This window comes from Homo sapiens, chromosome 11 (assembly GCF_000001405.40).
Source record: "Homo sapiens chromosome 11, GRCh38.p14 Primary Assembly".
Classification (NCBI taxonomy): Eukaryota; Metazoa; Chordata; class Mammalia; order Primates; family Hominidae; genus Homo; species Homo sapiens.
This window is the reverse complement of record NC_000011.10, coordinates 59,902,124-60,009,016: the sequence shown is the minus strand read 5'-3', so window position 1 is coordinate 60,009,016 and position 106,893 is coordinate 59,902,124. Positions and strand designations below refer to the sequence as shown.

General features: G+C 37.7%; 2 protein-coding genes across 3 annotated transcripts, besides 2 other annotated features; both read right to left on the bottom strand.

Moving 5' to 3' along the window:
• Positions 1–38,673: 38,673 nt before the first annotated feature.
• Positions 38,674–44,984, bottom strand: OOSP4A (oocyte secreted protein family member 4A). The gene is made up of 5 exons (NM_001395277.1): positions 44,918–44,984; positions 43,304–43,482; positions 41,853–41,950; positions 39,733–39,867; positions 38,674–38,968 (listed from the first exon to the last, which is right to left on the bottom strand). Exons 1-5 carry the CDS (start codon positions 44,982–44,984, stop codon positions 38,893–38,895), a joined length of 555 nt encoding a protein of 184 aa, NP_001382206.1. The 3' UTR covers positions 38,674–38,892.
• Positions 48,267–48,561: an enhancer, noted in NCBI's record as "tiled region #15631; K562 Activating DNase unmatched - State 5:Enh". NCBI's record gives its function as "activates a minimal TATA promoter and a strong SV40 promoter by Sharpr-MPRA in K562 cells {active_cell/tissue: K562}" and the evidence as "EXISTENCE:reporter gene assay evidence [ECO:0000049][PMID:27701403]".
• Positions 51,537–70,585, bottom strand: OOSP1 (oocyte secreted protein 1). Of its 2 annotated transcripts, XM_047426711.1 has the most exons (6): positions 70,487–70,512; positions 69,939–70,048; positions 65,989–66,170; positions 63,751–63,848; positions 61,155–61,284; positions 51,537–51,822 (listed from the first exon to the last, which is right to left on the bottom strand). In XM_047426711.1, exons 1-6 carry the CDS (start codon positions 70,510–70,512, stop codon positions 51,754–51,756), a joined length of 615 nt encoding a protein of 204 aa, XP_047282667.1. In that variant the 3' UTR covers positions 51,537–51,753. The 2 variants fall into 2 exon arrangements, with proteins under 2 accessions (XP_047282667.1, NP_001382205.1); NM_001395276.1 differs by lacking the exon at positions 69,939–70,048 and having other exon boundaries at positions 70,487–70,585.
• Positions 87,388–87,548: a silencer, noted in NCBI's record as "fragment chr11:59688942-59689102 (GRCh37/hg19 assembly coordinates)". NCBI's record gives its function as "represses an EF-1alpha promoter that drives an FKBP-Casp9 reporter gene in an ReSE screen in K562 erythroleukemia cells {active_cell/tissue: K562}" and the evidence as "EXISTENCE:reporter gene assay evidence [ECO:0000049][PMID:32094911]".

Sequence of the window (106,893 nt, the reverse complement as noted above, 5' to 3'; positions counted from 1 at the left end):
AAATGCAAAAGAACAGAAATGATAACAGTCTCTCAGACCACAGTGCAATCAAATTAGAACTCAGGATTAAGAAACTCACTCAAAACCACACAACCACACAAAAACTGAACAACCTGCTCCTCAATGACTACTGAGTAAATAAGAAAACTAAGGGAGAAATAAAAGAGTTTTTTGAAACCAATGAGAACAAAGACACAACGTACCAGAATCTCTGGGACACAACTAAAGCAATATTAAGAGAAAAATTTATAGCACTAAATGCTCCCATCAGAAAGTGGGAAAGATCTAAAATCAACACCCTAACATCACAATTAAAAGAACTAGAGAAGCAAGAGTAAGCAAATTCAAAAGCTAGCAGAAGACAAGAAATAAGTAAGATGAGAGCAGAACTGAAGGAGTTAGAGATATGAAAAACCCTTCAATAAAAATCAGTGAATCCAGGAGCTTGTTTTTTGAAAAGATTAACAAAATACACAGACCACTAGCCAGACTAATAAAGAACAAAGAGAAAAATCAAATAGACACAATAAAAAATAATACAGGGGATATCACCACTGGTCTCACAAAAATACAAACTACCATCAGAGAATACTATAAACACCTCTATGCAAATAAACTAGAAAATCTAGAAGAAATGGACAAATTCCTGGACACATACACCCTCCCAAGACTAAACCATGAAGAAGTCGAATCCCTGAATAGACCGATAGCAAGTTCTGAAATTGAGGCAGTAATTAATAGCCTACTATCCATAAAAAAGCCCAGGATCAAATGGATTCACAGCCAAATTCTACCAGAGGTACAAAGAAGAGCTGGTACCATTACTTCTGAAACTATTCCAAACAATAGAAAAAGAGGGACTGCTCCCTAACTCATTTTATGAGGCCAGCATCATCCTGATACCAAAACCTGGCAGAGACACAACAAAAAAAAGAATTTTAGACCAATATCCCTGATGAACATCGATGTGAAAATCCTCAATAAAATACTGGCAAACCAAATCCAGCAGCACATCAAAAAGCTATTCACCACAATCAAGTCGGCTTCACCCCTGGGATGCAAGGCTGGTTCAACATTCACAAATCAATAAACATAATCCATCACATAAACAGAACCAATGACAAAAACCACGTGATTATCTCAATAGATGCAGAAAAGGCCTTTGATAAAATTCAATGGCCCCTCATGCTAAAAACTCTCAGTAAGCTAGGTGACTGCATTGAATTTGTAGATTGCTGGAATTGATGGAACATATCTTAAAATAATAAGAGCTATTTACGACAAACCCAAGGCCAATATCATACTGAATGGGCAAAAGCTGGAAGCATTGCCTTTGAAAATCAGCACAAGACAAGGATGTCCTCTCTCACCACTCCTATTCAACATAGTATTGGAAGCTCTGGTGAGGGCAATCAGGTAAGAGAAAGAAATAAAGGGTATTCAAATAGGAAGAGAGGAAGTCAAATTGTCTCTGTTTGCAGATGACATTATTGTATATTTAGAAAACCCCACAGTCTCAGCCCCAAAACTCCTTAAGCTGATAAGCAACTTCAGCAAAGTCTCAGGATACAAAATCAATGTGCAAAAATCACAAGCATTCGAATACACCAATAATGGAGTCAAATCATGAGTGAACTCCCTTTCACAATTGTGACAAAGAGAATAAAATATCTAGGTATACAACTTAAAAGGGATGTGAAGGACCTCTTCAATGAGAACTACAAACCACTGCTCAAGGAAATAAGAGAGGACACAAACAAATGAAAAAAAAATTCCATGCTCATGGATAGAAAGAATATCATGAAAATGGCCATACTGCCCAAAGTAATTTATAGATTCAATGCTATTCTCATTAAGCTAACATTGGCTTTCTTCACTGAATTAGAAAAAACTACTTTAAACTTCATATGAAACAAACAAACAAAAAAAGCCTGTATAGCCAGGAAAATCCTAAGCAAAAAGAACAAACCTGGAGCAATCACACTACCTGACTTCAAACTATACTGTAAGGCTAACCAAAACTGCATGGTACTGGTACCAAAACAGATATATAGACCAATGGAACAGAACAGAGGCCTCAGAAATAACACCACACATCTACAACCATCTGATCTACTACAAACCTGACAAAAACAAATAATGGGGAAAGGATTTCCTTTTTAATAAATAGTGCTGGGAAAACTGAAACTGAACTCCTTCCTTACACCTGATACACAAATTAACTCAAGGTGGATTAAAGACTTAAACATAAAACGTAAAATCTTAAAAACGCTAGAAGAAAACCTAGGCAATACCATTTAGGACATAGGCATGGGCAAAGACTTCATGACTAAAACAACAAAAGCAATTGCAACAAAAGCCAAAATTGACAAATGGGATCTAATTAAATTAAAGAGCTAGGCCTCAGCAAAAGAAACTACCATAAGAGTGAACAGACAACCTACAGAATGGGAGAAAATTTTTGCAATCTATCCTCTACTATCAAGAATCTACAAGGAACTTAAACAAATGTACAAATAAAAAACAACCCTATCTAAAAGTTAGCAAAAGATATGAACAGACACTTCTCAAAAGAAGATATTTATGCTCCAACAAACATGAAAAAAGACTCATCATCACTGATCATTAGATAAGTGGAAATCAAAACCACAATGAGATACCATCTCACGCCAGTTAGAATGGCGATCATTAAAAACTCAGGAAACAACAGATGCTGGAGAGGATGTGGAGAAATAGGAATGCTTTTACACTCTTGGTGGGAGTGTAAATCAGTTCAACCGTTGTGGAAGACAGTGCGGGGATTCCTCAAGGCTCTAGAACCAGTAATGCTATTTGACCCAACAATCCCATACCTGGGTATATACCCAAAGGACTATAAATCATTCTACTATAAAGACACATGCACACGTATGTTTATTGCGGCACTATTCACAATAGCAAAGCCTTGGAACCAACCCAAATTCCCATCAATGATAGACTGGATAAATAAAATGTGGCACTTATACACCATGGAATACTATGAAGCCATAAAAAGAATGAGTTCATGTCCTTTGCAGATACATGAATGAAGCTGGATACCATCATTCTCAGCAAACTAACACAGGAACAGAAAACCAAACACCGCATGTTCTCACTCAAAAGTAGGAGTTAAACAATGATAACACATGGACACAGGGAGGGGAACATCACATACTGGGGCCTGCTGGAGGGTGGAGGACAAGGGGAGGGAGAGCATTAGGACAAATACCTAATGCATGCAGGGCTTAAAACCTAGATGATGGCTTGATGGGTATGGCAAACCACCATGGCACATGTATACCTATATAACAAACCTGTACATTCAGCACATGTATCCCAGAACTTAAAGTAAAATTTTAAAAAAATGGTACCCCTGTATAAGGCACTTACTATGAATGAATCTTGCAAGACTGGATGTTGCTCTGGGTGAGTCAGTGAGTGAGTGATGAGTGAACGTGAATGCCTAGGACATTACTGTAAGCTACTGGAGACTCAACACTTACACTTAGGCTACTGTAAATTCATTTTAAAATTTTTTCTTCAATAATTAACCTTAGCTTAACTTTATTACTTTATAAAATTATTTTTTTTTACTTTTTGACCATTTTGTAATAACAGCTAGCTTAGCTTAAAACACATACACTGTACAGCTGTACAAAAACTCTTTCTATCCTTATTCTATAAGCTTTTTTCTATATTTAAAACTTTTCATTTTTTACTCTTTAAACTTTTTTCTTAAACAGTAAGAAACAAATATACGCACTAGTCTAGGCCTATGCAGGGTCAGGATCCTCAATCTCACCGTCTTCCCTCTCCACATATTGTCCCACTGGAAGGTCTTCGTGGGCAATAACACACAAGGAGTTGTCATCTCCTGTGATAACAATGTCTTCTTCTGGAATACCTGCGGAAGAAGCTGTCTGAGGCTGTTTTAGTTCACCTTATTTTTAATAAATAGAAGGAATACACTCTAAAACAATTATAAAAAGTAAATACACAAGCCAGTAACATAGTCATTTGTTATCATTTTCAAGTATTATATACAGTATATAACTGTATTTCTATACTTTTATATAACTGGCGGCACAGGTTTATTTGCAACGGCATCACCACAAACATGTGAGTAATGCATTGTGCTACAACGTTATGACAGCTATGCTTCACTAGGCAATGGGAATTTTTCAGCTTCTATAATCTTTTAAAATTCTTTTATTTTTAATTATTATGAATACATAATAGCTGTACATCTTTATTGGATACAGGTGATATTTTGATACAATCATACAATGTGTAATGATCAAATCGGGGTAATTAAGACATCCATCGTCTTAAATGTGTATTATTTCTTTGTGTTAGGAAAAAAATGTTTATTCTAACATTATCCATGTTTTTCAGCTCACATGCTCATCTATAAACCCCAGCCTGCCATTACCAGAAACTTTAACTCTCTTTTGCATTTTTTAAAATTTTTCTTAAAATTTATTTATAGAATTAGAAGAAGCTTAGGAAAAGGGCCAAATATTTACATTTTGGTAGCTATATCCTATGTGCCTTCAAATAAATGTGTGATCTGTTTTCACTTTGAAAATCTAAATTCAATTTATAAACATTGGTTATTGTCTATGTTATCAAATTTTGATATTCTGTTAAACAAACTAGTCCTACTTTTTAAAATAGTTTCATAGCTTTTAAAAAATGTCTAATTAACAAATAATATTTATATATTTATAGGGTACGATGTAATATTTTAATACAGGTATACATTATGAAATAATTAGATCAAGTTAATTAACACATGCATCACCTCACATACTTATTTTTGTGGCAAGAGCACTTGAAATTTACTCTTGACAATTTTGAAATATACATTTTTTTCATAAATTATTGTGAAATTTCATATAATGATTTGTGAAATTGTGGTGCACCCATCACCCAAGTCTGAGCTCAGACTCTCCTTGGGCAGGTCTTGCTACAGCTGCTGTAGGGGATGGGAGTAAGGTTCCCACGTCAATGGAGTTGTGTATCTAGGAGGATTATGGCTGCCTCTGCTGAGTCATGCAGGTTGTCAGGGAAGTAGGGAAAAGATGGCAGTCACAGGTTTCACCCAACTCCCACACAAACCGAAGAGCTGATCTCACTCCTATCATGCCCCCATTAACAGCCTTGAGCCTTTTTCCAGGTGGTGGGCAAGTTGGGCTTCAGAACTTGCCCCAGGCTACCCACCTCCCAGCTGTGAAAGAAAAGAGCTTGGTTCTTCCCCCTCCTGTGGAGTCTGCACATCAGATTCGCACCCTTTCCCGAATTCTGGCCAGGAGGCTTCTTGCCTGGTTCAAATTGTTACAAAATTCAGCTGGAGACTTCCTTCTCCCTGTGGTGTTTTCCCCAGCTTCTCTGTCTTCCATCCTGATGGATACCTGTGGTGCCAGGCAGGAATGGCCTGCTTGGGGACCCAGCGAGGTCCCAAAGCATTTCCTACTGCTTCCTCTACCCCTATATTTTGCTTGGCTCTCTAAACTGACTCAGCTCCAGGTAAGGTCAGAAACTTCTCCTGCAAACAGACCTTCAGTTTCTCCAGGGGTGTGTGTTCAAGAGAGGAAGATTTCCCTCTCCCACTTCTGCAGTTGGAGCACTCACAGTATTTGGGGTGTCTCCTGTGTCCTGCAGGAGCAGTCCACTTCCTTCAGAGGGCCTGTGGGTCCTCTTGGGATTGCTGGTTTGTTCTTGCAGTTGATTTGGAACTAAAATTCACAATGCAAGCCTCGGCACACTGCTCTGTCTGTGTGAGTTGGAGCTGCAATCTAGCCCTGACTCCTGTCTGCCATGATCTCCAAGAACAGCCCAAAATATACATTATTATTTAACTATAGTCACTATGCTGTGCAATAGATTTCAAATCCTTATTCTTCCTAACTGAATGACATCTCTCCATCTCTCCCTCCCATCCACTCTCCAGCTTCTGGTAATGACCATTCGATTTTCCACTTGTATGAGTGACTTTTTTAGATATCACATGTAAGTGAGATCATACAGTATTTGCCTTTTTGTGCCTGGCTTATTTCACTTAGGATGTTATCCAGGTTCATCCATGTTGTCACCAATGACAGAATTTCCCTCTTTGATAAGGCTGAATAACATTCCATTGCACATGTGTACCACATTTTTCTTTATCCATTCATCCATTGATGGACACTTGGGTCGATTCCATATCTTGGACATTGTAAATGCTGCTGCACTGAATATGAGAATGCAGATATCTCCTCACCATACTGATTTCAATTCCTTTACATATATACCCAGAAATGGATGGCTGAATCACATGGTAATTCAGTTTTTAGTTTTTTGGGGAACCTCCATAGTGTTTTTTATAATGGCTGTCCTAACTTATATTCCAACCAATAGGAATGTAAGGGTTCCCTTTTCTCCACATTCTTGCCAGGATTTGTGAATTTTCATCTTTTTTATAATAGCCATTCTAACATCTCATTGTGATTTTAATGTGCATTTCTCTGATGTTTAGTAATGTTATTTTTTTCATATTCCTTTTGGCCATTTGTATGTTTTCTTTTGAGAAATGTCTATTCAGGTCTTTTCCCCATTTTTTGACTGGTTATTTTTCTTGTTATTGAGTTGTTTGATTTCTAACAAGACTGAGTTTTTTAAATGGTTACTACTCACCTATGTGGATCATTTATATCATTTTATTATTTTTATATTAAATGTTTATTCTTTTATATAGGTATAATTTTTATAATCTGGATATTAAGCTTTTAAAATTATACTTAGTGATAGTTTTCTGTCATTTATCTTCAAAATTTTTGTTATAAAACTATAAAGATATATTTTCTTAATGATTCCTGGATATTGACTCTTGCTTGGAAAATATCATCTATACCAGTTTACTTTATAATGTTATAAATATTTATGTTGTAAATATATACTATATATAATTTATGTCATTTATTTTATAAATATTCTGATTTTCAAAATATTTTTACCTCTTAAAGTCATAATTTTTGTGCAGAGTGTAGAAATGTACCTAAAAGTGTAGTCCACATGCCTTATGAACTAATCCACACTTTCTTTCATCATAAATTAATCATACACCTATGTATAGGTCAATTTCTAAAACCTGTTTCAGCATCACCATTTCTATTCTGGTAAAACTATACATTAATACAGTTTTAGTTTATGTTCTTATAATTAGGTGAATAATTACTACAAATTTTATTTTACTTTTACATGTTTACTACTAAGATTTCTCTAATATGGAGAAGCAGTAAAACATAGTTGTTAAAAGCAAAAGTTCTGAAGCTATGCCTAGCAGTGGTATCATCTAGGACATGTTATTTAACCTCTATTTGCTGCAGTTATTTCCTTTGTACAGAAAAAAATAGTCAATATACTATAGAGGGGTTGCTGGCTGTGTGGATTGAAGTGTTAATTCACATGATTAAAGGGGTTAATTACTTGGAGCATGTCCTCGCAATGAAAAATTCTTTTTCTCACTTGAATCTGTTACTATACTGAAGTACCTTAATAGAATGCCTGTTAATATTACTTTGAATTCTTTCCTGATTATTTTTAAAGATACTGCATTTAGTTTTCTAATTATATATTTCTGAATCTCTTCCTATATTTTTGTATACATATATTTATATATAGGTCAACAATTTAGGTGCCTGTATTGCCCTGGCCAGTTATCATAAATTGGAGAGAATTATCTGTCCTTATTTTTTTAAGACTATGAGATTACTTATGAAATGCAGATATCTTTGTTTACAATTAGTGAAATTGGTTTATAACATATGTTAACAAATATATTATTTGTAAATATGTGACGACTTCTAAATTGGTCTCTAATTCTCTCTTCAGACTTTCTGTATCTTGAATCTATATTGTAATACTTTCCTAAAGTATTATTCATCTTCATTTTCAAATATATTGGCCTAAAATTATATAACATTTATAAAAAGTCTAATTATAAAATTCTTATAGGGATTATGTAAACTATTTACATATTTTAAGATAAGTGATAATTTTGGATTATTCCTGCTACATTATGTTATTTATTATAATTTTTCTTCTTACACCTGAGTTTTATTAGATTTGCCTTGTTTCTACATGGTTAATTCTCTGGCAACTTGTGAGTCCCCTATATATTTCTTTGAAAGTTTTATATATACTTTTTAAGAGGGCGGGAGTCTTCAAGATCACTGGCAGTTTCCTACGGGGACTCACAGGACTCAGCATGTAGTCATATCCCACTATGATTTATCACAGAAAAAGGATACAGAGCAAAATCAGCAAAGGGAAAAGGTCCATGGAATGATGTCCAAAGGAAACCAGGTGCAAGCTTCCAAAATTCCTCTCCCAGTGAAGACACACAGGATGGGCTTAATTCCTCCTACACTTATTTGTGACAACATGTGAAGTATTGTCTATCCAGGAAGGTCATTAGAGACTCACTATCCAGGGTCTGTTTTATTATTAGGGGCTGGTCAGGTAAGCCTTCTGTTCCTGGCATGTACCCACAACGCAGATTCCCAAAAGGAAAGCAGGTATACAACATATTGTTTGTACGGTTTTAGGCACACTGAGCTACTCTTATTAGTTAGGGTTCAGGGGACCCTCCCCAAATCCAAATTACCACATGGTAGCCAAGAGCCAACCTTGCAAGCAGGCCCAAGAGTAGCAGTCTCAGGCCTGCTATTTTTAAATCTTCTCTGTACATCTTTGAATTTTCAAAATGGAGAATCCTCCATTTTTCTATGATCATCTGGAGTTAATTAGTATGTGGTAGGCAGAATTCTAAAGCTATTTCCTCCAGATTCCTATCCCTGACTTATTCAAGGAAGCATTAATCTAGGTACTTTGCAGGTATAATTAAGATTAAGGGCTTTAAAATAGAGAGATTATCCCAGATTGTCTGAGAAACCCAATTTAATTGAGTGAGTCCTTAACAGTAAGGACTGCTTCCAGCCAGGGAGACTGCCTCAGAAAAGGATCTGTCAGAGAAATCGAAGTGTGTGAGAAACTCGTCCTGTCATTGCTGCTTTAGAAGGATCCATATAGGAAGACATGTGAGTTCTCTAAAAGCTGAGAACTACCCCCAGCCGATGACCAGCAAGAAAATAGGAATTTCAGTTCTCCAATTACAAGGAACTGAATTCTGCCAACTTAAATTACCCAAGAGCCCTGCTGACAACTTGATTCACTCTTGTGAGACTCCAGAGAATCTAAATGAGCCACTTGGTGCCTGGACTCCAACCCCAGAAAACTATGAGGCAATAAACGAATGTTGTTTGAAGCCAATAAATTTGTGGAAATTCGTTGTGAGAAAAACAAAGCTAATACACAATCTGTATTCTTGTGCGGGGAACTTATCACATTTTTCCAACATTTTATGATAATTTGGGATTTTCAGATTTTACATTCCAGTACTAAATTTATGCCAAAGAATGAATTTTGCCAATATCTTAGCTCTCTAACTTTATTTGCATTTACATTTTTTCTTTTGGAGCACATAGTCTAATAATTCTTTAGAAGGGGATCTGTATTATTTATTGTAATCCTTATTTGATTTTTTGATATCTTTATACCATCAGGATATCTAAGATGAATAATACTTTAAGACTATACATTTAAGTCTTTTTCTTCTCACAAATGAAATCTAGTTAGCCTGAATATGGGGGGAAAGATTAAAATAAATTTGATCACAATTGCTATTATTCTGTAGACCTTTAGCATCCAAGTTTACAGATAAGCCTGTACAAGTTAATAACCTTTTATAGTGTAGATTTACTGTGTGATTTGAGAATATTTATCTCTAAAAGCAGAAAACAAAGTGGTCAAAACTCATTAGAAGTGACATAAGCAAGTAAGAAGCCAGTGAAACAGGCAGAATAAGATGCATTGAATATAGGTGAGTGAAATACTAACCAGAAGGATAAATAAATAGAAAACAGGATGAAATATACAAAAACATTAGGGGAAATATGGGGAAAAATATTTTTCCATCATGTCATCATTGACCAGACAACTCTGTAACCCCAAATTGCCCACCAATTAGTAACATCTAGTTTGGTCCCATCCTGGCCCCATGTGTTCCACTACAACCCCCTCAAACACACACACACACACACACATCTCTTGGAATTATGTCATAGCTAACTCCAGTAACACTTACCACTGCATTTCTCTGATAGAGCAAACGTGTGCTGTTGACTCTGAGTACCTTCTGTTTGTGGCCTTGCTCAATCCTCAATGCTGGTCCTTGTAACCTCATAATTAATCAATAGAGAAGGATGATACAGTAGGGAAAGATACAAGATATATGTACAGTATACACCCCAGGATGCTGCAAGTGTGGTCCTTCCATCCTGCTTGCCCCCTACCCTAAGTGTGTTATCTTCCACCAGTGCCTACTTATTTTTCCTGGCCTCTTACTACAAGTTTTAAATTGATTTTATTCCCCATGTGATTTTTAGCATCATCCTTTGGTCTATGAGCTTTGGGAGGTGCTGTGTCTTTCAGAGATGGCCTAATGTGCCTAAAACTAATAGGACATTTTCTTTTTGCTTTTGATTTTATTTAAAATTTTTAAGTGTTCAATTTTTGGCTTTCTAGAATTTCAGCAAGCTAGATCTAACTCAGGAATATTTGGGTTGAAAGACGAGTAGGGAATATGTAACTTTTAAAATATAGGACATTCATTTACAGAAAGAATTACTGAAACTCAAACAGCTAAAATAAATTGTCCTCAATCTGGTAGAAATGAATCACTTATGATGTTCTAGTGATTTAATCCCCAGAGAAGGAAAATAAAAAATAATTTCATATAAATTGAGATTAAAAACCGTGTTCTTATATTCAGGGTTAGAGATATTCCACAGTATGTCAATGAATCCTCTAGTCAGTATTTTGTTAGAAAGGGAGAGGGGGTGAAGTAGAAAATAAACAAAAAATAGAGGCAGGAAAGTAGAGCTGAATGACTAGCACTAGGGGAATGTATTTATTTACTCTATTACCCAAGAGGGAGCCACACTTGAGATATATTTCTGGACTGTAACTTTCATCTACTTTCTCATGAGAGAATTCAATCTTTATCCTATTTGCAAGGTGGAAAAAAAGTCACTCGACACTTAGCTGGTGTTTTGCTTCCCCCTCCACCTTGGAATCTTCCTGGCTTCCAGGTCTCACGCAGTATGAAAACTATGAGACAGGTGTCCCATCCTGGGATTGATTTAGTCCACAAAAGGGCAGGCTTTCCAAAAAGAGCCTGATTTTATTCTAGAGGTTACTTTCCCTTCAGTCGTTGTATAAGGAATAAAGAACACACTGTAATTATGATTTCCTTCTTACTTTTGCCAACTGATTCCACATCCAGAGAAAAATAAGTATGTAGGTTCAAGAGAACACCTGAAAGCATGTGATTTTTTTACAAGATTTTTCAAACTTTACCACTTAATCCATCACTTTAAATATTTTGAGATATATGAACAAGAAGTTAGACAAGATTCATTTTTGGTTCAAAGTTGTCATAAATTGTGACATCAATTAGAATATTATTTTCCCCAAAAATAGCTCCTTCATATGCACAAAGTGAATGAACCCAAATTTTCAAACTCACTTGAAATTACTACTATATAGAAAAGAAAAGTGATACAAAAAGGAACAAAAGAAAACTACAGAAAAGCCAGAAGTAGGAAATAGAATAGTCTAATGTTTTCAACCTTACAGAGAGAATCTGATTTTATCTACTTTTATACATATCATTAGAAAGAAGTGAAATGGCAATTAATCAAAAAACTATATACCACAGTATAATAGTTACCGAGTCTCCCCACCCAGATTGTTGGTTAACGAGTACACCTTTACCCTTCACAAAATACAGGTGCCTAGAAAAATACCCTGTAAGGATTTCAGCTTTCTTCACAGAAGAGAAATAACTATTCAAATATTCAAAACTTTATTTTTAAAAGTAGCCTTCCCTACAAATTTAAAAGTCTGGGGAAGCTCCTTTTTACCCCATCCAAAGAGTTCATAAGCATGTAAAATAGAGCAAATTCATTTTTAAAACAACATTATTAAAACAGCAAAAGATAGCATCCATCAGCATTAGTGCAGCTTCTGAAAGGTAGTGCAAAATCCTCAGGTAATCAGAGGACCAAGGTTACAAAGGTTGCCTTAACCACCAGAATTCAAAGCTTAATTCCTTTGCTTAGTTCAGGGAATAAAAATTATATAGTCCAACAAAAGAAAAAGCTGCTCCTGTAAGGAAGAAAAACAAACAGGTAGTAGTACTGATTAGAAGCTTTTACATAAAAACCTTAGATATTTCACTGTGGCTCAACTAGGGAGGAATACAGGGATTGAGAAAGAGGGCATTGATTTTAAACTGCATAATTTACTACAATATTATAATAAACCCAATTTTAAACTGCAGAATTGACTACAATATTGTAATGATCCAAGTATAGTCAATGCAATACTTATGTATAGCTATTATTAACAAATATTTATAAAATTTAAATAATAGCATCTCAAATTTCAATTTAAGATGGTTAATAGATCCCTGAAATAATAGTGTATAGATCTGTATCTTCTAGGATGCTAAAGTTCAAGAACTATAGACTATATGAATAGGTCTTAGGACTCAACTTTCCATTCAAGAAGGGTCTTCTCTTGTAGGCATTTTGTCCCTGCAGATCAAAACACAAGAGTTAACATGCATATCAATTACTGTCTTCATGGTAATTCCTGGAAATTTCCAGTCCCATTCTATATTCATGTTGTAGTCAAATTTTCATTCTTTGGTTGATTGGGATTCATAACATGAATAGCTATTGTTTCTTGCAAATTGGCCACATTTTATTCAAAATAGTAAATGAGAAACACTATGACAGAATATATCCCTAATCACCACAAATGCATGGTAACAATGATCCTAAACTGGAATTATATGGCACATGTTGTAGAATGTATGGTGTATGTCACCTTGAACCCTTACCTTTTTTCCATTAATATACTGGAAAACATTTAGAGTACTAAGTCAAAGTACGTACCTAAGTAACATTCCTCGATACCCCAATTTCCTGCTTGATAATACTGAGTTTGGACTATTTTCTTAGATTTATCAGTATTATTCTGTATTACATTTTGTTCAAATGAGGAAGGCTTTCTGAAAAACAGGGAGAAAAACATATGCAGGGATTTGAGGCTGGTATATACATTACTGTTATTTTTGTAATGGCAGGGAATATGAGAATAGAAATAAACTAGACATCTCTCTTTGGGTTTTAAAAGATAGAACACCAAATCAAGTCATTTTATGTTGAAACGGAAATTTGCTATTTTGCAGAAGGATAAGCAAAAGTTTCTAACGGAATGTCAGTTAGAACTTTCCATTACCCCAGAATTAGTGATTGTGACCCAGAGCTAAAATCAAAGTAGTAGCAAATGCCAGAAACTTTTAGATTTGCTGAACCAGATCTGGTATCTTTAAACATGTCACCCTATAGTCTACAGAATATCATGAAATTCTGTTTTGCATTCCTGGCCTGGTGGGTGAGGAGTCTACTGAAATACTCCTCTTCTTTGTGAAGCCAAAGTAAGGTGCCTTAAATGAAGAGTTAGACACCAAGGATACCTACACTGGAGACTGGCATCTCACTTCCAAGTAGCTATCTGCTTATGTAGTAGGCTGCTGTATCTTCCACATATACATCTTTAGTACGGAGAAAAAAAATTTGAGAAGTCCAAGAAGCAAAAAGAGTAGAGTGGAAGAGCCATACAACCCCAACATTTGGCAGGTGATTTCCTACCAATACCCGGATTGAGTTATTTCTGAAGTATAGCAACTAGCAATGCTTTATATGTGCAGGTTACTAATTATCTGTGTAGGGGTCCCCAAGAAATAAGAGGCTCAATGATCAACAACCAAGTTAAGAGACTGAGGAAGGGTATCAAAAGTAACATCTGGGTGGAGCCAGTAAAGCCTTATATAGATTGCCTCATCAAAACTACACATTGGCATCTCTAGGCCTTTAGTGAGCCCTAAAGACCCAAGCAAATCTGAGCAACATTTAGAGTGTACAGTAAAAACTTACTTGATCAAAGCTACTGGAAATGGATGACAACTGTGCCAGGTTGACACTCATCCTTCCTCTCTTTTTATCCTTTTTCTCTACCTTATAGAAATGGATGCAACTGTGCCAGGTTGACACTCATCCTTCCTCTCTTTTTATCCTTTTTCTCTACCTTAACACACCAAGGCAGTAAAGAAAGCAGAAGATAAAGTATTTATAGAGTAGGTTGAGCCTTCTTTTTGTCCAATCATTTGTACCCAGGGCAGGCAGTAGTAAAGGAGGGGAACATTAAATTTGATATGAAATTGAGGTTTTCATTGAGCTTAATTTATCATAGGAGAAAAAGGCAAAAGATGTTGTAATGGTATGGGAAGGGAAGACTTTACAGAACAGAGCTGATCTGAGTTATTGAAAAAGAAATATAATCATTTACTTATGCTTTTATATAGCTCCGATTATTCAAAAGTAGACTATATTTAAAATTCCAACAGATACGTAATTGGGCCACATAAATAACTGAGCCAAGAATGGGCCAAGTTACCTGACCTCTGCATCTATAGGCTCTTCTACATTATTCTCTCATTGCAGAAGTGTTCTTAAAAACGAGGAGAAAATGGTGGTCATTAGCAAGTCTTCATTGTTATAACTCTGGGTAAATCAGAAACTGACTCTGTTTTAGTTTGAACATTTTGGAAGAAAAAATCACTTTGAATCTCTTGGGCCATTCTTATCCCTGGGACCAACAACTGCAGAGTGGTGGTATGTTCACAGAAGAAATCAATAGTTCCTATGATAGCCTTGGGACTGGGCAGGTTGGAAGTGGTAGGTACAAACAAAGAATGCCCGGGAAAAGGAAAGTTCACTAACAAAATCTTGTTAGAGAAGAAAGAAAAATCAGGCCAAATTCAGCTGATGCCCATCCACAGAGAGAATGTTTAAACTATCCCTAGCCAGAAGGGAATCACCAATCCCAGCAGTCGGAACTTGAGTTCCCGCGAACCTCACCACAGAGGGCTAAAGTGTTCTGAGTCTCTAAGTAAACTTGAAAGGCAGTCTAGGCCATAAGGACTGAAACTCTTAGATGAGTCCTAGTGCTGAACTGGTCCCAGAGACAGTGAACTGGGGGAACACATGACCTACTAAGATACAAGCCATGCAGCTAAGGAAGTGCTGGCATTACCCAACCCCTAAACCCAGGTTGCATAGCTTGTGGCTCCAAAAGAGAGCTCTTTCTTCTGCTTGAGGAGAGGAGAAAGGAGAGTGGGGAGGACTTTGTCTTCATCTTGAATACCAGTTCAACCACAGCAGGAGAGGGCATTGGTCAGAGTTGTTAGTCCCCCAATTCCAGGTCCTAGCTTCCAGACATTTCTAGACACACCCTTGGCCAGAAGGGAACCCACTGCTTTGAAGGGAAGGATGCAGTCCTGGCAACATTTATCACCTGCTAACTGAGAAGCCCTTGGGCCCTGAATTATCAGCAGTGATAAGCAGGTACTACATCAAGGGCCTGGGGGGAGCCTCTGAGACTTGCTGACTTCAGGTGGGACTTACCACATTACGGATAAAGCTGTGGTGGCTATGGGGCAAAACTCCTGCTTGAGAAAAAAAAGTCCAGGACCAGAGAGATTCACAGCTGAATTCTATCAGGCTTTCAAAGAAAAATTGGTACCAATTCTATTGACAATATTCCACAAGATAGAGAAAGAGGGAATCCTCCTTAACTCATTCTATGAAGCCAGTATCACCTTAATATCAAAACCAGGAAAGGATATAACAAAAAAAGAAAACTACAGGCCAATATCCCTGAGGAATATAGATGCAAAAATCCTCAACAAAATACTAGCAAACTGAATCCAACAGCATATCAAAAAGGTAATTCACCATGATCAAGTGGGTTTTATACCAGGGATTCAGAGATTGTTTAACATATGCAAGTCAATAAATATAGTACACCACACAAACAGAATTAGAAGCAAAAGTCACATGATCATCTAATCAGTGTAGAAGAAGGATTTGACAAAATCCAGCATCCTTTTATAATTAAAACCCTCAGCAAAATCAGTATAGAAGGAACACACCTTAAGGTAATAAAAGCCATTTATGACAAACTCACAGCCCACATTATACTGAACAGGGAAAAGTTGCAAAGCATTCCCCCTGAGAACTAGAACACTACAAGGATGACCTCTTTCACCACTTCTATTCAACATAGTACAGGAAGTCCTAGCCACAGCAATCAGACAAGAGAAAGAAATAAATGGCATCCAGATCGGTAAAGAGGAAGTCAAACTGTGACTGTTTGCTGATGATATAATCGTATAACCTAGAAAACCCTAAACGGCCATCCAAAAAACTTCTAGAACTGGTAAACGAGTTTAGCAAAGTTTCAGGATACAAAATTAATGTACACAAATCAGTAGCTCTGCTATACACTAACAGCGACCAAACTGAGAAATCAGGAACTCAACCCCTTTCACAATAGATTCAAAAAAAATAAAATACTTAGGAACATACCTAGCCAAGGACATGAAAGACCTCTACAAGGAAAACTACAAAACACTGCTGAAATAAATCATAGATAACACAAACAAGTGCTTCCAGTGGGATGGAAAACACATCCCATCCTCATGGATGGGCAGAATCAATATTGTGAAAATGACCATAGTGCCAAAAACAATCTTCAAATTCAATGCAATTCCCATAAAAACACTAGCATCCTTCTTCACAAAACAAGAAAAAACAATCCTAAAATTCATATGGAAACAAAAAGGCTTGCATAGCCAAAGCAAGACTAAGTGAAAAGAACAAATCTGGAAGCATCACATTATCCAACTTCACACTATACTATAAGGCCATAGTCACCAAAACAGTATGGTCCTGGTATAAAAATAGGCACATAAGCCAATGGAACAGAATAAAGAACCCAGAAATAAAGCCAAAAACTTATCACCAACTGATCTTCAACAAAACAAACAAAAATATAAAGTGGGGAAAAGACACCCTATTCAATAAATGGTGCTGGTATACTTAGCAAGCCACAGGTAGAAGAAATGAAACTGGATCCTCTTCTCTCACCTTATACAAAAATCAACTCAAGATAGATCAAAGCCTTAAATTTAAGACCTAAAAACTATAAATATTCTAGAAGATAACATCAGAAAAAACCTTCTAGACATTGGCTCAGGCAAAGACTTCAAGACCAAGAGCCCAAAAGCAAAAACAACAAAAACAAAGGTAAATAGATAGGACTTAATTAAACTAAAAAGCTTCTGCAGAGCAAAAGAAATAATCAGCAGAGTAAACAGACAACCCGGAGTGGGAGAAAATCTTCACAAACTATATATCTGACAAAGGACCAATATCCAGAATCTATAAGGAACTCAAACAAATCAGCAAGAAAAAAAACAATCCCATCAAAAAGTGGGCTAAGGACATGAATAGACAATTCTCAAAAGAAGATATGCAAATGACTGACAAGCATATGGAAAGTGCTCAACATCACAATGATGAGAGAAATGCAGATCGAAACCACAATGCGATACCACCTCACTTCTGTAAGAATGGCCATAATCAAAAAAATCAAAAAAAATAGATGTTGGCATGGATGGTGTAAAAAGGGAACATGTTTACACTGTTGGTGGGAATGTAAACTAGTACAACTGCTATGAAAAATAGTGTGAAGATTCCTTAAAGAAGTAAAAGTAGATCTACTGCTTGATTCAGCAATCCCACTACTAGGTATCTACCCAGAGAAAAAGTCATAATACAAAAAAGATACTCGCACATTCATGTTTATAGCAGCATGATTTGCAATTGCAAAAATATGGAACCAACCCAAAATGCCCATCAATCAACGAGGAGATAAAGAAAATGTGGTATATACATGCCATGGAATACTACTCAGCCATAAAAAGGAATTAAATAATGGCATTCACAGCAACCAGAATGGAATCAAAGACTATTATTCTAAGTAAAGTAAATCATGAATGAAAAACCAAACATCATATGTTCTCATTCATATGTGGGAGCTAAGCTATGAGGATGCAAAGGCATAAGAATGATACATTGGACTTTGAGGACTCGGGGGAAGGGTGGGGGGTGGTGAGGAATAAAACACTACACATTGGGTACAGTGTACACTGCTCGGGTGATGGATGCACCAAAGTCTCAGAAATCATCACTGAAGAATTTATTCATGTAACCAAACACCACCTGTTCTCCCAAAACCTATTGAAATTAAAAAATTAAAAATTAAAAAAATTTTAAATCAGTAGCATTTCTATATGTCAGCAATAAACAATGTGAAAAATAAATTAAAAAGTAATCCCATTTACAATAGCCATACACAAAATTAAATATGTAGGAATTAACCAAAGAAGTGAAAGATCTCTATAATGAAAATTATAAAACACTAGAGAAAGAAATTAAAGAGGACACCCCCCAAAAATGGAAAAATATTCCATTTTCATGGATTGGAAGAATCAATGCTGTTAACATATCAATAGTACCTAAAGCAATCTACAGATTCATTGCAATCCGTACCAAATTCCAATTACATTCTTCACAGAAATAGGAAAAACAATCCTAACATTTATATAGAACCACAAAAGACCCAGAATAGCCAAAGCTATCCTAAGCAAAAAAGAACAAAAGTGGAGGAATCACATTACCTAACTTCAAATTATACTACAGAGCTATAGTAACCAAAACAGCATGGTAGTGACATAAAAACAGACACAAAAATCAATGGAACAGAATAGAGCACCCAGAAACAAATCCACACACCTATAGTGAACTCATTTTCAACAATTGTGCCAATAATGTACACTGGGGAAAAGACAGTCTCTTTCATAAATAGTGCTGGGAAACTGGATATCCATATGCAGAAGAATTAAACTAGATCCCTATCTCTTGCCATATACAAAAAATCAAATCAAAATGGATTAAAAATTTAAATCTAAAACATCAAACTATGAAACTAAAAGAAAACATTGGGGAAAATCTCCAGGGCATTGGTCTGGGCAGAAATTTCTTGAGCAATGCCCTATAAGCATAGGCAACCAAAGCAAAATTGTACAAATGTGATCACATCAAGTTACAAAGCTTCTGCACAGCAAAGGATCCAATCAACAAAGGAAAGAGACAACCCGAAGACTGAGAGAAAGTATTTACAAACTACCCATCTGATGAGGGGTTAATCACCAGAATGTATAAAGAACTCAAACAACTTTATAGGCAAAAAAATCTAATAATCTGATAAAAGAAAAAGTGGGTAAAAGGTTTGAATAAACATTTCTCAAAAGATGACATACAAATGGCAGACAGGCATATGGAAATAGATCAGAGAAATGTAAATAAAAAATACAATGAGATATCATCTCGCCCGAGTTAAAATAGCTTGTACTTGCCAAAGACAAGCAATAACAAATGCTGGTGAGAATGTGGAGAAAAGAGAACCCTCATACCCTGTTGGTGAGAATATAAGTTAGTACAACCACTATGGGGGACAGTTTGGAAGTTCCCTAAAGAACTAAAAATAGAGCTACCATGTGATCCAGCAATCCCACTGCTCAGTATATACTCAAAAGAAATCAGTATGTTGAAGAGATATACACTCCCATGTTTGTTGCAGCATTGTTCACAATAGTTAAGATTTGGAAGCAACTTAAGTGTCCACTTTATCCAGATGGATGGATAAAGGCAATGTGGTACATATACACAATGGAGTACTATTCAGCCATAAAAAAAGAATAAGATCCTACCATGTGCAACAACATGGATGGAACTGGAGGTCATTAAGTGAAATGAGCCAGGCAGAGAAAGACAAACATTGCATGTTCTCACTTATTTGTAGGATCTAAAAATCAAAACAATTGAACCGATGGACATAGAGAGTAGAAGAATGGCTATCAAAGACCAGAAAATGTAGTGGTAGGTTGAGAGAGGGAGGAGGGGTGGTTGGTTAATGCATACCAAAAAAATAGAAAAAAAATGAATAAGATCTACAATTTGATAGCACAACACAGTGACTGTAGTCAATAATAACTTAATTGTGGATTTAAAAATAACCAAAGGAGACTAATTAGATTGTGACACAAAGGATAAATGCTTGAGGGGATGGATACCCCCATTCTCCATGTGATTATTATGCAATGCATGACTGTATCAAAACATCTCATGTACCACATAAATATATACACCTACTATGTACCCACAAGAATTAAACATTTAAAATTTTTTTAAAAACCACAATAGTGTCAGCTACCAGAGAAACAAATAGGTTCATTTTATTAATAAAATACATTGAGACAGTCAGCTTTATATATAAACATTCATATATTATATGACATATCTACTCATATAAAAGAACAGAACACTGTCCATCAGTCAGACAGGTCTAAGGGCTGGACCTCAGCATATTTTCTAACATCTTTAGTCTCATCGGAAACACCTGGCAACCAAGCAAATGTTAGAGAACCTTAATCTCTGTAGCCAGCTAGACTTACCTTTCAAGGGCGCATCTTACTGGGATGTAAGTTCTGAAATTCAAAAACGCTGGTTGATATTTGACGAAACTCTCAACAAGAATGCCCCATGGGCATTCCTCAAGAGAATAAAAAAAGTATGAACTTGTTTTACTTAAATCTAACAGTTCAAAAATAAGAGTTAAAGTTTTTAAAATAATAGAAATTTTTATTTTATATTAAGTCAAAGGACAACAGAGCTAAGTAATAAAATGTTTATGTTTAGAAAACACCCAAGTAATAGCTCCTGACATTATGTCCAGACATTTTGTTGTCTGTCAATGTGTAGACAACTCCTGATCACATTTGTTTAAGTGTAGGGGCCTGATTTTGGCAGACCTGTATTATAGGACAGGCTCTGCAACTTACTCTGAGTATGAATTTTCACTAAATGTTTCATTATTTCAGAGCAGGTTCTACCTTCCCCACTCATAAAATGGAGATAATATAGCTCAGGGGTTGTCAAACTGGCCAGAGAATATTTCAGTCTTTGCAGACTGTACTAGCTCTCTTGAAAATACAGACATACCTCATTTTATTGCATTTCACTCTATCATGCTTCACAGATAACACATTTTCTACAAACTAAAGACATGTAGCAATCCTGCATTGAGAAAGTTGAGTACCATTTTTCCAACAGCATGTGCTCACTTCATGCCTCCGTGTCATATTTTGATCATTTCACAGTATTTCTAGTTTTTCATTATTGTATCTGTTGTGGTTTGTGATCAGTGATCTTTAATGTTACTATTGTAGTTGTTTTGGAGCACCAGGAACCATGTTCATAAAGACAGCACACTTAATAAATGTTGTATATATTCCTACTGTTCCACTGACCAGCCATTCTTGTCTCTCTTCCTCTTCTCAGGCCTCTCTATTCTCTGAGACAAAAATGTTAAGATGTTAATAATCCTACAATGGCCTCTAAACGTTCACAGGAAAGGAAGAGTTACATATCTCTTACTTTGAATCAAAAGCCAAAAATGGTTAAGCTTAGTGAGGAAGGCATGTCAAAAGCCAAGAAAAGACAAAAGCTAGGCCTCTTGTGCCCGACGGTCAAGTTTTGGATGAAAGGAAAAGTTATTGAAGGAAATTAAAAGTGCTACTCCAGTGAACACCCAAATGACAAGAAAGCAAAACAGCCTTATTTCTGATATAGAGAAAGTTTTAGTGGTCTGGATCAAACCAGCCATAACATCCCTCATGCCAGAGCCTAATTCAGAGCAAGGCTCTAACTCTTCTCAACTCTATAAAGACCGAGAGGTGAGAAAGCTGCAGAAGTGAAGCTTGAAGCTAGCAGAGGTTGGTTCATGAGCTTTAAGGAAGAAGTCATCTCCATAAAAGCACAAGGTGAAGTTGCAAGTGCTAATTGAGAAGCTGCAGCAAGTTATCCAGAAAATGTAGCTAAGATTACTGATGAAGGTGGCTACACTAAATAGATTTTCAACGCAGATGAAAAACCCTTATATTGGAAGAAGATGTCATTTGGACTTCCACAGCTATTGAGAAGTCAATGCCTGCCTTCAAAGCTGCAAAGGACAGGCTGACTGTTAGGGGCTAATGCAGCTGGTAATTTTAAGTTGAAACCAAAGCACATTTACCCTTCCCAAAACTCCTATGGCCCTTAAGAATTATGCCAAATCTATTCTGCTTATTCCCTATAAATAAAACCACAAACCCTAGATAACAGCACATCTGTTTACAGCATGGTTTACAGAACATTTTAAGCCCACTGTTGAGAGCTACTATTCAGAAAACAAGATTTCTTTCAAAATGTTACTATTCATTGACAACACATCTAGTCAATCAAGAGCTCTGATAAAGATGTACAAGGAGATTAATGTTGTTTTCATGCCTACTAACACCACATCCATTCTGCAGTCCATGGATCAAGGAGTAATTTTAGCTTTCAAGTCTTTTCAGAAATACATTTTGTAAGGCTATAGCTGCCATAGATAGTGTTTCCTCTGATGGATCTGGGCACAGTAAATTTAAAAATTTCTGTAAATGATTTACCATTCTAGAGGCCATTAAGAACATTTATAATTTATCAGAGAAGGTCAAAATGTCAACATTAGCAGAAGTTTGGGATAAGTTAATTCCAACCCTTGTGGATGACTTTAAGGGCTTCAAGACTTCCACTACTTTCTTCAGTGGAGAAAGTAACTGCAGGTATGGTAGAAATACCAAGAGAACTCAAGTTAAAAATAAAGCCTGAAGATGTGACTGAATTGCTACAACCTCATGATAAAAATGTAATAGATGAGAAGTTGCTTCTTATGGATGAGGAAAAAAAAGTGTTTTCTTTAGAGGAAATCCACTCCTAATGAAGATGTCATAAACACTGTTGAAATGACAAAGGATTTAGAATATTCCATAAACTTAGTTGATCAAGCAGTGGCAGGATGTGAAAGGATTGACTCCAATTTTGAAAGCTCTACTTTGGGTAAAATACTGTCAAACAGCATCACATGGTACAGAGAAATCTTTCATGAAAGGAAGAGTCAATCAATACAGTACATTTCATTATTGTCTAATTCAAGAAATTTCCACAGCCACCCCAACCTTCAGCAACCACCACTCTAATCAATCAGCAGCCATCATTACTGAGACAAGAACTTCCACCTGCAAACATTATGACTGCTGAAGGTTCAGATGATCTTTTGTATTTTTAGCAACAAAGTACAGCATTTTTAAATTAAAATTAATATCTTTTTAGACATAATGCTATTACACACTTAATAATCTGCAGCGTAGTCAATACATATGTGCACCGTAAAATTGTAAGAAATTTGTGTAACTCACTTTATTTTGGTGGTCTGGAACCAAAATCAGAATATATCTGAGGTATGCCTGTACTCAATTCTGCCAATGTAGCATATGAACTGTCAATATCTAAATGAATGTACCCATGCTCCAATAAAACTTATAAACATAGATGCCTAGCTGAATTTAATCCACTGGCCATAACTGCCAATCCCAGATATGAGCTATTATTTGTGAATGAGAAATCACAGTACCTACAACATAAATAACAAATAGAAGTATCTCTAAAGAAAAACAATAGAAGTATATATAAGCATACCTCCATAGTAGTAGATAACATGGAAAGTACAAGCAAATATATGTGCATCTCATATACTATAATTTAAATATTCATGTTATAGAATTGGAAAATGCCAGTGTCAAACGGAGATAATTCAACTCTTTCATGCAGTCATAGTCAATATTTGGATATGTTTCAACTTTAAATACACATTGTATATGTTAAAAACATGGTATTCAAGGATGTTTGCTAGTACTTCAGATTGCTAAAGTTCAAATATCACTTTTGGCATTTCCTGTTTATGTAACAATAAGGAATAACTAACCCCAAGATTTTCAATCTATAAAATGACTGTAGTGAGAGTGTGTAGGGTTGAGCATTATCCAGGACAGTATTTACCACACATAAGAGACATTCAAAGTAATCTAAATTTAGCACAAATTGATCAATGTTCCTGAGGAGTCCCAAGGTAATCTTGCTTTAGGAATAGCTGGATAATAGAATTCCAACCACGTTGTCAAATACCTGTCTCTCTGCCCTACCTCCACTGCCCTCCACAAACTCCTATCTTTTTCATCCCATGTTAGCCTCTTTTTCAGGCAAGGTCTCTCCTCAGGGGTGACAAATAGAAATCTCAGCACTTACTTGCTTCAAGATTATCTATTTATAATCCCAGTGAAAAAGAGTAAACTACGTCCCTAGAAATCTCTGAAAAGTTCTTAGTGTAATTCCACTTGACCTGCAACAATTATCTAACCCGACAATTGGCATGACTTTTTCATTTATTTCACAAATATTAACTGAGTGCCTATATTTTATCTAAATAGCAGTTGTATAGTGCTCACATGCTGGGCATTGTTCTAGGTATTGGGGATGCATCAGTAAGAAAGGGTGTGGTCATGTACCTGGAGACAGAGGCAGAATTGGTACAGATAAATCAGATATATTGAAAGTGGGGCAGATGCGAGTCCAAAAAGGAAAACCAAGCTGCCATTCCAAATACAGCAGGAAGATAAAGCAAAATCAAGAGATGTGAGGCATCAGACTTGAATGGGTTAAGGGTACGAATGTCCAGTTCAAGTCCCAGCTACTCTACTTTCTGTGTGACACTTGGCAAATTACTTGCTCACTCTATTCCTAATGTCTGCTTTAAAAATGGAGATAATACTATTTAGCCAAGGGTGTTACTGTGAGAGTTAGGTAAGTAAATTACCTGGTACATAACACATACTATTTGTTTGTTAAATAAGTAAAATATGCACTGGCTGCAATGATGATCAAAGAACTGAAGCTTCTAACATGCTCCTTAGCAGTAATTGACACATGATTACTTAAGTGTTATTTCTCTCATTTTCTATTGGCTCTCTCTCTAATGATCCATTTTATTCAGGATAGTTAATAGAATTTCAAGTGTTTTGGTTTCAGAAAAGAGAACTGGGTTGGTTGTCTTAGTTACACAGCAGTTACCTAACCAGGTAGCTCCTATTTTAGTCGGATATTTTCATCAACACCAACAACTAGGTGAAGGATTGTAGTGTTATTTTAAATAAGATGTTTCCTTTAAGTTTGATTTTATCCCAGTTAATATAAAATCTCTCCATCAAAGCAGGGGAGATGTGTAGCAAAAAGCTGGTAAAAGAAACACATGTTTTCTTTAAATCCCACATTTTGTCTCACATTTCTTCTACTATAAAATTGTCCAAAAAGTTAGAGAGTAGTCAATATTACATTATATAAGATCAACTATCAATTAAAAAACACAGTGTTAATAAGTGAATGTGAATCCTAGAGAAGACTGCCATTTGTAAAAATACCAGCCACTCTTACATATTTCATGATGCCAGAAAACTCAAGAGCATAAGTGAACTCAAAGATATCATTCGTCATCCTGGTTACAGGACACCCATTTCCTAGAGACAGCTCATTATGCTTAGGTTGCAGGTTTTCCACAAGAGGTGCTCCTCTAATTTCAACCAGAAGCCAAGATTCAGTACACTCTACAAACACTGATGGAAGAAAGAGAAGAGAAAATGTCAGATAGCATGTCTGTCTCTAACCAATAGTTCAGAAAACATTAAACCTCTTAGTCAATCTGAATGCCCAGCTCTAGAGTAGAAATGCCTTGGTTCTATTTTTATATTTTCTACTGAGATCTTGGATGATTTACTTAATCTTTTCATGGCTTAATTTCCTCATTAGAATGTGAGGAAGTCATAGGAGCTCCTTCCTGGGACTCACTGAGTGTTAAATTACAAAGGCTCCAATATAGGACCTAGGGTATATTAAATTATTGATATTACTAATGAGAAAGTTTGCCCCTTATCTGATAACAGAAGGCTTTTTATATGCTAAACTTGTTCTCCAACATGTATACATTGTCCAAAGTGAAGCTAATGAATACCCACCTTTCTTGTCAGAAATGATCTGTTAGAGCATTTATAACATGAAACAGGACGCTTACGTTGCCTACTTCAAAACAATTATATAGTCTCTTTACATTTTCAAACAGTATTTCATTGTTTAATATGATCTTATGTATGCATATTCACAGTTCTGCAATTTGCCAAGGTTATATTGATTTGATGATTAGTATGACTTATAATACTTCTAGTAAAGAAAGTTTTATCCACACTCACATTTTATATCAGGTTAATTCTGTTTCCTAATCTGTAAGATGATATAGTATTATTAAGGCTATATGACAGTTTAAAAATAAACTAGACATGAGGCTTAGCTATCATTTCTTATTCTAGTAAGAGACTTGTCCTGTTTCATAATGGAAGCAATCACAGGTATATTACTACAGCCACATGAGAATATCCCTATTTATGGGTATAGAACAGTTATAAAGTTTAGACATAGGCGTGATCACAAAAAATGCCTTAATCAACTATTACTAAGTTGTATAGGCCAATTTGGCCATTGTCCAATAATGTTAAAAATAAAGTAACATAATACTTTGGATCAAAGAAAAATTTACTAAAAAATATTTTAAATCCTATGGAACTTGTTAATCAGAAGAATATACCTGTGATTGCTTCCTTTATCAACCCCAGGGCAATCAGGCAGGAGAAGGAAATAAAGGGCATTCAATTATGAAAAGAGGAAGTCAAATTGTCCCTGTCTGCAGATGACATGATCGTATATCTAGAAAACCCCATCGTCTCAGCCCAAAATCTCCTTAAGCTGATACGCAACTTCAGCAGTGTCTCAGGATACAAAATCAAGGTGCAAAAATCACAAGCATTCTTATACACCAATAACAGGCAAACACAGAGCCAAATCGTGAGTGAACTCCCATTCACAATTGCTTCAAAGAGAATAAAATACCTAGGAATCCAACTTACAAGGGATGTGAAGGACCTCTTCAAGGAGAACTACAAACCACTGCTCAATGAAATAAAAGAGGATACAAATGGAAGAACACTCCATGCTCATGGGTAGGAAGAACCCAGAGGGAATCAAGGAAACTTTTCTCACTGCTTCCATCCCCATTCTATAACACTTTTAAAATTCCTTTACATTTTACTTTGTTCTCTTCCCACCCAATGTGACCTTTGAAATGTACTTGCTTACTTGTATCTCCTACCACCTAGGTTTCACTAAGATAACTTTGTACTAATTTGAATTTCTTGAAACAAAGAGGCCACACTGTGAATCAGTGGTTCTCAAAGTTTAATCCTTGTACCAATAGAGTTGACATCCTAAGGAACTTCTTAGAAATACAAATTCCTAAGCTCTACTCAGACCTGTGTCAGACACCAGGTTGGGCCCCAGCAATCTGTCCTAACAAGCTTTCCAGGTGAGACATGCAACAGTTTGACAACCACCATTTTAAACAATTTTTTAAATCTCATGTTTTGTCATAAGCATTGTATTTGAATATATGATGAGTGATATATTTTGAATATGTTTTTGAATATGTGCCATCATTGTATCATATATTCAAATACAACTATATTTAGCCTGAAATAGTCTAGTTATCTAGACACTGTTCTCTCTTCTTTCCTCTTTATTTACCCCTGTCTTGAGTCTCTGCTGACTCACGCTGTCAAGTATTTTTCTGTTTCTTGCACTACAGATAGAAGAGGCAACAGGTTTAGTTAACAGGGATGAAGGAGCGTTCTAACGACGGCATTCAGATGAAAGACAGTATAGTACTGACACCACAAAAGGTATTATTATTGCTCCTTCTCAGTTATCCCAAGATTGTCCAAAATTCTCCAAGTGCTTGATTTTCCATCCCAACCCCCATCCATTATGTGAAGTGATAATGGAAAAATTAGAGGACATTAAAATATGGATATATCAAGCAAGCTCTATTGCCCATTGAGCTTCTATTCTAATGGTTGGGTAAGAGAAACTAAAGAACTATTTTAGATAGTAACAATTTTGAGGAAAAATAAGACATGAAAGGGACACAAAATGAGGAGAGAGTTGAAATTTTAAATACAATGATCTGAGAAGGTCTCAATAAGGACACATTTGAACAAAGTCCTCCAGAAGATGAGTAGAAGAGCTATGCAAATAACTAAGGGAAGAACATCCCAGGCAATGAGAAGAGAAAATACAAATGACAGGCACGAGAGTTTGCCTGGAGAACCTGGGCAGTGAAGAGTCCAATATTGCGGAAAAAGAGACAGCAAGTGGGGAAGAAACAGGCCATGAGATCAGAGAACTATCAAGGAACAAATTACGTGTAGTCCTGGAGGCCATTCAACAGGCACTTGACCCTCGGGGGATAAAAAGCCGTTGGAAGATTTTGACCAGATGAATGATGCATTCCTGCTTACATTTTGTTGAGAGCTCTCTGTTTGCTATGTGGAAAACATAATTTAAGGGGATGGGGTGACACATAAAACAAGTTACAAGGACAGTGCAATAATTCAAGCCAAAGATACTTAACGGTTTGGACAGCATAATAACATTAGAGTTTATCAGAAATGGTCCAGTTCTTCAAATATTTTGAAGGTAGAATCAATGGTTTGCTGATGTATACAGTAAGAGAAAAAGGTAGCCAGGATAGCATCACAGTTTTCAGCTTTAGCAACCTGTAAGGTGCAGTTGTAAATACAAATTGAAGACAAGAGGCTTAATTCTTCCCATTAAAATTAAGGAAAGCTTTCCCTCCTCTCCTTTTGCTTAGAGCATTTACCTCAGAAAACTTGTAAGTACTTTCTCCTCTTTTTTAAAAAAAAAATGTATATACAGCCATTTGAAGAATTAATTGACCTTTTGTCAGCTTTAAGACCTGAGACTGTCTTTCTCAATGACCTGGGGGCCATCTCTTTGGAATGTAAACATCAAGGAAGAAGGTGTTCCTATCTCAGTTTCTAGGAGAGAATGACAGCCTAACTCCTGTAGATGCCTCGTTCTAATTTGCAGAACTATGTCCTATCATAAAGATATGAAGTTTTTTTTGTAGATAAAGCCAATTACCTAAAAGAAGTTATGTCCATTACCAGGTAAAAGATAGGACAAGTTACATGTGACAAATGGTACCATCAAGTCAAGTCCTCTTTCCTAAGGACTAATTTTTTAACTTGAGAACACATATAGGGAATTCTATCTGCATAGCTATATGAAAGAGTGAGATTTTCTTTCTTTGCAATCTCTTAGCAGATTGACTGTGATGTCTATCACATTCTTATTCAATAATAGAACAGTTTTATTTCTCTTCTACCACTGTGGAGTGTTTTCCTTGGCTGGGAGAAGATTTTGTTTTTAGTTATTTTTTCCCAACATAGTCACCATAGGCTGATATGAGGGATAATGTGGGAGAAACAAAAGTGGCAGTTAATAGCAGAAGTTCAGTTTGGAAAGGTTAAGTCTGAAATGCCATTAGATATTCAAACAGATAGTGGGAAATATGCATCTGAAGTTAAAAAAGAATACTCAGACTGGGGATTAAACGTGAGATAATTATGAATGTAAAAAGGATATGTGATATCATGGCACTGGATAGGATAAAACAACAACAACAACAAAAATAGAATAAGAAAGAGTTTCTGAGATTGATTCTTGTATGACCAAGATCAAGCAATGAAGGAGACACTAGAAAACGAAAGAAAAGAAATGTCAGCAAGGCAGGACAAAAGAGAAGAGAACAGTATGACCTACAAGCCAAGTAAAGCAAGTTTTTAGGAGACGAATAATCCATCCCATGGGCTACGACAAAAATCAAGTAAGTGAGGGCTGACAACAGAGCAACTGTCAAATGTTTTAATGTAGAAATCACCAATGTTTCAGGCAAACTTTTGATGGAGTGTTTTTGGTGAATGACTCATTAAAGTTAAATTTTTTTAAAAAAAGAGAGAGAAATAGGAGAGAGTGAATACAGTAACTTTAAAGAGAAGAAAACTGAGGCAGTAACTGGAAGAGGAAGTGGGATCAATAAGGCCAGAGATGTATAGATCATGTCTATGCAATGACACAGAGTTCCAGGATGATATAGTTTCTTAGGAAGAGGAAATGTTAACCTTTCATTAGGACACAAGATGGCTGAAAGTCTGGGAGATTTAAATCATGTGCGTTGGTTACAATGAAGCTATAGGCCAAATTCCCCACAGGTCATTTAGAGTTTATTCAATTTTTACGTAGGAAAGGGCCCCAGGAATACATCTTTGAAATTTTTCCAAACCCGAAATGGAAGTTTCACTATCTATTATACTCACTTGGAACAATGTATCAGCTGCTTTGATATTAAAAAAAAAAAATTGACGCATGTCATTTGACCCAGTTAATATTAGTTTGATATGCCATTTGAAAGTGTGCTCTGAAAAGGAATCATTTACAAATGAAAGCAGCTGACCACTTTGTCCAAACTCTAAGCCACATGGCCAAAGGCATGAACACCTAAACAATCTTCACTCTAGACACTGAGCAGAATCTCCTGATTATCAATTCACTGTGAATATTTCAGACACTACAAAGTGACAAGCATGTCTAAGACAAAAGAAAATAACCCCAGAAAGTCTGCAGATTAAGAAAAAATATGATCCATCTAATTATGGATTCAAGGGGAAATTACAGTAGTACAGATGCATGAATAAACTGAGTGAAAACAGCCAGTAGATATTAGCAGATGATCATCAGATTATGAAACCCCAAAGTCAAAAGTATGTAGCAAAGCACCCCACTGCTTAATATGCCACCCTCCAGAATCTTCTGTTTTTTCTTACTATTTTCAAGAGCATGAGTCGAGGCAAAAAGTATGAGGAGCCCTCCTAAAACTCCAGAGATCTTCATTGCCACAGATCTTAAACCAAGGAATCACAGGAAGTAGGTCTCTGCAGGTGTTTATAAACCTCTTGCCTCTTCAGCTGTGGGTAATGTTCATCATTCTGGAGAGCACCGAGAAGCACTCAGCACCTCATTGGCTTTTCCTCCTTACAGCTGAAGTCATTATAATCATAATTCAGAAAACCTGTGGGAAAATGTGAACAAGGGGGATTCTAGGATGTACTCTCTACCCCAAGCACATGGTGAGGCTGAAATGGTGACTTATATAATATTTGATATGTGTCTGTTGGAATGTTAAGAGCAGGGCTTTGCAGGATGATTTGAGGAGCTTCAAGGGGATAATACAGAAGACTCGTTTATGATTTGATTGATAATATTGTTTACCAATCAAATTAACCACTCTAGGATCTTGTGATTCCCTGGCCTCACAGCCAATGGTTCTGACCCAGTGAGCCCGTTAATGTGTCCTTCCAACAAGCACCAGGAGGCCCTGATTCAGGAAAACAAATTCACAAACCTGTGGTTTCAGCTTTGAAAACCCCAATCTGCTTTAATTTTGCTTTCCCAAAGTATTTTGTCATGAATGTGTATGTCTCCAGGTTGCTGAAGAAAAGTTCATGAGATAATTTTTGTCCAGTAAAACCTAGGAAGGTAAAATCCTGGCAGAGTGAGGGATTATGGATAAGGATAATAATTTGACCTGGCTCAATATTTTGGCAGAAACTATTCATTATAAAAGCTCCATCTCAGAAGCAAGAGTTTAATGAATTAGCTGTAGAAATTACATAACATGTTACATAGATTGTCTCATTTTCTAAATGCAGGATACTTGCTGGTGAATATTATCAAAATTAACTATAGAAATCTTGGGCTGGGTGTGGTGGCTTACGCCTGTAATCCCAACACTTTGGGAGGCAGAAGCGGGCGGATCACCTGAGGTCGGGAGTTCGAGACCAGACTGGCCAACATGGTGAACCGCCCCCCCCGCCCAAATCTCTGCTAAAACTACAAACATTAGCCAGGTGTTGTGGTGCATGCCTATGATCCCAGCTATTCGGGAGGCTGAGGCAGGAAAATCGCTTGAACACAGGAGGCAGAGGTTGCAGTAAGCCGAGATCGTGCCACCGCACTCCAGCCTGGGCAAAGAGTGAGACTTCATCTCAAAAAATAAAATTAAAATAATAAAATAAAATAAAAATCTCCAACACTGTGTGTTGACATAGCAAAAAACAAGTAAAAAGAGATATCTACGACTGTCAGAAACCTCAAGTGACAGTTCTTTCCACTAAATATTTGTATTATACTCAAGTGCTACTTCCACAGTACAGAATGGAACCTAATCAAGGATTAATCTCTACCTGTATTAAGTACCTAGAGCACAGTTTCTTAAACTCATCACTATTGACATTTTAGGCTAACGTATATTTTATTTTTCTTTATGGTTAGTGCTTTTTGTGTTTTCTTTAATAAGTCCTTCTTACACCAAAATCATGAAGAAATTTTCCTCTATTCTCTTCTGAAAGTTTTTTTACAATTAAGCTCTTTATATTTACATTCTTAATACACTTGGAATTAATTTTTCTGAATAGGGCAAGGTAAATGACCATATGTATATTCAAATGAATGTCCAGATATTTCAGTCCCGTTTTTAAAAAGTCTCTCATTATCTACCTCTCTGCAGTCTGTTCATCATAAATCAAGAGTCTATATATGTGTATATTTATTTCTAGATTTTATATTTTACTCATGGGTTTTTTTGTATATTCTTATGCCAATAACACATTATCTTGATTATCAATTTGTACTTCATCTCTATATATGATACATGAAATCCTCCTTCATTTTCTCTGTTTGACAGTATTTGACTGTATTTGACCAATTGCTATCCCATGTAAATTTTAAAACCAGCTTGCCAAATTTCAATTTTTAAAAAGTTGTGATTTTTAGGAGATTAGAATCAATCTAAAATCCATGAGTCTAACAATCAATGAACATATTCTCTATTTATTTTGATCTTTGTTAATCTCTCAGGGTAAATTTTTATAATTTCCTATAGTTTTTGTATGTGTTTTCTTAGATTTACTTCTAAGTATCAGATATTCTCATCCTATTATCATTTTTTCTATTCACTTACTGTTGCTGGTTCAGCAAATTCCAGTTGCTTTTTGTAAATTGATTGTTAACTTTAATAACTTATCTGTAAATCTTCTGTATTTTCTATATATATAATTATTCACCTGTAATGAGTTTCTTAATTGATCGTTAACGAATAACTTATCTGTAAATTCTTTTGTATTTTCTATATACATAATGATTCACCTGTGAATGAGTTTCTTTCTATATTATCTTTTATTCCTTAGTGTTGCTGTATATACTGTATCTAGAACCACCAACAAAGACTTTAATAAAAATAGTAATCATGGGTACCTTTATTTTATTTCTTATCAGAGAGAAAGGTATCAGCATTTTACCCTGTAAAAGCATGATGTTTGATATAGGGTATTTTAAACTTTCCCAAATTAAAGATGTTTCTTTGTATTGTTTGCTCATTTTTATCATCGTCAGCTGATGTATTTTATCAACTATGTTTACTGCATCTACTGAGATTACTATATTATCCATTAATCTGGTATTTTGGTAAAATACTGTGATAAGGCCAAGCGCAGTAGCTAACCCTTGTAATCCCAGCATTTTGGCACACCAAGCCAGGAGAATCACTGGAACTCAGGAGTTCGAGACCAACCTGGGCAATATAGTGAAACCTTATCTCTACTAAAAATTCAAAAACATTAGCCGGGCATGGTGGTGTATGCCTGTAGTCCCAGCTACTTGGGGGGCTGAAGCAGGAAGATTGCTTGAGCCTAGAAAGTTGAGGCTACGGTGAGCCTGATCATCTCACTGCACTCCAGCCTGGGTGACAGAGTGAGGCTCTGTCTCAAAGAAAAAAAGGATACTGTAATAACTTTTTCTAATATCTAGTCCAAATTTCATTATTGATGCAAACCATATTATAAAGTATTATTATTTATATATTTCAGTATTGTTTTTTATTTTGCTTAAAACTTTTACATCTGTATTCATTGGTGAAAATGGCCTGTCATTTCCTTCTCTTAGAAGGTTATTGAGATTAACCTAGCTTCATGAAGTAAGTTGGTAATTATTTCTTTTACAATTTTCTTGAAGAGTTTTAGACTGAAATTATTTTCCTCTTAAATGTCTTGTAGAAATACTACATGAAGCAAACTGGGCCTTGAATTTGGTTTATAGAAGGTTTTTGATAATTATTTTATTGTTATAAAACTACAGTTTTAAAATAATGATTCCATAATTACTTTTGGTGAGTGACGTACTTCCAAGCATTTGTCAATATCTTCTAACATTTCAGATAAATTGGCATATAATTGTTCTTTATGTCCTTAATTATTTAATAAATAAGTAAATCTGTTTATTAAAGTTATTTATTATCTGCCTAACCTGATGCCTCTTTTTCATTTCTGATATTCAAAGAATCACAGTTGGCTTTGTTGAGCTTTGTGATTTGTTTTCAGAAATATTAAAATCTATGCTATTTTTATTTTATTTTTTGCTTCTTTTTTCTTTGAATCTATTTCGCTCTACAAATTTCTTGAAATGGTTTGTTAGTGTATACTTTTCAAGCTTTCCTCTTTTCTAATACATTTCATTCTATAAATCTCTTTCTATATGCTGTTTTAATTACATCTAACAGGTTTGGAACTGTGGCCTTTTTGTAATCATTTTTATTTGAGATATTTTCTGATTATTGTTATGACTTTTTGATCATTGATTATTAAGACATTTATTCCTCAATTTATACATATGATGATATTTAAATATCTTCTTTGTTGTTTTGTAGAGACAGGTTCTCACTTTGTTGCCTAGGCTGGTCTCTAACTCCTGACTTCAAGTGATCCTTCTTACCTCGGCCTCCCAAAGTGGTGGGATTATGAGTTTGAGCCATTATGCCCAGCCTAAAATATCTTTTTTTAATTTTTGAATTATAAAGACATACTTTGTGTCAGAAAATACACAACATTCTATATGATTTTAATCCTTTGAAATGTATTGACTTCTTTTAATGTTAAATATTATCTTTTTTGTGTTGACCTTTACCCTGCACCTTGCTGAATTCATTTATTGGTTCTAGTAGCTTCCCTGTGGATTCTTTGGATTTTCGATACATAAGGTCACGTCATCTGCAAACAAAGATAATTTTACTTCTACCTTTTCAATTTCGATGAGTTTTATTTCTTTTCTTGCCTAGTTTGCCTGGCTAGAACTCTAGTCCTATTGCAATCCTTATTTTGTTTTGCTGTTGGATATCTTCACATCTTCAGAAGTCATCTAAGGTTAATAATATTTTACGTTTATATATTTCCAAAAATATCTGTTTTCTCAAAAATTCTTTCTGAATGTTAATGCTGTTTATCCATAGTCTTCTAGCATTCAAGTTTATAATTCTGTAACAATTTAACTTTTATAACATGTTTCATCTGTATTATTTGAGAGCATGGAATTGTGCTATCAAGGCAAGAAAAGAAAATAGTTAAAAATCAATAAGAAGTAATAAACTTAGATTTAAATAACAGGCAAATTTATAGGATATCTTAAGTACAGAAATATTAGAAGAAGGTTGTGGAACACCACAGAATTAATAAAATCTGTTAAATATAGATGAGTCAGTGTGATGGTTAATTTTATGGGTCAGTCTACCTGGGCCACGGGGTGCCCAGCTATTTGGTTAAACATTGCTTCTCGGTGTGTTTGCAAGGGTGTTTCCAGAGGAGATAAGCATTTGAATAGGTAAGCTAAGTAAAGCAAAGTGCCTTTCCCAACGTGGCTGGGCATCATCCAATCTGTTGAGGGTCTGAATAGAACAAAAAGACAGAGGAACGGACAATTCACTCTTTTTCACTTGACTGCTTGAACTCAGATATTATTGGTCTTCTTCTGCCCTCAGGCTGGGACTCGCACAATTAATGTTCCTGATTGTCAGGATTTTAGACTCAGCTAGAACTATACCATGAGCTTTCCTGGGTCTCCAGCTTGCGGATCTTGGGAATTAGCCCCCGCGATGATCTGAGCCAACACACACATGCCCACACACACACACGTGTGTGTGTGTATATATATTGACCTAACATCTGTATAACATTGCCCACCTATTGGTGATACCTAATATAGTCACATTATGGCCTTCATATGTTTTTTACTCTTCTGTACAAATTCCGTGGCAGTATACCACATGAACTGGTGAGCTGCAGCTCTGGCCAGGGAGCTTGCCTCTGTAACACTCTGATAGAGCAAATGCATGTCACTGACCTTGAGCACCTTGTGTCTAGAGCCGACTTTTTCAGTCCTCAAGTCAGGTTCTTATAATCTCATAATCACAATCAGTGCAGAAAGATGATGCAGCAGAGATAAGGACAGCGCATATTTGAGGATTACAGTAACATGGTCCTTCAATTCTGCCTCTACCCTATCCTAAATGCATTGTCTCTCTTCAAAACCCTTCCCCACTTATTTTCTCTTGCTTTCTTGCTGTCTGTAGACTTAAATGTGGTTGGATCATCTTTCATCTATGACACTTCTGGGAGGGATGGACCAATGTTAATAGGCCCTGCACTGATGATTTCTACAAAGGACACTTATTTGTAGAAAACCTTTTTGCTTTACTTTTAGGCCTGGTATGGTGGCTCATGCATGTAATCCCAGCATTTTGGGAGGCCAAGGTGGACAGATCACCTGAGGTCAGGAGTTCAAGACCAGCCTGACCAACATGGTGAAACCCCATCTCTACTAAAAATAAAAAATTAGCCGGGCATGGTGATGCATGCCTGTAATCCCAGCACTTTGGGAAGCCAAGGTGGGTGGATCATCTGAGGTCAGGAGTTTGAGACCAGCCTGGCCAACATGGTGAAACCCCATCTCTACTAAAAATATTTTTAAAAATTAGCTGGCCATGGTGGTGTGCACCTGTAATCCCAGCTACTAGGGAGGCTGAGGCAGCAGGATCACTTGAACCCGTGAGGCAGAGGTTGCAGTGAGCCAAGATTGTGCCATTGCACTCCAGCCTAGGCAACAAGAGTGAAATGCACAAAAAAAAAAAAAAAAAAAAAAAAAAAACTGCTCTGTAGGATTTCTCAACTCTTGGTTTTCTAAAATTAAAACATAAGCCTAACAAAAAGACACTTAAATTGTTAAATTGAAAGAACTGAGGAAAAGAGAGCATATACGTGTATGAGTCATTCATTGAAACAAGGAATTACAGCAACTCAGTTAAATTATTGTCAAATTTACTTAAAATAGGTAACACATTTCTCTCTAGAGAAAAATGAAAAATGTCTCATGAATTAAAATGAAACTCATGCTCTTATATTCAAGCATTGAAATAGTTCATATTATGTTAGTAAATTCCCTTAGGGGCCTATTTTAAAAGGGGAAAATGCTGTGGGAAATAAACCGAAATAAAGGGCAGTAGAACAGGATAGTATTAGGGGACCATGTTTATTTACTACATTACCCAAGAAAGAACAGCATTTGAGACACATTTGTGGACTTCAACTTTCAATTTTTCTCATAAGAAAATTCAGTCTTTAACCCACTGGTGAGAAGAAACAGTCACCCTACAGCCTTACCTGGATTTTTGCTGTTCTGGAAATCTTCCTGGCCCCAGGCCCTTTACATCTTCTAAACTCTGAGGCAGAGCTTCCTCCCTCTGACTGGTTAAAAAAGGGCAGAGATTTGCAGGAAGCCTTATTTATCCAGGGCTCTAAACTGTTTGACAGCCTTATCAGGACTAGAGTATGCTGCAATTATGACCCCTTGTTACTTTTGTCAACTGATCCATAATCCAGAGATTAGGAGTGAAGAATTTCAAGAGAATCCGTAAAAGCAAAAGATTTTTACATTCTTTTCAAATGCTGCCATTTGCCTTTAGAGATATTTGGACAAGAAAGATTCACTTTTGGTTTGAAACAATCATCAATAATGCAGAAACCAACTGGAATTTTATTTCCTCTCAATTCTAGCCTCTTTATATGACCAGATGGATGAACCTACATTTCCAAACTGATTTGAAATTGCTAACACACAGAAAAGGAAAGTGATCCAGACAGGAAAAAATACAGAAGAGACTGAAATAGGCTATTTTCTGAACAATTTATAAAGAAAATCCTGATTTCATCTTATTTTACACATATCATTAGAAGTCAGTGAAACGGGGAACAACTGGAGAATTAGATTATGATACAGTAGTTCCCTTTATCCATAGGGGATGCATTCCAAGACCACCAGGGGATTCCTGAAATTGTGGTTAGTACCAAACCCTGTATAAACACTATAATTTTCTTATTTATATCTATGATAAAGTTTAATTAGGCACAGTAAGAGATTAACAATAAAATATATCATAAAATATGCTACAACAAAAGTTATGTGAATGTGTCTTTCTTTGGAGTACGTAACAAGTATGAAATGGAATTATGAATTTCCATGAAGATATTAAGAATATTTTAGTATTTTGAGACCACAGTTGACAGCGAGAAACTGAAACCATGGGAAGCAAAACTGAATAAGGAAAGACTACTGTGTATTAGATACTCAATTGCTACCCAAAACAGATGATGATGGGTAAGCCTATTCACAAAATGCAATTGCCTCACACTTTATAATGCTCTGTGAATCAGGACTTAAGTTTTCTTTTAAAAATATAAATAACTATTAAGAATTGTAAAACTTTATTTAAGAATACCTTTATTACAAGTTTAAAATCTGGGAAGGGAAGGCTTTTCTCCCTACCCCAACGGTTCATAAATATGGACAACAGAGCAGGTTTTTTCATTTAAAAATATCACATTTGAAATGATAAAAGACAATATCCAGTGACTAGTCCAACTTCTAAAAGGCAATGAAATCCTCAAGCAGCCAGAGTACCAGGTGAAGTAGGGTAGCCTCATCATCCAGAATGTACAGCTTTGTTCTTACACTTAGGAAGGGATACAATGAGGTAGCTCAACAAGGGAACACTGTTCCTGTAAGGACGGAAAAGAAACAGTTACATTGTTGTACTGATGGGAAACTACCATCTAACTATCCACTGAGGCTCAACAAAGTGGGAACGTGGGAAAAAGGCATCAATTTTAAACCCCAGGGACCATTATAATATTCTAATGATTCAAGTATCACAAATACGATATATACACATGTATACACACATACATATTATGTGTATATGTAGCTATTAGTTAACAAATGCTTAGTAAATGATTATAAATTTTACATGAGGACACCATCTGAAGTTTAGAATTATGAGGGTCGGTTGATACGTGGAATAAGGGCCTGTCCCTCTAGCATACTAAAGTCCAAAGATTATAGCCTATTTGAATATTCTTATGGCTCATTTGAGTTTTCTCTTGCTGACATTTAGTTCTTTTAGAACAAAAAGCTGGAATTAGAGTTAACATAGATATCAATTACTATCTTTACGGGAATCCATGATCCCATTCCATACTTATATGCACCAAAGATGGTTTTTCTCTAGCTCAAGTAAATTAACATAAAAGAACTATTGAGGTTACAATTGCAAATCTGTTTTATGTAAGGAAATAATGAGAAATGCCAAGATAAAATATATCCCTAATAAACATAAAAAATGCAGTATTCCAATGATCCTGAACTAAAATCATATGGGCAATAGTACACAAAATGTGGCATATGCCACCACCTTACTAAACCCTGGCCTTTTTTATATAAATGTACTGTAAACATTTATGGTACTAATTCAAAATACTCTTACACATAGGACACTCTTGGACGGATTTCCAAGTCTTCAAGTTCATGTGATAGTGAGCGGTGCTGTCCCACTGACCTTCTGCATTCACGACGGCTATCATTCTCTCTCCCTCTCATTACTAAGATTATTGGAAACCTTCTGAAAAAGAGAAAAAAATATATTTAAGCTTTGTATATATTATGCTTTTGGAGGTGGAGAAAAAGTTGAAATGTGGAGAAAAACTAAATTAAACAGATCTCTTCCAGCTGTGAGAGAATGCCAAATCAGCTAGCTGAGACAAATATGAAAATGTGTTGTTTCACAGAATATGAGAAAAAATTCACAGATGGTTGCATACGACTTTTCATTATCCCAAAATGTACTATTGTGACCTGAAGCCAATTTCACAGGAATGTCAAATACCAAGAACTCTTAATAAGTGGCTGAAGCAGCTCTTATCTCTAATCATCTCAACAGACATCTACAGAGAATGATTAGAGGCATGCAGTTCTGAGTTCTTAGCCTATGACAGAGGGATAAGTGGGGTCACTAAAATTCTCCCTCCCTTAATGAAGCCAAATAAAGGTGTTTCTATCAGCTTCTCCAACACAGAGTTTCCTACAGCAAGAGGCTGACATTTTACTCCCAACTATCTGCCTGTGCAGTAGAATGACACGAGAGACATGCAGGTGTAGAAAAGGGGACAGAAAGGGCATATTCTCCCACCATGAACTGTAGTATGACTAAGTAATTTCCCCCACAGGTATCAACATTTTAGCTGTATTTCCAGGATTTCACTCAAGAATACCTGTGAACTGGAGAGGGGACCTCAAGAAGTCAAGATATTGGAATAAAAAACAACCAAGACAGAAAATGAGCAGGTTGTGTGGAGGCCTACAGTGGCAGTTGTATGGACGAAGAAGTAAGCCTTGTTTTAGATCGGTCCATCAGGAAATATGCAGTTGTGATGACCACCCCCTTTCTAAGAACTCCAAAAAACTCACACATCCATAATTCGAGATACACTTCTGGGTGAAGGTATGATTATCTAGCCAGCATTGCTGGAAATGGACCACAATTGCACCATGTAACCATGAGATAATTGTGACCCAACCTCTTTCATCCTGTCATATCAGCAAAACATGAAGATAAAAGCAGCAGAGGGAAATGTACTACTCAGATTATACTAAACCCTCTTCTTCTCCAAATCCTTTGTGTGCTCTGTAAAACTCTAGGAGTCTTAAAGAAAACCCAAGTTTGATATAACATTGGAGATAGGGACCTGACTTGATTTTCACTTATGAGAAGGACCAAAGATGCTGTTAATGAATAAGAAAAGTAGATATCACCAAGTATAATTGAAGTCAGTGGTTGTAAGTTAAATATAGCCATTAAATTCTGTGTCTCCAGAGACACAGAGACAACCTTCAAAATTGGTTGGAATGAACACTCTAGGGGCAGAGAGAACACACATGCAACTGGGCCTTGTGAACAGCTCAACCAGGGATTTGACCACAAGCAGAATTGCCTCCACCTTCATCAACAGGCTCTCCTGCTTTACTCTCTCATTGCAGAAAAGTTTCTCCAATAAGGAGAGAATTTTGGTCATTAGCAAGTCTTGATTTTATATATATAAAAAAAATTAGATATATATATAAAATACAAAAATTTGTCAGTTTTTGCAGAAACTGACAAATCAAAGACTGATTCAATTCTAGTTTTAAAATTGAGAAAATACTGATTTTGAATCTCTTGGCTCCTCCCCACATCTGCAGAAAGGTGGTATGGTTTGCACAAAAACTTAAGAACTCCTATAATAGCCATGGATGAGACAGTATGGGCAGGTGCAGACAAGGAACACTGCAAAAAAGGAAAGATTACTAACAAAAACTTTCTGACATAATCTCTTTAGTGACTGTAGAATTCAATTCTCATATAACAACTGAGCCTCATCTACTCATGCGGAAACTACATTGAGAGAATCAATTTATTTAGACCTACTCACATGACCAACAGAACACCATAGATCAGATTTGATCCAATGTCCAACCTTAGCATAATGTTCAGCAGTTTAACTGATCAGAACACCTAGAAGGCAAAAATAATATTAGATAGCCTTAATCTCAGTAGTGCACTGCACTTACCTTTGCACATAGCATGATACTGGGATGTGTAAATTGAAGTCAAAATTCGTTGGTTCATATACAATTAAACTTTCAATGAGAATACCTACTCCATGTTCCTAAAGGTGTAAAGGATATAAATTATCTTAATTATATCTCTTTCAAATGCTTTCAAATTCCATTTTAAAAATATAGATTAAAAACAAAATAATTTTTACTTTTATTTTTACTTTATGAAATAAAATAGGTATGAGTGCACGGTCTACAATAGAAGAGCAGAGCTAAGTGATAAAAATCCCTGGTTTTAGAAGACATTAATAGCCCCTGCCATAGTAGCAGGGACATTGTATTTGGCACTTGAGTCTGCATAGACAACTTTTGATCACCACATTTGTTTAACAGTCAAGGTCTGGGCCAGGCACGTTGGCTCACACCTGTAATCCCAGCGCTTTGGAAGGCAGAGGTGGGCAGATCACTAGGTCAAGAGATTGAGACCATCCTGACCAACAAGGTGAAACCCCATCTCTACTAAAAATACAAAAATTAGTTAGGTGTGGTGGTGCATGCCTGTAGTCCCAGCTACTTGGAAGGCTGAGGCAGGAGAATTGCTTGAACACGGGAGGTGGAGGTTGCAGTGAGCCGAGATTGTGCCGCTGCACTCCAGCCTGGTGACAGAGCAAGACTCCATTGCAAAAAGCAAAAAAAAAAAAAGAGTCAGAGTCTGATTTAGGCAGACCTAAATTATTCAGTGTGAATTTTGACTAGATATTTGACAACTTTAGAAAAGCAGTTGAGTCAGCCTCATGCTAAATTGAGTACTTGCCAAATACTAGACTTTTTTTTTTTGAGACTAGAGATACAGCAGCAAACAAATGATAAAGTCATGTACTTGGATCCAAAAATAGAATCAGTTCACCTAAATAATCTTTACTAGAAATAGATGTGATACCAAAAATGAAAAACTAGGCTATAATTACAAAACATAGCAACAATTTAACATAAAGCAAAAAAAAAAAAAGTTTTCTGGTGACTGGAAAGATTGATTTCTCTCTTATTAATACAGGAACTATATAAACTGATATACCCCATTTTCATCAAAATTTTAGGTCAACAACAAGAGTTGGGTATTTGTGGTACTGTTTCAAAACGAAATGTTTCTCTCAAACTAGATTTAACCAGAATATTTTAAAAAACAACAACAACAACAAAAAAAACACTATCACAGGCAAAAGAGATATGTTGCCAAAAAAATATTTTAAAGTAGGAACACACAGTTTTTGGAATCCCAAATCCTATTTGTCTTTCCTACAGATAGAAGCAACATCCAAAAATGTTGAAGAGAATAATCAATACTACATGAACTATTAAATTAACTGACAATTAAAATGTGAATACTGCAGTTTTAGTCATTGGTTTGTGGACCCAAAACAGTCAAAAGATATATTATTGGTTGAAATAATAACTGCTCTTACGCTCACTCTGATGCCACAAAAAGTTAGAAGATACAGGAACCCAAAGAAATCCACCTCGACCATGTTTACAGGACAGCCAATTCCTAGAGAGAGTTCGTTTTGCAAAGGTTGCAGGTCATTTAACAGCGGCGTTCGTCTAAGTTTGACCTGGAGCCAGGATTCAGAACAGGTTATAGACACTGTTGAAAGAAAATTTAAAAAGGGAAAACATCAAATAGTACGTCTGCCCCCAAACAAAGAACTCAGGAAACTTTCAACCTCTTGAGCTGAATCCCCAACTGTAGAGTGAAAATGTTTTGCTCCTATTTGTATATTTTTCCACTGGGAGATCTTGGGTCAATTAATCTCTATGTGTCTCAGTTTTTTCATCAGAATGTGGAAAAACCGTAGAAGTACTTCTTCAGAATTTTTTCTTAATTATACTTTAAGTTTTAGGGTACATGTGCACAACGTGCAGGTTAGTTACATATGTATACATGTGCCATGTTGGTGTGCTGCACCCATTAACTCGTCATTTAACATTAGGTATATCTCCTAATGCTATCCCTCCCCCCTCCCCCCTCCCCCACCCCACAACAGGCCCCGGTGTGTGATGTTCCCCTTCCTGTCTCCATGTGTTCTCATTGTTCAATTCCCACCTATGAGTGAGAACATGCAGTGTTTGGATTTTTGTCCTTGCGATAGTTGAGAATTTCTAAGCTAAATAAGTCAAATATCGCAACATGCACACTTTGTTTTTAGGGATTGTTCAAATTTTACTAACAGGTCTCAGGAATACATGTTTGAAATATATCTAGGTGTAAGTGATATCTATCTGAAATGGAGAAACAAGAAAAAGCTTTACATTTGGCTGCACACAATAGAAAAATATATCACGTGCTTCCACTTAAAATTTTATTTTGCATCAAAATATCTGAGCCAATAAATATTAATTAGTATGTGACACTAAGGATTCAGAAACAAAATAATACTGCAGTTACTCCGATGATAATTTTGATTGCCAACTATGTTAAATTTTGGTTTGAGGTCTTACTTCATTTTCAGTACATTTCTATGGTCAATTTTATTATTATCCCATATTTACACATGGATAAATTTAAGGTCATGTAACTATTAAGTGGCAGATCAGGATTAAAATCTATGCCAAATCTATTCAGAGCCTCAACTCTGAAAAGAATCATATACAATTGAATACAGCTGACTACTCTCTGTCCAAACTTCATACCCCACGGCCAGAAATGTAGACCTAGGTAACCTCCTCTCTTAGGCACTGGGCAGTCTCTCCTGATTTTGCCAGTCACTGTAAGTATTTCACATTCAGCAAAGTAACAAGCTAGTCTCCAGCAGAGAAAGAACCTGGAAATATTTTGCATGTAAAAAAAAATAAAAAACAACAGCACCTTGAGATCAGCTTAGAGGAAAAATTCAAGAGGAAGTACAGGGGTAAAGATAAAACTAGTCTGGCTGTAACTTTGCGATCATTAGTTATTAGCAGTTGATCACTAGGTTATAAAAAAAACAAACTCCCAAAGTCAACAATATGTTAAAAAAAAAAAAAAAAAAAAGCCCTGCTGATTGAAATTGCCACCTCCAAAAATTCCCTCTTTTTCTTACAATCTTGGAGACCATGAATCAACTCGAAAAGCATGAGGAGCTTTCCCAACACACAAGAGATCTTCATTGCTTCAGATTCCAGCCCAAGGTATCACAGGAAACAGAAAACCTAGGGAAGTGGGCCTCCACAGGTGTTTATAAACCTCTTGCCTCCTCAGCTGTGGGTGATGGTTTATCATTCTGGAAAGCACTGAGAACCCCTTAGCATAGTTTTGGCTTTTTGTCCTCACAGCTGAAGTTATTAAGTTGGCGCAAAAGTAATTGCGGTTTTTGCCATTGAAAGGTAAATCAGAAACTCAGGAAAGAACACATGGAAAGTGGTTCTAGGCTGCATCTCCTACCACCATGTCTTTTTTCTCAAGCATGTGGATGTGTCTGAAATTGTGTCTGACATAATATTTGATATGTGTCTATTGAATTGTTAAAGTAGGGCTTTGCAAGATGATTTGAGAAATTCAAGTGGTGATACAGAAGAATTATTTATGAATTGATTAACAATATTGCAATATTGCATATTATATTCACTCTGGGTTCTTGTGAAAAAAGAAAAATAAAAAAGCTTTTGCTCTACCTCCCAACCAATGATTCAGATCCAGTAAACCTGGGACGAGATGCGCTCACTAATCGGTGCTTGTAATCAGCTTCAGGAGGTTTTGATTCAGGTAAACAAATCCACACACCTGTGGTCTAAGCTTTGGCAAAACAATGCTTTCTGGTTTAATTTTGCTTTCCCTACAAGCATTTTATTATGAATGTGCACATATCTAGAGATCTAAAGAAATATTCTCTAAGGGCATTTTTGGACAATTAAATCTAGTAATGAAAAATTGTAAGAAAAAGGGATAATAGATAAGAATAACAGCATCACTTGGTTATACCTTTTGGCAGAAACCAACCTCCAAAAAACTTCCTCTCAAAAAGTAAAAGTAAAAGCCTAATAAATTATTTTTAGAAATTGTGTAGCATATCACATAGATTGCCTCAGCTTCTAAGTACAAAATAATTGTTTTTAGCTATATGAATCTCCAGGATTATGAACTGATGTAACAACGAGGAAGCAAAAAGTAACATCTGTGAACATCAGAAATCTCAAAGTCCTTTCTACTAAACGTTTTTATTATAGTGCATGTTCTTTAAAATTAGTAGGATTTTATGTTAAGGTATCTATCACTTAAATTATATTTGGGAATGAGAACCTTACAGTAGATTAAATTTATGAAGAATATTTCAGTGGTTTTTATTTGAAAATACTTATCTGTTTTCTTATTTAAGAGGTGAATAAATACATTGTTATTTTAAATAGCTAACTACATAGAAGTACATAAAATAATACTGGAATTTCTAATTCCAATAGCTTACATGCTTTCCTCTGTTGAAATAACCACTAATTTTGTAAATGTTAAGTTCACATAAAATTAGCAATTTTGAAGTATATAATTCAGTGGCACTTGGCACATACACATGTGTGAAACCATCACCCCTATAGTTCCAAAATGTTTTCATCATCGCCCCAAAGGAAAACTTATACTTCTTAAGCAACCCTCCACTCCTCCTTTCTCCCAGCCCCTGGCAAGCACCAAGCTACTTTCTATCTCTTTGGATTTACCTATTCTGGACACTTTGTAAAACTTGAATCATACTCTTAACTTTAAAAATCATGCTATTTATTTATTTGTTTACAAATAAAAGAGGCTTTATTTCTTATAAAGGGTTACAGACTGCAAGATGGCCATCCTAACAGGCTGGGATGCATAGCCTCCAGCAAAGCCTGAAAGGCAGGCACATTGCAGGGAGGGAGGAGTGAGATGGGAATTTATGCTGAATGGGTTGGCCAAGCATATGTATTTAACAGGTTATAGGAGGAGCTATGAATATTCACTAACGTGGTTCTAACACATAAGTGCTGAATAAACATGCATGTTATATATGACCCATGTTCACTTTGCGGTGGAGACTTAACATTTAAATCTATTACAATTAGGCCCTGTACATCTAAAGGTCTTTCCAGGATACTAAGTTATACAAGTGTGCAACCTCTGTAAACTGGCCAGAACCAGTTCTTGCTCAGTTGTCTCTTATCAGGAGAAAGTTGCTGAAATGAGTCCCTTGTCCAGTCAAAGCTGTAGTTATGGCTTATGGCACAGGAGAGTCAGTTAGCCTCTGGCAGTGGACAAGCTGTCATTGTTTTAATATTGCTTATCTCAAGGCCAGTGCTTGTTTAGCTGCTGGAAAAGAAAAAGAAAAACCTTGTGGCAGTTAGAACAAAGTTCATTCTTTAAGTGTAGGGGTGTGTGACTTAACCATTATTTGGCATGGCCTTGGGTCCTGTTTATAAGTTGGTATGTTATTGCCACAAAGAGTTTGTTGTGTCAGCCTTATGATCTTTTTTTTTTCTTTTTTTTTGAGACGGAGTCTCACTCTGTTGCCCAGGCTGGAGTGCAGTGGCGCGATCTTGGCTCACTGCAACCTCCACCTCCCTGGTTCAAGCAATTCCCCTGCTTCAGCCTCCCGAGTAGCTGGGATTATAGGCACACACCACCATGCCCGGCTAATTTTTTTTTGTATTTTTAGTAGAGATGGGGTTTAACATGTTGGCCAGACAGGTCTCGAACTCCTGACCTCAACCAATCTGCCCGCCTCAGCCTCCCAAAATGCTGGGATTTATAGGCATGAGCTACTGCACCCAGCCTGATCTCTTTTTTAGCATTAATACTAGTCAGGTGTTGTGTCTAAACCACAGAAGGGAAGTGGTGTAACAAGGCATGTCCAACCCCCCACCCCATGACGTCTGGGAACATAGTTCTTAAGGTTTCTCTGGGGTCCTCTTGGCCAAGATGGGGGTTCATTCAATCAGTTGAAGGCCTAGAATTTTATTTTTAGTTCACATGGTACCATGAATCAGTACTTCATTTCTTTTTATGGCTGTATAGTATTCCGTTGTATAGGTATAGCACATTTTCTTTAGTCATTCATTCATTGATGAACTTTCGGGTTGTTTCCATCTTTGAGAATAATACTACTCTGAAAGCTCTTGTTCAACATTTGTTTGAATTCCTGTTTTCAATTATTTGGGGTATTTGACTCAGCTTTAATCGCCTCCTATTCACCGCCCTGCTGAGGGAGAGATTCCTATCCTAGGGCTATGGTTATACCCAAACACACAACACCTGACACTGAACAGATGCATCCAAAGCAATTTATTGCTGTGTACATTCACAGCCCTGCAGAGGAGAACACCACATAGCACATAGGTCCACGTGAGGACCGCACTTAGGAACAGAGGGAACAACCAGGGACTCTGGGACATAAGCTTTGTAATATCAAGAGGGTGAGGTGACCCCTAGATCCCACAGGAGCGTATGATTGGCTTGTTTGAATAATTCTGCAGGCTGCCAGGGAACTGAAACCCACTGTTGAGAGATAAGCAGGAACTGTATCTGGTCTCCTTGATAAGCAGAGCTGTTTAGTGGGGACCTTATCTTCAGGAGCAGAGGAGGGAGATAAATATGCAGTTATGCCTTTATAGCCCTTCCAGTTTCACCAGATGCCGAGATAGAACATGATACCAGGCTTTAACTATTAGTCCTTACATGACAACCTAGGAGTGAAACTGCCAAACTCCCCCACAGTGGCTGTATTATTTTACATTTCATTTGTTTTGTTTTGTGTGTTTTTTTTTATTTTTTTGAGATGGAGTCTAACGCTGTCGTCCAGGCTGGAGTGCAGTGGCCTGATCTCGACTCACTGCAACCTCCACCTCCTGAGTTCAAGTGATTCTCCTGCCTCAGCCTCCCAAATAGCTGGGACTACAGGCAAGGGCCACCATGCCCGGCTAACTTTTGTATTTTTTGTAGAGATGCGGTTTCACCATGTTGGCCAGGCTGGTCTCGAACTTCTGATCTCAGGTGATCTGCCCACCTCAGCCTCCAAAAGTGTTGGGATTACGGGCATGAGCCACTGCACCTGGCCTTTTGTGTATTTTTTAACTTTTAAGTTCAGGGGTACAAGTGCAGGTTTGTTACATAGGTAAACTTGTGTCATGGGGGTTTGTTGTTCTGATTATTTCATCACCCAAGCATTAAGCCTAGTACCCACTGGTTATTTTTCCTGACCCTCTTCCTCTTCCCACCCTCCACCCTCCAAAAGGCCCCAGTGTGTGTTGTTTCCCTGTATGTGTTCATGTGTTTTCATCATTTAGCTCCCACTTATAAGTGATAACATGTGGTATTTGGTTTTTTTTTTTCTGCATTCATTTGCTAAGGATAATGGCCTCCAGCTCCATCCATGTCCATGCAAAGGACATGATCTTGTTCTTTTTTATGACTGGATAGTATTTCATGGTATATATGTACCACATTTTCTTTATCCAGTCTATCATTGATGGACATTTAGGTTGAATCCATGTCTTTGCTATTGTGAATAGTGCTGCAATGAACATACACATGCATGTCTTTATAATAGAATATATATTATTCTATATTCCTTTGGGTATATACTTAGTAATGGGATTGCTGGATCAAATGGTTTATCTGTCTTTAGGTCTTTGAGGAATCTCCACACCGTCTTCCACAATGGCTGAACTAATTTACACTCCCACCAACAGTGTATAAGCATTCCTTTCTCTCTACAACCTCACCAGCATTTGTTATTTTTTGACTCTTTAATAGTAGCCATTCTGACTAGTGTTAGATGGTGTCTCATTGTGGTTTTAATTTGCATTTCTCTAACGATCAGTGATGTTGAACTTTTTTTCATATGATTGTTGGCTGCATGTATGTCTTCTTTTTTTGTTTGTTTGTTTTTGAGACGAAGTCTTGTTCTGTCACCCAGGCTGCAGTGCAGTGGTGCTATCTTGGCTCACTGCAACCTCCACCTCCTGGGTTCAAGTGATTCTCCTGCCTCAGCCTCCCAAGTAGCTGGGACTACAGGCACATGCCACCACACCTGGCTAATTTTGTATTTTTAGTAGAGATGGGGTTTTGCCATGTTGGACAGGCTGGTCTCGAACTCCTGACCTCAGGTGATTCACCTGCTTCAGCCTCCCCAAGTGCTGGGCGCATGCACTTTGCCCACTTTTTATGGGGTTGTTTTTTTCTTGTAAATTTGTTTAAGTTTCTTATAGATCTGGATATTTGACCTTTGTCAGATGCATAGTTTGCAAAAATTTTCTCCCATTCTGTTTGCTGTTTACTCTGTTGATAGTTTCTTTTGCTGTGCAGAAGCTTGTTAGTTTAATTAGATTCCATTTGTCAATTTTTGCTTTTGCTGCGATTGCTTTTGGCATCTTTGTCATGAAATATTTGCCTGTGCCTATGTTTTGAATGGTATTGCCTAGGTTGTCTTTCGAAGTGTTTATAGTTTTGAGTTTGATGTTTCAGTTAAAGGTGCTATATTCACTCACACCTTTCCTTCCTCTCCGTGAGAGTCATGCACCGTAGCTGCTTCTAATCAGCCATCTTGGCTATGGGTGAAGTAAAACAATCACCATTTTACATTTCTACCAGTAATGTACAAGAGTTCCTATTTCTCTACATTCTGCACCAACACTATTTCTTGTCATTCTTATTATTATTGCATTTGAGCCGTTGTGAAGTGATATCTCATTGTGGGTTTTTACCTACCCATTGCATTACCCTAATGACTAATGATGTTAAGCACCTTTTCATGCACTTATTGGTCATTTTAAAATCTTCTTTGAAGAAATGTATACTCATTCTTCCCCATTTTTTAAAACTGAGTTGTTTGTCTTTGTGTTACTGAGTTGTAAAATTTATTTATATATTATGGATCCTAAACCCTTTACAGATATATGATTTCCAAGTATTTTCTCCCATTCTGCAGGTTGTCTCACTTATTTTTAAAATTGTTCTTTGGTACACAAAAGCTTTAATTTTGATGAAGTCAAATGAACAAGAGATAAAATATGTGTTCAAACATTTATTTAGGCCCCAGTGTTATCATATTGGTGGCTAAGTTATCATTGCTATTCTTTGATTTAACACAGGCTTTTTTCCATTTTTAAGTGAGAGGGTCACTAAGCTCTGTTACCATTCAGGCACCATAATAAGATTATAGATTCTTAGTAGAGGATTTAAATCTAAAAACCTTTACATATAAGTTGCCGCAAAAACATCTTCCCAGTTACATGAGAAATGTTATTACTTGATTAAAACAGAAATTGGTATTCAAGAGCTTGATATAATTAGACCTATTGAACAACTTAATGAAAGTACCAAATGACTCTTAAGTTTCATCTTGGGGTCCTGAAGACATATACAACAACTATCCTCAGGGCTAGTTAAATTCATTCTTTACCTTTTTCATTCTTCTTGCTGATCTAGTTGTAAACCCTAATGTGCCCATCTAGTCTTTGCCATAAAAAATAAGACAGAGAAAATATGAAATACAGGAATTAATGGAACTCCAGGTTGATCCTGATATCAACAGTATATTAAAAGAATTATTAATACATGAATAATGATCTATTTGTCTAAGGATAGCAGGCATCTCCTAATATTTGCAGAGATAAATTATTGTTCTACTAAACAATACAGAATGTGGAATGAAAAGCATCCAGCTCTAGTCAGAACTTAGTGCTTAAGAAAGTGCCCCTTCAGCTCGTTTTCAGAATTTTATTGGAAAATAGGTGGTTGAAGATCCAATGAACACGTATGATGACACATTTTAAAACAGAAACCAGTATCATCATTAAACAGACATTCCAGGATGACATTTAATGTTCTCTCCAAACACAAGTACCTTGGATGGATAAATGAAATTGCAGGGTGTGATGAAGATCTATCATCTCGCTCAACAGCACATGAAATATGCATGAGTCATCGCCTTGGTAATGTTCTTGAGATAAATATTAGCAGATATCTAAAAATAACCTTCACTTTTAAAACCTGAGGGTACAAAATAAATTTTAAGTAGATTCATCAATTACATTACAGTTAAATTTTTACAGAATTCAAAGAAGCATTCAAAGTTTTTAAAAGGAACAAATTTAGGTAAAAGTGAACAGAAAGGCATATTTGTTTTTAAAATTAGATGATCTGTTATATGAAAAAGATACTTGCACACTCATGTTTATAGCCGCACAATTCGCAATTACAAAATCACGGAACAAACCCAAATGCCCATCAATCAACGAGTGGATAAAGAAACTGTTATATATATATATAATGGAATACTACTCAGCCATAAGAAGGAATGAATTAACACTATTCACAGTGACTTGGATGAGATTGGAAACTATTATTCTAAGTGAACTAACTTAGGAATGGCAAACCAAACATTGTATGTTCTCACTTATATGTGGGAACTGAGCTATGAGGACGCAAAGGCATAAGAAAGATACAGTGGACTCTGGGGACTCAGGGAAGAGTGGGAAAGGGGCAAGGGATAAAAGACTGTAAATATAGTGCAGTGTATACTGCTCAGGTGATGGGTGCACCAAAATCTCACGAATCACCACTGAAGAACTTACTCATGTAACCAAGCACCTCCTGTACCCCAATAACCAATGGAAAAAAAAGTCAGAGAAAGAGAAATGGGGTTATAGAACAAGAGGAATGTAAACAAATGAATCTACTTACAGAAAAACAAAAGGCTAAAGCCCACAGTAAGAATCATCTTTTCTTCAAATCAGGGCAGAGGATATACAACAAAATAGGGCTCCTGAGATCTCAGGACTATCTTAAGGCTCTGATGAAAGAAGATGGGAGGGAAACAAGGGGAGACTGGCAGCCCTGCCACTCACGTGATTAACTTAGCCATGACTCCCTGAGGCAAATGTCCTCAGCCAAGGAAACTGCTATTGCTATCATGCTTTTGGTTCACAACCCACCTTGAACTAATACATTTGACAATGAAAATGAATTACTTTAAAAAAAAAAAGAAGAAGAAGAAGGAAAGGAGAGAGGAGAGGAAGGGAAGGAGGAAAGAAAACTGCAAGCCTAATGATGGCATTCTTGGATATCCAATTGCTACAAAAGTAGTTCACCCTCCATTTCTATATCCGCTGGTCACAGATTGGTGTACTAGTCCATTAATCACATGTCATTCTTTGAGTGGCACTGTCTCACAGCACCTAGCACAGCTCCACGTACTTTGTTCTATTCAATAAATGGAATAAATGAAAATAAATAAATAAAAATAGATGATCTGGCCAGGCACAGTGGCCCATGCCTGTAATCCCAGCACTTTGGGAGGCCGAAATAGGAGGATCAGTTGAGCCCAGGAGTCAAGACCAACCTGGGCAACATGGCATAAATCTACCTCTACAAAAAATACAAAGATTAGTCAGTTGTGATAGTGTGAGCATGTAGTCCCAGCTACTCAGAGACTGAGAAGTGGGAGGATTGCTTGAGCCCACTGAGCACTGTTGAGATGTTGAGGCTGCAGTGAGCCATAGGCATGCCTCTGCACTCCAGCCCAGGCAACAGAGCAAGACCTGTCTCAAAGAAAAAAAAAAAATAGATGATCTATTAAACTTGGCACACTGTGTAGGAAAGCAGGAACCCCTAGTAAGTTTTAATTTAATCTAAATCTATTGCTTCTATGATACAACATAATTATTCAAATACCATTATTTAAAAAGCAATTAAATCATTTATTGTATAATTGGGCTTATTCTTTGTTTAAATTTTGTATTTTCCCTGAATATCTTACTATTTCTATCTTCCTAAAAGTCATGGTTTCCTATGAAACGAGACAATGCCAGATTCATAGTATTGTAGTATTAGACAAAAAAAACCATAAAGATATGAAAAATTCATAAAGATATTGGCCCTTAAGAAGTCAATATAAATAATATCCACAATTAGACTGAAAGGATTTAAAAAGATAGTTCATGGTTGATGAAATGCTTTAATAAGCACATTCACTGAAATATTTTATTTTCTATATAATATTGGGTCCTAGATTTCCTTTGGCCAGTTGACGAATTTTATCTCATTCTAATGTAAACCATAATGTGTTTTTTTGTGCTTTCTTCCCAGAAGGTATGCAAATTCTAAAGTATTAGGAAAAAATAGGTAAATAATAATAAAAGTTCTCATGATACCACTACTAGATACAGGCTTAGTTTCATGTTTGTATAGCACCTCTAAATGTTCTCTTTGTCTAACAAAAGGATTCTTGATTTCTGAGATAAATTCTTACAATTTTTTTACATGTTAAAAAAAAGAAGAAGAAAACCAAAGGAGAGCCTGATTAAAGAAAAAAAGGCCTACACCTAAATTGGGCTTCAGAATTTGACAAGTATAGAGGTATACTCAGATAATTCTATATGAGGATCATACATGAATCCTCAAAACTACAGTTTTCTCCCTCCAACCCTCGAGAAGCTTAGTATAAACCCAGGGAAAGAGTAAACTCAATGAAAGATGCTATTATTTTTGTAGAAGAATATGTAGATAGATGATTAGATAGATAGATAGATAGATAGATAGATAGATAGATAGATAAAGTCCCTTCACTTTTCTCTGGTGGAAAATGGACTGAACTTCTACAATTTCAATAATTACATGGAATTTAAAACTACTAGATGAGTGATTTTGCTGTAAATAGAGAAATAAAAACGATACTCTCTGCAGAACTGTCAACATATTCAGAGCAAGTTCTGTGTTCAATTTAACTTAGCATCCCATGGAGCAGGGTTCAGCAAACTACAGCCCACAAGCCAAATCTAGCCCACTACCTATTTTGGTAAAAAAAAAAATTTATTAGAATACATGTGGCCATGCTTATTTGTTTACGTACTGCACATGTCTGCTTTCATGGAACAAGGGCAGAGCTGAGTAGTTGCAACAGAAACTTTATGATCTACAAAGCCTAAAATGCATACAGTTACATTGCACAATGATATTTTGGTCAAGAAGAGACCACATACATGACTGTGTTCCCATGAGATTATAATGGAGCTTCTCTATACACGTGTACCCTGTTTATCTTTTCTATGTTTACATATGTTTTGATACACAGATACCAATGTGATACAGTTGCCTGCAGTATCCAGCACAGTAACATGCTGTTCAGGTTTGTATCCTAGAAGCAACAGGCTATTCCATATAGCCTAGGTGTAAAATGGGCTATGCCATCTAGGTTTGTGTAAGTACACTCTATGAAGTTTGCACAATGATGAAATCACCTAGCAATGCATTTCTCAGAACATATTCCGATTAGTAAGCAACTCATGACTATATTATGGAGACTTTTACAGAACAAGTTTGCCAATCCCTATCCTAGAGCTCAATATGCTTAAGAGGTTTAATTCATTGACTGACAGGCAAGGAACTATTATCTATATTACATGTCGATTTCCTATGTTCTGAAAAAATATATTTGTAAAAATCAGATTAGCCTTGCTTTACAAGGACCTTCTCTGAGGCAGCTGATTTCTGGGCTGCCCAAACAACCCAACCAAGAAAAATAGCAATTGCTCTTGTCTGAGATTTGATGCCACCATCAGTTGTAGGGTACAGAAACATACAAAAAGTCTTGCCATACATTGGTTACAGAACACCCACTTTCCAGAGACTCCGCATTAGAAAGCACATACCAATCATCAACTGTCAGTGCTTTAATTTTGACATGAAGTGAATCAAGAGTACAGTATATGTCAAAGTCTGAAAGATCCAACAAGAACACATCAGTACATTTCTGTCTTAGGAAACAGTTCAGAATCATCTTCCTAGAGAGAAAAAATATATATATATATGAGATCTAAGAGAAATCTTAGAAACAGAAGCAAGGCAGCAAAGTCAGGAGACCAGAGCCTGAGTAGCAGGAAACTGAGCAACAAGGAAGCCAACAGGGGAAAAGTTGCTCTGGGCCCAATTCCTCTAGCAAAAGTCCTTTGTAAGTACTAAAACTCACAACAGCAGGTAGGGAAGCTTAATCTGGGACTCCTGCTCTAAGCCAGAATAATCAAGGGGCTGAAGTAGTTCCTAAGACGAAGGACATTTTCTAGCCATAGGCAGAAGGAAAATCAAACTCACTGGAGGAAATGGTCATGCTTAAAGCATGAAAACAGAAAAATGTAAAAATAAACCAATAGAAAAAGACAGCATACATACTAACCAGAGGAAAATGTGTATTAATATAGCTTCATTAGACATAATGGAAAATGGGAAGGGGCAAGTTCTAACTTACCTAAGAATGCCAACTAATAGAAGGAACGATTGAATGGGGGCAAAGGTGGGGCAGAAATCAATATTTGCAGCCACCACATTAATAATTACTTGGAACAAAAATCAGTGGATGCTAAAACTAGTAAAAATTTGACAAGAAACAGGAATTTTTTGGTTTCAATAGCTTTGGGGGTACAAGTGATTTTTTTGTTAGATAGATGAATTAGATAGTGGTGAATTCTGAGATTTTAGTGCACCCAGGACCAAGTAGTGTACATTGTACCTAACATGTCATGTTTTATTCCTAGCACCCCTCCCAACTTCCCCCTCTTCTGAGTCTCTAAAGTCCATTATATCACTCTGCATGTCTTTGTGTACTAATAGCTTGGCTCCCACTTATAAGTGAGAACAGAGGGTTTTTAGTTTGTCACTCATGTGTTACTTCACTTAGAATAATTGCCTCCAGCTCCATCCAAGTTCCTGCAAAAGACATTATGCCATTCCTTTTAATGACCAAGTTGTATTCCATGGTATATATATGGACCACATTTTTTTTTACCACTCATTTGTCAGTGGGCACTTAGGTTGGTTCCACATCTTTGCAATTGTGAATTGTGTGGCTATAAGCATACATGTCTTCTTCATATAATGACTTATTTTCCTTTGGGTAGATACCAAGTAGTAAGATTGGTAGATCAAATAGATTTACTTTTAGCTCTTTAAGGAATCTCCATATTGAAGAAATAGGATATTTAAGCATCCTCCCAACAAAATACTATTTTTTGCCTCTGATAAATAACTTTATAATAAATAACAAATAACTTTACAACATGACAGGTACCACCTTAACCAAATGCTTTTATAGTAGGTCTTGATATCTAGTGCTCCATTTTAAATATTGATTCATGTTATACCATTGATTCCATTCCATTGATTCATATTATACCAAATATAACATGAATCAGTGAAATGTTAAAAATATTTTTTCTCTTAGCTATTGATTCAAATTAAAGTAAGAAATTACTTGGCTGACCAATCAATCCTTTGGAACTAATCAGGCTGATGAATTTTTGCATTCTGACGAGTTAGGAAGTTTGACTTCTTTTTAAATTATAAAGATGGAAGCATGATTTTGGAAACTTGTCCAAATAGTGGTTGTCAGCTAAAAAAAAAAAAAAAAAAAAAAAAAAACTGTGCCACTGCACTCTAGCCTGGCGACAGAATGAGACTCCATCTCAAAAAAAAAAAAAAAAATGCAGTTCATTTCTTCGACACGCACATTGAGCCTGTCAACAAAAACCATCTCTTTGAGCAAATGTCTGAAATGTATGATTTATACTGCTTGGTTCTCCACACCCAGAAAAATCACAGCAACAAGGAGATGAGCTAAAGCTAACTCCAAGAGAGCCTTCATGATACCAGATCCAAAGCAACAACCTCTCAGGATGCAGACCACAAAATGAAGCCCACCCGCTGCCTCGTGTGACTTTATAGCTCGCAATGAATTCAGGCGCTGTATATGCACACCTTCTAATGCTTTACCATGTACTCAGCCCAATTTTCTAAAAATCCTAGCCTTTCCTGATTACCTGGGCTCTAAAGTTCAAGAGAGTAGGTAAAGTAAGCATGAAAACTGTGCTCAGCGATCTGTCTCTTTTTCAGGTCTATGGTAGTGACAGAAAAGTAAATGTGTATAATTTCATGCCATGTTTTTTTTTTTTAATTTTAGGATCTGTTATTGTGGAGGTAATTTGAGCAATACGAGGTTACCCCACCTGACTTACTGATGTGCCTCAACCTTCTACCCACCTTTTTTTATATTCAGCATTTCAGCAATCCATCTTATCCCTCCACCTGTACACTAGTTTGGATTTTTTTGCAATTTGATAATTTATCATAAATAGCTGTAGTGATTATTATAAATGTTTGGGACTTTTTACTATCATATGATAGTAATGCAGGCAGTTTTTATTTAAGGACACAACTCTGAAGCCAAAATTTCTTAATCATTTCTTAAACATCTGGATCTCTTTAAAAAGTATTCAGAAATTCATGGTAATCTATAAAAAAAAAACTATTACCATGTGCAGGTACTTATCTTATACACTAGTTTCTGTCTCCACTTTCCCCTACAATGACCCCATTTCTATTTTTCTCTTTACAGCCGTACTCCTAGAAAAAGCCACCTGTACTCATACCTTTGGGTTTCTTTCTTCTCATACTTCCTTAAAGCTGACTCAACCAATTTTCACCCATACCTCTCCACCAAAACTGTCTTTTATCAAAGTCATCAATGCCCCTCACATTGCTGGATCTAATGGACAACGCTTAGTTCTCATCCCACTTAACTTTTCAGCAACAGAAGATACAGCTGACAACTCCACCTGCACGGCTCCCAGGACCCCACTCTGCCCTGGTTTTACTTCCAATTGACCTTACTGTCTTCTCTTTGGCTCATTCAAAGGCTCTGCCTTCTCTCAGCAACCTCTTAACATTGGATATGCCAAGACCCAAACCTTGGACTGATTGTCTTCATTTTCCTTACTTCTTTGCTTTGAACTCATGCAATCTTACTGGCTTTAAGTATTAGTATGTACTGATGAATCCTAATGTTCTACATCCAGTCTGGACCTTCTCCCTCTGAACTCTAGACCTCTATATTCAACTACTCACTTGCTCTCTCCTCTTGGAGATCTAAGCAGCATCTTAAACATGGCATTTTCAAAATAAGGTTTCCGAACCAACATCTTCCACATTTTTATCCAAGACAGTAGCATCTCCCACTTTGTAGTAGCTCATAAATCCTAAACTCTCCAGATTCCTCTAACATATTTCATATCTAGCTGTCTGCAAATCTTTAGATCAATTGACCTGAACTCTTCCTATGAAATCCATGCTACATCTAAACCAGGGTTCTCATCCTCAGTGCTATTGACTCTGGGCCCGGAAATCTCTTTGTCATCAGTGGCTGTCTTAGGCACTGTAGATGTTCAGCAGCATCCCTGGGTCTATACAGATGCCAGTAGGACACTAACACCATCACTGTAATGAACAAAGCTGCTTCCAGATACATCCCCCAGAGGGTAAAATTGCCCCTAGCTGAGGACCATTGGCCTTGTAGTCATCACTACCTAATCCTTCTCCCTACTTCAGTCGCTGCTTCCTCTTGGTATCCATTCTCCATCCAGCAGCCAGGGTGATCCTGATCATAAAAATCCAAGTCAGATCATGTCACTCCTCCATTTGGAGCTTTCCAGGGGGTGCCCATCTTATTTCAAACAAAAGCCAAGTGTGTCAATCAACTTTGAGACATTAGATGAGGTACTCCACTCATTGTTTTAGATGTTTCAGTTGTTGTTTTAAGACCTCACCTGTATGACTTTCCCTCTCCAATCATGCTGGCCTTGTTCTGCAAACACTCAGTGACTTTACATCAGCTGTTCCCATATTCTTTTTTTTTTAATTTTATTATTATTATACTTTAAGTTTTAGGGTACATGTGTGAACGGCCTTCCCTCCAGGATCTGCGGGGCTCATTTTCTCACTTCCTTGAGCTCTTTCCTCAATCATCACCTTTGACGGATGCCTTCCCTGATGCCATATTAAGGACCACAACCCTCACCCAAGTATTCCCTGTCTTCTTACTCTGCCTCTGTTCCCTAAGGTGCATTTACTCTTTCTTAAAATACCATAGAGTATGTTTTTTGTGTATACTCTGCCTCCTCCTACTAAAGTGTGAACTCCATGAGGGATTCTTTGTGGAATAAATGAATGATTAGGCACTGTTACCAGGACCAACCACAACTAAGCCTTAGCTAAGGGCATGAATCAGCAACTGAGAAGAGTTAGTAACTGTACCCTTAAAAACCTATTTCTAATGAGCATTGAAGCTTAAAATTACATACAAGTCAGTCTTGCAATAACTAGAAACAGATATATAGTAGTATAAACTTTATTCATAAATAAAACTTCATAAAGTTAAGAGCAGTGGCAGTTCCTATTTTAAAAAGGGAATAGTGGAAGGCAGCCTGCTTTTTATTTAAAATCACAATTTAGGTTTTTCAGATGGATAACAGTTGAGAGCATTAAATCCCCTTCCTGCTTCTCAGATTTTCACAAAATAGCACATTAAATCCTCAGTCCTAAGCAATCATGGCAGAGATTCCAAATTGCCTCTCAATATCAAAGGGGACAGAACAGTTTCTTCTCTTGCAATAAAGGTACTCATTTGATGAACGAGGGAGTGTAGCAGTCAGATTCTTACCAAAATGGAAGAAAGACAGTAAAATATACGTCCCAATGTAAACATTACTTCCCTACTTCTAAGAGCCTGTTATTCATAAGTAAAGCAAAGTATATGTATGGAAATGAAGGAGAAGGTGTAAGTGGGAGGTAAGGGAGGAGAAGAAAGAAAGTATATGTTCTATCCTTGAGACTAATCCTTAAGTGTTTAATGATTCAAGTGTGATGTGTGTATAAGTGAATAAGGATACTTTTGCCCTCTAAGCTATGAAGTACATCCCAAATGTTCTAGGTATCCTGTTTACTCTCTATTAAACACAGCTCCATCCTTTTATTAATAGCCAGATATTAATGTGTGTGGATTTTTCATAATATACCTTCATATGGGGCTCAAGAATGAAAAACTGTACTACCTTACAGTCATTTGGTACTTCCTGGGAAAAGCTGCAACACAGACTTATGACACTTCTGAGTTCACTTTCCCAGGGATCATCAACATATCTAAGCCACTTTGTAGGCTCAGTGTTAATACTCATTTATTACAATTCAGAACTTTATTGATATTGAAATTGATAGGTATTTTCTTTTTAAGTTAATTATAGTATTTCACATAATACCCAAAATGGATAGCTCTTAGTTATATGGGGTTCCCAGTTAGTAACAGATTATCAAGACCACCATGATCAATAAAATCTCCAACAAACATAGGAAATCATGAATTTGCATTCTTGAACCGGAAACATTTTAGGCACAATGCACCTTAACACAAATGTGTGCCATTTCCTTGACAATTGTATTGACTGGTATCTAGGACATACCTGGACAAAAATCATAAGATGCCAGTTTTGAAGGGTTCTTACCAAGATTGTGTTGCAGAAGTTACTGCCCATGTCTTCATTCGCAATGTGTATCCTCACCTCTATCTCCCATTCATTAACATTGTCAGTTTCCCCATCTCTCATTTCAACTGCATTTAAAAGATGATGCTGACTAAAATAAGAGAAGATAGAAAAATATCACATAGTGGTTAAGATCTACTCAGATCCTAGCATTTACAAGGCTGAACTTGGGGCCAAATTCCTGTTATTAGTAGATGTATTGATTTCTGCTTCCCGCCACCACTCCCCAACACACCCCACCCCAGAACATCACAGGCAGTATTTGTGGTGCTAAGAAGCAAAGACTTAAAAAACAGACTTCTGGGTTCACTTCTTGATTCCACCATCTACCAGCAAATGATGTTGACCAAGTAACTTAATTTCTCTGTTTCAATTTTCTCATCCTGAATTTGGCATAATAGTATCTACCACCATAGCTGGGTGCCTATAGTCCCAGCTACGTGGAGACTGAGGAGAGAGACTTCCTTGAACCCAGAAGTTCAAGATCGGCCTGAACAAAATAAGGAGGCTCAACCACTTAAAAATCAAAAAAAAAGAAGAAGAATATCTACCTCATTGAGTTAGCAGAAGGAAAAAATACATTCATACAAGCACAGTGTAGGCATATGGTAAGTGATTAATAAATGTTAGCTGCTATTATAATTATCTGTGGGAAGAGCTCTATGTAATATGGCTCTTCTGTAATTACTCAGGGAAAAAAAATTTCAGTTCAGGATTTTAACCAGAAAAACCTAATTGAAAAATTGTCCAAAGTCCTGCCAAATATATCACACTTTTGCTAAGACCTAATCAAAATGGTTATTAATTTTCTAAATTTTTTTATTTTTAGTTTTTGTGGGTACAGAGTAGATAGACAGATAGATAGATAGATAGATAGATAGATAGATAGATAGATAGATAGATAGATATGGTAGATGAGATATTTTGATACAGGCATATAATATGAAATAAGCACTTAGACTTTCTCAAGATGTCAATTAATAAAAAAAAAAAAAAAGACCCAATCTTAACCCACAAATCCTGTTTTAAGATGTCTCTCTCCCAACACTGTCAGCCCTGCATAGTACATGCTGATCTTGACAACCTGATGAGTTCAGTGTCTTTTAGACTTCATTATGCTTTCTCTATTGCCTTCAGGAAACTTGCATATGGGTTCAAGTTTAAATAACTGAAATAACTTGATTTGGTTGGTGAAAACCTATCAGGTTTTCAGGGACCCTGACACTTATATAGAAAAATAAGTCATCATTTCATTTTTCAATAATATTCCTAGTATTCCTATGTTCTAGGGGACAGTTGTAACAACTTTTGAAGAATACAAGACCAAGTGATATGGTTTGGAATCTGTGTCCCCACTCGAATCTCATGTTCATTGTAATCCCCAATATTGGAGATGGAACCTGGTGGGAGGTGATGGGGTCACGGAGGTGGACCCTTCACGAATGGTTTAGCACGGCAGTCCCCAAACGTTTTGGCACCAGGGGCCAATTTTGTGGAAGACAATTTTTGCACTGATAGGGGGTGATGGTTTGGGGATGCAACTGTTCCACCTCAGATCACCAGGCATTAGATTCTCATAAGGAGTGCGCAACCTAGATCCCTCACATGCGAAGTTCACAATAGGGTTCGTGCTCCTATGAGAATCCAATGCCACTACTAATCTGAGAGGAGGTACAGCTCAGGTGGTAATGCTGGCTTGCTGCTCACCTCCTTCTGTGCTGCCAGGTTCCTGACAGGCAAGGGACCACTGCATGTCCATGGCTCAGGGGTTATGGACCCCTAGTTTAGCACCATCCCTTTGGTGCTGGTCTCATGATACAGTTCTCGGGAGATGTGGTTTTTTAAAAGTGTGCAGCACCTCCCCCGACCACTTCCTCCTGCTCCAGCCACGTGAGTATGCCTGCTCCAGCTTTGCCTTCTGTTGCCTTCCGTTGCCTTCCGCCATGAGTAAAAACTCTGAGGTCTCCCCAGCCATGCTTCCTGCACAGCTTGCAGAACAATGAGCCAATTAAACTTCTTTTCTTATAAATTACCCAGTCTCTGACATTTTTTTTTTTTTTTTTTTTTTTTTTTGAGACAGAGTCTCGCTCTGTCACCCAGGCTGGAGTGCAATGGCACGATTTCAGCTCACTGCAAGCTCTGCCTCCTGGGTTCACGCCATTCTGCTGCCTCAAGCTCCCAAGTAGCTGGGACTACAGGCAACCCCCCACCATGCCCAGCTAATTTTTTTTTTTTTTGGTATTTTTAGTAGAGACAGGGTTTCACCGTGTTAGCCAGGATGGTCCCGATCTTCTGACCTCATGATCCTCCCACCTCGGCCTCCCAAAGTGCTGGGATTACAGGTGTGAGCCACCGTGCCCAGCCAGCATTTCTCTTTATAGCAATGCAACAGAGGACTAAGACACCAAGGATCAAGAGATCTGTGTTCCCATTAGGGTTTGGTGTCTCCCCAACTCCCATCACTGGTTGTACCATTTAACCTTTCAGGTTTGGCATTTTTGTCTGGACAGTAAATGAAGCCAGGGGCTAGGACAGGGGTTTGGCATTCCATACTCACTTGTGGACGACACACGACAGAGGCATTTCAGATCGGACAGTAGAGTCTCTTGAGATATACCTGATTTTAGTTTTAAGCAGAAGAACTTCCTGGAGAGGCTACAAGACAAAGAGAGGTTTTAAACCCATGTTTGTCTCAAGTATCTCAGGAAACTTACAGGCATTTAAATAGGAATTTATAGATACATCAAGCTTTCTAAAAATGGTCACACTCTCACTCAACTATAAATAGCATCTGTTCACAGGAAACAGGACCATTTTCCAAACTGACAGATGGGTTAAAATCTGGCACAGTGCTTGCACATAAAAGGCAAGCAATACTTGTTAGTTAAAAGAGAAAGGAGCTTTGTGATTCACATTCAAGAAAGCAATTGACACCTCTTTTTGAGACACACAGTTGTAGTGATACATTGCTTATTCAAAGCGAGCATGGGCTTTGAGATCATATGAATCACATTTGGAATCTTGGAGCTGCCTCTATTCATCATGAATCCTTGGAAACCGTGTTTAAACAATTAAGTCTGTTTTCTTATTTCTAAAAAAAGCAATAATTATGGTGGTAAAGAATAATAGTGATTAAGTTATCAGCATATAGTAAATACCTAACAGGAAGTATAGCTGTTTTCAGGGGGGTGGGGTGGAATGGAGTTAAGACAATTAATAGTAAAATATTTTTCTAAGAACATTTAGCATATGGTTCTCAATATAAGGCCCAATCTTTGACAGCATAGGAGGATATGATGATTCAGAGATACCCATATTCATTACATAATTTTAAATGTTCCCGTCTCAGATATATCCTGCTCTCATTGGATAATTTGAAAATATAAGCATAGATAAAATGAAATTAACATACTACCACCACCCAGATTATTCAGTTAACATTTGAATATTCCCTGCCCCCCCCCCGCAGTTTATATCAAGGTTGATAGTGCCCCCCTAATACCTGCTGTGGTGTATTAGACCTGTAATGTGCTTCCCAGATCCCCTAAGGGCTTGTTGACCCAGCTGCTAGGAATGCTGTTACCAGATAGCCTTCAGCCTTCAGCTCTCACCCCCTCCAGGAATTATGTAGCTGCTGAGGGCTGTCTTACCCCTGGCCACACCCCTCTCCCAGGGTGGCCCACTTCTGATCACCTACCCAGCAGGAATGTGAAGCCCTGTGCAGGGTCAGCCAAAGCTGTCTCTAAGCCTGCATCACAGCTCAGCTTTGCCCTTTGCCCAATCTTCTTTCTCCCAAAAACACTTCTTAATAAATATTCCGCACACTCAACTCTACCTCAAATTTTGCTTTTGCTTTCTGTGTTACCCAATCTGTGGAATTTATCTAAACCTGATCAAGTTCTATTACTTCTTTTAGCGTTTTATTTGGGATAATGAAAAAAATAAGTAATATCATAGCAAGATTTTACTAACTTTAAAAACTTTTTAAATTAAGTCAAAATTCCAGTTATACTTTTATCAGTGATATGCACAATGACTTAGTTAACCCAAAATATCTGGTGAGTAGGGGCTAGGGCTGGGAGATCACTGAATATTTACTTTGAAAAGGCTTCTGATGCTTGATTAGTGTTACTCCCTCATTCTGGTCGCAATTGACCAAACTTCATGAATTATAATAAATAATTAGTTAGAGAAACTGTTGAAAAACTTTCTGATGCATGGAAAATACTTTCTTCCTTCAAAACCTTCAACTCTCCCGCCTGCTCCATCACTAAATGAATAATTAGTGTTTGCAATTACCACCTAACAAGAGAAAAGCATTTAGCATCTCCTTTCTTAACTGCTTCTGTCCTAAATGTGATCATTAAAGAGTCTAGCCATATTACAAATAGACACTTAATGACTTCTAGTTTGTAGGTATGTTGAAGGAACCATAAGACACTTGGGTTTTTTTGTTGGTTTTTTTTTTATACTTTAAGTTTTAGGGTACGTGTGCACAACGTGCAGGTTTGTTACATATGTATACATGTGCCATGTTGGTGTGCTGCACCCATTAACTCGTCATTTAACATTAGTTATATCTCCTAATGCTATCCCTCTCCCCTCCCCCCACCCCACAACAGGCCCCATGAAGCTAGAAACCATCATTCTTAGCAAACTATCGCAAGGACAAAAAACCAAACACCACATGTTCTCACTCATAGGTGGGAATTGAGCAATGAGAACACATGGACACAGGAAGGGGAACATCACACACCTGGACACTTGGGTTTTAAGTAAGATAGCCATTTCTTACTTGAGTTACAATACCACAGTCATGAGGATGGTAGAAAAACTCATAGTAGACATTTGGCAAAACATGGGTTACATGGCAGCCATCTCCTAGAAACACTTCATCGGGGTTCACATACAAATTGTAAAATATCGTGGGTTTAATCCTGGCAAAGAACCAAAACTGGGTGCAGTGTACTTGAATAGCTGAAAAGCAGGAAAAAGAAATTTTGTTAGTATGCAATTACATAGATCAGCTCAAAAAAATTTAGCATACCCTGTTAATACAAATGAAGAGATCATCCCTTACTAAAACAAAATGTCTTAAGAGGTGAACAAGTTTGCAAAACATGGTCTCTGAATTATTACTTCATCCCCTAAAAATATCCACACATATACTCATTCTTCAAATACATTCTTTAGTGAATCTATATATAGGGGGGAAAAAATCAATACAAAATAAGATTTCATCTAACCCTCCAAAGTCACTTATTGTAGAGCTAGAATCACAAGACTATATCTATATTATAATGTTTATACTAAGTATAGAGCATTTTCTGTCTCCCTTGTTCAACTGAAGCTCTTTGACGCAAGCCCTTCCATTTCTATGGAAGCAAGCAGTTTCCATTTTTATACCCACAGTTTCATGATATATAAAGACTTGTCCACAAAACTCAAGCTAGCAAGCAGGCTTTTATAGAAATTGAGTAAAAACAGTGCTATCCTTTCCCTTCTATCTTGAAATATCTGGACATTAAGTTTTTTTACTCTGGAAATGGAAATAATTTTCTGATACAATCTGCTGCTTGAATTAGGTCCCAGGGAAAGAGAATTAGATCAAACTAGAAATTATGAGACTGGGTAGGCATGAGTTTTTTTGTTTTTGATTTTTTAAGAGTAAGTTTGGCTATTCTTCTAGACTTCACTAAAGGAAAATTTTATCAGTTGCTCTTAAGATACTAGAAGGAGCCTGAGTTCTCAGGAGATACTGAAAACTCAGCGGAGAAACCAAAGGAATATAAATCTGCAATCCTTTCACAGAAGGGGCTATACATATTGCAAATAACTATATGAAAAGATGTTTAATATCATCAGCCATTATGGAAATCCAAATTCAAATCACGATATTACTACACACCTATCACAATGGCTAAGATGAATAATAGTGAAGACACCAAACGCTGGTGAGGATGCCGAGAAACTGGGTCACTCATACATTGCTGGGACAATGTGAAATGTATCAACCACACTAGAAAACAGTTTGTCAATTTCTTTAAAAACTAAACATACAACAACCATATGACTCAACAATTAAACTCTTCGGCATTTATCCCAGGGAAATAAAAATGTATGTTCACATAAAATGTACATAAATGGGCTGGGCGAGGTGGCTCACTCCTGTAATCCCAGCACTTTAGGAGGGCGAGCCGGGTGGATCACGAGGTCAGGAGTTCAAGACCAGTCTGATCAACATGGTAAAACCCCATCTCTACAAAAAATACAAAAATTAGCCAGGCATGGTGGCACGTGCCTGTAATCCCAGCTACTCAGGAGGCTGAGGCAGGAGAATCATGTGAACCTGGGAGGCAGAGGTTGCAGTGAGCCGAGATGGTGCCACTGCACTCCAGCCTGGGCGACAAAGCTAGACTCTGTCTCAAAAAAAAAAAAAGTACATAAATGCTAACAATAGCTTCATTTATAATAGTCAAAAACTGAAGACAGCCCAGATGTCTTTTGGTGGGTGAATGGTTAAACAAACCATGGTACAATCATGCCATGGAATTCCACTCAGCAATAAAAAGAATCAAGTGTTGATACACGCAACATCTTGGATGAATCTTCAAGGAATTACACTGAGTGAAAAAAAACGCCAATTCCAAAAGGTTACAAACTCTGAGCCCATTTATATAACACCCTTGAAATGACAAAATTGTAGAAATGGAGAACAGATCTGTGCTTGACAAAAATTAAGGAAAACGGAGACAGAAGGTTTGGCATTAGTGGTTCAGGAGGAAAGTAGAAGTGGCTCTAAAAGTGGCATCCTGATTACAATAGAAATGTCTGTCCTTTGGCTACATCAATATTAATATCCCAATGTAATACTGTATTATATTTCTGCAAGATGTTACCATTGTGTGAAGCTGAATAAATAGTATAATTGATCTCTGTATTATTTCTTACACTGCATGTGAATCTACAATTACCTAAAAATAAGACGTTCCTTAAATGTAAAACCAGTTATTCATATCCACATTAGCAAAAAGTAAGACATCTGTGAGCACCAATTAGAATTAAAGAACAATTGAGCAAGAGAGTTACTTTTCAGATCTGTACCTGTGGCCTCACAGTCCCATTCCTAGATATGCACACACAAAAAGAAACCACTCAAATACAAACATTATTTGTAACGGCCCCACACTAGAAAAATTCTATCAATGTGAGAACAGAAACAATTTGCAATGCATTTATTCACTGGACTGCTAAATAGTAATTAAAATATACCAAAGCTACAAATGTAAATCTCCAAGTGATGGACAACAAAAAAGCTGTAGAATTAAATAGAAATAGAAGATAAATGCCTGCGAAACATATTTACAGATCCACAAATTTGACGTAAAATTGTAAAACACACAGGAAAATGAATAATTACCAAACTCACATATGGGCAAAGAGGGAAGAGAATAGGATCAGGAATGACCACAGGGACTTCAACTCTACCTGAACTTTTACTTCTATTAGAAAATAAAATGTAAGCAAATGTAGCAAATTATGGATTTAATAAAGCTGAAGAGCAGGTCAGTGAATATTGATATTATTCCTTATAGTTACCTGCTTTTTTAAACTTAGTTATCCATTTTAAATAGTTCCTAATAAAAGAAAGCATAATGAATACACTAAGATTCTAACATGTACCCATGTCAGGTCTAGGTTGTCTTGTTGAACGGGTAGCTTGACAAGTATACACAACCTTTCACTGCAATTCCGAAATCTTAACCTTAGAAATTGACAGCCCAGGCAGGAAGCAGTGGCTCACGCCTTTAATCCTAAAGCTTTGGGAAGCCAAGGTGGGAGGATTCCTTGAGGTCAAGAGTTGGAGACTAGCCTGGGCAACATAGCAAGTCTCTACAAAAAATTTTTTTTTAATTAGCAGTTCACAGCTGCAGTGAGCTACGATGGCACCACTGCACTCCAGCCTGAGTGACAAAGAAAGAAAGAAAACAAAAGAAAGAGAAAGAAGAGAAAGAGAAGAGAAAGAGAAAAAGAAAAGAAAGAGAAAGATGAGAAAGAGAAGGGGAAAGAAGAGAAAAAGAAAAAAGAGAAAAAGAAGAGAAAGAGAAAGAGGAAGGGAAGAGCAAGGGACGAGGAAGAGGGAACAGGAAGAGAAGAGGAAGAGAAAGAAGAGGAAGAGAAAGGGAAGAGTAATAGAAAGGGAAGAGGAAGAGAAAGGGAAGAAAAAAAAGAAAAAGAGAGAAGGAGAGAAAGAAAAGAAAACAGAAAAAAGCATTCAGCACAGTGGCTCATACCTGTTATACCAGCACTTTGGGAGACCGAGGTGGGCAGATCACTTGAGGCCAGGAGTTTGAGACCAGCCTGGCCAATATGGTAAAACCCCGTCTCTACTAAAAATACAAAAATTAGCTGGATGTGGTGGTGCACATCTGCAGTGCCAGCTACTTGGGAGGCTGAGGCACAAGAATCACATGAACCCGGGAGGCAGAGGCTGTAGTGAGCCCAGATCATACCACTGCACTCCAGCCTCGGTGACAGCGAGACTCTTGTCCCAAAAAAAAAAGAAAGGAAGAAAAGAAGGAAAGGAGGAAGGAAGGGAAAGAAAAGAAAGAGGGAGGGAGGAGGGAACGAGGGAGAAAGAGAAAGAAAGGAAGAAAGAAGGGAGGAGAGAAAGAAAGGAAAAGAGAAAGAGAAGCAGAAATAGAGGAAGAGAAACTGACAGCCCAAGTTTATACTCAGGGCTACCAATCATTCTGGTTTGCTCCGAACAGGAGGTTTTTGGGGCCGACGCAGGAAAAGTACTGGGAAAACCTGGACCACTGCTCACCTCACTTAGGGGGCACTGACTGCTCCCTCTGAAATGAAAAGGATCTATGAAGTATAAGGTAAAGAAAGGCTAAGCCTTATAAGGCTTTCTTCCTGTATGTGACACACCACAGAGTCCCAAGTTCCTACCACCACCCACTCCTCTGTTTTCCAGGCCACTCCACACTCTTTATATTAAACCCACTTCAAGTACTTGATCCCCAAGAATTGATATGGTCAGAATAAGATCAAAAGGAAAGGGGAGTTGGAGAAAGACAGTCTCAGGTTAGGGCACATTCCCTAGTCTCAGTGCCGGTATGCAAGAGAAAAACATGGTATCTCAAGATTGCACATCGAAAAGAGGCACCACCCCTCCATGTGTCCTTGGCTATTATTAAGATTCAACCAGACCACAACTGTAAAGAATCCAAAGCCACATCTTTCAGCTCTCTTTAAGAAACTTCTATTCCCCAAGTGATAAGTTATACCTGACCAGTCCCCAGCGCAGGTCCATATCAAGGAATGCAGATAAAAGAGCCCTTTGAACCCCAGAATGGTCTTCATTTGCCCAGATTGAAAACCAAACCTCACTCAGGAAACAGGAAGTTGGGGAGAATAGCCTTATATGCCAAAATGCCTGAAGCCACACATAGGTGTGGGTAATTAATTACAACTTTGGACAGCACACACGTGCCATAAATATAATTTTGTTTCATTTTCTAAGATGTTACACTTTTTACTCAAATGTCAAAAAACAAGAGCAAAGATAAAGCAAAATGTGCAATAGAAGTACAACAGAAGGCTTCACTTGTTTTAGAGTCCAAAGCATCAGATATAGTTATTTTTATGCACTAAGGTTTACTTTATTAAAACTTCCTAATATCCTATAACATCTGTCTCCACATCTGAACACGAAAGAAATAACTGGATGATAATTTACTTGTTCTGTGCATCTCAGAAGGCCAAGCCCTGAGAACATGGGAATTGAAAGATTTCATCTACTTTCACCTGTTTTCACCAACTAAACAGTGGTACTCAAACTTAATAGATATCAGAATCACCGGGAGAGCTTATTGAAGCACAGCTGAGTGTCATTTAGTTTTCTGATTCACTAAGACTGGGCTGGGACCTGAGAATTGATGTTTCTCACAAGTTCCCAGGCGATGCTCATACTGACCACCCAGGGACCACACTTTGAGAATCCCTGGTCTACAGGGTTTTGCCTTCAGAGTGCATGCTGTGTTGATGCCCATTAGCAGCGATGTTTGCTTCTCAAACTTTAAGGAGCATATACATCACTTGAGGCTCTCTTTACAATGCAGATTCTAATTCGGAATGTCTGGGGTGAAGGCTAAGATTCTGCATTTTAAGATTGCAGGGATGTTGCTCTGGAGACTACGTTGTGAGTAGCAATGCCTGTAAATGGTTACTCACATTTAGATTCCTTTCTTCAAAACAGAAGATGCCAACTTAAAAATGAGAAATTCAAAATCTCATTACCAAAACAAGCCTAAATGAATGTTTGGTTCAAATATATTCTGATTTTTTTCGCTAATAACCAGTTATTAGAGTTTAGCAACTGTGTCCTACGTTAATAGAACGTGGAAAGTAGGAGCTTACCAAAAACAAATAGAAAAGACTATATAAATGCATTTAACTATCCTTGATATTATCTGAATTTTATCATTAAATTTAGTCTGTTCTAAAAGTTCTAAAATGCCATTAAATGATGAGCTCTTCAAAGGTTGAGATCATTCCTCTGTATTTTTGTGTGTCCTAACTTTCACAAAATGGGTGCCCAATAAAAGATGGCAGGAGAAAGAAAAAAAATAGAATTAGTTAGCATTTGTTCCTTTTAAAAATTTTTGTTTGTTTTTGTTTTGTTTTTGTTTTTTTGAGATGGAGTTTAGCTCTTGTCACCCAGGCTAGAATGCAATGGCACGATCTCCGCTCCCCGCACTCTCTGCCTCCTGGGTTCTAGCGATTCTCCTGCTTAGACTCCCAAGCAGCTAGGATTACAGGCGCCCGCCACTATGGCCAGCTAATTTCTGTGTTTTTAGTAGAGATGTGGTTTCGCCAAGTTGGCCAGGCTGGTCTCGAACTCCTGACCTCAAGTGGTCTGCCTGCCTCGCCCTCCCAAAATGCTGGGATTACTGGTGTGAGCCACTGAGCATGGCCTCTTTTTAAGTTTTTGAAATGTTTACATTTCACTTGTGTTAAAGACACAAATATATTTTAATTTTAATAATTATGCTTTTTTAATTTAATGTGTATTGAGATTAAAGGTATATTAAAACATTTCAGATACATTGCTATCTAGATGGACAGTGCTAAGGTTCAGTCCAAATGAATGTCAAAACCTTGTCCACAGGTACCTAAGGATGCACAAGGCAATGTCTCTGACTTTCAGCCACCCAGTCTTAGCCTCGTGTATCTGACAATCTGCGAAACTACTATTGTTATCAAATCGTCAATAAACTAGTAAAGAATAGGTGGCTTGAATCTTAAAAATTACCTGGTTAAATCACTGGAAGAGCAATACTTTCAAGGTGAGGATGGAAGCATTGAAGAGGTGACAGGGTCTCTTCATAGAGACAGGGTTTTGCCATGTTGGCCAGAATGGTCTCAAACTCCTGACCTCAGGTGATCTGCCTGCCTCAGCCTCCCAAAGTGCTAAGATTATAGGCTTGAGCCACCAAGCCCAGACTGCCATGTGTATATCCTTTTAAGGAAGTATCTATTCAAATATTTTATTCATTTTTATTGAGTTATTTCTCATCTTATTGAGTTGTACCTCATGACTTTTGTTTTGTATGGAAATGTCTTTTCAGAAGAGTCTTGGCTAGCTATCTTGAGTAAAGACTCTCATTCAGAATCTGATTATTTCCTCACAATTAGACTCGAACCTTTTTGGCAAGAATAAATGAAGTTAAAAATGTTATAATCTTAAGAACATTTCTATAGCTTTTCCGTTGTTTTAGAGCTCTTTATATATTAGGGAGATTATCCTTTTATCCGCGATATAAGATGCAAATATTTTCCTCCTAGGCAGTCATTTGTCTTTTGATTTTGCTTGTGGTATTTTTGCCTCAAAGTTTGTTTAATTTTTGCTTCAGATTCTATTTGGTCACATTTTACTTATTCCTTCTGGAATCTGAGTCATAATTACAACAGACTCGCTTACACCTATTTAATATAATAATTAATAGAAGCAGGCTAAATACACATTGAGCATTTTACTTCGACTGGAGTATGACCAGTACAGGGCTGGTAATTCACTATTAACTGTGTCATTTGTTTGTCTCTATCCAGTGGGATCCCCAGACACCTAACTAATTCAAATTAACTCTCAGCTAAATGGCTAGCAACACTAAAATATGGCAGTTATGTCCCCATTTACACATGTATTCAGACAGAAAAAAATAAGAAAGAATCCTCTCACTAGCTAAGGTGTCCAATGGTCTGGCCTACAGAAGTGTCTCCCTGACTAAGAGAAACAGGATACTTCAGTCTCACTCTCAATAAATCTCTGGACCGGGGCTCAACCAGCCTTCCCTTTCAGAGGCTGAAGATACTGAGTAATTCTCCTATACGCATCTGCATTCTCTTTTCTTGCCTTGGGTTTAGAGAATTACACTTCTATCTTGCCAAATTTTCTTTTTTTTACAAAAAGAATTATTTCCCTTAGAAAATTTTTAGGATATGTGACTAGTTATAGCAGAGGGTCCCAAACATTCACCTAGTTCTCTTAATGATACAGTAACTTTTGTTGTTTGTTTGCTTTTTATGGCATCCTTTCATGAAAAGAAATACATAACAGCTTCATTTATTATGTTGTTACATCAAAATAACTTCAGTATTTTTGTGCTGACAACTTAGTAGCCATTTGAAAACACATACATTGGAAGAAAATATTTTTATTTTATTCTTTAACCACAATTATGAATAATATGTGTATAACTGTTTGACGCTGCACAGCATCTCAGCTCTTGAAATCAGATTGGGCATCACCATCTTCATTCCTTATTCCACATGGATTTTTCCCACAGTAACTGCTTTGGCTATTCATCACAGCAACCACTAGATCCCAAGTTGCACAAAGTTGTGGACTAATAGAAAAGAATGTAGTGCCACCAAAGTGGAACTGTGGACTACCTTGAGCTGGTAATTTGCATCATGTCTGACAGTTGTCAAGTATCACTCACTGTCTCCCCGAAATTTTTAAAATATCCCCTGGTATCCCTGTGTGTTCACTGCAGTGCCTCTGGGGGATCTTCAGCACAGAGAATACAAACTGTGCTGATAAGATTAGTGTTTTTATAGAGAAATGTGACCTATTAATGACCTCTTTAATGGAACAGTAAATTCTCACAAACAGGTATTTTAGAATATTAATGAAAATAACTAAATGTGGTACACTTTGTTTTCTATTCTCTTCTCACAATTTATCAATTCGATTATTCAAAGATATCTATTAAGCAAATGATATGTCAGGGGCATGTCTCAAATAAATGAAAATTTATTTTCACACAAAAGCCTGTACACCAATATTCCTAGCAGTTGTATTCATAGTCGCAAAATACTGGAAACAATCTAGATGCCCTTTTTTTAAATGAATGGCTAAACGAACCATAGTAATCTATACCATGGGATACTATTTAGCAAGAAAAAGAACAAATTATTGCTTCATTGGAACATTCTGCATGAATCTCCATGGAATTATGCTGAGTGAAAACAGCCAATCCCAAAAGGTAATATGCTATACTATTCCATTTATATAACATCCTTGAAATGAAAAAGTGGAAACAGAGAGTAAATTAGTGGTTACCAGGGTTTACGAGGGGATGGGGACAGGAGGGAAGTAGATGTAGCTCTTAAAAGGTCATATTATGGATCACTGTGGTGATGGAAATGTTCTGTGTCTTGACTGTATCAATGTCAATATCTTGGTTGTGATATTGTGTTTTAGTTTTGCAAGATGTTACCATTGGGGAAAATTGGGTGAAAAGTACATAGGATCTCTCTGTGTTGTTTCTTACAACTGTGTATGAATTTACAGTTACCTCTAAATGATTTTTAATGTAACAAAAAAGACCTAAAAACCAACCAATGACTATTTTAGTAAATTAACTGGAGAAGACCATTTTCAATGACATAAAAATCAAACCCATAAGGAAAAAACAACTCAGGGATGGGTCTGCCTTTATGAAAGGGATCTGTGCTACAAAAAAACTTGCTGAGCAAAAACAATAGGCAAAAAAATATTAAATTTAAATAAATAGTTATCATTTGCATCCTTCTGAGGAAAAATGTTTAAGAGGTTTGTTAACATTCAGTCATGACAGTTTTCTTAGAAAAGAAATAATGTCATTTACTTCCTATGATGAAGTAAATTGATAAATTTTCAGGGACAATTTAGCAATAAATACTGTTTTTAGTATGTTTATTCTTTATCACAATTCCTAATGTATTATTTTGTCCCATAGAAATACTGATATGAGATTGCAACAGTTTATCTTAAAAGATATCAATTACTGTATTCTTTGCAATATTAGCAAAATAGAATCAACTCAACAATCCATAATTTGGTATGAGTTAAATCAATTGTGGTATATGGATACAATGCACTGATATTCAGCAATTAAAAATAACAAAATAAATCTATATACCTACAGTATATATATAACATATATAACATATATGCCTATCACACATACCTATGGTATACATATATATACAGTACACATACACAGATATATACAAAGTTTTCTAAAGTATGTATACATATTTCTTAGCAAGAGCTATGTTGTTAATTTTATATATATTATGTATTACATATAATGTATTATATATAATATAGTGAATATTAATATATTAAATGTTAACATACAAGATATAATTAATATATAAATTAGTCTATATAACTTGTATATAAATTTTATATTAATTTTATATATATGCATACATACACTATGAAAACCTTTAGAAAAATTGAGCACAATGGCTATCACCAAGGAATGTATTAGATGAGACTTTAATTTTTTATGTTTAACATTTTTGTCTTGTTTGCATTTTATATTATTTCATGAATTTTCTTAAAGCCACCTGTCTTCAATAGTACTTCCCCTGCCCCCAACTTCTGACTGAAATATACTTAAAACTTAGGTACTGGATTTGCTTCACCTGATATAGCTTTTAAGTCATTTTCTAAAATTAAGGACATTTTCAGATCTACTTATCTGATGCTTTTTAACTATTTCTGAAATGAAAAAAGATAAACAACATAGTGTATAGGGTTATAGCTGGAAGCAGCATGCTTAAAATATAGTTTTATTGTAATTATTCATAGGCATCTTCCTTTCCTTTCTACAACAGCATCCTTTTAATTTACCTTTTAAATAACATTTTAAATTGTCCAAATAAGTCATTAAAAAACTCTCTTAATAGACTGTCTGGGAAATTTTGCCATATCCATTCTTTGACTATATTGTGGTACAATTGATGGTGGCAGCCACTCCAGTTCGCCTGCCATCATCCCGGCTGCAGCAAGGAGGCACAACTAGGGCTGTGTGCTCCACACAGCAGGCAGGAGCCCTGCCCTCCTGGGTGGGACTGCAACTGCCCAAACTGTGGCTGCAGCCTCAGGCATGCCTGCACTCTTGGGGCCTGGGAAAGGTCCCCCACTCTGCTCTCACAGGCTAGAAAGTGCCTGCCCCTGCCATCTGGCTTCTCCCTGCTGTCGGCACCTGCTCCAATCTCAGAGCAAAGTCAGGCCAAGCCCAGGCACCATGAACAGCAGGAGGCAGACAGAGTTCCAAGTGGAAGGGGGTGGGTTTCCAGTAAGGTCCCTCCTTCAGGCCAGGGAGGGCCTGAAGTTTGGGGACCAGGCTGCCAGTCCCACAGACCCAACAGGGAGCTGGTGCCTTTTCCAGTCCCACCCACGGCCACCCATGGGCCAACTGGCATGCACTTCCTCCCCTCTGAGGCCCATAAAAGCCCTGGGTTCAGCCAGAGTTGAACAGACACAGGATGACCAGCTGCAGAGAGGAGCTACCCTCTCTGCTGAGAGCTTCAGAGACCTACAGAGACAACCAAACAACCTGCCTGTGAAGAGGAGCTACCCTCTCCAGGACCTCCTCTCTGCTGAGAGCAGTAGCCATCCAGAGGACCAGCTGCAGAGAGAAGCTACCCTCCCTGCTGAAAGTGGAATGCTCCACAAGTGACCTGCCTGCCTACAGAGGGGAGCTACCTACTGTTGGTCTCCACTGAGCTGTTCTAACACTAAATAAAGTTCCTTGTGGTCTTCCTCACCCTTCACTTGTCTGTGCACCTCATTCTTCCTCAACATAGGACAAGAACCCAGGCAAAGGCACCACCAGCCACAGAAATTTCTGGAAATAAAATTGACACCCCAAAGATCCCAAAACACAGTGACAGCATATTCTTGAGCCTGTACAAATCTCAGTGTAGAAAAAGGAACACTACTGGAGGAATTAATAAATATTTTCGTAGGAATCAACTTAAAGGAAACTTAAGCTTTTCATAGATTAGGAATTTTGAGAATCTTCAGATTAAACAGACTCTTCAGGAGATACACATTGTCCACCTAGAAGCATCCGTCAGTGCCTCGCACACCACAGTGTCTCTGGGATATGTAAATCCTTTTTAGAAAAGAAAAAGAAATCTAAGGGTTAGACTCGAGGAGGACATTCAGAAATCACTTAAGTGAGTGGGACTCTTCAAGGATGATTTTTGCAAATATTAGGTAAATTCTGCAGCTACTGGTGCAGCTCCTACTAGCATTCTAAGTAAGTTTTTTTTTTTTTTTTTTTGAGATGGAGTCTCACTCTGTCACCCAGGCTAGAGTGCAGTGGTGCGATCTCTGCTCACTGCCAGCTCCGCCTTCTGGGTTCAAGCCATTCTCCTACCTCAGCCTCCCGAGTAGCTGAGACTACAGGCACCTACCACCACGCTTGGCTAATTTTTTGTATTTTTAGTAGAGATGGGGTTTCACCATGTTAGACAGGATGGTCTCGATCTCCTGACCTCATGATCCGCCCGCCTCAGCCTCCCAAAATGCTGAGATTACACGCGTGAGCCACCATGCCAGGACTCTAAGTAAGCTCTTAATCTTACAGGGGGGGTGTTTATGTAAGATTAATATATGTTATTATTATAGAGATAGATACAATATAATTCAGAGACTGTGAAAAATGGCTCTAGCAGTGGGTAGTGAAGTACAAGTACATCATCAGGTCAAAGTTTTGTTGCATCTCTAAATGAGCTTATATAGTATTAAAAATTGGCCAGCAAATGACATCTATTTAAGCATTTCAAAAGTGCTTAAATAACAGTTCTATGGGCACTACATAACACTTTGTTGTGTCCCCTTATTATAACACTATGGTTTCCTATACCAAAGTGATCAAGAAAAGGCTAGGGGGTGGAGTTGACAATATGTGAAAGATTTTCTCTCTTGTCTCTGAAAATTAGATTAATTGAATACATCTGAGTGTGGCACTGGCTCTAAAAACACTTCAGGCTTCCTAGCACCTTCCAACTGCTGTTGCCTCAGGAGGTCTTAGTCCATGATCCAGCATAATGAAGACCCTGGAGGTATTAGGAGGACTGCTATTTCTACTTGTTTCCTTGACTTGGATGTGTTCTCGGCAGGGTATAAGAGTGGACCTTGACTTATGGTGCCTTGAAGGGGTAGTTTCTCAGTGACCATGAGTCATGGGGCTTGTAGTTGCTAGAACCTGATGGCTCCATCCTAAAGGTTTGGAACTCAATAATTCTTCTTAGTCCCATGCTTTTTTTCCCCTTGGGTCCAGCTAATACCATTGAGTGAAAGAGAGTGTTCCACTCAAGTTTCTCTTATTTTCTCTGAGGTTTCTCAGAATTAGTATTTCCTCTTCTCCTCCTACTTTGTCCTACTTGTCAGCTACTAGAATTTCCTACCAAGTCATCCTTGGACTCTCTGCTCTTCCACATGACACTCTCTTACCATTGCTGGTATCTCAACCACACATTCTTAACTGGCCTCCTTTATCCAATTCCCTCTCTTTCCCTCCAAAACATCATTGCATATTTTTTTAAGATACAACTCTGACCAAATCGTATCTTGACACCAATTTCCATCACTGCTTAAGGATTATGCATCAGATGAGCTACTTAGTCATTTTCAGGAAGTTGGGACTAATTATTCCATAGGCTGTCTTCCACTTGAGAAAATAATTTACTTTTAAATGAAATGGCCAGGTGCTGAGACCAGCTCAGTCAGGGAGACCCTAACCCAGTGGTTCTAGAGGAATTAAAGACACACACACAGAAATATAGAGGTGTGAAGTGGGAAATCAGGGGTCTCACAGCCTTTAGAGCTGAGAGCCCTGAACAGAGATTTACACACATATTTATTAACAGCAAACCAGCCATTAGCATTGTTCCTATAGATATTAAATTAACTAAAAGCTCCCTTACAGGAAATGAAGCGATGGGCCGAATTAATTGCAGCAGGAACATGCCCTTAAGACACAGATCACTCATGCTTTTGTTTGTGGCTTAAAAATGCCTTTAAGCGGTTTTCTGCCCTGGGCGGGCCAGGTGTTCCTTGCCCTCATTTCCATAAACCCACAACCTTCCAGCTTGGGTGTTAGGGCCATTATGGACATGTTACAGTGCTGCAGAGATTTTATGTATGGCCAGCTTTGGGGCCAGTTTATGGCCAGATTTTGAGAGGCTTCCTCCCAATATGTCTCCCTTCTTTGATTTGCAAAGAGATAAAAGCAAGGGCAGCTTTGTCACGGTGAGCTACTTCTCGCAGGAGTCGGGATCTGAATCTGCAGACTACATAAAGACAAACAACATAGATTAAAAGCACCATTATCATTGTAATCACAGAGCTTTTAAGTGTTTTTATCCATTTTAATGGGTTAACTAGCTGCTAATTTGTCTGCAGCTCCTTTAAGCACTCCAGTTCCTGGCATTAAGGTCAGGTGTGCCTGGGATGCTTTAAATATTTGTTTTTTTTTAAATTTTGTTATACTCAAAAACAAGTTTGTAGAGTGTCCTTCTAGATGCTTTTTTATTCTTTCCCAAATTTTGATCTTATTAAGAGCATTTAATAGTTTCCACAAATCCTTATGTTTTGCTCCTAGAGCAGGCCATATCATTTGAGGTTGAGATGCCACTATATCACCATGGTTCCAGATAATAGGAACTTTTGCTGTACTTTTTATTATAGCTATCATCTGACCATTTTGTTCAGATCATCTGAACATAGTGTGACCATGGCATGCAGACTGAGAGGTGCAATTCAAGCTAAACATCCCCTTAGGGGACCAATTAATAATGATTCCATAGGAATCATTGTGCAGCACCTCTGCCTGTTCTGCAAAGCAATCTTCCTAAACGAGTACGTTCATTTTTTTTTAACTGGGTCCAATCCTGTTTACAAATAGGTTTTTGAGGGCAGTATGCCTCAATTATAGGAGCAGATTTATTATGGTAAATACTGAGATCAGAAAGCATGTGTAACTGTGTCATAGAGTGACTGCATCCAGGCATTATTGCCAGCCCTTTATGAAGGAATATTTAATGGCAGTGGTGATAACCACTATCATAGCTACCATTAAATTATTCATCGTGACTGGTTGTCCTGCTTTCCTCAGGTTTTCTTCTGTCATCTGTACAGCTTCTTGATCTGTGCCCAGGTGGGTGGCTGTGTTTGACGGCGTTGCTCATGGCAGCTGGGGTCCTCCTCAGCATCAGTCTCAACATGGCTGCAACCGGGAGGTCCTCGGGAACCTCCTGGAATCTCTTCTTTGGCATCTGGCTCATGATAAGGTTTTAGGTGTCCTGATGGTATCAAAATCGGCTGTTGATTTTGGCCTGGAGAAATACAAGCATAACCTTTACTCCAAGTTATTATTTTACCTATTTCCCAACTTTTTGTTATTGGATCTTTTCGCCAAATAATGCTGATTCAATTGTGTATGGGCTGTCCTGTAATCCCTATTTTTCCTCCTTTTTTGTTTTTGTCATTAGTTGTTTATCTGTATGAAATCGTTACTGAGCATTTTCAATTAACTGTGTGGAATGAACCACATATGAAGAATCAGAAATCACATTAATAGGCATATCAAAAGCAGTCAATATCTCAATTACAGCTACAAGCTCCACTTTTTGAGCTGAAGTATAGGACGTCTGAAAAACTTTACTTTTTGAGCCAGAATAAGAAGCTTTACCATTACTAGACCTATCTGTAAAAACATTCTCAGCACCTTCAATTCGGTTAAATTTAGTTATTTTAGGGAGAATCCAATTAGTTAATTTCAAAAACAGAAACAGCTTCGTTTTAGGAAAATGGTTATCGAGAATACCCACAAAGTCAGCTACTTTTTGCCAAGTAAGACTATTTATAAAAATTTGCTGTATTTGTGCTTTCATGAGAGGGACAATAATTTTTCTAAGATCATATCCATGTAATTTAACAATCCGAGTTCTCCCAATCCCTATCATAGTAGTGATTTGATCTAAATAAGGAGTTAGAGTATATGAATTAGTATGTGGAAGAAAAAGCCACTCAGTATACTAAGTCCTGTTCTTGGACAGTAACACCAGTAGGTGAACGCTGAGTTGAAAAGATTAGCAAATCTAGAGTCTTCTCTGGATCTATTCTATTTATCTGAGCTTTATAGACTTACTTCTCAATCAGTTGTTTAACTCTGCCTCCGCCTCCTTTGTTAATTGCCGAGGGCTAGTGAGACTAGGATTTCCTCTAAGGATAGAAAACAGATTACTCATGGCATAGGTAGGAATGCCTAGAGCAGGTCGTATCCAATTAATATTCCCTAGTAATTTCTGAAAGTCATTTAATGTTTTTAGTTGATCCCTATGTATGGTTACTTCATGTGGCACAATGGTAGTGTCATTTACTAAGGCGCTCAAGTAGGAGTAAGGAGTAGTAGTCTGAATTTTGTCAGGAGCTATAATTAAACCAGCATGAGAAATCAAATTTTGCAAGTGATCATAACATTGGAGTAATATTTCTCGAGTGGGGGTAGCACAAATTATATCATCCATATAGCGAATAATGTAACACTGTGAAAATTTTTTACAAGTAGGTTCAATTGCTTGCCCCACGTATGTCTGGCAAATTGTTGGGCTGTTTGACATGCCCTGCGGCAACACTTTCCAATGATAACACTTAACAGGCTGCAGGTTGTTTACTGCAGGATTGTAAATGCAAACCATTCACAGTCTTGCTCAGCCAAGGGGATAGTAAAGAAACAGTCTTTTAAATCTATGACTATTAAAGGTCAATTTTTTGGAATTATAGCAGGAGAAGGCAATCCTGGCTGTAATGCTCCCATAGGTTGTGTAACTGAATTGATGGCTCTTAAGTCAGTTAACATTTTCCATTTACCTGATTTTTTTCTTAATTACAAAAACTGGAGAATTCCAAGGGGAAAATGTTGGAGCTCTGTGCCCATTTTCTAATTGTTCAGCAACTAATTTCTCTAAAGCCTCCAATTTCTCTTTACCTAGCAGCCATTATTCTATCCAAATTGGCTTATCTGTTAACCATTTTAAAGGTATAGGTTCTGGAGGCTTAACAATGGCCACCATCAAAAATTATTTCCTAATCTTTGGCGGGAACTTTGTTTTTCTGCTTGAAGCGGTTCTTTCAAACCTTGCAAATTTTTTTCTAGTCCCATAGCAGGGACATACCTCATTTCATGCATTGTATTTTGACTTTAAGGGCTATATGATTGTTCTGGAATTAGAACTTGTGCTCCCCATTGTTGTAATAAATCTCTTCCCCATAAATTTATAGGTACAGAAGTTATAATTGGTTGAATAGTTCCAGGTTGTCTGTTGGGCCCTTCACAATGCAAAATATAACCACTTTGATATACTTAGCAGCTTTACCAACTCCAACTATGTTAAATTGAGTGGGCTGAATTGGCCACATGGACGGCCTGTGCTGTAGAGAAATGATTGAAATGTCCACTCCTGTATCTACCAAACCTTTAAATTTCTTACCTTGAATAGTTATTTCCCAGGTAGGACATTTATCAGTAATTTGATTTACCCAATAAGCTGCTTTGCCTTGTTTATTTGTGCTTCCAAATCTTCCTGTTCATTTAATTTCACTTCTTCCCATTCCCACATACAGCACAATCAGGAGCTGTGCTATGCACTCTCCTGGCTCTGCTTTCCAGGGAACAGAAGTAGATACAACAATTTGAATTTCCCCATTGCAATCTGAATCAATGACTCCTGTATGTATTTGTACACCTTTTAAACTTAAACTAGACCTTCCTAAAAGTAATCCTATAGTCCCTGCTGGCAAGGGTCCATAGACTCCTGTTGGGACCTTTTGCAGGGGTTCCCCAGGCAGAAGGCTCACAGCTTTTGTGCAGCATAAATCTATTGTGGCACTACTGGCTGTGGCAGGGGACAGACATTTTATGGGGTGAGGGAATGGCCTGAGATGGAAATGCCCTGGTTTAGAATGGGGCCTGGGATGGGCCCCTCATGGCGTTTCCTGAATTGGGTTCCTTCTTTATCAAACTTAGAGTGATACTGACTAGCTCAATGTTTTCCTTTTTTACATTTTGGACATATCTCAGGCTCAACAGTTTTCTTTTTTCACCTATCTGGCGGCCTGACTTGCTGATTTTTTCTACATTCTTTTTTAGTATGACCATGCTTCCCACAGTTAAAACAAGCTCCAGGAAATGGAGTATTTCCTTTATCCACTCTCAGTCCTGCCATTGCCTGTGCCAACAAAGTAGCTTTATGCAGATTACCTCCGATACCATCACAGGCCTTGATATAATCAACTAAATGTGCTTTCCCTCTAATAGGTCACAGAGCAGCCTGGCAATTGGGATTAGCATTGTCAAAAGCTAATAACTGCAACACTATATCCTGAGCAGCCAAATCTGCAATCATCTTTTCAAGAGACTCCTGTAACCAAGCTATAAAATCAACATGTGGTTCCCTAGGTCCCTGTTTTATAGCACTAAAGGAAGGGTATTGTTCCCCACCTGAAGTGATTTTTTCCCAAGCTCTAATGCACACTCCTCTAAGCTGTTCTATGGCATCATCCTGCATGATGAGTTGTGCACCTAGCCCAGCCACCAACCCCCAAAAGTTGGTCTGCAGTTATATTAATTTGAGGTTGGTCCTGGGCATTGCAAGCAGCCTGAATGGAAGCTTCATCTGCCCACCAAGCTTTAAATTGTAAGAACTGAGCAGGAGTTAGACAAGCTTGAGTAAGAGCATCCCAGTCAGTAGGAATCATCCGACTGGAAACAGTAACATTCTTTAACAGTCCCATTACAAAAGGAGAACCTGGTCCATACTCATTTATAGCTTGTTTTAATTCTTTGAGTAATTTAAAAGAAAAAGGCTCAAATGCAGCTGTAATATTTCCCTCTTAATCTGGGGGGGTGTATTCTAACAGGGAACTGTGAAGCCTCTAAGTCACCCTCTTGTCTAGCTTGCTGAATTCCTGCCTGAATAGAACTAAGAGCTGTTGCTCGAGGCACTGCTGAAACAGTCACTGGGGCAACTACTTTTTGCCCAGTGTCCTCCAGAAAAGAAAGATCTCAGGGGTCATTTTCTTCAAAATAATAATGAGGGGGTGCAGAAGGGTAGGGATGAACCTCTCCTTCCTTTGCCACTTTAGCTTTAGCTGGCAAATAAACATGCTCTGTAACCTCTTCTGTTACTTTGCTATACTCTTGTTCTTTCTCCTCATCACTGTGAAAAAGTTCCAAGGTGGAACAAACCAGACCCCAAACCTGTCCCATTGTTACCCTGATACTTCTGAGCTCCCCTTCTTACTCACCATGGGGATTGCTTTAAGAGTACTTGGGTGTCTTCCGTTCCAACCATCACTCCAGCGACCCTTCGACCTGGATTTGAGCCCCATGTTAGGCGCCACTTGCTGAGACCAGCTTAGTCAGGGAGACCCTAACCCAGTGGCGCTAGAGGAATTAAAGACACTCACAAAGAAATATAGATGTGTGAAGTGGGAAATCAGGGGTCTCACAGCCTTCATAGCTGAGAGCCCTAAACAGAGATTTACCCACATATTTATTAACAGCAAACCAGTCATTAGCATTGTTTCTATAGCTTTAAGTTAACTAAAAGTATCCCGTATGGGAAATGAAGGGATGGGCTGAATTAATTGCAGCAGGAACATGCCCTTAAGACACAGATTGCTCATGCTTTTGTTTGTGGCTTAAAAATGCCTTTAAGCAGTTTTCCACCCTGGGCAAGCCAGGTGTTCCTTGCCCTCATTCCCATAAACCCACAACCTTCCAGCTTGTGCATTAGGGTCATTATGGACATGTTACAGTGCTGCAGAAATTTTACTTATGGCCAGTTTTGAGGCCAGTTTATGGCCAGATTTTGGGGGCTTACTCCCAATAGCCAGGTACCTTTTCACAATCCCTTTTTAGTAGGCACTCTCTTCATTTTTAACTTTATATAAGACAATGTTTATGAATAAAGTTTATTTTATCTCATTAGATGTCTATCATTACAGTCTATAATTTAGTAAAAGTTGGATTAAGTGTTAAAGGCTGAGCTCTGGGGCCTTCTAATGTTAGGGGTCAGGGAGATGAACAGGAACCAGCAAACACTAAGAAGAAGTCGGTGAGGTTATACTGGAGGAAATGAAGAAAGTGTGGCAGCCTGGAAGTCAAGATAGAATACTAGTAGTGAAAATAGACAAGTGCTACTGATAGATAAAGCAAGATGAGGATTGCAAAGCAATCCCTGGACTTAGCAAATGTGGAGAGTAATTGCTGAAGCAATGTGAAGAGCAATTGCTGATTTTAATAAAAAGCAGTTTGGGTGCAGGGTGGGAGTGAAAGTCCAATTGAAATGAGTTTAAGAGAGAAGGGGAAGAAAGGAATTGGAAAGAGCATTGGCAACATTCAGAGTAGTGTAGCTATAACAGGAGGAAAGAAAGAGAGTGAGCCCAAGTAAAAGCTCACTCTCTCTCTCTACCCACTCTCCCTCCTCTTCCTCTGCCTCTCCAAACAAATCTGCCTGGTGGAAACTTTTAGGTTGGGATGTTGGTATGAAATAGAAATTTGCATGCTCATAAAAAGCATTTATCAGTTTAGTTACTGTCCCTGATTCTAATCGAGTGATACTTTGGTTACCCATTTTCTCAGTTCCCAGTGCTGAAGCAAGAATTAAACCTTTCTGGAGCCATAGCTCTAACACTCACAAGTTCCCACCTGAAACCTGCAGTCCTTCTTAAATGCTCTGTGCCAAGGGTAGTATTTCTGCTAGAGATGATACCCCAAACTCAAGGACACAGTATGCAGCTGCTGCCTGGATCTGGTCAATCAGAAACTGCATTTACTTGGAACAGACAACACTATACATGTATAGTGTTATCTCAAAGATATATTAACACTCCTACCCCCTCCCATAATATATTCCAAAGATTCCTGGGCCATGTGAACATATCAAGGAATATCACAGTGGCACACTATACTGACAATATTGTACTAACTGAGCTGGATAAGCAAGAAGTAGCTGGTACATTGGGAGAATTGGTAAGACACCTGAGTTCCAAAGAGAGGAGATAAACCCTATAAAATTTCAGAGGCCCAAACAGATTGAAATTTTTGTGTCCGGTGGTCTGGGACATGCTGGGACATTTCCTGTAAAGGACAAATAATTGTGTCTTGCATCTCCCACCATGAAGATGAAAGCATAACCCTTGTTAATATCCACCAAGGAGCATCCACCATGGAAGAATTTCTATACAAATAGGTGGACAAAATGACTTGGCCAGTTGACATTGGCCAGTTTCTGTCATTAGCCATGCCATTGTTAGCACAAGAGAACCCAAACAGAATAGCTGTGGTGGCAAGGATGGAGGCTATATCTGGCTTAATAGCATGGGTTCTGACTTAACAAAACTAATCGAGTTACCGCTGTTACCAAATGTCCAACCTGACAATAACCCTAAGTCCCTGAGATCACATATCACTGGAAGAGACCAATCAGCAACTTGGTGACAATTTGACCACATCATATGCCTACCAGGTATAGGTTTGTCTGCAGGGCCTTAGTCAACACTACTATCCAAGGGCTTAGAGTATTTAATTCACCACCAGCATGATACCAGATAACATCATGCCAGACCAATGGACTCATTTATAACAAGAAGTGCAGGGCAGGACACATGATCAAGAGTTCCACAGGTCATATCATAAACCAGACCATCCAGAAGCTGCCCACCTGATGGAGAAATGCAATGCCTATACAAGGTGCAACTAAAGTGCCAGTGCAAAGACAATTTTCCTGCTGCAAACAAGAAATATAAAAAGATTCCCAAGCTTTTTTTAAAAAGACACTGATATGGCTTGGATTTGTGGCCCTCCCAAACTCATGTCAAATTGTAATCCCCAGTGCTGGAGGAGGGGCCTGGTGGGGAGGTGATTCAATCATGGTAATGTATTTCCCCCTTGCTGCTTTCATGATAGTGAGTGAGTTCTCACAAGATCTGGTTGTTTAAAGGTGTGTAGCACCTCCCCCTTCACTCTTTCTTTCTCCTGCTCCCACCATGTAAGACATGCTTGCTTCCCCTTCGCCTTCTGCCATGATTGTAAGTTTCCTGATGCCTCCCAGCCATATTTCCTGTACTGCCTGCAGAACTTCTTTTCTTTATAAGTAACCAGTTTCAGATATGTATTTATAGTAGTGTGAGAACAGACTAATATAGACACATTACAATTGGAGAGTAATAAGAATGAAGGCTGATGTATCAGAAGGAAATAGGGAGAACAGTAGACAAAAATTCATGTTCAAAATGCTGACTTAAAAAATAACAATCTAGGCTTCAATATCCAGTGAAAATTACAATTTCTAGTGAATATAAACCGAATAAAAAAGAATAATCATATGACCACCTCAGTAGATGCCTTTTCCCAAAGGCATCATAAGATACCCAGTCATTTTTGGAGAAGGTGTTCCTAGCTATCAATGTCCTGTTTCCATACATTTTCTCCAAGAAAGCACAGCCTTGTTAAGAAACTGCAGTTTCCCAGATCACATATTTCTATGGAACTAAATTTTAAGTATGTGATATTTGTTACTGACATTTTACTATCTTAAAGGCATTTCTGTGCAAGAAAATTTTAATTTTATTTTGTTCTAATAAGTATTATATTGATGAAACATATGTAAAACTTTTTAAAGTATCTCAACCTATAAATCCTATTTTTTCAAGTATTAAAATCATTACTTTTTTTACTTTTTCTTTGATTAATGTACAATTAATCCAAGTTTACAAATGATGTCTTCCCTACTCATCTGATGCAATTTAATGTCAATATCCTCAGATATTTTAAGTATAGTTACATATTTAATATATCTGATTCTCTCAAATGTTTCAAATTTCTAACAAAGCAGACTTACTAATTAGAATAAACTCTCCCAATGACTTAAATCACACTCATAAATACAAACTGAAACTTAGATATTTAGTAGCTCAAATCCCCTTAAGCATCTTAAGTCACAGCACCCATAAAGCAGCATAGTGACTGGAAAATGTTTCACCACATCCCTATAAACACAACATGCACACTTTATACCTATTTTTTTCCACATGTTCCTGGGGTTACAAGTTTACTCAACCAAACAAGGAAAGCAAAATCATCACCTAAGTTCCAGCCAAGGTTACATTGTCAGAAACCAGGACTGGCAGTCAAAGAAGGAAGAATGCAGCAGAGGGCACCGGGGGAAGGAAGAAAGTCCATGAGAGGCACAAAAGAGAGAGATGCAATTCCTTTATTGCATGTAGAGATTATTAAACAAAGCTCTTGAAAAGAGATGCACTGCAGGAATGTAGGCATCACTTTAATTGTAAAACTGATTTTATGGTCACAAAAGCACCTACATGGAAATGAAAAAAAAATACCTTTTCAACACCCTCACCATCTAAAAGGTAAAGTACAGTATCTACAACCACTGCATGAGCATTCAGACAGCACGTAGGCCTGAGATTCCATCAGTAGTAAAATCAGCATCTCTGATGCCCAAATTCACTCTTGTTCCATTATGACTGGGGGCATATAAAATGCCATTAATACGGAACTAAAAATTAAAATTACAAATAAGCATTATATGGGTTTTAGGCTAGTTGAGATGCTAGTGACCTGGAACTGACCCAGAGACCAAAATGTAATTATAGGGCTGGATTTAGCAGCAGCAGCCTTTTCCATTTATTAACCCCTAATACTCATATGGAGCTGTCATGCCATCCCCCATCTCCAACACCCACGTGCTAATTTAGGATAATGGATTGTGGCAGAGACCTTGTTCTCTGCTAAACTGCTGTGGTTAATGGAGAGTCCAGGCCTCTAAAATAGCTTTGCCATCATACCATATCATTATAATTTCTTATTAGATAGAAACAGTTCGTTTAAACAGGACAGTCTTAGGCTTTGCCTAAAAGTTTAGTTACTAGAACACAAGAAAGTTAATGTAGGTCTTTCTCAATCCAGCTTTTCCTAGTGGCTGTTAGCCAGAAAAATATAGGCTGCACAAACATTTTAACTCTTTCTCTCTCTTTCCTTTATCTATCTGATGTGCCGACTCAGTCTTGCCTAAAGATAATAACTGCTTATCTTAGATCTGACTCATGGATGGGTCAGAATAAACTTCTAGTTTTAAGAGATACTCACAGAGAGCTGAATGGTGGCATTGCCAATTTTTTTACCTTGTTATTGTTCTTCTAATATTTAAACATGATGTCATGAGCTGCCTTCCCTGCAGATGGCACTGTTTAATGGGTTTAGAGGAAGGAAGCCACAGGGCCCTTTGGAAGGAAAAAAAAAGTCTGGGGTGAATTTTTATTCACTCATCTAACAAATATTTGAGCATCTCCTCCCATTTTTCATTGAATCTAAGCTTTAACTATACCACTATTTTTCATACGAAGATTAAGGAAACTTTATATCTTTAGGATTAAAGAAACTACCAATGAATCAGGCACATTTTACTACTTAGTCTTTGAATTTTATAAAAATTGAAAGAGCTCTTATGGACATCTTTAATCATATCACTCTTGTGCTGTATACAAAAGCAAGTGTAACAAAAAGCAAGTATAAACAAAATTAATTGGTTGAAGTAACCCTAAAATATTTTTACAGTGAGTCTCACTCTTCTAAATCACTTCTTGGATCGCAGTCATCAATGTTCCTGTTTCCCCACAAATATATCTCTCTTTGAGCCATCACCACCATTGGTGATGCAATATCTCTTAAAAGAATGCTTCATTCTTCTCTCCAGATTGTATGCCAATTGGTGGTACTTATTTCTCAAATTTTTATGCCAGCACTCTCTGACCTTACCAAGAGGCGCCAACAGAAAGTTTCAGACCAAGTTCTCCATGTGCAAATGATGACAGCTACAGCATTCCTGTCCACTGACCAATCATTATATATAGCTGATTATAAACTTTCTAGAATTCTGATTTTTTTACTGTGTAAAAAACTGTCCATGTCAGAGTAAATGAAATATATCATGTGCCAGTTCTCTTCTATGCACTGGAAACCTCATGTAGGTGACATTATAAGGAAAGAATACAGAAAATAAAAAATAAGCAAATTATATATCACATTAGATGGTGATAAATACTGTGAAAGAATAAGGCAGGTAAAAAGTTTAATGTAGGACAGAGGATAGGATTTTAAGTAATTTTTTGAGTCAGGGAAGGCCTCATTTAAGCAGAGTTCTTTAGTTGTCAAAGGAACTGATCATAGAGGAAAAGGTGTGACATGGGTTGGCTGTGTCCCCACCCAAATCTTATCTTGTACTGTAATTCCCACATGTTGTGGGAGGAACCTGGTGAGAGGTAAGTGAATCATGGGGGCAGGTCTTTCCTGTGCTGTTCTTGTGATAGTGAATAAGTCTCACGCGATTTGATGGTTTTAAAAATGGGAGTTTCCCCACACAAGATCTCTTCTCTTGCCTGCCACCATGTGAGACCTGCCTTTCACCTTCCACAATGATTGTGAGGCCTCCCCAGCCATGTGGAACTGTAAGTCTATTAAACCTCTTTCTTTTGTACATTGCCCAGTCTTGGGGCATGTCTTTATCAGCAGCATGAAATGGGCTTATACAGTTAATTGGTACCAGTAGAGTGGGGCACTGCTGAAAAGATACCTGAAAATGTGGAAGCAACTTTGGAACTGGGCAACAGGCAGAGGTTGGAACAGTTTGGAGGGCTCAGAAGACAGGAAAATGTGGGAACGTTTGGAACTCCCTAGAGTCTTGCTGAATGGCTTTGACCAAAATACTGATAATGATATGGACAAGGAATTCCAGGCTGAGGTGATCTCAGATGGAGATGAGGAACTTGTTGAGAACTGGAGCAAAGGTGACTCTGGAGCAAAGGTGACTCTTAACATTTTAGCAAAGAGACTGGCAGCATTTTGCCCCTGCTCTAGAGATTCGTGGAACTTTGAACTTGAAAGAGATGATTTAGGGTATCTGGCAGAAGAAATTTCTAGCAGCAAAACATTCAAGAGATGACTTGCATACTGTTAAAGGCATTCAGTTTTATAACAGAAGCACAGCATAAAAGTTTGGAAAATTTGCAGCCTTACAATGTGATAGAAAAGAAAATCCCATTTTCTGAGGAGAAATTCAAGCCGGCTGCAGAAATATGTATAATTAATGAGGAGCCAAGTGTTAATCCCCAAGACAATGTGGAAAATGTCTCTAGGGCATATCAGAGGTTTTCACCACAGCCCCTGCCATAACAGGCCCAGTGGCCTAGGAGGAAAAAGTGGTTTTGTGGGCTGGGGGCCCAGGGTTCCCATGCTCTGTGCAGTTTAGGGACTTGGTGCCCTGCATCCCAGCCACTCCAGCCATGGCTGAATGCAGAGTTTTGGCATGGCTTCAGAGGATGCAAGCCCCAAGCCTTGGCAGCTTCCATGTGGTGTTGAGCCTGTGAGTGCACAGAAGTCAAGGACTGGGATTTGGAAACTTCCACCTACATTTCAGAAGATGTGTGGAAACATCTAGTTACCCAGGCAAAAGTTTGCTGCAGAAGCAGGGTCTTCATAGAGAACATCTGCTAGGGCAGTGCAGAAGGGAAATGTGGGGTCAGAGCCCCCACACAGAGTCCCTACTGGGGCAACACCTAGTGGAGCTGTGAGAAGAAGGCCACCATCCTACAGATCCCAGAATGTTAGATCCACCAACAGCTTGCACTGTGTACCTGGAAAAGCCACAGATACTCAACGCCAGCCCATGAAAGCAGCCAGGAGGGAGGCTGTACCCTGCAAAGCCACAGAGGCAGAGCTGCCCAATACTGTGGGAGCCCACCTCTTGCATCAATGTGACCTGGATTTGAGACATAGAGTCAAAGGAGATCATTTTGGAGCTTTAAGATTTGACTGCCCTGTTGGATTTGGGACTTGCGTGGGGCCTATATCTCCTTTGTCTTGGCCAATTTCTCCCATTTGGAATGACTGTATTTACCCAATGCCTGTACCCCCATTGTATCTAGGAAGTAACTAACTTGCTTTAGATTTTACAGGATCATAGGCAGAAGGGGCTTGCCTTGTCTCAAATGAGACTTTGGACTGTGGACTTTTGAGTTAATACTGAAATGAGATAAGACTTTGGAGGACTGTAGGGAAGGCATGATTGGTTTTGAAATGTGAGGACATGAGATTTGGGAGGGCCCAGGGGTGGAATGATATGGTTTGGCTGTGTCCCCACCCAAATCTCATCTTGAATTGTAACTCCCAGAATTTCCAAGTGTCATGGAAGGAACCTGGTGGGAGGTAAGTGAATCATGGGAGAGGGTCTTTCTCATGCTGTTCTCATTATAGTAAATAAGACTCATGAGATCTGATGGTTTTAGAAACGGGAGTTTCCTGCACAAACTCTTGTCTGCTGCCATGTTAGATGTGCCTTGGCCGAGCGCGGTGGCTCAAGCCTGTAATCCCAGCACTTTGGGAAGCCGAGGCGGGTGGATCACAAGGTCAGGAGATCGAGACCATCCTGGCTAACACGGTGAAACCCCATCTCTACTAAAAAATACAAAAAAACTTAGCCGGGTGTGGTGGCGGGCGCCTGTAGTCCCAGCTACTCAGGAGGCTGAAGCAGGAGAATGGCGTGAACCCGGGAGGCGGAGCTTGCAGTGAGCCGAGATCGCGCCACTGCACTCCAGCCTGGGGGACAGAGCGAGACTCCATCTCAAAAAAAAAAAAAAAAAACGATGTGCCTTTCACATTCTGACATGATTGTGAGGCCTCCCCACACACGTGGAACTGTAAGTCTATTAAACCTCTTTCTTTTGTAAATTGCCCAGTCTCAGGTATGTATTTATCAGCAGCATGAAAACAGACTAATACAGAGGGCCAAGGAGAATTCCAGGCAGAAGGAACATCAGATGCAAAGGTTCTAAGGCAGGAGCATGCATTCAATGAATGGCAAGGACATCAGGTAATTAAAGTTGAGTTAGGAGGATGGAGCAGCAAGGTAGATAAGGGATGGCACTTTCTAGCCCTCTTCCCTGGGAGACAATACAGAGTGCTAGGGCTTTGTGGGCCATAATAAAGACCATATGACTTTTACTGTGACCTGGATAGATATAGAATGAGGGGTCTTCTGCAGAGGATGCCATGATCTAACTTGGTATTATAGATTGAATTGTGTCTCCCAAAAAGATATATTGAAGTCCTAACCCCTAGTACTTTAGAATATGACCTTGTTTGGAAATAGGGTCATTGCCTATGTGATTAGTTAAGATGAGGTCATGCAGGAGTAGGGTGGGCACTTAATCCAATGTAACTGATGCCCTTATAAGAAGAAGGAGCACAGCCTCATGAAGACGCAGACACACAAAGGAAAGCACTATGTGATAAGTGGCAGAGATTGCAGTGATATGGCTGCAGGGTAAGGAAGCCAAGGATTGGAGGAACAATTGGAAATTAGGAAGAAGGAAGAAAGGACTCTGCTAAGATTCTCAGGGGAATCATGGCCCTGCTGACACCTTTATTTTGGACTTCTAGCCTTCAGAACTGTGAAAGAATAAGCCCCCCAGTTTTTTTAAGCACCCTGTGTTGTTTTAAGCCCCCCAATTTGTGGTGCTTTGTTACAGCAGATTTGGAAAATAAATACACTGGGTATTAACAGAATGGCTCTGGCTGCTGTCTTGAGAATATTTAATAGATTCTCAAGGACCAAGGAAAAAATACCAGTTAGGCAACAGCTGCAATTATCTGAGAAATACAGCAGCCTGTCACAAGTTAGTAGTGGTAGAAGCCACAGAACTTTCTGCCAGACTGAATATGGTGTAGAGATGAAAACAGCTGCCGTGTACTGAGATACAGGAGGGGAGCCAGGAGGGGATCCAGGAGGGGAGCAGGCTGGGGCTGGGGACAAAATTATAAATTCAGTCAGTTCTGAACTTTTTTTTTTGAGACAGAGTCTTGCTCTGACGCCAGGCTAAAGTGCAGTGGCGTGATCTCGGTTCACTGCAACCTCCGCCTCCTGGGTTCAAGCGATTCTGCTGCCTCAGCCTCCTGAGTAGCTGGGACTACAGGTGTGTGCCACCACATCCAGTTAATTTTTGCATTTTTAGTAGAGACAGGGTTTCACCATGTTGGCCAGGATTGTCTCGATCTTTTGACCTTGAGTGATCTGCCCGCCGTGGCCTCCCAAAGGCTGGGATTACAGGCGTGAGCCACCACGCCTGGCCTCAGCTCTCAAATTCTTAAGATGCCTGCTACTTCTCAGTGGAGATGCCAATTAGGCAATTCTTTTAGAGTTTATCCTGTTATTTCTCCTGGTTCTACAACCTGAGTTTGTTTGTTTGTTTTCTCCTTTTTATGGCCTGTAAGTATTCTCTGCCACCACTCAAACTAGATGCTCCACTGACCACACTTTGAGGAACACTAGCAATAGGATCACAAAATCACAATTAGTGGGCCAGACACTAGGCAAATGTGTCATTGTTATTGACAAGGTGCACCATTGTCAAAAGCTAAAGGTGCCTGGCAAGGTGGCTCATGCTTGTAATCCCAGCATTTTAGGAGGCCGAGGTGGATGGATCACCTGAGGCAGGAGTTCAAGACCAGCCTGGCCAACATGGTGAAACCCAGTCTCTAATAAAAGTACAAAAAAATTAGCCAGGTGTGGTGACAGGCACCTGTAATCCCAGCCACTCAGGAGGCTGAGATGGAAGAATCACTTGAACCCAGGAGGCGGAGGTTGCAGTGAGCCCAGATCGCACCACTGCACTCTAGCCTGGGCACGACAGAGCAAGACTCTACCACAGAAAAAGAAAAAAAAAAGTAGGTTAAAGGAGAATGGCCTGTCTTTACGCCACTGCCACCTCCAGCCCTCTCTGCACTGCCTACTAAGCAAGTCTCATCTCATGGCAGCTCCCCTTTCTCTCCATGATCCCACCATACTCTTTATCTTGCACCACCTCACATACATCCCCACCTCAGGGCTCTTGTACCTTCTGTTCCCACTGCCTGGCACTTGCCTCCCATCCACTCCCCTGCACATCAACCAACTCAACTCTCGCTTTTGCTGAAGATCTTAACTCATCATTTCCCAAGGAGAATGGTCCTTCCAGAGTGGGTCAAGCCTCCTGTTGAAGTGTCCACATTTCCCTGTACTCTGATCCTTAGCAGTTTACATATGGATGATTCAATTAATGTCTGTCTCCCCTACTAGACTGCAAACTCCCCTAAGACAGGAGCCACACCTTTTTGAATTCCAAGCACTGAGCATGGTACCTGACATGTCACGAGTACTCAAGTATTTTCTGAATGAGTCTGAGAGTGCAAAAAGGAAGTAATTAATGAATCCTCCAATTAGTCCATGGCAGTCTCCTAAAAAAATAATTTTCCAGGTTCAAAGGAAGGGTTGAAAACATGCTGATGGCACCTGAGTTCTCTCTTTAGCCAGAGTTTCTTTAGCTACCTGAGAGAGATCACTCACACCTCACCAAATCACAAAATATTGTGACGGCCTTAGAGGAACAGTCAGACATTTGGTGTCAAAGGGAGGAAGATTTAAAGTAGAAGTTTGATCAGAGCACTAAAATGGAAAACCAAGGAAAGGAGATGGGCTAAGAACATAGTTCAAAAGAATTCAGGAAGGTGTTAAAAAGGAGGATGAGGCATAAACCAAATAGAGTGATGAACTTGAAAAAAACACCGTTTTCCAAAGACATTAACCAGTTAACTGGTCAGACTGAGACCCTCTGGTCTTGGATATTAGCAACAAATGATCCTGTCAATAACACCAGACTAGAAACCCCATCCCTTGGCAGTCATGCAATCAAACCACCATAAACCCAAGTTTCTCATCTACCTGACAATAGCCCAGAAGTAGTAAAAACCAAGGAAAGAAAAAGAATCCACCCTTTTAACCACATAGAGGTCTTCATCTTGCTAAGGCTCGCAGCAAAGACTGTTCAGGAAACAGAAGGAGGTTAAGGTTTGGGATGCCTCACATGATTTTATGCCTGTCACATTGTTCAAGTATAAGAAATTACCTCCTACAGCAAGCACACACCAAAAGAAAACTTTTACAGCACTATCACTTAGCCTCTAGAAAAATAACATTTTATGACAACTTTGGTACTAAAAAGTAAATGTGCATCCCATACAATTAAATAGCTGCTTTCAGTGCCCATGAATCTCAAGCCTTCTTGGGGACTTTGGAAATACCTGAGAGGATGTCATGCACAGGTCAACTGACTCACAGGGCCCTTTGTGGGATCAGTTTAGGGATGCAATAGAGTTTTGTCTTCATTGATGGAGTTCTTTGATAATGCACTTGAAGTCATTATTTCAAATTTAAGGTGAGCCCTCCAGAAAGGTCAGTATGCCAACTCATAGAAATAGAATAGTGGTTACCAGACTTGTGGGGAGGGACACAGGGAAAGGGGAGATATATTAGTCAAGGGGTACAAAATTCAGCTAGGAAGAGTAAGTTCAGGTGTTCCATTTGCACAGCATAGTGACTGTAGTTAATAATAACGTATTCTATATTTCAAAGTTACTAAAATATCAGATTTTAAATGTTCTCACCATTTCTTATCAAAGAAATGATAAGTATGTGATAGATATGTTTATTAGCCTGATTATATCATTCCATAATGTATACAGGTATCAAAACATCACATTGTACCCCACAAATATATATATTTACCAATTAAAAGTAAAATTAAAAAAGACAAAACTGCATGATTTTATTTATATATAGAATCTTAAAAAGTCAAACTCATAGAAGCAAAGTGTAGAGTAATGGTTTCCATGGGGCAACGGTGGGAGGAAAGGGACTGGGGAGATGTTGGTCAAAGGATACAAAATTTCAGTTTGACAAGAGGAATAAGTTCAGGAGATCTATTGTACAACATGGTGACTATAACAATGTCACAATGTACTGCGTACTTGAAAATTGTATACAATTATATAATTATTAATAACAAGGTATTGTATACTTGAAAATTGCTGAGCATTTTACTATATTTTCTTTTTTGACAACTAAATATTGTACATGTTTATCATATACAACATGATGTTTTAAAACATATATGTAGTCTGTGACCACACCACCCCAAACGTGCCTAAAATATGTATTAGTTTGGTGCAAAAGTAATTGCAGTGTTTTGCCATTACTTTCAATGGCAAAGAAAAAAAAACGCAATTACTTATGCATCAACCTAAAATATGGAATGACTACACTGAGCTAATTAACATACCTCATACACATTTCCTTATACACTTATGCTTTGCAGCAAAACACATTTAAAATCTACTCTCAGTGATTTTCAAAATACAATACATTGTTATTAACTGTAGTCACCATGTTGTACAATATATCTCTTGAAATTATTCCTCCTATCTACTTGAAATTTTAGAAAGAAGATTTTAAATTTTATGACTACAATAAAGGTTAGTATGTGGAACTAAGAATATGTTAATTAACTCAATTTAGCCATTCTACAATGTATACATATATCAAAACATCACTTTGTATACCACAAATATATACAATTTTTGTCCATTAAAAATAAATAGGAGGCAGGACTAGATTGCAGCTCTGGACAGAGCAGCGTGCGGAGGCTCACATTGTGAATTTAAGCTCCAGATCAACAGCAAGAACAAACCGGCAATCTTGAGAGGACCCACAGACCCTCTGAAAGAAGCAACTGCTCCTGCAGGACCCAGGAGACACTCCAAATACTGCACTGGTATCCACAGCTGAGAGCCCATAGATGGTTCACCTCACAGGACTCTGTGCAGACAACCCCCAGTACCAGCCCGGATCTGGGTAGATTTGCTGGGTGGCTAGACCCAGGAGAGACAAGAATCAATCACAGCAGTTCAGCTCACAGGAAGCCACATTCATAGGAAAAAGGGGAGAGTACTACATCAAGGGAACACCCGGTGGGGCAACAGAATCTGAACAACAGCCTTCAGCCCTAGACCTTCCCTCTGGCACAACCTACCCAAATGAGAAGGAACCACAACCCTGGTAATATGACAAAATAAGGCTCTTTAACACCCCCCAAAAATCGTACCATTTTACTAGCAATGGATTCAAACCAAGAAGAAATCCCTGATTCACTTGAAAAAGAATTCAGAAGGTTAGTTATTAAGCTAATCAGGGAGGCACCAGAGAAGGGTGAAGCCCAGTGCAAGGAAACCAAAAAAAAAAATACAAAAGTGAAGGGAGAAATATTCAAGTAAATAGATAGCTTAAAGAAAACACAATCAAATATTCAGGAAAGTTTGGACACACTTTTAGAAATGCAAAATGCTCTGGAAAGTCTCAGCAATAGAATTGAACAAGTAGAAGAAAGCAATTCAGAGCTCAAAGACAATGTCTTCAAATTAATCCAATCCAACAGAGACAAAGAAAAAAGAATAAGAAAATATCAACAAAGCCTCCAAGAAGTCTAGGACTACGTTAAACGACCAAACCTAAGAATAATCAGTGTTCCTGAGGAAGAAAAGAATTCTAAAAGCTTAGAAAACAGATTTGGGGGAATAATTGAGGAAAACTTCCCCAGCCTTGCTAGAGACCTAGATATCCAAATACAAGAAGCACAAAGAACACCTGGGAAATTCATCTCAAAAAGATCATTGCCTGGCTGGACACATTGTCATCAGCTTATCCAAAGTTGAGATGAAGGAAAGAATTTTAAGAGCTGTGAGACAGAAGCACCAGGTAACCTATAAAGGAAAACCTACACGATTAAGAGCAGATTTGTGAGAGGAAACCCCACAAGCTAGAAGGGATTGAGGCCCTACCTTCAGCCTCCTCAAACAAAACAATCATCAGCCAAGAATTTTGTATCCACCGAAACTAAGCATCATATATGAAGGGAAGATATCGTTCTCAGACAAACAAACGCTGAGGGAATTTGCCACTACCAAGCCACCACTACAAGAATTGCTAAAAAGAGCTCTAAATCTTGAAACAAATCCTAGAAACACATCAAAACAGAACCTTTTTAAAGCATAAATCACACAGGACCTATAAAACAAAAATACAAGTTAAAAAACACAAACAAACAAAAACAACGTACACAGGCAACGAATAGCAAGATGAATGCAAGGGTACCTCACATTTCAATATTAACATAGAATGTAAATGGCCTAAGTACTCCACATGAAAGAAACAGAACTGCAGAATGGATAAGAATTCACCAATAAACTATCTGCTGCCTTCAGGAGACTCACCTAACACATAAGGACTTGCAAAAACTTAAAGTAAAGGGGTGGAAAAAGGCATTTCATGCAAATGGACACCAAAGGCAGAGCAGGAGTAGCTATTCTTATATCAGATAAAACAAAATTTAAAGCAACAGCTGTTAAAAGAGACAAACAGGGACATTATATAATGGTAAGAGGCCTTGTCCAACAGGAAAATACCACAATCCTAAACATATATGCACCTAACACTGGAGCTCCCAAATTATAAAACAATTGCTAAAAGACCTAAAAAATGACACAGACAGTAACACAATAATAGTGGGGGAACCTCAATACTCCACTGACAGCACTAGACAGATCATCAACATAGAAGGTGAACGAAGAAACGATGGATTTATACTATACCTTGGAACAAATAGACTTAACAGATATATACAGAACATTTCATTCAACAACTGCAGAATACACATTCTATCCAACAGTGCATGGACCTTTCTCCAAAATAGACCATGTGATAGTCCATAAAACAAGCTTCAATAAATTTAAAACGTTTGAAGTTATATCAAGCATTCTCTCAGACCAGAGTGGAATAAAACTGGAAATCAACTCCAAAAGGAATCTTCAAAACCATGCCAATACAAGGGAATTAAATAACTTGCTCCTGAATGAACATTGGGTCAAAAATGAAATCAAGATGGAAATTTAAAAATTCTTCGAACTGAATGACAATAATGACACAACCTACCAAAACCTCTGGGATACAGCAAAGGCGGTGCTAAGAGGGAAGTTCATAGCCCGAAAAACCTACATCAAAAAGACTGAAAGAACACAAACTGACATTCTAAGGTCACACCTCAAGGGACTAGAGAAACAAGAACAAACCAAACCCAAACCAGACTAATAACAGCAGAAGAAAGGAATTAACCAAGATCAGAGCAGAACTAAAAGTAATTGGAACAAAAAAAAGCAATACAGAAGAGAAATGAAACAAAAAGCTGCTTCTTTGAAAAGATAAATAAAACTGATAGACTATTAGCAAGATTAACCAAGAAAAGAAGAGAGAAAATCCAAATAACCTCACTAAGAAATTAAACAGGAGATATTATAACTGACACCACTGAAATACAAAAGATCATTCAAGGCTACTATGAACACCTTTACACATATAAACTAGAAAACCTAGAAGACATGAATAAATTCCTGGAAAACTACAACCCTTCTAGCTTAAATCAGGAAGAATTACATACCGGGAACCGACCAATAATAAGCAGCAAGATTGAAATGGTAATTTAAAAATTACCAACAAAAAATGTCCGGGACAAGATGGATTCACAGCAGAATTCTACCAGACATTCAAAGAAGAATTGGTACCAATCCTTTTGACACTACTCCACAATATGGAGAAAGAAGAAACCCACCCTAACTCATTCTATGAAGCCAGCAACACCCTAATCCCAAAACCAGGGAAGGACATAACAAAAATATAAAGCTACAGACTGATATCCTTGATGAACATAGGTGCTAAAATCCTTAACAAAATACTAGCTAACTGAATTCAACAACATATCAAAAAAAAATTCACAATGATCAAGTCAGTTTCATACCACGGTTGCAGGGATGGTTTAACATAAGCAAGTCAATAAATGTCATACACCACATAAACAGAATTAAAAACAAAAATCACATGATCATCTCAATAGATGCAGAAAAAGCATTTGACAAAATCCAGCATCGCTTTAGGATTAAAACTCTTAGCAAAATTGGCATACAAGGGACATATCTTAATGTAATAAAAGCCATCCATGACAAACCCACAGCCAACAATACTGAATGGAGAAAAGTTGAAAGCATTCCCTCTGAGAATTGGAACAAGACAAGAATGTCCACACTCACCACTCCTCTTCAACATAGTTCTGGAAGTCCTAGCCAGAGCAATCAGACAAGAGAAAGAAATAAAGGGCATCCAAATTGGTAAAGAGGAAGTCAAACTGTCACTGTTTGCTGACAACATGGTCGTTTGCCTTGAAAACCCTAAAGACTTCTCCAGAAAGCTTCTAGAACTGATAAAAGAATTCAGCAATGTTTCTGGATACAAGATTAATGTACACAAATCAGTAGCTCTTCTATACACCAACAGCGACCAAGTGGAGAATCAAATCAAGAACTCAACCCCTTTTACAATAGCTGCAAAAAAAATTAAAATACTTATGAATATACCTAACCAAGGTGCTGAAAGACCTTTACAAGGAAAACTATAAAACACTGCTGAAAGAAATCATAGACAACACAAACAAATGGAAACACATCCCCTGCTCATGGATGGGTAGAATCAATACTGTGAAAATGACCATACTGCCAAAAGCAATATACAAATTGAATGCAATTCCCATCAAAATACCACCTTCATTCTTCACAGAACTAGAAAAAACAATTCTAAAATTAATATGAAACCAAAAAAGAGCCTGCATAGCCAAGGCAAGACTAACCAAAAAGAACAAATCTGGAGACATCACATTACCTGATTTCAAACTATACTATTAGGCCATAGTCACCAAAACAGTGTGTTACTGGTATGAAAATAGGCGCATAGACCAATGGAACAGAATAGAGAACCCAGAAATAAACCCAAATACTTACAGCCAACTGATCTTCAACAAAGCAAACAAAAACATAAAGTGGTGAAAGGACAGCCTTTGCAACAAATGCCACATGTAGAAGAACGAAACTGCATCCTCATCTCTCACCTTATACAAAAATCAACTCAAGGTGGATTAAAGGCTTAAACCTAAGCCCTGAAACTAAAAATTCTAGAAGATAACATTTGAAAAATCCTTCTAGACATGAGCTTAGGCAAGGATTTCATGACCAAGAACCAAAAAGCAAATACAATAAAAACATAGATAAATAGCTGGGACCTAATTAAACTAAAGAGCTTTTGCACGGCAAAAGGAACAGTCAGCAGAGTAAACAGACAACCTACAGAGTGGGAGAAAATCTTCACAATCTATACATCTGACAAAGGATTAATATCCAGAATCTACAACGAACTCAAACAAATCAGTAAGAAAAACAAACAAAGAATCCCATCAAAAAGTGGGCTAAGGACATAAATAGACAATTCTCAAAAGAAGATATACAAATGGCCAACAAACGTGTGAAAAAATGTTCAACATCACTAATGATCACGGAAATGCAAATCAAAACCACAGTGCAATACCACCCTACTCCTGCAAGAACGGCCATAATCAAAAAGTCAAAAACAGATGTTGGCATGGTGATCAGGGAACACTTCTACACTGCTAGGGGGAATATAAACTTGTACAGCCATTATAGAAAACGGTCTGGAGAGTCCTTAAAGAACTAAAAGTAGAACTACTCTTTGATCCAGCAATCCCACTACTGGGTATCTACCCAAGGGAAAAGAAGTAATTATTTAAAAAAGATTCTTACACACGCATGTTTATAGCAGCACAATCACAATTGCAAAATCATAGAACCAACCCAAACGTCTGTAAATCAACAAGTGGATAAAGATATGATGGAATGCTACTTTGCCATAAAAAGGAATGAGTTAACAGTATTTGCAGAGACCTGGATGAGACTGGAGACTATTATTCTAAGTACCTCAGGAATGGAAAACCAAACATCATTACGTTCTTGCTAATACGTGGGAGCTAAGCTATGAGGACAAAAAGGCATAAGAATGATACAATGGGCCGGGCACCGTGGCTCATGCCTGTCATCCCAGCACTTTGGGAGGCCAAGGCGGGCAGATCACGAGGTCAGGAGATGGAGACCATCCTGGCTAACACAGTGAAACACCGTCTCTACTAAACATAACAAAAAAATTAGCCAAGAGTGGTGGTGGGCGCCTGCGGTCCCAGCTACTTGGGAGGCTGAAGCAGGAGAATGGCATGAACCAGAGAGGTGGAGCTGGCAGTGAGCCGAGACCGCACCACTGCACCCTAGCCTGGGTTACAGAGCAAGACTCCATCTCAAAAAAAAAAAAAAAAAAAAAAAAGAATGATACAATGGACTTTGGGGACTTGGGGCGAAGAGTGGGGAGGGAGGCAAGGGATAAAAGACTACAAATATGGTGCAGTACATACTGCTCAGGTGATGGGTACACCAAAATTTCACAAATCCCTACTAATACCCGCTGTACCCCAATAACTTATGGATAAATAAATAAGCCAGGTAAGGTGGCACACACCTGTAGTCTCAGCTACTTGGGAAGCTGAGGTGGGAGGATCACTTGAGCCCACAAGTTCAAAGCTGCAGTGAGCTATGATGGCCCCACTGTACTCCAGCCTGGGCAACAGAATGAGACCCTGTCTCTTGAAAAACAAAATTAAAAATATATAAAAGTAAATAAATAAGAAATTCTGTAGTCTCACCTGCCCTCAGAGGTAATCACTATTATCAGCTTGATATATGGCCTTTTATAGACATAGCTGTCTTCATAAAAACATGATGCCATACTATTCTGCCATCTGCAATTACTACTTTGTTGACATCACTCTGAACCAGTAGCTAAGTATCCACCACTTTTTAAAAGTCGTATAAAAATATATGGTAGAGATATTTGACTAACCCATGATCTCTTGGTGAATATTTCAGCAATTTTCAAATTTTCATTATACATTAATATCCTAAAATATATTTTGTTGGACATCTATATAACTGTTTCCACAGAACAAAGTCCATTGCACCTGGCTCATCCATTGATTCTAATTAGCCAATAATTACATAGTATTTCATTACATATTTAGTTCTGTTCCTGAAGTTTCTTTGCTCTTTTGAGTATCTATTCTTGCATCACTATTAAAGTGTGTAAACACTCTAGTTTTATAATATATTTTAATATAGAAAAAAGCCTCGCTTCTTTTTAAAAAAATTTATTGGAACTTCTGCCATGTTTATTCTTTTGAATCAACTTTACAACCATTGTATTAGTTTCCTCCAAAAGTTCCCATTGTTATTTTTATTGGAATTCTATAAAATTTTTAGATTTATTAAAGAAAATTTGGTGTATTTATATGGTATTTCCTATCCAGTAGCAATGTATTATCTCTCTTTATTCAATCTTGTTATATTCCAGATTTTTTTATATTTTTTTTTTATTATACTTTAAGTTTCAGGGTACATGTGCACAACGTGCAGGTTAGTTACATATGTATACATGTGCCATGTTGGTGTGCTGCACCCATTAACTCGTCATTTACATTAGGTATATCTCCTAATGCTATCCCTCCCCCCTCCCCCCTCCCCCAAAACAGGATCCGGTGTGTGATGTTCCCCTTCCTGTGTCCAAGTGTTCTTCTCATTGTTCAATTCCCACATATGAGTGAGAACACACGGTGTTTGGTTTTTTGTCCTTGCGATAGTTTGCTGAGAATGATGGTTTCCAGCTTCATACATGTCCCTACAAAGGACATGAACTCATCATTTTTTATGGCTGCATAGTATTCCATGGTGTATATGTGCCACATTTTCTTAATCTAGTCTATCATTGATGGACATTTGGGTTGGTTCCAAGTATTTGCTATTGTGAACTAGAAATACCCTTTGACCCAGCCATCCCATATTCCAGATTTTTTAAGACTTCCTCTTTAAAGGTGCTACATGTGTCTTATATTTCTTTTCTAAATGTTGTATGTTTGTTTGCCACTGTGACCAAAATTTCATTTCTGCAATATTTGTAACCTATAACAAACATGAAACGTACTTATTATGCTTGTGATCATTGTATGTATTTTCTATATATAGTACATATCATACATATCATGCATTTTCTATATTTTATGTTTAATATGCATGTATATTAAGTACATTAATTCTATTGAGTGTCATTACTTTTAAAATGATAATTTACTGATTTCTCTTACTATTTTAAATTTACTTAAAGCCAGTCCCTTTGGCTGTTCCAGATATGTATATTACTATAAAAAAATTATTTTGCCTCATTCTTTTAAATGTAAGACAGACATTGAATTACCTCAACTATCATAAGCTGATGGCTTTCTGTGACTAAACTCTGTCACCCAGTGATTGGAGGGATTAGATACTGAAATCAGATGACTCTGGAGACCTGTTACATGTTTTCCTACTCATTGCAAATGATGCAGCACCTTATATGAGGAAGCTTCAAGCCAGAATGGCACAGGGGGAGCGTCTTCTCCTGGAAGGTTCCATAGGTAAACTCGCTGGAGTGTCTGGAGCTACTTACATGAATATATCAGGCAATAGTAGGGCAAAGCAAGCAAAGCATGTTCCACTTCTACACATGGCCAGTTTCTTAAAAGAGTAAAGGGTCAAAAAGTAGAAAGATACAACATGAATAGTTGGCAAAGAATGTGATGTTTTGTGTTACATGTTCTCTGAAGGGCCATCATAGACTCACAGAGCTCCTTAGAGAAATGGAAACTTCAAGGCAGACAATAAAGCGAATACTCCCAGAGTCCGCCTGAGTGTGAAGGGAAGTTCAGGGCTTAGCAACTAAAACAGCTGTCCTGCAGTCAGCAAGTATTTTGGAACTAGTGTGCAAAAGAGAAGTAACATGTATTGAGCAGCTACCATATGACAGTCATTTTGCTTCATTTATTCTATTATCAAAGATCAAATATTGGTAACTCTTTCCTATTACTATTGCTTTTTAAATGTTTTATAACTAACATTAAAAAGCAGGAAATTTTATACTAACCTTCTGCATTCTTTTGAAAATTAGAAGATGTACGTTTGTGCTTTGGCTAAATATGGACTATACCCTCAAAAAATGGTTTAGGCTTTCCAAACTACCTCAGTTTTCATCATTTTTCTTTTTTTTATGTTACCTATCTACATGCTATTTATTTCTGAAATTTTTATTATTTTATAAACCTATCTTTCAAAAATGGAAGATATGTACATAAATGTATAAGATATAGATAACTTCCCATGGATGGGACTAATCCAGGGGGGCAGGGGATCAATGGAAGTGCTTTTTTTCTCTCTTTAGAACTTTTTTTATATATATTTACTTTTTTCTGTTTTAAGGTCCTCTTTAATGTATCAGCTCATTTTGAGAGATCTCACTTATCAATGGTTCTTGAGTTTTCAGGTACTTTATGCAAATGTTGCAGCCTCCTTAAACCAAATATCTATTA

Coding starts and splice junctions, on each gene's coding strand:
- OOSP1 (XM_047426711.1), bottom strand. CDS start 70,512: ATGGACCTGCGCTGGGGACTGGTCAG. Junction 63,849..65,988: donor ACTGTGGTATTGTAACTCAA/GTAAGAAATGGC, acceptor TTTGTCTTGTAG/CCTCTCCAGGAAGTTCTTCT. Junction 51,823..61,154: donor ACTTCTGCAACACAATCTTG/GTAAGAACCCTT, acceptor TTGTACCCTCAG/GTTTTAAAAGTGAAGGTTAT.
- OOSP4A (NM_001395277.1), bottom strand. CDS start 44,984: ATGAAGATCTCTTGTGTGTTGGGAAAGCTCCTCATGCTTTTCGAGTTG. Junction 43,483..44,917: donor GATTCATGGTCTCCAAGATT/GTAAGAAAAAGA, acceptor TTCTTTCAACAG/TGTCTATAACCTGTTCTGAA. Junction 41,951..43,303: donor TTTGTGGCATCAGAGTGAGC/GTAAGAGCAGTT, acceptor TTACACCTTTAG/GAACATGGAGTAGGTATTCT.